Genomic DNA, 113,129 nt, shown 5'->3' on the forward strand with positions numbered 1-113,129 from the left:
ACCCAAGAATCAACTGTTATGTGAGTCACTTGACTTTTGAGGAAGATCACTGGAGAGGAATATGGGAGGAGACAGATGATGTGGGAAGATAAATAAAACATATTCATATTCTTCTTCCATGAAACATGAATAAACAACAATGGAATGCTTTAATGGACAAGGATATCAGCAGACAAATACGACATGTTTCCATTTATATGAAGTACTCAGAAATATGGTCGTCAAAACAGAAAGTAGAATGGAAGAACAAGGAAGAACAATGGTAAAAAGGTATGTAATGGATATAGTCTTAGTTTGGCAAGATGGATAGAGTTCTAGAGATGGATGGTTTCACAATATTACTTTAAAATATTGACACATTTAATAGCACTGAACTACATACTTTAAAATTGTAGATTTTTTTTTAAAGATTTATTCATTTTATTACAGCCAGATATACAGAGAGGAGGAGAGACAGAGAGGAAGATCTTCCATCCGATGATTCACTCCCCAAGTGAGCCGCAACGGGCCAGTGCGTGCCGATCCAAAGCCGGGAACCTAGAACCTCTTCCGGGTCTCCCACGCGGGTGCAGGGTCCCAATGCATTGGGCCGTCCTCAACTGCTTTCCCAGGCCACAGGCAGGGAGCTGGATGGGAAGTGGAGCTGCCGGGATTAGAACCGGCGCCCATATGGGATCCCGGGGCTTTCAAGGTGAGGACTTTAGCCGCTAGGCCACGCCGCCGGGCCCTAAAATTGTAGATTTCAGCAACCTGTGGCCTAGTGAATAAAGCCACCACCTGCTTGCTAAGCTGGCATCTCACATGGGCACAAGCTTAGTCCTCACTGTTCTGCTTCCAGTCCAGCTCCCTGCCGATGTACCTGGGAAAGCAGCAGAGAATGGTGCAAGTTCTTGGACCCCTGCTAACTGCATAGGAAACCCAGAGGAAGCCCTTGGCTTTGGCTTGGTCCAGTCCCAGCCCCAGCTGTTAAAGCAATTTGGAGAGTGAACCATTGGGCAGAAGATGTCTCTCTTTTTCTATCTCTCCCTTTCTCTCTCTATATAAAAAATAATAAGAAGTATAAATTATTGTATATATTTTACTACAGTGAAACTTTTTAAAAAAAGATTTATCAGTTTTTCATGGAAGGCAGATTCACAGAGAGAAGGAGAAACAAGAGAAAAATCTTCCATCTGCTGGTTCATTCCCCAAGTGGCCACAACAGCCAGAACTGAGCCTATCTGAAGCCAGCACCAAGGAACTTCCTCTAGATTGCTCACATGGATGCAGATCCCGAGGCGTTGCTGCTGTCCCAGGCCACAGGCTGGGAGCTATGTGGGAGGTGAAGCAGCTGGGACACGAACTGGTACCCATATGGGATCCTGGAGCTTGCAAGGAGAGGATTCAGGCAATTCAGCCAACGTGCTGGGCCCCAACATAAAACATTTTTTTCTTTAAAAAAAAGATTTTATCTGTTTTATTGGAAAGATATACAGAGATGAGGACAGAGAGGAAGATGTTCTGTCCACTAATTTACTCCCCAAGTGGCTGCAACAGCCAGACCTGAGCCAATCTGAAGCTAGGAGCCTCTCCCAGGTCTGCTATGCGGGCTCAGAATCTCAAGGCTTTGGGCCATCCTCGACTGCTTTCCCAGCCCACAAGCAGGGAGCTGGATGGGAAGTGGGGCTGCCGGGATTAGAACTAATGCCCATATGGGATCCTAGTGTGTGCAAGGTGAGGATTTTAGCCACTAGGCTACTACGCTGGGCCCAATAAAACATTTTAAAGGGAATAATATAAATAAAAGGAGCTCTTGGAAATTAAATATATATATATATATTAAATATATATATGGAAAACCATATTTGTATATATGGTTGCTGAAATAAGAAATTCATAAAACATTAGGAAGATAATGAAAGGAAATTTCCAGGGACCAGCATTGTGCATAACAGGTAAAGCTACCACATACGATGTTGCATTCTACATGGGTGTCAGTCAGTATACCAGCTGTTCCTCTTATACAGCTCCCTTCTAATGTTCTTGGAAAGCAGCAATGATGGCATGAGTGCTTGGGCCTTTGCCATTCACACGGGAGACCAGGTTCCTGGTTTTAGCCTGGCCCAACCGTGACCATTGCAGCCATCTGAAGAATGAACCATTGAATAAAAAAATATTCATTCATTCTCTCTTTAACTCTTTCAAATAAAGAATTTTTTAAAAGAGAAGTGTTCTGTACCCGGTGCAATAGTTTGATTGGTTGATCTTCCCCCTTCAAGTGCCGGATCTCATATGGGCACCGGTTCATGTCCCAGCTGTTCTACTTCCCATCCAGCTCCCTGCTTGTGACCTGGGCAGGCAGTAGAGGACGGCCCAAAGCCTTGGGACCCTGTACCCATGTGGGAGATCTGGCAGAAGCCCCTGGTTCCTGGCTTTGGATCATCTCAGTTTGGCCATTAGCCACTTGGGGAGTGAACCAGCGGACAGACGGTCCTTCTCTCTGTCTCTTTTTCTCCCTCTGAATCTGCCTTTCCAGTAAAAATAAATAAATCTTAAAGAGAGAGAAAGAAAAATATTTCAGGGGATTCAACAGATAATAATACATATATGGGAAATAGGAAATAAAGTTAAAAATTGATCCAGGGAGCCCATTATATTTTAGAAGTTACAGAGGGAGGGAGGAAGGTTTAGAGGGATAAGCACTGGGGATGAGAAGGAGAGAGGGGGAGAGAAATTGTTTTAGAGCCTGAATAACAAAAACTTAATTCACCCCAAAAGGATCAGATAAAGAAAATTTTATGAAAGAGCTATCAAAGAAAGTGTGAGCAAGAAGGGAACCATTGAGGGTGGCACAGTGTCCACAGAATAGCCACAGGAAGGAGCAGTTACTCTTCCAGGGCCAAAGTGTCACTGGGAGGAGGAGGTGCAATTGGAGTTCAGTAAGACAGGGCTTTCAGCGGGAGATGTGACTAGTATCTGAAAGCTGTGGCTGTACATAACAGGGAAACAGCAGGAAAGAAAAACTGTCCTTTCTCTCCTCCTGTGATCAGATCTTATCCTGGCTGAACCTCACCAGAAGCTAGCTGGCAAAGTAGATCACGTGCTAGCGTCTGAAGTCCACAGGAGTCATTCTTCCAGGGCAGGGCAGAGCAGGGCAGGGCAGGACTAGTACGTGGAGGAGAATAAATTACCAAAGAATGCTATAACATTTTCTCATCTGAAAAACATCTGCTTCCATCACAGTGAATTTGAAAAAATACAGAAGGCATGGCATAATAAAATTTCATAAAACCATTAGGCAACAGATGATCCTAAAGCTTCTACAGAGGAAAGAAGAGATCATCTACAGAGCAGAAAACTGGAATGACATTGGGTTGATCAACAGCAACGCGGAGTGCTGGATGATTGCAAAGCAAAGTCTTCAAAGTTCTGAAGAAGCATTTCCAAATAGAAGGCTGGAAGAAAAACATTTAGAAGCACAAAATGTCTCAAAAAAAATTGTGCCTTCTTTATGCCCTTTCCTACAAAGCTAATAAAAAAGAAAGGCTTTGGGTTGAGGGAATTAAGAATTGAATGGAAATTCCAGACTGACAGCTGTGCAGAAGTTCTAGAACACAGCTAGTTGAGACAGAGCAGGGGAAAAGAGGCCTCCATTAATATGCTTATTAGTCAGCTTTTCATTACAAAATCCTTGAAGCAAACTAGTTACGAAGGAAAGAGGTTTGTGGTGGCTCACGGTGCTGGGGGTTCTCAGACCATGACTGGCCAGGCCCCAGTGTTTTGGCCTCTGTCAGTTGTGTTCTGATTGTCAGAGTGTGAAGCGGCACAGGGCCTCACAGGTCAAAGGGGAGTGTTTGAGTATGACTATATAGTCTCTTATAAAATGACCAGGATTTCATTATGGGGGTTCCACCCTAACAACACAACTGAATCTCCTCCCAAAGGTCCCACCCACAGATGCCACAATTGGGTTAAGTGTTCACCCTCTTAGGGACAGTAAATGTAAGACTTTTGGGACCAAACCTTTAGTGCATTGGCCTTTATGAGCCACCCAACATGTAAGATAGTCCCAACCATTGCAGGTGGCTTTAAGGGTGAAAATAAACCATGTATCATTTTCAGGAAAGTTTAATAATTCTTTTTTTTGTTTGTTAGTTTTTAAAGATTTATTCATTTTTATTACAAAGTCAGATGTACAGAGAGGAGGAGAGACAGAGAGGAAGATCTTCTGTCCAATGATTCACTCCCCAAGTGAGCCGCAACGGCCCAGTGCTGTGCTGATCCAAACCGGGAACCATGAACCTCTTGCGGGTTTCCCACACGGGTGCAGGGTCCCAAAGCTTTGGGCCGTCCTTGACTGCTTTCCCAGACCACAAGCAGGGAGCTGGATGGGAAGTGGAGCTGCTGGGATTAGAAGCGGTGCCCATATGGGATCCCAGTGTGTTCAAGGCGAGGACTGGAGCCACTAGGCCATGACGCTGGGCCCAAAGTTTAATAATTCTTGGGAGAGCTTAAGAAAGGCAATTAAATGAATCAATGAACTGTTAAAAGAATCAGCCTTTGAGTAGTATTTGTTTTCTTTTGAAAAAAAAAAGAAAGAAAAAGAAAAGATATATTTACTTGAAAGGCCAAATTACAGAAAAAGAGAGAAGGTGGGGGTTGGGGGAGAGAAATCTTCCATCCTATAGCTCACTTCCCAAATTGTTGCAACTGCTAAGACTGGGCCAGAACAAAGCCAGGAATCTGGAATTATACCTGGGTTTCCCAGGTGAGTTGCTGGGGTGCACACACATGGGTCAATGCTCGCTAATGCAGGAGCATTAGTGAGGTGATGGATCAGAGATAGAACAATGGCACTTGAGCCTGCGCTAATATGGGATGCCACTTTTACAGGTGGCAGCTCAACTCTGTACCACAACACAGATATATATATCACAGAGAAAGACAAAAAGGTCTTCCATCTGCTGGTTCATTCCTCAAATAGCTGCAATGGACATAGCTTAGCCGATCCAAAGTCAGGAGCTTCCTCTGAGTCTCCCATGTGGGTGCAAGGCTCCAAGGCTTTGGGCCATCCTTTACTGCTCTCCCAGGTCACATGAACTGGCACCCATACGGGACCCCAGAACTTGCAAGATGAAGATTTAATCATTGAGCCACCGCGCCAGGCCTTATATTTCCTTTTTCAAGTTGTGAACATATATTGCTTTTATACAACGCTTAAACTAATTAGGGAGGTTAAGCTACTATTTAGAATGCCCACATCTCAAGCCAAAGTGCTAGGGTTCAATGCTCACCCCTAACTTCCAATTCCAGCTTTCTGCTAACACAGACTTGGGAGATAACAGGGACAGCTCACTAACTAGGTTCCTGCCACCCTTGTGGGAGACCAGGATTGAGTTCCTGGCTCCTGGTATGGTCCGCCCAACCCACATGTTTTGGACATTTAAGGAGTGAGCCATTTGGCTCAACTCTGGTCATTGTGGGGACTTGGCGAGTGAACCAGCAGATGGAATATCTTTCTCTCCGCCTTTCCTTCTCTCTGTAAATCTGGCTTTCCAATTTCAAAAAAAAATTTTTATAATGGGTGCCGGTTCTAATCCCGGCAGCTCCACTTCCCATCCAGCTCCCTGCCTGTGGCCTCGGAAAACAGTCGAGGACGGCCCCATGCATTGGGACCCTGCACCCGCGTGGGAGACCTGGAAGAGGTTCCTGGTTCCCGGCATCGGATCGGCGCAGCACCGGCCCGTTGCGGCTCACTTGGGGAGTGAATCATCGGATAGAAGATCTTCCTCTCTGTCTCTCCTCCTCTCTGTATATCTGACTTTGTAGTAAAAATAAATCTTTAGAAAAAAATTTTTTTTATATACATTACTTTATACACAAAAAATGAAAGACTGGAGAATTGTAGATTTTCATTGTCCAATGTAAAATTTTTGCATTAAGGAGCTGGCATTGTGGTTCATTGAGTTATTGCCAGCAATACTAGGATCCCCTCTGGTTGTCAATTTGAGTCCTGGCTTCCAATCCAGCTCCTTGCCAAAGCATCCAGGAAAATAACAAAGATGGCGCAAGTGCTTGGGTCCTTTCACCCAGGTGAGAGAACTACATGGTGTTCCAGGCTCCTGGACTTGGCCTGGCTCTGCCTTGATCATGTGACATTGAGCCAGCAGTTGGACGATGGCCTTCTGTCTCTCTCTCTCTCTCTCTGTTCTCTGCCTTTCAAATACATAAATAAGTCCTAGAAAAACAGTGAAATAAAAATGTTATATCAAATTATTTATTAAGGGTATATAGTGTGAAAAATCAGCATGAATGAATTAATAATAAGGTATCTTCAGGACTTAGAAATCAATTTATTTATAACTTCAGTTAACAATATTCATTCATCAGACTATTGTATTGCATATTCAGAGACAAGATGAATGCAATATGTTTTCTTTTGTTTTTTTTAAGAGTTATTTATTTTTATTGGGAAGTCAGATATACACAGAGAAGAGACAGAGAGGAAGATCTTCCATCTGATGATTCACTCCCCAAGTAGCCGCAATGGCTGGTGCTGTGCAGATCCAAAGTCAGGAGCCAGGAACTTCTTCCAGGTCTCCCACACAGGTGCACGATCCCAAAGCTTTGGGCTGTCCTCGACTGCTTTCCCAGAGTATAAGCAGGGAATTGGATGGGAAGTGGGGCTGCTGGGATTAGAACTAGTGCCCATAAGGGATCCCGGCACGTTTCAGGTGAAGACTTTAGCCGCTAGGCCATGCTGCCGGCCTGAATGCAATGTATTTTCTGCTTTTAATTTTATCATTCTAGTTGAAACAGTTTGTTACAGTGACCTGTGCTTCAGGAGTGGGCTAAACATTGCTCTGAATTTCTTTTTCAAAAGAAATTTTTAGGATTTAAAACCCCAAAATGAAAATTAATTTGGGTCAGGCATTTGGTACAGCGCTTAAGATGCCAGTTGGACACCTGCCTCCCCTGTTGAAATACCTGCCTTTCAGTCTCAGCTCTCCTTCTGACTCCGGCTTTGCAAGAATTTGCATCCTGGGAGGTAGCAGAGAGTGGCTTAAGTATATGTCTCTGTGTCCACATAGGAGTCCAGGACTGAGATTTGGGCTTTTGGCTTTAATTTGGCTCGGCCCTTGCTCTTACAGACATTTAAGGAATGAACCAGTGGATAGAAGACTTTTCTCTGTTTTTTTGTCTCTGTGTTTCTACTTTTCATGTAAATGTAAGTAAATAAGTAAATGTTCAAAATAGTTTAATTTGATAAATAAACTTTAATATATCAAAGCCACTACTTATTAATATCTCCTGTCAAATGAGCTATTTTTTATGAAGTTATCAACATTAAAATTTTCCTGTCATTTCTGAGCATATATCTAAACATATTTTAAACATGCAGTTACTCAGAAATAGTATAGCTTTACCTTAGTTTTTGTAAAATCTAATTCTATGTATGCTTTAATAGAGAAACATCTACAAGCAATTTTGCCACCATAGCTTAAAGATGCTCAGCACAAATAAATATATAACAAAGTCTGTCTGTCTGATGTACATTCTAGGTTTTAGTAACAAATACATTCAGGACATGTATTATAGAGCAGGTAGGGTTTACTAGTCCTTAAAGTTAGCTTTAGTAGGTTTTCAGTATTTGTTTGACTTTCATAGCCAGCATGTTTATACAAAGTACCAATAGAAAAAAAGTTTAGAAAGGAAAAAAATAAAAAACAAAGTACCAATAAAATAATCACCCTGTACTTCTCATCCATCTTTAATAATTATTTCTCCATTCTTGTATCCTCTAGATGTTCTGGAATTAACTGTTGCTTTTTAAAAAACTAATTTCCGCTACTGAATTACCTAAGTTGCAGAGTAGTTTTAAAACAGTTATCACTTACAATTGCTTTTCTGTGTTAATCAAAATTTTTATCATTTAACCTAAAAAATACAGAAATATCTGGATGCTGAGGCTTACAAAGACTGCAATTATCATTTATAAATATGAATTTTAAACTGTGGTATTCACCAAAATAGGTTGCTTTCAAGAAATTAGTTTTTTCTTAAAATATTTTCATGTATCTCCCTGAGAGGCAGGAAAGACAGAGTCAGATAGATGGAAAGAACCCTGAGGAGCTAGTGGGTATTGGTATGGGGGGGATACTTTGAAGCCAGAAATCAAATGCAGGTCTCCCAAATGGGTGTCAGGGACCGCTCCCCTTGAGTCATCTGCTACATTCTGGTCTCTGTGTTGGCAGAAAACTGGAATTGGGACCAAGATCCAGGAAGCAAACCCAGGTACTCTGATAAGGGGCACAGCATCTTCACCTGTGGGCCCAGCATGGCAGCCTAAGGTCCTTGCCTTGCACTGGTGCATATCTCGGCTGCTCTACTTCCCTTCCAGCTCCTTGATTGCAGCCTTGGAAAGCAGTCAAGGACAGCCCAAAGTCTTCGGACCCTGCACCCACATGGAGACCCAGAAGAAGTTCCTGGCCCCTGGGTTCAGATCAGAGCTCAGCTCTGACCATTGGGGCCACTTGGAAAGTGAACCAATGGATGGAAGATCTTTCCCTCTGTCTCTTCTTCTCTCTGTATATCTGACTGTCCAATAGAATAAATAAATCTTTAGAAAGATATGAGATCCTACTCATGCAAAGCGAGGACTTTAGCGAGTAGGCCACTGCGCTGGGCTCTGCAATGTTGTTTTAAGTGGTAGTACTTTACCAAGCCCAAATCTGAGAACTCTGCTTCTTTCTCTCTTCTTCATCATAGTATATGTTAATTGAAAGGTATAAAATATCCAGAACAGTTGCTATTACCTTGAAAGTCATCCATGCACACTGGAATGTGAGTCCAGAAGTCCCAAGCTAGTTTTTGTGTTTTTGTTTGTCTCATGAGGACATCATGCTTGTCCACAGGCTCAGAGGATGAATTATGCTTTCTTGACTGTAAGCTGGTGGGAACACAATAAGCAAAATGGTCTTGAGTGTTGACCTTTTCCTGAGCTGGCAGTGTGTGGTAGGGTACTTTCCCACAGAAGCTGCCCCAGCTCCGTAAGCTGTATGATCCCAAAGAGAAACAACTGATCCTCTACAGTAAGCTGCAATGCTGAGTGGGTTAGGGCCACTGAATACATGTCCCACCTATGGCACTTTTCAATGATGAGAAATTATCTGTACTTGTCTTTCTTTTTAAAGATTTATTTATTTTTATTGGAAAGGCAGGTTATGAAACAAAGATCTCCCATCCAATTGTTCACTCCCCAAATGGCCTCAACAGCCAGAGCTGAGCTGATCCAAGCTGGGAGCCAGAAGTTTCTTCCGGGTCTCTACATGGGTGCAGGGGTCCCAAAGTTTTGGGCCATCCTCCAGTGTCTTCCCAGGCCATAGGAAGAGAGCTGGATGGGGAGTGGAGCAGCTAGGACACAAACTGGCGCTTACAGGGGAGTTAGTCTATTGAAACACCATGCCGGCCCCTGTATTTCTTTTTGTTACTGGGTTTTGAGATGATATGTCAAACTAGAGCATCATCTCATGATGAAATCAAATTGCTTTTAGAGTCAAAAAGTCATAGATTTGCTTTGCTGCTCTGAATGGCACAGTTGCTAAGTCACTCATTATTTTTGCTGGAAATAATTGAGTGCCTGTTAAATGCCGAATCCTATATTAGGCATGAAGATACAAGAGTTAATAAGAAAAAACCAGGAGCCTGGTGTGGTGACCTAGGCGCTGGTTCTAATCCCGGCAGCCCCGCTTCCCATCCAGCTCCCTGCTTGTGCCCTGGGAAAGCAGTCGAGAATGGCCCAGCTCATGCTTGGGACCCTGCACCTGTGTAGGAGACCTGGAGGAAGTTCCTGGCTCCTGGTTTTGGACTGGCGCTGCACCAGTCGTTGTGCTCACTTTGGGAGTGAATCATCAGATGGAAGATCTTCCTCTCTGTCTCTCCTCCTCTCTATATATCTGACTTTGTAATAAAAAAAATGAATCTTTTAAAAAAATAAGACAAACCAGAACTTAAAACTGTATTTTTGAGCTTAGTGTGTGCCAGGCATTGCGCTAAGACAAGGAAGTAGTGGCTGCAAATAACATCTAACGCTGAAATGCAGCTATAAATGATATTGTGTGAGCATCATAGAGTATACTTACACAAACCAAGATTGCTATGGGACCAGGTGATATATCTTAGGGGACCACTGTTTACAGGTTTTATTGTTGATAAGATGTTGTTATGTAAAAAAAAAGATGTTATTATGTATCACATGACTAAACATCCAAACTAAAGTGAATTCAGTACCAAGGCTTTTCCTCATTCCATTTTTTTAAAAGATAGATTTATGTATTTGAAAGGCAGAGTGAGACAGAGACAGATCTTCCATCTGCTGGTTTACTCCCTAAATGACTATAAAACAGCCAGAGCTGGGCCACCTTGAAGCCAAAAACCAGGAACTGGAACTCCCACATGAGTGGCAGGAACTCAAGTACTTGAGCCATCATCTACTGCTTCCCAGGTGCAGGAGCAGGGCGTTGTTGTGGACATGGGGTAGCCAGGACCTGAAGCAGCATTCTGACATGGCATGGGGCTGCTGCAAACAGCAGCTTACCATGCTATGCCACAATGCACACCCCTAAATCCCCATTTATCTTTTTTATCTTTTTTTCCCCATTATTTGAAAGGTAGATTTACAGAGAGAAGGAAAGACAGAAAGAGATGTTTCACCCGCTGGCTGACTGGCCAAATGGCCACAATGGCCAGGGCTGAGTCAATCCAAAGCCAGAAGCCAAGAGCTTACTCTTGGTCCCCCATGGGTTTGCTCATGGGTGCAGGGCCCAGAGACCTGAGCCATGCTCGCTCCCAATCCGTAAGCAGGGAGCTGGATTAGAAGAGGAGTTGCCAGGACCATCACCAGCACCCATATGGGATGCCAGCACTTGCAGGTGAAAGATTGGCCTGTTAAGCCACTGCACTGTCCCTTTTATCCCGATTCTACATCCACCAAGGTGTCAAGCCAGAAACCTGATGATGTCCCCAACAGATTTCTCTCACCTCCTGTCACGTATAAGTCACATGAGTTCTACTTAGAAGGAATCTACTCTTTTCGTCTTGGTTCACACTTGACAACAAGCTCCTGTCGATTTCTTTGCTGATGCTTACTCCCCTCTGAGCCACTTTCCATAGCCAGAGTAGATTCCCTGTGTGAAAGCAGTCAAAAGCACATAAAACCACAAATACAAGTATTTTTATTCCTATACCTTCTGGGAAGATGCTACCTCTGGGTTTTGGGCTTTCTATTGTGTTGGTCAAGACAAACGAATAAAGATGCAAACATGGTGATATCGGAAAGGATAAAATGATATACAGTTAGTTTATTAAAGGCAAGGGGGCAAGAATGGAGCCTAGAAGGTAGAAGAATGAGGCCAAAGAAGAAAAAGCCAAGTTCAGGTTTTTCCTATCTTGTAGAGGGTAGGGGGGAAATAAAGAAGAGAAATTAGAGATTGTCACTGTGATGAAGAGTAGAACTTGGAGACATAGATCAAATTTCCTAAATCATATTTTTTGAGACTCATCCAAAAAGATTCCCTTTTTGTGCTTAATTCATAGATTTAATTAAATATTAGATTGTTTTTATTTCTATTTCTGGTGTCTGTTGTTTCTTTTGAATGAGGCACCTTACTGATACTGGCAATGGGTAGGCTCAGCTGTATGCAAAACACAGCACTCTATTTAAGCTAAAATAGTAAGTGCCTGCCAGAGTCTAAAATTCTCTGCATCATCTCACTTGTACATGTGGTTCCAGTCTTTTTTTAAAGATGTGTTAGGAGCCACAGACTTATGGGCCTTAGACTTGGCCTACCTGACAGCCTGTTGCATTGCAAAGCCTGCTCGGGCAAGCAGGGCTACAGCAAGCAGGATATTAGGCCAAAGCATCCTCTGTAGAGCAAGCAGAATAGAACCTCCACCCTTGTTCCTGTTCAAATAATTAGTTCCTCCCGTTTCAATATAGATGATTAGTTCCTTCCCTGCTTCAACGAAGATAATTACTCCCAGGAAACCTCCCCTACCCCTCCTCCCCAGAGAAGAAGGTATATATATGAGGCGCAAAATAAAGCGCGAGAGGCACTCTTCTACCAAGTATGTGTGTCCATGTGTTTCTTGGGCCAGCAGCCTGGGGGCTAGCAGCCTGGCATTCCCAGTCCACCCTCAGGGTTTGAGCATCGTGTCCTGCAGGTCGGGACTAAGATGTATTAATTTTTGTATTGTAAAACCAGAAATACAGAGAGGAGGAGAGACAGAGACAAAGATCTTCCATCCGTTGATTCAATCCCCGAGTGGCTGCAATGGCTGGTGCTGCACTGATCTGAAGCCAGGAGCTTCTTCAGGATCTCTCACGCAAATGCAGGGTCCCAAGGCTTTGGGCCGTCCTCAACTGCTTTCCCAGGCCACAAGCAGGGAGCTGGATGGGAGGCAGGGCTGCCAGGACCTGAACTGGTGCCTGTATGAGATCCTGGCGCGTTCAAGGTGAGGACTTTAGCCGCTAGGCTTTTGTGCTTGCTGTGCCCCATATAGTTCCAGTCTTGTATCTGAATCACTCTTACTTACTCTTACCTTAGCCTGTCTCTGTTCTAAGCACCAGAGCTACTTCCTCTCTCAGGTACTACATATCTATTCTGCATTGAAAGTGTTCTTTTCATGAGGGTTCATTCTTGTCTTCTATACCTCAACTTAATCATCATCTCATCAGGAAGGTCTTCTGCCCACCTTCACCAGATCTGCATTTTTTTTATCCATAGCCCTCATTTTATTATTTGCTTAAGATTTATTTGTTTTACTTCAAAGGCAGAGTTAGCAAGAGACAAAGAGAGCTTTTCCATCCGTAGGTTCACTCCCCGAATGGTCACAATGGTCAGAAATGAGTGGCTCCAAAGCTGGGAGTCTAGAGCTTCTTCCTGGTCTCCCATATGGGTGCAGAGGTCCAAGACCTCTGACCATCTCCCGCTGGTTTCCTAAGCCATTAACAGGCAGGCAGATGGGAAGTAGAACCACCAGGACTCCAACTAGAGCTGGTGCCACAGGTGGAGGATAAGTTTGCTACACCACTGTACTGGCTTCTGTTGTTTGTTTTTTATGAAACTTTGTAATAGGTAATTTGTTCATATGTGTATTCATTTGTGTGTACACATGCATGCTTTGTTTACTCATTGTCTTCAGCAGATGTGACTCCATGAGGATAGAGTGTGAGAGAACAAAGAAAGAGACACAGACACTGAGCACACAATTGTGTTGTGAACAGAGGAATATAGTGTTATAGTATATCTGGAGAATCTAACTTAGTGGTGAGCAAAACAAAAGGTCTCACCGATCTAAAATCTCATGAGAAGTTGGCCAAGTGACAAAAGAAAGGAATAGTCTAAACAGAGGAAATAGCAAATATGAAGCCTAAAAAAGAATAGCAGCGTGAGGCAATTGGGGATGACAAAGCAAGAGCAGCAGGGTGGGGGCAGGAGGAGAGGTGTACAGAGGTGAACCCATGGAAAGTACAGGAAGCCTTAGAACCGAAGACTTCATCCCAAGAGAGTGCTTTAGGTAGTTGGCTGAGGTGACTGTGTTTGTGTTTTGCGGTGTATAGGGAGAACAGTCTACAGGCAGGGAATGGGATGCTTAGATAAGGGTGCTCAGAGAAGGCTGTGTAGATGGTAGCCATGCACTGAGATAAGAGAAACTTGCAGGAGGAGCGTGTTGGTGAGTGGATGATGAGGACCTGATAAATTTGGCTATGAGAAGGTTTATGGAACCTGTGAGATATACAAGAGGCGATGCCAAGCAGGACAGTGAATGGAGGACAGTCTGTAGGTCAGAGGAATTCTGGACACAAATGCAGGCATCAGTTCAGGGAGTGAGTGGAGAGGCTTACCTGGATCGTGCAGTAGTCTCACCATTTCAGACTGAGAGGGAGCCAGCAGAAGTGGCCCAGGCATAACCGGAGAGAAAGTGGATGGTGCTTGGGAAGTCTAAATCAAATGGTCTAAGACGAAAGTCTCAGTAGGTAACATAAAACACTCAGTAATTGAAACTCTGGTAATTCTCCACTTTTTATTAGAAAATTTCACATAAAAATTTCTTGAGGGGAGGGGAACTCCCAAAATCATTTGTTAAAAATGATTATTTGGGGGTGCTGGCATTGTAGCACAGTGAGTTAAGCTGTTGCCCATGTGACATCAGAATCACATATGAGCGAGCACTGGTTCAAGTCCTGCTGCTCCATTTCCCATCCAGTTTCTTGCTAATGTGTCTGGGAGAGCAGCAGAAGATGCCCCAAGAACTTGGGGCCCTGCAGGCCCATGGGAAATCTAGATGAAGCTGCTGGTTCCAGCCTGGTTTCAACTTGTCCCAGCCCTGGCTGTTGTGGCTATTTGGGGAGTGACAGTAGATGGAAGAATCTCCTTTTCTCTCCCTCTCTCATAATGCTTAAATAAATAAATTTTTTTAAAAAAGAGAGAATTTGGGATAGGCAGTTGGAAAAGTGGTTAATCATCACTTGGGATGCTGCATCCCACATCTGAGTGTCTGGGATGAGTCGCTGCTCTGCTTCAGAACTCAGCTTCCTGTGAATTCCTGTGGGTGGAGGGGGAGCGGTGGTTGATGGCTTGAGCACTTCAGTGCCTGCCGTCTCTGTGTGTGGGAGACCTAAATGGAATCCCAGGCTCCTAGCCTGGGCCTGCCCAATCCTAGCTGTTGTGGGCATTTGTGGAGTGACCCAGGAGATTCACGTTTTTTTCCATTATTGTCACTGTCTGCCAGCCATAAAAATGGAAGAAAAAGAAGACAAGGAGAGGTCTCCAGAAAGTTCACAGAAACGATATATTATTTTAAAAGTTTTTGGCACCAAAATAAACATGCCCTTGAATTCTATTTTTCCATGAACTTTAAATGTATCCACATATTTTTATGTCAATATTTTTATCCTTTCATATCTGACAATGCATAAAAGTTCTGCATTGTGTTGTAGCTACAACAGATGCATCCTTTGATTTCTTTCTATTGTAGAGTGAAAGGAATGTAAGATTTCAATAAGTCTCATTTTACTGACTGTATAAACCTCTCAGTCCTTACCCCAACAGGCTCAATGTAGGGTTGAGGAAGCACAGGGCAAACAAGCCTATCTGTCATTTTGTCTTGCAGAGTTTCAGTATGCACCAACTTCTGAAATGCTGCTTCTTGTCTACAACTTCCTACAGTCGCATTTCAACCTTGGAGAGGAAATGGAAAATTTGAATTATATCCTAAGAAAAGCATGGTTAAAACAGAGGGAGACATGTTTATTCTGCTCATCCTTGAAATACAGGGACTCTCTTCATAGCTAAACTAGCAAGCTAAAGACCAAGACATCACTTTCATGCACTTTGTTTACTCTGGATCTTTTATACCACATAATGAAGTCAAGGGCAAGAGTAAACGGTGCTTTCTCCAGTACCACTAAATCATAAAGCAGACTGAAGAGTTCTGTGGTGTCCAAGAGGTTTTTTTTTTAATAAGCATACTTTCATGATTTCATTCTTTCAAATTTTTTATTTACAAGTCAGTCAAATATCACCTCTTGCAAGGAAGGCTGAAATGGTTAACACCTGCTTCAGTTGAAGTAGGCTCATTAGTTCATGAGTGCTGAGTGATTTCAGTTGTCAAGTGGGATGAAAAGTATTTGCTGAAACTATAGCATTTGAATTTCTATTAGAAACACAACTGGAAGCCAAAGGTGAACTATCTTTACCATACATCCTTACTGAAACAAAGACATTTTAACTGTTTGAATGGATAAAATTCTCTGATGAAAACCCATTCTTAAGGTGAGAAAATTTAAAAGCCCTTTAACTGACCAGAGTACTTGGGTCAGTAAAGCTACCATACTCACTTTGGTTTAACTCGTAAATATATAATGAGTTCCTATGTGGTGCAAGCCAAAGTGCCCCATGCAACTTCCAGGTCTTTGTTTAAAGGCAGTTCTTCTCTTACCCACTGTTTTTCTCTTTCCTTTAAAAAATCTATTAATTTTTTATTGGCAAGGCAGATATAGAGAAGGGCAGAGAGAAAGATCTTCTGCTGTGTCACTCCCCAAGGTGCTGCAACGGCCAGAGCTGGGCTAATCTGAAGCTCGGAACTTCCTCAGGTCTGCCACACTGGTGCAGGGTTCCAAGGCTTTGGGTTGCCTTCTACTGCTTTCCCAGGCCACAAGCAGGGGGCTAGAGGAGAAGCAGAGCGGCCAGGATACAAACCGGTTCCCAAATGGGATCCAAGGCGATGACTTCAGCACCAAGGAAGTCAGACCCTTAGGCACTGTTTAAAACCCGATTCAGCTGTGTGAATGGTATCGCAGGCCTCCTGTAGGTTTCTATCTGGTGAAAAGGTGTTTCGTCCTCACTCTGGGTTGTAGTGAACGGGCAATGTCAAGTCTTTGCAAGACCTTAGACAACTTACAGCAAGCTCTAGGGCTAAAGACTGGGAACCTCTTTCTGTGGTGGGAGGGAGGAGAGAGGAGACGGGTGGTGAGCAGAGATGGTGGGTTCTGAATCACGTGAAGACGCTGGAATTGCTGAGTGCCTTCCACACATTCTCATTTAACCTTTGGTTAATCAATCACAACTGTGTGTAGGAGATGCTATGCTTAACTGCATTTTACAGATAAGGAAACTGGCCAGTGACGTACCCAAGGTCAAAGAGTAAGTCAGTAGTGGGTCTGGGATCAGAGCCTCCCCTTCTAGTCTCCTAGGCTTTCTGCCACAGTACTCAGTGACTCAGTAGGAGTTGTAGGTCCCTGGTGAATCATCCCGTGCCCACCACTCCCGCATTCGTACAGCATGGAATCTGTCTAGTATGCATACCTAATGAGGGAGTAAAGGGAAGAGGTCATGGACAGGAAATTCATCGCAGAGAAGCAAGAGTGTCGGTATGGGTCTGTCTGCTGGTCTTGATGGGTAGTCCTTTAGGACTAGGGTCACCGCCTACATTTCTGAGTCCTTGCCCATACCCCAAACACCTGTTCCCTCCTCAACACAAAAACATAGAGGCTGGGGAGGGGGCGGGGAATTGCCTGGGTGTATCTCAATAATCATGAGGACCAAATAAAACCCTCTGTAGACTATAGCAGCCTGCCAACTCATAAGGTAGTAGACATCTTTACAAGGTGCCAGGGAATTGTGAAGCAGTGATTAGTTTCTCGATTACCTGAGCTACACACAGGAGGTGGACAATAGCACTGATAGGTGGGATCTGCAGATGTTCCCTAAAAATCGAGCTCTCCACAAGAGTTTTAATCTTTCTGAGAGCTTCAAGCAGAAGAAAAAGAAGAGAAGGGGGTGTAACCTGTCAGTAAGACTGATTCAGTTTTCTTCGAGCCCTTCCCACAGGTAGATGGAAGTAGGACAGAACAAAAAGATTAAAAAGGGGTGGGGGCAAAGGCAGAGGGCGAGGCGCGTCCGTGGTAACAGAAGCGTGGGGATGCCAGGAGTTATGGGTGCCAAGGCTTCAGACATTCCCTTTGGAGTCTGAGTCCCCCGGCGTTCCGTGTGGGATGCAGGAGATGCGCGTGGTCAGCCCCGCGCGTACGCGCCCTCACGTGTGCACACACACACGCACACACACGCACGGCGCGTCCTCTCCGCACCCCCTCCCCCGGAGGGGCGGGTCTCTCTCTTTAAAGAGCAGACGGTCTCCGCGCAAACCCTGGTTCTCTAAGGCCCCGGGGGTCCGGGACCCGAGCTGCTCGCAGCCAATCGGCGCGGTGGAGCGGCTCGAGCGCGGCTGACGCTGCACCAATGGACGCCCGCGAGGGGCGGGGGCAGCGGCGGAGACACTATTGTTGATGAGGAGCGGCGGCGGCGACGGCTGCACCACCTCGTTGCTGCTGGCTGCTGGCTGCTGGCCGCGGCCCGCTGCTCGCCACCCCCACCCCCGGCACCCCGGAGTCTGGCTTCGTCACCCCATCGCGGGGCGGGGGTGGTCTTCCCTCCGGCTTCGAGAATCTTCCCCTCGCAACCCAACAACAACAAACGCCTTCCGTCTCGCCCAGTCACTGGGGAGTGGGAGGTGGGGAGGGGGACCATGTCCCAGCGAGTGAGGCGCAATGGGTCCCCCACGCCGGCTGGTTCTGTCGGGGGCAGTACGGTCGCCACGGCCGGGGGAGCCGGCAGCCGCCTGCAGCCCATGAGGGCGACGGTTCCGTTCCAGCTGAAGCAGCAGCAGCAACATGGCAGCCCCACGCGGAGCAACGGCGGCGGCGGCAACAACAACGGCGGCTGCTGTGGCGGCGGCGCCTCAGGCCCCTCGGGCGGCGGCGGCGGCGGGGCCCCACGAACCGCTTCACGCAGCACCAGCCCCACGCGCGGCGGCGGGAGCACGGCCGCGCGCACCAGCCCCACGGTGGCCACGCAGACGGGCGCGTCCGTGACGTCCACGCGAGGCACCAGCCCCACGCGCGGCGCCGCGCCGGGGGCCCGAGGGAGCCCCCCACGGCCGCAGCCTCCGCCGCCGCTGCTGGGTACCGTGTCGTTGTCGCCTTCCTCGTCGCCCACCCACCTGTGGACCGGCGAGGTGAGCGCGGCCCCACCCCCAGCCCGGGTCCGGCACCGGAGGAGGTCCCCGGAGCAGAGCCGAGTGTCCCCGGAGAAGAGGAGCCCGAGCGCCCCGGTTTGCAAAGCGGGTACGTGCCGAGGCATGCGGGAAGGGGTCCTGGGCGTGCGTTGTGGCGGCCGCGCGGGGACTGCGGCGGAGCCGGGTGGCCGGGGGCGGGGCGCGCGGCCGGGGGCGGGGCTGGGCGCGCGCGGTGTGGCCGGGCGGTGTGGCCGGGCAGCCTCCCCTCGCCTCCCCTCGCCTCCCCTCGCCTCCCCTCGCCTCCCCTCGCCTCCCCTCGCCTCCCCTCGCCTCCCCTCGCCTCCCCTCGCCTCCCCTCGCCTCCCCTCGCCTCCCCTCGCCTCCCCTCGCGGCCCTGACCGGGGCCCTGACCGGGGCCCTGACCGGGGCCCTAACCTTTGCTGGGGGGTGGGGGTGGGGACACGCAGCTGGTCGGCGTTAATTATAAACTCAGGAACCCAGCGTGCTGCCGGCTCTCCCTTGGTCCAGGTGGGGGTGGTGAGGCCAGGAGTGGCTGTCACTATGTTTTAATGACCTCCTTGATGCTGGCAGAGCTCATGTCAGCGGCCGAGTGTTTCTGGGCCACAAAGTAGTGTTTTCAGGGCTGGTTTCGGATCGCCGCGGAGAGTGGGTTTTCGTTTCTCAATGGTAGCAAGAAGTGAGAAGTTGGACAAGGTTCCTTTGGAAGATTTGTGAAATTTGACTGAGGGTTTGGGAGTATTTCTCCTTCATTGTTGTTTGTTGTTGTTTTGAATGTGAGAAAACAAAAGCCAGGGTTTTTCTCTCTCTTTGTAGGGATCTGATACATATTTTATTTTCCTGTATGCCTGGCTGCTTTCTTGGGACAGGTTCTAAATGGAGGTGTTGTTTCCAGTGGAGTCATGCAAAAGCAGTACCTAGATAGAAATTCCGATTGTGAGAAAAGGGGCTAAAATTTGTCTTGTCTGAATCCAATGAAAGAAACGAGTAGTTCAAGTATGTGTTAATTGTACTCACACACAGGTTTGCCTCTGGGAGTTTGTTAGTCTTGCAGGTGGAGTGATTGGGGACCTCAGGCAGTGAGGCCAGTCCTTGCTTCCCAAGTACACCAGCTGCAGTGATTTCAGAAATGCAAAGAGGATGGATGCTACTTGACACTTATTTCATGGAAGGTTTAACAGAACCTGGGAGACAACAGAGCACGCTGAAATTAGGTGTGCTCAGTTTCTGTTTCTTTAAAGGTTTATTTATTTTTATTGGAAAGTCGGATATACAGAGAGGAGGGGGGAGAGAGACAGAGGAAGATCTTCCGTCCTCTGATTCACTCCCCAAGTGGCTGCAACAGCTAATGCTCTGCCGATCCAAAGCCAGGAGCCAGAAGTTTCTTCTGGATCTCCCACGTGGGTGCAAGGTCCCAAGGCTTTGGGCTGTCCTCGACTGCTTTCCCAGGCCACAAGCAGGGAGCTGGATGGGAAGTGGGGCCGGCAGGACACAAACTTGCACCCATATGGGATCCTGGAGTGGGCAAGGCGAAGACTTTAGCCATAGGCTACAGTGCTGGGCCCAGGTGTGCTTAGTTTCGGAAGCAACTCTTTAATCTGCTGAGCAAAATGGCTTCAGTTTGTGTTTGACGCTCTGAAGCCAGGAAAGTGTGTCAGATGGAGGGAGGGAAGTGCTGCTGAGGTGGGGCTCCCAGGATGGTGACAGATTCTGGCTCCTCTGTTAGCTGTGTGAGACAAAACAGAGAAGCCCAATACAAACTGGGTTAATGAATATTGACCAAGTTTAATGGCAGATGTTCTTTGTTTCCAGATGTGTGCATGTGTTATTTGAAAAGCAGACTGACAGAGAGGGAAGGGGGATGAATCTTCTGCTGATGAGAGAAAAATAAATGTGAATCTTCAGTTGGCTGGTTCACTCCCCAAATGGCCGCAAGAGCCAGATGTTGGCCAGACTGAAGCCAGGAGTGACACACCTGTCTCCCACTGGGACGATGGCAGGGTCCCAAGGACTTGGTCTGGCTTCTAGTGCCTTTGCCGGCACGTTAGTAGGGAGCCAGATCAGAAGCAGAGTAGCTGGGCCTTGGGCTGATCCCAGTGCTGACCCGGAAGATGCTCTTTTCTAGAATGTCTTTGTTGACTGAGATCTCAAGCTTTTCATATACTTACTCTGCATGTTTTTCAAAGCTCTGTCCCCTGAGATTCATCCTTTCATGAGATATTCTTGATATAAAATCAGTTGTCATCTTTGATTTTTTTTCTCCCTTTCCCACAAATAGAAAAAAAAGCCACCAGTACAGCTCTCTAAACTTGTGAGTACCGCCTGTTATGAAATCTGACTCATGTGTGAATAGCTGCTTGCTTTCTTGCCAGCAGTGTCTGCTTGTTTCACTCTAGTGACCATCCATGCAGAGGTGGGACACATTTTTATGTCAACTCTTGATTGTATACACAATGTTGGAAGTAAATCACTTGCTGTTTTTTTTAAAGATTTATTATTATTTTTTTTATTACAAAGTCAGATATACAGAGAGGAGGAGAGACAGAGAGAAAGATCTTCCGTCTGATGATTCACTCCCCAAGTGAGCGCAACGGCCGGTGTTGCGCCAATCCGCAGCCGGGAACCAGGAACTTCTTCCATGTGTCCCACGCGGGTGCAGAGTCCCAAAGCTTTGGGCCGTCCTCAACTGTGTTCCCAGGCCACAAGCAGGGAGCTGGATGGGAAGTGGAGCTGCCGGGATTAGAACCGGCACCCATATGGGATCCAGGCGGGTTCAAGGCGAGGACTTTAGCCACTAGGCCATGCTGCCAGGCTCTCATTTGCTGTTTTGTACAACTAAATGTGAAAGTGTTTGTAATCACCGGATTCCTCTTTTGACTACCACAGTTTTTAGTCTTAATGAAATCTAAAATCCTTATGTAGAGTGGAAGAATCTACCTCATACAGTTTTAGAAGTTTCATGTGACTCAAATTCAAGTGTCACCTACATCTAACTGCTGGCTTCTACGTCTCATATTGGGTAAGCTAAATCTTTCATCTTTGTTAGGAAATCCGGTATCTCAAAGCCTTTAAGTTGGAGGGCTTGGGATCTTTCTTTTTATGGGGTTAAGCTAGCTAGTCATTGACTGATCACAACTTTTTTTTTTTTTTTTGGCTGTTATGAAGTAGTCCAAGTACCATTTCTGGCAAATCTCTCTTTTTTTTAAGATTTGTTTTAGGACCTGTGACGATGGCTCAGTGGCTGAATCTTCACCTTGCATGCACTGGAATTCTGTGTAGGCACCGGTTTGTGTCCAAGCTGCTACACTTCCATCCAGCCCACTGCTTATGGTCTTGGGAGGCAGTGGAGGATGGCCTGAGGCCTGGGGACCCTGCACCTGTGTGGGACACCCGGAGGAGGCTCCTGGCTGTGGATTGGCTCAGTTTGAACCATTGCAGGGAGTGGGCCAGCAGATGGAGGATCTTTATCTCTTGTTTTCTTCTCTCTGTGGATCTACCTTTTCAACAAAAATATAGGAAAATATTAAAAAGTATATATGTATTTATTTTAAAGTCATAGTGAAAGACAAATCTTTCATGTGTTGAATCCTTCCCTAAATAGTGAAATAACCAGCAGCTTCTTCCAGATCTCTCATATGTGCACAGGGAACCAAACCCTTAGGCTGTCTTCTGCTGCTTCACCAGGCACATTTGTAGGGAGCTGGCTCAGAAGTGGAGCAGTCAGACCTTGAACTGATGCCAGTATTGGCTTAGCTTGTGAGATGCAGTGCCAGCCCCTCTGATATTTTCAACACTCTATCATTACGGCCTGCCATTTCTCCACAGCAAAGTGGTTAATCATTACAAAGGAAACTGGGCCTTTTATTTAACTGTGTCTTTTATTCAGTAAATTGTCAGATGCATTTATTTATTTATTTTTAAAGATTTATTTATTTTTATTACAAAGTCAGATATACAGAGAGGAGGAGAGACAGAGGAAAATCTTCTGTCTGATCATTCACTCCCCAAGTGAGCCGCAACGGCCGGTGCTGTGCCGATCCAAAGCTGGGAACTAGGAACTTCCTCTGCGTCTGCCACGCGGGTGCAGGGTCCCAAAGCTTTGGGCCTTCCTCGACTGTTTTCCGAGGCCACAGGCAGGGAGCTGGATGGGAAGCGGAGCTGCCGGGATTAGAACCGGTGCCCATATGGGATCCCGGGGTGTTGAAGGCGAGGACTCCAGCCACTAGGCCACGCCGCTGGGCCCGTCAGATGCATTTAAAATAGAGATATAAATATAATCACATAGAGGTGAAGAGAATAGGCTTTGGGTAGACAGTCTGTTTAGTACCAATGTTTTGCTACTTAGAAGTCATGCAGTGTGGGGAGACAAATAGTTTTCTTATCTATAAAATGAGTGATATGGGCCAGTGGCATGGCATAGTAGTCTAAGCTTCTGCCTGCAGTGCTGGCAGCTTATAAGGGGACCAGTTTATGTCCCAGCTACTCTACTTCCAGTCCAGTTCCCTGCTTGTGGCCTGGGAAAGCAGCGGAGGATGGCTTAGTCCTTGGGTCCCTGCACCCATGTGAGACCTGGAGAGGCTCCTGGCTTTGGACTGAACCAGACCTGGCTGTTGTGGCCATTTAGGGAGTGAACCAGCTGGAAGATTCTCTGTCTCCCCTTCTTTCCTTTCCTCCATCCCTTCCTCCCTTTCTTCCTTCCTTTATTTTTCCTCCTTCCTTCCCTTTCTCCGTCTTTCTGTAACTCTTTTTCAAATAAAAATAAATATATGATAGATCTTTAAAAAAAAGTAGGTGATGATGATAAACTTGATGGGGCCAAATGATAAAAAGTCAAAAAATTATTCAGCACATAGTACTTTTGTATGAAACTTAGTTAATGGTTATTAGTTTTATTACTGGTTCTGACTGTAATATAAATTGCCACTATGAGCTCATTTTTGCTGATTGTGTGAAATTTTCTTTTTTAAAAAATTAGTTTTGTTTTGCAACTAAGTCACTTCTAAGTTCTTATTTACTTGAGAGACAAAAAGCCATAGTGAGTTCCTACTTGGTGATTGTCCAAATGTCCTCCGTGGTCAGAATTTTGCTGAGTAAAGTAGATCCTTCAAAGTTCTACATTTGAATACATTCAATTCTGATTGAACTATTGCGTCTGTGGTTAACTGTACAGTACAAAGATGTTAACAAATACTAGGAACTCCAGGGGCAGACTGGAGTGTCAATGGGAGAGACTTAACTCACCTGAGAGTGAATAATTGTATAAGGAAAGGTATAGAGTTTCTCCTAGGAAATAGCATTTGATTTGGGTTAAAAAGGAAGGAACATAACTTGTTGTCGGAACTTAGAGGTGTATAAAACATACATAACATATTAATCCTGTATGGCTTTTTTCCTATAAGGCAGAATGAGAGTAAAGTGATAGACATCTTCTGTATGCTAGTTCACTGCCCAGATGGCTGCAATGGCCAAGGCAGGATCAGGCGCAAGCTAGGAGCCTGAAACTCATCTGTCTCCCATGTGAGTGACAGGGTCCACACTCTTGGGCCTCTTCTGCTTTCCTAAGCACGTTAGTAGGGAGCTGGATCAGAAGGGGAGCACTGAATTCAAACTGACACTTATGTTGGAGAGATGCCAGCAGCACTGGTGGCAGCTGAAACTGTGTGCCAAAACAGATAGATTTCTTATGTGTGGGAAAGAACTCTGTCATTTAAAGCTATTTTTGTATATTAATATCATTGTCATCTAAGAATTTAGATATTGAAAGCTGATTTATTAGTTGTATTTGTATTCTTTTTTTCCAAAGATTTATTTTTATTACAAAGTCAGATATACAGAGAGGAGAGACAGAGAGGAAAATCTTCCGTTGAATGATTCACTCCCCAAGTGACTGCAACAGCCAGTGCTATGCTGATCGGAAGCCAGGAGCCAGGAGCTTCCTCCAGGTCTCCCACGTGGGAGCAGGGTCCCAGGGCTTTGGGCCGTCCTCAACTGCTTTCCCAGGCCACAAGCAGGGAGCTGGTTGGGAAGTGGAGCTGCTGGGGTTAGCACCAGTGCCCATATGGGATCCTGGCGTATGCAAGGTGAGGACTTTAACTGCTAGGCCACTGTGCCGGGCCCTGTATTTATATTCTTGAATGAGAAGAGTTCATATATGTATATGTAACACATATTTAGGATGACTGGAGTGTGAGTTTGAGATGGAAGATATTGAAGGAGAGTAATTGACGGAGACATTGAGCACCTGAACTTAGGGATGATGGAAATGGCAAGGTTAAGAGATTGAAGAGTCCAATTTGGTAGCCTGGGGAATGCAGGGACTTGGAAAGGGAGACCTAATGAAGCATGGGAGTTTGGAGGAGGATACTGGAAGAGTAGATTTGGGAAAGGAAAATTAGTTCAGTCTTGAAAATGTTTATTTTTTGCTATTAGTAAATCCAGTTATAAGTTTTGGCAATTAGTTTTAGGGCTTTGGAATATGATTTGAATTGGGTAAAATAAAAAGATTGAGTTCAGCAAGCATTCATTTAACATGTATTTCATGCCGTTTGTGTACAAGGTTTTTCTTGAAATGCCTAATCACTAGGTTAGATAATATGATCGGGAGAAAACTAAAGAACTGTGGCAATAAACAAGTATTTTACGGGTAGAAAGAAGTCAGTGAAGAAGCCTGAGCATTTGATAGGAGGAGAAGAGGTAGGAAAATGTTGAGAATATCAAAAGTAAGATCGTGTTTCAAGGAGGAGATGGTAAAAATGCTGTAAAGAGAGCAAGTAGGCTGGGCTGGGAAAAATTAGGCTTTGGAATTTCACATTTGGGTCAGTTGATCATCTCTAATAAGAGAAAGCAGTTTGAGTAGCATGCTGGTGACACAAGTCAGGTCAAAGTGGTGAGTGAAGAAAAACTGGATGAAGGGTACTGAGGTTCCTGTTTTTAAAATGGGGGACACTTCACATTTTTAGGTATATGGGTAAGTTTTGTAGGAGAACAGCAAGGTCAGGAGAAGATGGCAAGAGAAGATAGAGCAAGCAAATGCCAGAGGCCGTAGGATCTAGTGCATGATGGAGTTTCAGACATCTCCAAGACCACTAAGAGTACTTTTTCCTCTTTTAGAGGAAGGGGTAAGAGTGTGGCCAGGGTGGTAGGTTACTCAGCAGTAGAAAGATAGGAAGTTGAGAAAGTCGGCTACTTCCGTCTCCAAGTTACTCGAAAAAATTAAAATACTTGTCTTAATGCTATATTTCTGCATTAAAATTTTATTTTTATTGTGGTACATACACATAACTGAAAGTGTCAGATGACACTGGATATGTAAGCAAATGATATTTTCTTCTGCTACATCCTATACTTCTACTTCCTGTTGCTTAGAGATCGCCACTGCAGCTCTTTGGGGTTTCTTCTGGTGTTTGCCTACACATTTTCTGAGTAACATTTTCTGTTACTGCTTAAGGAAGTGTTTTCCTTCAGTTTTACGTGTATTTATTTTGTGACTTCCTACTATGGAACATGTAGGGTTAACTCTATCATCCTGTTCTATTGCGGTTATAATCTCCTTTTGATAATCAGTATTAATATTATAATGGCTAAATATTTACAGCATAATAGTTCCATTTCCTTTTTAACTTTTATGCTCCTTGAAATTAAAATGGCTCTTTTTTTGTTGTTGTTGTTTGCCTCATTTTTTTTCTGGATGACAACTTCATACTCACACTTTTGATAATGGAAAGTTTCCTAGGCAAAAACATTATCAGTGTTTAGGCTAGTGATTAAGATGCCTGTGTCCCCACTGGAGTGCCAGTTCTATTCCTGGCCCTTGACTCCAGCGTCCTACCGACACAGACCCTGGGCAACAGCAGTAATGGCTAGTGGAGCCCATTGGGCCTACCACAGGAGGGACCTGGATTGCATTCGTGCTCCTGGCTCAGTCCTAGCATTTTGGGTATTGGGGAAATCAGGTGGGAGCTTGCTCTGTGTTTGCCTCTCAAATACATGCATAAATAAGTTAAAAACATCCTGAATCTTTTTTCAGTTTGTACCACTCAGAGAAGCATCCTCTCTGGAGTTGTTCATCCCACTTCAAACCAGCCCCTGACCTATAAACCTGTACCCTAGCAGGGGTCATTGGACTTTGCTGGGCTTTCCTTCACCTCTTTTCTGTTTCAGATACACTAATTTCTGGAATATCCTGGTTTTGCTGAAATAGTCCCCAATACTTTTTTGAGAGAGGGAACATAGGTTTCTGTTTTAATTTTAGATCTTGAGTGTCTGGATTTCTACTCTTGACAGTTTGAGTATAGAATTAAAACTCTAGGTTAGAAATAATTTGTCTACTGAATTTTGAAAGAGCCTCAATTTCTACCTTCTAGAATGGCTTTCCAAAATTCTGATGGTGCACAGATTCTCAACTGTTTGAATATAATGGGCAGGTGTGCATGTTGTCTTTGGAAGTTTTATGTGAGGCGTTCTCCTATTCATCATGCTGATTACTTCATGGTTGTTTTTTCAGCCTAGAGTCTCTGCATTTTGGAGAACTTTTCTTTAATAAATGTAACAGAAAGGAGGAAATATCAAAGTGTTGATTTGAAAAGGCAAAGTGAAAGAGGGAGAAGTCTTCCATCCTGGTTGGGCCAGGCTGAAGCCAAGGAGTCAGAACTCCAACCAGGTCTTTGACGTGGGTGGTAGCGATCCATATATGCGGACTGTCATCTGATGCTGGTCAGGTGCACTAGCCAGGAGCTGAAGCGAAGTTGATCCCAGCACACTGATGTGTTGATTAGACAACGTGTAAGAGGTATTTTATCTCCCTGTTAGAGAAAAAAAAGACATTCTAGAAAACTTGAAAAGGTATTGAAAGTTGGGGTATGAAAGAGAACACACTCCATCTGATAGTCCACTCCCCAATGACCAGCAGCACAGTTCAGTCTCCCTGCTGGAATGTCACTCTTTTTCTCTCTCCCACTTTCTTTATTCCTTCCTCCACCTCCTTTTTAGCTTTGCAGGTAAAATATATACATGCTGGGAGCAGTATTGTGGGCAGGTTAAGCCACCTCCTGTGGTGCCAGTGTCCTATATGGATACTAGTTCGAGACCTGGCTGCTTCATTTCCTGTCTAACTCCCTGATAAGGTACTGGGAAAAACAGCAGGAGATGGCCCAAATAGTTCGGCCTTGGATGAAGTTTTAAGCTCTTGGCTTCAATCAGATCCAGCCCCTGCCAGTGTGGCCATTGGAAAGTTAACCAACAGATGGAAAGTTTCCTCTTTCTCTGCATTTTCTCTTCCTCTTTCTCTCTGCCTTTCAAGTCTAGTAATTTTTTTAAAGTACCTGCTAAAATTGCAGATAATAGAGAATACAAGCAATCCTTCCATTGTTTGTTATTCCATTGGTTCTTCTGAGACATCATGCTCAGTGTTTGTTTTATTTAATTTCAGTTAACTTTTTTTTTTTTAAGATTGATTTTTATTACAAAGTCAGATATACAGAGAGGAGGAAAGACAGAGAGGAAGATCTTCCGTCCAATGATTCACTCCCCAAGTGAGCCGCAACCGGCCGGTGCTGCGCTGATCCGAAGCCGGGAACCAGGAGCTTCTTCCAGGTGTCCCACGCGGGTGCAGGGTCCCAAGGCTTTAGGCCATCCTCGACTGCTTTCCCAGGCCACAAGCAGGGAGCTGGATGGGAAGTGGAGCTTCTGGGATTAGAACCAGCGCCCATATGGGATCCAGGCGGGTTCAAGGCGAGGACTTTAGCCGCTAGGCCATGCTGCCAGGCCCTCAGTTAACTCTTTTTTTTTTTTTTTTTTTTTTTTTTTTTTTAAAGATTTATTCATTTTATTACAGCCAGATATACACAGAGGAGAGACAGAGAGGAAGATCTTCCGTCCGATGATTCACTCCCCAAGTGAGCCGCAACGGGCCGATGCGCGCCGATCCGAAGCCGGGAACCTGGAACCTCTTCCGGGTCTCCCACGCGGGTGCAGTGTCCCAATGCATTGGGCCGTCCTCGACTGCTTTCCCAGGCCACAAGCAGGGAGCTGGATGGGAAGTGGAGCTGCCGGGATTAGAACCGGCGCCCATATGGGATCCCGGGGCTTTCAAGGCGAGGACTTTAGCCGCTAGGCCACGCCGCCGGGCCCCTCAGTTAACTCTTAATGCACAAAAATAGGAGATGTCAAAAGTTAGTGGGAAATTTGCATTGACTTTTCATTTATTCCTTAATTATTTGAAGCCCTCTCATATGCATATGTAACTATGCACCTGGGTTGATTATGGGCTGTGTATTTGAATATCTTCATACTTATGTTGAATATTACGTGTACTTTTTGCATTTAATATGAATTTATTTTAGGACAGAGTATTAAAGGTGTAATTTTTTGGTTGAACCATGTGTATTTTTCTTTCCAGTGCTAGGTATTGTTTAAGAATTTATGTTGGGGGGCCCGGCGGCGTGGCCTAGCGGCTAAAGTCCTCGCCTTGAATGCCCCGGGATCCCATATGGGCGCTGGTTCTAATCCCGGCAGCTCCAGGAAGATCTTCCTCTCTCTGTCTCTCCTCTCTGTATATCCGGCTTTCCAATAATAATATAATCTTTAAAAAAAAAATTATGTTGGGCTCTAGTGGTTAAATCCTTGCCTTGCACATGCCGAGATCCCACATGGATGCCGGTTTGTGTCCTGGCTGTTTTACTTTCCATTCAGCTCCCTGATTGTGACTTGGGAGGGTGGTTGAGGATGGCCCAGGGCCTTGGAACCCTGCACCCATGTGGGAGACCTGGGGCACACTGTAGGCTCCTAGCTCTTGGGTTCGGATCAGCTCAGCTCTGGTCATTAGGCCACTTGGGGAGTGAACCAGTGGGCAGAGGATCTTTCTGTCTCTCCTCTGTGGGTCTGCCTTTCCAATCAAAAGTCAATGGATCTTTAAAAAATGAATTAATAGATAACATGAAAAATAATTTGTCAGTTCATAGTTGAGTTCAGTAAGCCTGTTCCTTTTTTCCTATGGAATTAATTTTTTTATAATTCCATTTTTATCTCCACTGTTAGTTTTATTGATTCTGTTAGCTCTTAGTGATTGTCCTAGAGCAGTGCTGTCAAGTAGAGCTCTGTGGATGCTAAGTTTTCTGCGCATCTAAAATATCTAATATTTCATATTAGAACCTCATTAAGTATTTGTTGCATGTCATCCTTTGTACTATCATTGTCAGACTTTGCATTCACTGTTACAAACCTTATAAAAACCACGTTACTTTTTTTTGCTTTAGATGGTTAATCTTTTAGAATAATTAAAAATTTGTGAAAAGTAATCTTTTTTTTTACTATTTTCAGGATTAATTTCTTTGTGTGAAGTAGGATGGTGGTAATATAAATGATAAAGAGGCTTATTTGAGAAGCAGGTGATAGGACTTGTTAACTAATTAGATTTGAGGGATGAAGGAGATGAGAGAATGTCACAATGACAGATTTTGAACTGCCTTAGGTACTTAAGTTAGTAATATCATTATTAATTAGTTTCATAAATACTGTTATATTCCTTATGCAGATTGAGTAGGCCATAGACTTTTGGGCCATAGACTTTTGCGACATAGTACACTAGAACTTTTTTTTTTTTTTTAAGATGCATTTTATTTTTATTACAAAGTCAGATATACTGAGAGGAGGAGAGACAGAGAGGAAGTGGAGCTGCCGGGATTAGAACCAGTGGCCATATGGGATCAAGGCGAGGACCTTAGCCGCTAGGCCACACTGCCAAGCCCAGTACACTAGAACTCTTAACATTTGTAAGTAACATAATAGTATTGTGCAAGTTTAGAAAAGAATGGAGGGCCCGGCGGCATGGCCTAGCGGCTAAAGTCCTCGCCTTGAAAGCCCCGGGATCCCATATGGGTGCCGGTTCTAATCCTGGCAGCTCCACTTCCCATCCAGCTCCCTGCTTGTGGCCTGGGAAAGCAGTCGAGGACTGCCTAAAGCTTTGGGACACTGCACCCGCGTGGGAGACCTGGAAGAGGTTCCTGGTCCCGGCATTGGATTGGCGCGTACCGGCCGTTGCGGCTCACTTGGGGAATGAAACATCGGATGGAAGATCTTCCTCTCTGTCTCTCCTCCTCTCTGTATATCCGGCTTTCCAATAATAATAAAAAAAATCTTAAAAAAAAAAAAAAGAAGAGAATGGAAAGGATTATCATTTTTATTCCCCCTCAATATACTGTTCTTAACACTTCATAGTTTTGTTTTTGTTTTTTCGTATTTTTATTTTACTGGCTTCTATACTATGATCTTCTGGGCTGTATCCAGTGGTTCCTGTAAAATCATTTCATAATGGTTATATTTTGTGTGTGTGTGAGTGTGTGGTTTCTTTTCAACTATTTTAAAAAATAAATCTTGGTAACTTTCTTCCTAGACTTGATTTGTTACATTTTTTTAAAAAAGATTTATTTATTTTACTTGAAAGTTAGTTACAGAGAGGGGAAAGACAGAGATTTTCTATCCTATGGCTGACTCTCCAAATGGCCGTAATGGCCAGAGGTGAGCCAGTAGAAAGCCAGGACCTTGGAGCTTCCTCTGGACCTCCCACATGGGATAGGGGACAAAGGAATTGGGCCATCCTCCATTGCTTTCTTAGGCCAGTAGAATGGAGCTGGATTAGAAGTAGATAAACTGGGACCTGAGTCAGTACCCATACAGAATTTTAGCCTGCTCCCCACTGCACTGGCCCCGTGTGTTGACATTTCTAACAGAAAAATAATTCCTGTTTATATTATTTTAAATTATTTTAGATCCTATGCTTGTGACATTCAGAGCAATTTATTGATATCCTTGGTCTTGTAGACTTCAAAATTTGATAGATTTTTGTGATATCAAATATAGACAAGAAGGGAGTACTTAATGAGAAAAGCCACATGTGAGTTTTCTGAGTGACAGTGCTTTGTACACAGTCAGAAATTGCCATTAACAGTATCCTTAAGGATTCCTGGAAGGTCCATCTGCTGTACGGGGAAAACTACCCTGCCGTACAGAGATGTTGTGTATGGACTGTGTAAGGAAGCCTGAGGACCCATGCCTTTGGACAGTCTCTGTCAGCAAAACTTGTTTCTCATTCTCTGGCTCGGTAACCTCTGATACCAGTTGTCATTAATGTTCCCCGTCCTTTTCTCTGGGGAAGGGAGTTATTCAAGATTTAAATGAGACTCGATAGAAACGTTGAATGGATAGCTTTTTATTTAAAAACACACACCCACACACACAAGCTGCATGAGATGAAAGACCTGTGCCCCTTCTTTTGCTTGCTTGTTGGCTTGGAGTTTATGGGTGACACGGATTTTTGCCTGTCCTGAGCGCTAATTTCTTGTCTTATAATTGAGCTTGGTTTATGAAAATTATACTGCTAGCTCAATATGTACTAATGATACTGTCTTTAATAATTCTAGGAAGTTCTTGTGTTGGAAATCCCTTTAATGCTGGAAAATTGCCCACTTCAATAAGAATTGATGAGATTATATTGGTTCATCGTATACTTTGTGATAATTGTTTTTTAAAAATGTTTATTTTCATCTACTTGAAAGGAAGAGTAAGATTCGTTCTCAAGTTCATTTTCCAAATGCCTACAAAGTTTATATATACTAGAATCTTGATAATTATCGTATGAATTTTGACACAATAGTAGTTGTGTATATATCAAAATCAAGATAAAGACTATTTCAATAACTAAGGTTTCCTAGTGCCCTCTGAAGTGACCTCTAGGCCATAGCAACCACTGGTTGTTTTTATTTCCTGTGGATTTACTTTTTTTTAGAATGTCATGTAAATGAATTTTACAATATTTAGTCTTTTGAGTTTAGTATAGTACATTTGATATTTATTTATATTGTCATGTGTATACTTGGTTTGTTCCTTTTTGGGAATTAATGATTGAATAAAGCTGCTATAAAGATTTGTATACAGGTTTGATTTTTAAATTTTGAACATAGTTTTTTCTTTCAACAGTTAGCTTGCTGGATTATGTAGCAAATTTATAAGAAACTGCCAATTTTTCAGAGTGACTTTTTGCTAATATTTTGTTGAGCATTTTTGCATCTATTTTCATGAGTTGTAATAATTGTGTTCTGGTTTAGGCATGAAGGTAACACTGACCTCATAAATGAGTTGGGACATGTTCCCTTCTTTATCTATTTTCTAGAAGAGATTGTGTAACCTTGACAATTTTGTTTCCTTTATTGCAAGAATCTCCTCAGTGAAACCATGTAGTTTCATTGTCAGGAGATTTATAAATATAAATTCAGTTTATTTAATAGATACAGGACTGATCAGGTTTTTGAATTTTTGAGGAATATGCTTCCATAGATTGAGATTTTTAGATTTATTTGTTTTTATTGCAAAGTCAAATATGCAGAGAGGAGAGAGACAGAGAGGAAGATCTTCTGTCTGATGATTCACTCCCCAAGTGAGCGCAATGGCCAGAGCTGAGCCAGTCTGAAGCCAGTAGCCAGGAGCCTCTTCTGGGTCTCCCACGTGGGTGCCGGTCCCAAGGCTTTGGGCCGTCCTCGACTGCTTTCCCAGGCCACAAGCAGGGAGCTGGATGGGAAGTGGAGCTGCCGGGATTAGAACCGGCGCCCATGTGGGATACGGGAGCTTTCAAGGCGAGGACTTTAACTGCTAGGCTACTGTGCTGGGCCCTAGATTGTGTCTTTTAAGGCATTGATACGTTCATGGATATAAAGTTGCAGTATTTCTTAAACTTTTTTGGGTTGTTGTTAGGTCTTAACCATATTATCACTTAATAATAATTTTTTTCTTTTAATTCTGCTTTTATCAGGATTCATAATCAAGATTATTCTGGCCTCCTTTATTTTGGGGAGGTTGTCCACAGTCCAGTTGTACCTATGCATTATTTATATTATGTTAAGTACACATTTCCAAAGTTCCGGGGTTCATAACTTTCAAGTATTATACCTTTAAAATTTTTATTGGTATAAAGGAAGCAAATTTCATGTTTTTTTTTAATAGGTAAAATTCTAAAATACTCAGAATGCTCTTTCTCTCTTCCTTCATCAACCCCTGCCCCACTTTGCTGTTACTTTAATTTCTGTGGAATTTGTTTTGGTAGCCATCCTTTATTTTAGTCCAATAATTGGTAATTTGTCTTGGGGCCAACAGTGCAAGTGGTAGCTCAATTCGCTGTGCTACAGAGCTGGTCTCGAGACAAATTTCGAATTACTGGGATAAAATTTGTGTGTTGGCCAGCATTTTAATGCAGGGGGTGTGAGCCATTGCTTGCAATGCAGATATGCTTTGTAAGTGCTGATTCTTTTTTTTATGTTTTATTATTATTGCTATCATTTTATGATACAGCTTCATATTCCGTTATGCCCTCCCCAATTCCCCCCCCCCCCAGCTAGTTCCTCTATATCATTACTAACATATAGTTCTTCCTACTCAGTCATATGTCCATCATTGCGGGCATGGACAATGGCATAGAGTCCAGAATCCTATTGTCAAGATAGAGTAAACAGTTTCATTATAAGTCCATTTTTGTCTGGAAGCAGAATTGCATACCACACTGCATCCTCACATCTGGATGTTAGTCTCCATTTCACAGCTACTGTACATCCCCTTAAATGAAAAGTCATACAAAATCAACAATAGAAAGAAAAATAGAGATTAACAACACCCTGAAGTTAAATGACATGTTACTAGATATGACAGTCTCCATTACACAACTACTATACATCCCCTTAAATGAAGAGCCACAAAACAAAATCAACATCCGGGAGAAAAAAGAAATTAATAACACCAAGAAGTTAAATAACTTGCTATTAAATGACTAATGTGTAGCTGAAGAAATGAAAATCAAGAACCTTCTTGAAGAAAATGATGCCACTGCATGATCCATGAGTCATTGAATGATTTAATCAGAAGAAAGTTTTGAAGAGATGAAACCAACAGAAAACAAAACCCATGCGATATCGTTTACGCTGATATTAGTTGAAGTGTCTCCTCCAGACAGTAAACAGATGGGTTTTGTTTTTTAATCCAGTCTACTAATCTATGACGTTTGATTGAGCTTAAGCCATTTACATTCAGAGTTTAACATACATGGCTGTTACTTTGGTCCTGTCATTTTAGGAATGGGTTGTTCATTGGTTTAGTCTTCTGATGATCTTTTTACTGGGATGTTGTTCCCATTTGCCTTTGGTTTTGGTGGGTGCTTTCCTCTTTGTCAAGAGAACATCTTGAAGTATCATTTGTAGGACAGGTTTGGAAGAGGCATATTCTTTTAGCTTTTCTTTACTGTGGAAGAATTTTATTTCATTTTCAAAGACAAAAGAAAGCTTTGCTGCATATGTTATCCTGGATCGACAATTTTTTTCTTTTAGAATCTGGAATATGTCACTCCATTCTCTTCTTGCCTGTAGAGTTTCCTGTGAGAGATCTCCTGTGAGCTTAATTGGCATTCCTTTATATGTCAATTGATTTTTTTCACGTGCACATTTCAGGATCTTTTTCTTATGTTCAATTGAAGAGAGCTTGATTATCATGTGTCTTGGTGAAGATTGTTTTTGATCAAGCCTGTTGGGAGTTCTGTGCCCCTCCTGGATCTTGTTTCCCAATTCTTCCTCTAGATTAGGGAAATTTTCCTTTATTATTTCATTAAATACATTTGCAAACTCAGCTTCTCTTTCTGCACCTTCTGGGACTCCCATAACTCTTACATTTGTCCTCGTAATAGTGTCTTTCAATTCTTGAATACTTTTTTTTGGCCTGATCCAGCTCTGCTTCCAGCTTTTTGTTTGCTTCCCCCTCATGACAGGAAATATTTTCCAATTCTGAGATTCTTTCTTCTGCTTGCTTCATTCTATTTTGGAGACTCTCCACTGTACTTTTAATTTGCTGTACTGTGTTCTTGATTTCTGATATACCAGCCTTGATTTGCTTTATTGCTTCCTTAAATTCTTCTAACTCTTGCATGAGCTTCTCATTGTTGATCAGAATCTTTAAAATGAGTCTTATGGAGTCTGTGTGCCCCATTTTCTCGATGTCTTCCTCAGTTAACTCTGAGGTTGGCATAGGGCTTTGCTCCTTTGCAGGGGAATTTTCGGTAATATTCATTGTGCCTTTGTCTCTTCTTTTGCTCTTGATCATTGTACTTCTGGTTAGCAGAGTCTTCTCTTTGGGGCAGGTTTCTAAGCTGTGTCACTGACAGGTCTACAATGCGAGTTTACTTATTGCAGTTGATACACAACTTTTTGCTTGCAGCCACTTGTGCCAAAACCTCCAGCAAGTTCCAGGTCTGGGTTCTTATATTAGATTTCCACCATGGTCTCCACAGCCCCAGCTCTTGGCTCACCACTCTCCACCTCCTGTGATACTGTGCTGAGGCTATACCGTTGTCTCTGCAACCTTTCTCCCACTTCCAGTTGGAGCAGGTCCTAGGATTAGAGAGATACCAGGTGTCCTATATAATTAGGTTGTTGGTGGCGCTGATCTTGCTGGAACCTGTTGGACGTTAGGTCTGGGTGCCACATGAACCTGTTTTGGCTAGTACGATGCCACAGTCAGTATTATTGTCCTGTGGGACCAGTCAATCCACTGACCTCAGTGAGTTTTCGCAAGCTCAGCACATGTACAGTTCACTGTTGTCCCCTGCAGTCCCAAAGCTATTGCCACAGTGCGCAAAATGGCGCCTGACATACCACCACTACAGTTCTTGATCTGCTGGCCGTCAGATCTGAGGGCTACCCAGACCTGCTCCGGGTGGAACCTGTAGAATGCCACCTCATTGCAGTTCACTCAGTCAGAAATGAGCTCACTCCAAGCTCAGCACATGCTCAGTCCTTTCCCTTGCCCTTTCCCCCTAATGCAAAATGGCGCCCAATTCAGCTCTAGGGGGCTGACTGGGCTATGAAATCCACCCTGTTCTCGCACTGCCCGTCTGAGATCTGCTGCTCTGTCTCTGCTCCTGGTCAAATCAAACAGATCAGCAGGACGGACAGGTCTTGTCTGGGTTCACCTCCCGAGCTCCCAGTGAAAGTCCCTTCCCACCTGGTTGCTGGTGGAGTTCCTGCTGCTGGTGGAGTTCAGATCGTCCGTGCTGGAGTATCAGTCACTGCAACACCACACTGCTGTGCCCGCTGCTTTCCTGTGTCGGTCAGTCTCCAGTTACCCCTCTGCTGTTGTTCTGTCCTTTCCTATTTCCTGAAATATGTCCTGTCTGCTTCATCCTGATTAAATGTTTTTCTGTCCGTTTAAACGTGTCCTTACCCTATTCCACCATCTTGATTCTCTGTAAATGCTGATTCTAGTTCTGATCCAGCTCTGCTAATGCCCCTGGTGAAAAAAAGATGTCTCACATGTTTAGGTCTCTGCCTGAATGGAGTTCCAGGCTCATGGCCAGCAGTCCAGCCAGGCCATTGCAACCTTTCACGGGTGAACCAGTGGGTAGATCTCTTTTTCTCTGTCTCTTCTCTTCCTCCCAGTAACTTTCCCTTTTAAATAGATAATTCTTTAAATAACACATTCTCATTTTTAAAGATTTATTTATTTTTATTGGAAAGTCAGATATATAGAAGGGAGGAGAGACAGAGGGAAGATCTTCTGTCTGCTGATTCGCTCCCCAAGTGGCCAGAGCTGAGCTGATCTGAAGCAAGGAGCCAGGAGCCTCTTCTGGGTCTCCGACGTGGGTGCAGGGTCTCAAGGCTGTGGACCATCCTCTGCTGCCTTCCCAGGCCACAAACAGGGAGCTGGATGCGAGGCAGGGCCACTGGGATTAGAACCGGTGTCCACATGAGATCCCAGCACGTTCAAGTATAGGACTCCAGCCACTAGGCTATCGTGCTGGCCAACACTATCATTTTAAAAAATTGAAATAAGTATGAGGAAATTATTCTTAAAAATTGGTCTTTTTTGTTAGTCTGGATAGAGGCTAATTATTTTTATAGACCTGTCAAAGAACCAACTTGTACACAGAAAGACAAACATCACATGCTTTCACTCATATGTAATCGAAATACATTGACCTCATGGAAGATGGGAGTCAGAAGATGCAGAAAGAGGAAGGAGAGATGGGGAAAGGTTAATTAATGGGTACTAAGTTATATTAGATGGCAGTAAGGAATTCTGGTGTTATTACACACTGGGGGAACCACAGATTATTTTTTTCAACTTTAAATGATATGAGATTTAAAAATTTATATAAATGTATATTCTATTTTTGAAACCAGAATAAATGATTTTCACTATAAAGGAAAGATAATCACTTGAGGAGATACACTTATCTTGACTTGGACATTATGTAATGTATTCATGTACAATTTTTTCGAAGATTTATTTTTATTTGAAAGATAGTTACAAAGCAAAGGAAGAAACAGAGCGCTGTTTTATACACTGGTTCACTCCCCAAGTAGCCTCAGTGGTCAGAGCTGAGCTGATCCAAAGCCAGGAGCCTTTCCTCGGTCTCATGTGGGTGCAAGGGTCCCAAGGAGTTGAGCCGTCCTCTGCTGCTTTCCCAGACTATAAGCTGGGACACAAAGTGGCTCCCGTATGATATAGAGACTTACCTTACTCTGCCATGGTACTAGCTCCTCATTTACAATTTTTATTTTGTTTTTAAACAGTGTTTGGCTTCATGACATTGTTTTTTGTGTGTCTGCTCCTGTTATTATTTTTTCCTCCCACTTACTTTGAATTTAGCCTGTACTTTTTCTGGTTTCTCAAATAGAAGTTTAAATTAATGGTTTGAGCAATTTTCTGTTAGAAGAATTTAATGCTAAGAGGGTTTTTAGCTTAGATCCAGAATTTGATATGTTGTGTTTTCATTTTAAATCTGTTCATAATACTACTTTAATTAACCCACAGATTATTTAGAAGAGTTTTGTTAAATTTTTAAGTATGGGTTTTCTAGATAGCTTTTATTTAATTTTTATTACAATCAGAATATTCTTTGTATAATTTAATTTCTTCTTAATTTGTTAAGGCTTGTTTTATGTCCTAGGATATGATGTACTTGATAAATGTTTTCTATACCCTTTTGTATTCCTGTTATTGGATGGTGGTTGATAAATGTCAGGGTGGGTTTACTGATGGTAGTTTTTGGGTCTTTGCTGACTTTCTATCTATTTTTATTTTTCAAATAAAAATGGGGTTTTCTGTTCTAATTTTATTCATTAATTTTGAAGTTTTAAAAAATGCACACTAACATTTAGAAATATTTTCTTTTTTCGTGAAATTCTGTTTATTTGAAAGACAGAATGACACAAAGCAAAAGACAAATTTCATTTGCTTATTCACTTCCTGAACTGCCAGGGCTGGTTCAGTTTGAAGCTAGTAGCCTGGAGCTCCATCCAGGACTCCTTCACATGGCAGGGCCCAACTGCTGCGTTCCCAGGAGTGTTAGCAGGCAGCTGAACGGAACGTGGAGTTGCCGGAAGTGTAACTGGGATTTTGGTAGGTGATACTAGCATTTTAAGTAGGTGGTTTAACCTGTGCCATAACACTAGTCCCCTAAAATTCTGGATTTATTCTTTATTTTTCAAAATGTCATTTATTATCTTGTAGAATCTAGTCACTGGAATCATTGTTTTCTTAAATGTGATGTATTTTCTCTGGCTATTTTGGTGTTCCATTGTGTTTAGCAGCTTGATTATTTATGAGCATAAATTTATCCTGTTGGAGTTCACTGAGCATCTTGAATCCATAAATTTTTATTTTTCATGAAATTTGAATGTTTTCAGCTGTTTTTCCCTTTTTAGCCCCTGTGCCTGTTTTTTTTTTTTTTCTTAATGGGACTCCAGTGACATGAACTTTTTGATATTCATTTCTAGGTTCCTGAGGCTTTTTCTGTCTTGTCCAATCATTTTCCACTCTTGTTGATATTGAATGATTTCTGTTCTTTATGCTTTTTTTTTAGTTCCGTATTGTTTTCCTTTTTGCTTTTTAAAATTTATTTATTTGAAAGGCAGAGAGTTTTTGTTTTCTGGCTCACTATCCAGGTGACTACAACAACTGGAGCTGGGCAAGGAGGACGTCGGGAACCTGGAACTCTGTTCATGCTCCCATGTGGACAGTAGGGCCCAAGTACTTGGACTTTTTTGTTTTCTCAGGTGTAATGGTGGGGAGCCAGATTGGAAATGGAGCTGCCAGGACTCTGACTGGTGCTCATAAGTGATGCCAGTATTGCAGGCAGGGGCTTCACTCATTGTGCCACAGTGCTGGCTCCTGTTACTATTGCTTCTGTTGTGTCCATTCTGTTAGTGAACCCATCAAGTGATTTTTCACTCTTGTTACATTTTTCAAATCTTAAGAAATACTAATTTAAGGGTGAAGTAAGGTGTGTGTGTGTGTGTGTTTGAGAGAGAGAGAGTCTTTTTTAAAGACCCATTTTCTTGAAAAGCAGTTATAGAGAGAAGCAGAAGGAAAGAAGTCTTCCAGGATTGGCGCAATGACTCTCCAGGCTAATCTTCCACCTTTAATATGCCGGTTCATTCCTGGCTGTTCCACTTCCCATCCAGCTCCCTCCTTATGGCCTGGGAAAGCTGCAATGGATGGCCCAAGTCTTTGGGACCCTGCACCCACATAGGAGACCCAGAGGAGGCTCCTGACTCCTGGCTCCAGCTGTTGTTGCCATTTGGGGAGTGAACCAGCAGATGGAAGAGCTTTGTCTTTCCTTCTCCCTAGAAATGTGCCTCTCCAGAAAAATAATTAAACATAAAAACAAAATAAAACCTTTCAGCTGCTGCTTCATACCTCAGATGGTTGTTAAATCCAGGAGTTTCATCTGGGTTCCCACTTTGGTGCAGTTGGGCTTTCTTCTACGTTATCAGGGAGCTGTGGTAGAAGTAGAGCCGCGAGGCCTTGAACTGCTGCCCATTTCAGATGCTGGCACTGCAGATAGCAGCTTAACCTGATATGCAACTGTGCCATCCGTGAGGTGCCTTCTGTTTACTCAGATTCCTCAACAACTAGACTTGGACCAGGCTGATGCCAGCAGCTGGGAACTCTGTCCTCATCTCCCACCTGGGTGACGGGGCCCAAGTACTTGGACATCTTGTGATTTCTCAGGTGCATTAGCAGGAATTGGATTGAAAGTGGAGCAGCTGAAACTTGAACTGACACTCTGAGATTCCAGTGTCTCATGCAGTGGTTTAACTTAGTGTTCCACAACACTAGTCCCTTCTTCATTTTTTTTTAAATTTATTTATTTTATTACAAAGTCAGATATATAGAGAGGAGGAGAGACAGAGAGGAAGATCTTCCGTGCGATGATTCACTCCCCAAGTGAGCCACAACGGGCCGGTGCGTGCCGATCCGAAGCCGGGAACCCAGAACCTCCTCCAGGTCTCCCACACGGGTGCAGGGTCCCAAAGCATTGGGCCTTCCTCGACTGCTTTCCCAGGCCACAAGCAGGAAGCTGGATGGGAAGTGGAGCTGCCGGGATTAGAACCGGCGCCCATATGGGATCTTGGTGCGTTCAAGGCGAGGATTTTAGCCGCTAGGCCACGCTGTCGGGGCCCCCTTCTTCATTTTTATGGTTTCTATTCTTATTTGGGAAGGTTTTTGTCTTTTCGTTAATTTCTTCAATGCTTCCCTTACTTTAGGGAACTGCTTTACAGAACTTGGTAAAAATTTTAACATCTGAGTCATCTTAGGGTTATTGTCTCTTACTTGAAATTTTTAAAGATCTGGTTAATATATTGTTACCATGTCTTTCTGTTTATTTAAGAGTAAACTCCCCTGCACAAGTTCATTCTTCCAGTTGACTGGGACAGGGCTAGAGCTGGAGCCAGAAACTGGAATGCAGTCTTCATCTCCTGCCTGATGTCAGGAAGCCAGCTGCTTGAGCCATCACTGCTTTCTTTTGGTTTTGCATTGGCAGAAAGCTACAGTCAGGAGCCAGAGCTAGGAATTGAACCCAGGCACGATGAAAACGAGGTGCGGGCATCTTTACGAACTGAACCAAGGCACGATGATAAATGGGGTGCGGGCATCGTAATTGCCAATTTAAGCGATCACAGCTGTTTGGATGTTTTGAATATTGAACTTGAGAATCCAAGTCTTGTTGAAAGTAATCTGGAAATGTGAACTTTCTTCATGTGAGCAAGCAAACCAGTTAGGCTCAGAGTGTATTATATTACTATTAATTAATTAATTAATATTGGAAAGTCAGATATATATACAGAGAGGAAGGTCTTCAGTTCACTAACTCACTCCCCAAGTGGCCACAATGGCTGGAGCTGAGTCAATCTGAAACCAGGAGCCATGATTTTTTCCGGGTCTGCATACAGGGGCAGGGTCCTAAGGCTTTGGGCCATCCTCTACTGCTCTCAGGCCACAAGCAGATGGGAAGCAGGACGCTGGGACACCAGCACACATGTGGGATCCCAGGGCGTGCAAGACGAGGAGTTCAGCCACTAGGCTACCATACCAGACTCTACATTACCTTCTATAGGTGGTGGTGCTAATGTCAGTTTATTTCTCAAAGCCTTTGTGCCTGTCTTGTATGTGTGTCTCTCAGTAGTCTGGGACTCAGGCAGTAGTCAATATCTAAATCTTAGTTTAGGTCTCAAAGCTTTGGTTTCTTAAATAAACAAAAGTGAAATAAATTGAATTAAAAACCCTCCATATCAACTTATCATCATAGGTCAGCAGGCTTAGGTTCTCACAAGTCAAAATACACGAGTTAGCTGGCTTAGCCCTTCTCTGTAGCCTTTAAAGAGGATATGCTTTCACATTAATTAGTATTGTTGGCACAGTGCTGTTCCTTCAAGTTGTGAGATGAGATGCTTGTACCTGTTTTCTTGCTGTTAGTCAAGGGTCATTCTTGACTCTTTGAGACTTCTCTCAGGTCTTTTCCGTACGCCACCTGCCCTCTCCCCTGGTCTTCAAAGTCAGTGATGAAATTACTCTCTACTTATTTAAAGATTCATTCACTTACTTATCTGAAAGAGTAACACAGGGATTGAGAAATAAAGAGGGAGATCTTCTGTCTGCTGGGTCACTGTACAGATGACTGCAAAGACCAGAGCTGGCCACGCTGCAGCCAGGAGTCAAGAGCATCTTCACTTAGGTAACAGAGTCCCAAGTACCTGGGCAGTTTGCTGCTGCTCGTCCCAGGCCTTTAGCAGGGGGTTGGATCAGAAGTGGAGCAGCTGGGATTGCGCATGGTGCTGTCACTCACTCTGCCTTGTCATTGGCCCCTGGAATAGCTCCACATTACACATGGACTCTCTTGATGTGCTCTTCCACAGCCAGCCAAGAAAACATTTTAAAAGGACACTTGTAGTTAGATTATGCCCACTGGTTATTCTCCTTGTCGGTGAGTTCACTGTTAACTAATTAGTAGCAATTATATCTGAAAATCTTTTGACATATAAAATATCCATAGGTATAATTTTGAATATGTATTTCTGAGGATTTAGAGCAGGAAGTTTTCCAGGGCAGTTTTAAAATTCTCAGCTAAGAAATCAATAGAAAGTGTCATATTTGCCCGTTCATTTTGACTATTGATAGAAATATCACAAAAACAAAGCTGTTAAATGCATTAGGCAAAATTTGTTATTGTGTAAAATTTGATGGAAGAATAAGTCTTTGCACAACATACACGTTTTGGAGATTTATTTATATTTTCTTATTTGAAGGACAGAGTTAGAAAGAAATCTTCCATCTGCTATTCCACTCCCCAGATCACCACAGCAGCCAAGGGTAGGCCAGGCCAAAGCCAGGAACTTGATCCAGGATCCCTTATGGGTGCAGGAACCCAAGGATTTCCTAGGTGCATTATCAGGGAGCTGCCATGGATATGGAGCAGATGGGACTCGAATGTTTATATGGGATGCTGGCATTGCAGGCAGTAGCTTAACCTCTTCTGCCACAACACCAGCTCCATGTATAATATATTATCTGCCCAGTTCACCATAATAGCAGTTGATACAAAGGAAAACATTTGATCATGGTTATGTTGAAAGCATTTGATATAGTCAGTTTTGAATTAGGTTTTTAGTTCAGATTGTGCTTTAAAAATAATTGGAACAGGGCCCAGCGTGGTGACCTAGTTCACCTTGAACACCCCGGGATCCCATATGGGCGATGGTTCTGATCCCAGCATCCCCTCTTCCCATCCAGCTCCCTGCTTGTAGCCTGGAGCGCAGTCGAGCACAGCCCAAAGCCTTGGAATCCTGCACCCGTGTGGGAGACCCGGAAGAGCTCCTGGCTCCTGTCTTTGGATTGGCACAGCTCCAGCTGTTGCAGTCCCTTGGAGAGTAAATCATCAGACAGAAGATCTTCCTCTCTGTTTCTCTTCCTCTCTCTCTCTATATATCCGACTTTGCAATAAAAATAAGTAAATCTTTTTAAAAAATTGAAACAGAGGAAAAGAAATTTTTTTGGCAAATTAAGCATGAAAATTTGAAAAAAATATAGAAGTGGTTTACCTATGCTTTTAGGAAAATGTATTAGTAAAAAAATTATTGGTGTTCTACATTCATAGACACATTTCAGTCACAAGCACGTAACCCCCTGTGACAATGGAAGGACAGAAGACTTGAAGTCACAGCTTAACTTGCTGTATCAGTTTTCTAGAAGAATTGTATTCGAGTGTGTACATATGTACACTTAAATTCTGAAAAATGTCTAGCAGGACTCTATTAGCTGAGTTTCCACTGGGAGAATCTGTAGTGTAACTTTGATTTTCTGTTCAGTTCTGTTTTTTTGATTATTTTGAAATAGCATATTGTTTCTGTGATTTAAAAAAAAGGCTAATAAGGATTCTATATTATGGCAGTGATTTAAAATGGAGTTAAATGTTTTTAAAAATCATTTAAAAATAGAGTAAAAATGTATTAATTGGGACTGCTTCCAAACCTTTATTTGGGTTATTTTGGTAAATAGTTTGGAAGTAGCTCCAAGAAAGCCTTGTGTATTTGTTTTCTCTGTTTTCATAAGATAAATGATGTTATTCTGTTCTTGAATCCACTTTTATATAGTAAAAGGAAAAACTCTAGAGAAAGGATTTGTCAGAATACCTTTGAACAAAACATCTTTCATTTATTTGAGAGGGTGTGTATGTGGAAGAGAGAGAATCAGTCATTGTTTGGCTCACATCCTAAGTGCCTACTACAGAGCTGGGAAATTCAGTTCTGGTTTTCCAGCTGAGGGGCAGGTAATCAGTTATGTGAACCACCTCTACCTCCCTGGTGTGCCTAAGCAGGAAATTGGAATTGCAGGCAGAGCCAGGAATTGAACTCATGTACTCTGATACATAGGGGATATTGGCATTTTAAATATTCACTGTTAGGTTCGGTTTTGCCCTCATATTATTTTTTCTTCTATCTTAAAATTGTTTTCCATGTACATTTTTCTAGGTACAGGGGTTCATCCCTCTCCCTCCCCTTCTCATTTTCCCATCCTGCATTTTTTCCCCCTGTATTACCACAATGGTATAGTCCCTTAATACAAGTTTCAAGTTTAACTTTCTGACATTTAAATGGTTTCATGACGTGGTAAGTACAGGCAAATGTGGAAAATCATCTGGTGTTATAACATAGAGGTGTGTTTGTAAGTTTCGTTGGGAATCCTGCTTAGTTGAGAAGTAGAGATGTGTACTCCAAAGCACCTTTGCTTCCTGCTATGCTGCTCTCTTGCACAGTTCGTGTATGTAGATATATGTGTGTGTATATGTGTGTACATATATCTATATACATACACTTTGTGTATTGGCTGCCTTGTATCAGAACATATTTGTCCTTTGGAGACTGGCTTACTTCACTAAGCATAAAGGTTTCCAGCTGGGAGCATTATTGTTTCAGTTGCCAAGGTTTCATTCTACGTGTGGCTGAGTAGATGCTGCTTTATATTTGTATCAGTCTCAAGTTGAATGTTAGACATTTGGCCCCATTAGATAATTTAGGAGTCTAAACTTGATCATTATAAGTTAGAAAATTGTGTAATTGAATAGGTGTTCTCATTTCTGTTAGCTTTGATTCTGTTGAGGTTTCAGGGATATTGGCTAGTGAGGAGAGCATTGATTGATGAGTGGCTGAATGACAGAAAGTGGTAGTGTAGCGACAGGGTAATGTTGGGGTAGATAAGGGCACAGTGCTGTTAGAAGTAAAATCTCTATTAAATCATAGCATATGTGTCTGATCAAAACAGGTCCTAAGCATTCTACTGAAGAGCGTTTGTTAATGTTGTTATAGAACTACCATATATGTGTAAACTTTGGTTATTAAGAATCAAGAGTTGTGATTGGTATTGTTAGCATATCCTGTCAAGTTGATGGCTGAAATGCTAATGTCTCATCTGGCTACTGATCAGAGTCCTGGCTAGTCTACTTCTGATCCAGCTCCCTGCTACCATACCTAGCAAAGCAGTGTGGAAGATGGCCCAAGTCCTTGGGCCCCTCACATCCACATGGGAGATCCAAATGGAATTGCAGACTCTGGGCTTTGACTTTCCAGCCGTTGGAGGAGTGAACCAGCAGAGGGGGGATCTCTTTCTTTCTCTGATTCCCTGTTTGCAACTCTACCTCTCAAATAAGTAAATCTCTTTAAAAAAAATAAGAATCACTCAAAATTAGTTTTAAAAAGTCAAAACATTTAGGAAGTGTATTGGTTTTGTTGGTTACTTTAACAAATATCTGAGAGAAGCTACATAGGAAGCAAGGTTTATTCTGTTTTAGCTTGAAGGTTCATTGTCCATAATTGCATGGACCTCTGAGGGTGTGAGCATGTGAGGAAGAAAGTACAAGCCAGGGAGCAGATACGGGGTACACCGTTCACATCCGTGTGTGTGTGTGTGTGTGTGTGTGTGTAGCAGTTACTAGATCAGAGAGGCTCATCTGAGCAATCGAATCGCATTCATGGGCCTTACCTTTAGATACCATGATTGAGTTCCATCCTTAATTCATTACTTTGAGACTCTGGGGATCAGGACTTTAACACATGCATCTTTTGAGGACACATATATTATTTTCTGAACCATACCAGCAAATGTCTTTTTGAAAATAATTCTGTTCTCTTTTTAAAGGAGATATAGTAATAATTCTCTTATGACATAAGGATATATTTTATTTTTTAATGTATTCATTTTAATGCACTTTATTATTTTTTAATGTATTTGAAAGGCCTTGAGAGAGGCCTGCTGATCTATCTGTTGGTTTACTTCCCAAATGCCCACAGCAGCTGGGGCTAGACCAGACTGAGGCTGGGAGCCTGGAACTCAGTCCAGGTGTCTCGTATGGGTGAAGAGGATCCAAGTGCTTGAGCTGTCTCCTGCCGTCGCCCAGGGTGCACATCAGCAGAAAACCACATCAGAAGCAGACAGGACTCCATCCAGGCACTGTGATAGGAAATGTCAGAGTTCTAAAGCAGTGCTTAACCCTCTGTGCCACATCTGCCCCCATAATAATTTATTTATAAAAAATATTCTCTCGGGCCTGGCGGCGTGGCCTAGCGGCTAAAGTCCTTACCTTGAACGCCCCGGGATCCCATATGGGCGCCAGTTCTGATCCTGGCAGCCCCGCTTCCCATCCAGCTCACTGCTTGTGGCCTGGGAAAGCAGTTGAGGACGGCCCAAAGCCTTGGGATCCTGCACCCGCGTGGGAGACCCGGAAGAGGTTCCTGATTCCTGGCTTCGGATCGGTGCAGCACTGGCCCATTGCGGCTCACTTGGGGAGTGAATCATCGGGTGGAAGATCTTTCTGTCTCTCCTCCTCTCTGTATATCTGACTTTGTAATAAAAAATAAATCTTTAGAGAATATTCTTTTTTTTTTTTAAGTGTGATCTGTGGCCGATTTTGGATCAAATTCTGTATGTTGAAAATCAATCAGAATCAGAAAAGGAAGTACTATTTCTGTTTAATGAATGAGCACACTTAGGCAAATAGAATTAGGTAATTTATTCTAGTGAAGATCTAAATGTAGGATTTTCATTTATATCTGTCTGATTTTGAGGCTCATGTTTTAAAATCTTGTCGACAGTGTTATGTAAAACAATTTAGCCAATTTCAAATACCTCTTATGAATAAGTATTATTACTAGTTTAGAAATAAAGGTGTTTGGGAGAACACCTAACAAGACTTGTTACAATCTAGAAGTTAATGCTTTTTTGTGTTCATGACTTCTGGTAGAAGCATAGAAAAGAAGTGGTCTGGGGCTGGTGTTCTTACAGAGGATTAAGCAGCATCTGTAGTGCTGGCATGCCATACAGGGTCTGGTTCAAGTCCTGGCTGTCCCACTTTCAGTGCAGAATTTGTTCATTTCAAAAGGTACTTCAGAATCTTAATATCAGTGAATACACTCCTTAAAAAAAAAAAAGACTTATTCTATTGCAAAGGCAGATACACAGGGCCCGGCGGCGTGGCCTAGCAGCTAGAGTCCTCGCCTTGAAAGCCCCGGGATCCCATATGGGTGCTGGTTATAGTCCCGGCAGCTCCACTTCCCACCCAGCTCCCTGCTTGTGGCCTGGGAAAGCAGTTGAGGATGGCCCAAGGCCTTGGGACCCTGCACCCAAATGGGAGACCTGGAAGAGGTTCCTGAGAAGGTCCTCCATCTACTGGTTCACTTCCCGCATGGCTGTAGCAGCCAGAGCTGAGCTGATTGAAGTCTGGGAGCCAGTAGCTTCTTCCAGGTTCCTCACGTGAGTGCAGGGTCCCAAGGACTCGAGCCATCCCCCACTGCTTCCCTAGGTCATAAGCAGAGAGCTCGATCGGAGGTGGAGCAACTGACACACAAACTGCTGCCCGTATACAATGCTGGCACCACAGGGTGGAGGATCAGTCTGTTGAGCCTTAGCGCTTGCCCCCAACTTTGTTTTTAGTTGGTTAATGTGTATGTTCAATCCTTCTTGAAGAAGCATTTTTGGGCCCAGCGTGGTGTCCTAGTGGCTAAAGTCCTCGCCTTGAACGTGTTGGGATCCCATATGGACGCCGGTTCTAATCCCGGCTACTCCACTTCCCTTCCAGCTCCCTGCTTGTGGCCTGGGAAAGCAGTTGAGGACCTCCCCAGAGGCTTGGGACTCTGCACCCAAGTGGGAGACCTGGAGGAGGTTCCTGGCTCCTGGTTTTGTATCGGCATGGCACTGGCCATTGCAGTCACATGGGGAGTGAAACATCGGACAGAGGCTCTTCCTTTCTCTCCTCCTATCTGCCTTTGCAACAATTTTTATAAAAAAGCATTTTTTGCTAGGTTGCTTTTTACTGAAAAAAAGTGCCTGCTACAGAGTGATGAATTAAAAAGCTAGTCATCCCTGTTCCCTGGTTCTATCTTACAGCATTTCTTTGATGTTTTCCCTTTTATAAAGGACTTCTTACATGGATTATATCTAATGCTTCACTTTGTATTCATGCTTAAGATTACCCAGGCTGGTTTCTGCATGATGACTTGGCTTTATTGAAATAGCTCTTGAAAGGGCATGTTGTGTTCTTAACATGCTAGGTTCTTCATGTTTTGTGTTTAAACTTCTCAGCAATCCAGTGAGACAGCCTTTTTTTGTGACCTCCTTTTTAGGTCCCTGAAGTATACTTGTTTCCTAGGGGTCTATTCAGTTACTTATCTTACGCTTGATTGACTACACACTGTGACTTTAACTTATATGTATATAATAATTCTGAATGTGTCCTTTTGGCATAAAACTCTGGACACATTCTGATACACATACTAATATGTAACACTGCCCAATAAACTTCAGTTTGATATCCTGTAACTATATAAAACTCTGTGGACTTGAAATTGAACTGATTATCTCCTAACTGCCTAAGCCTGCACCTTAACAGACATATAATATGCTAGATACTATTTACTGTATCTGGGCTTTGTATGTATGCATTTCCATTTAATCCTTACATAACCCCACTTATGTATGTTGTGAAAGGAATTCGCAACAACTATGGAACTTAAGCAGGTGACAGTATTACTGATGGAGTTGTATTTGAACCAGGTCTGGAGTTTTCAAATTACAAACTCTTGTTAACTCTGCTGCACCTCTGTTCCTTCTCCCTTCAGCATGATCACAGCATGTATAGACACCGCTAAAAAAACCCCAATACTGTGGACCTGTGAGTTGCTCTGAAATAATTCCTGTTCTTAGTTCTGGTTGCACTGCTGACTTGGCTTATTGCAATAGCCATTTGACAGATCTTCCTGACTCTCTCTCCATTTATATGGCTTCTGAATGCAGCTCTGATTGTCATTTTGTCCTTTGGGTCGTTTGCAAATAGAAACTGACCAGAGACGAACATGCTACTCAGATTAGTTTTGCTTGAACACAAGAGAGACCCTGTGGGTAGAGGGCCGACTAACTGACTCTCTGGCAGGAACTAAACTGGTGCTCTGATGGGATTGGACAGGCATAGCAGTTCTTCCTCAGCATATGGCACTGTGATCTATACCCAGCCAGGAGTTCTGGCTCTGCTCCCTCAGCACATGACACTTCAGTGTGAACTTGGCTAGGTGTTCTGTGTGGTGCTCTTGACATTTTACACACAACACAGTCAAAATTGTGGTGTCCATACTGCCACCTTGGGAGGATCACCCAAGGATTACTTAGGGCTGTTCTGGGTATGTGTTGGACCTCCCTAACAGGATAATGGAAGGTCTTCTGTGGTTTGGATCCTGAGACTCCTTGCTCTTGATTGATTTAGAGCTGGAGTTTGGACTTGGAGTTGGATGGCTGGGTCGGAAGGAGCTTGATTTAGTTCCTGTCTTGTCCTTTACTGCCTTCAAAATTCTTGCCATAGCATCAACAACCTCCTCTGGCCAAACCATGATAGTTTTTGTGTAGTTCTATTTGTTTCAGGCATTATAAAGATACGTACAGTTTCTAGAGTCCTATTTTACCATTTTTCTTTTGGCATGCCATTTGTTTTAAAGTTTTGTGTTTGAGAGAGTAAGAACTCTTGCTGCTCATTCAGTCCCCCAATGCTCAGAAAGGCTAGGCCTGAGCGGGGAGCTGGGAACTCAAATCAGGTTTCCCACACGGGAAGCCTTCCCCCCAGGATTCCCCTCAACCCACATTATCAGGATGCTTGAGTCAGGAGTTGTACCCAAGGTATTGAACCCAGGTACCTCTATTTGGAATGTAGGCAGCTCAGTTGGTATCTTAATGGTGGGCTAAATAAATGGCTGCTCCAGCTTGCCCTTTTTTGTTCCATCAGGGTTAGATTGCCATTTTTAAGAGTTAAGTCAAATGTGTCCTTCAGGCTCTGTTGAGTATTTCCTCAGCTTTAGGTTGCCCCCCTCATTTGTGATGTTCAGTGCTTTGTACCTTTTTTGGTGGGCAGCTTTTGTGATGGCTCCCAATAGGTCCTACTTCCCAGTGTTTATACCCTTATGTAGTACCTTCTTTTTTGTGAACAGAATCTAGTGATTCAGTTTTTATTTTTTTTAAGATTTATTTATTTTTTATTGGAAAGGCAGATTTACAGAGAGGAGGAGAGAGAGATTTACCCAAGTGGCTGCAATGGCCAGAGCTGAGTCAATCCAAAGCCAGGAGCCTATTCCAGGTCTTCCCACACAGGAGCAGGGTCCCAAGGCCATGGGCCATCCTCCACTGCGTTCCCAGGCCACAAGCAGGGAGCTGGATGGGAAGTGGAGCAGCCAGGATACGAACCGACAGCAAATGTGGGATCCTGGTGTGTGCAAGGTGAGGATCTAGCCATTAGGCTATCACGCCAGGCCGTAGTGATTCAATTCTAATTTAAAAAATGTAGTGAAATTTGATTAGATGTCACTTTTGAGGTTACCAGCATCATTTGTGTTTTGCTATATCCCTCTCTCTCTTGCTTGTTCCTAGGTTCCCCACTCTGTTGGTAAATATAACAACTTGCTTTTTCTAGTCCTGTTGTTAGGGAGTAGTGTCTGGCCAAAAACAGAAAGAACCTGAAGTGTCCTCACAGCCTTGTGAGTGAGCTTGGAAGCAGATTCTCTTTCACTTGAGTTTTTGGTAGCGGTGGCTTAGCTTATGCCTTGATAGTGTCCTTGTGTTGAACCTGAGTCAGAGACAACCAGTTCAGTGAAATGGTGTTTCTGATTCCCCGCCTCCCCCAACAGATCTGTGAGATAATAAGTACATGTGTTTTAAGTGACTAAGTTTTGATGTAACTTTTCATGCAGTAATAGCTAACACAGACTTTGTATCCACAAGGGAGGTGCTACCATGAAAGTATGTAGAAAAAATATGAGAATAGCCCAGGAGCATGTGGAAATTGGGAGAAGTTTATCAATCGTAAAACCTCCTTGGGGGACCTGCCTCATGATACAGCTGGTTAAACTGTTACTTGTAACACCATATAATGCTCTGCAGTTTGAGCCCTGGATCAAACTTCGAATCCAGCTCCCTGCTACGGTTCTTGGTAAGATAATGGGAGATACCCAATTGCTTGGGCCCTGTAGCCACGTGGAAGACTCTCAGACAAAGCTTGGATTCCTGGCTTAGACTGACCCAGCCCTGGACACTATAAACGCTATGGGAATGAACCAGTGAATAGAAAATAGCCCTCTCTATACATCTTTCCCTCTGCCTTTGTGTACTTCTGCTATTCAGATAAAGAAACAAATCTTTTTAAAAACTCTCATTGATCAGACTGTTTATAAATTTGGATTCTGAAGAAGTTGTGAATGAGGGATAAAGAAAGGACAAAATGTTATTGGAAATTGGATAGAGATGGGTTCTTTGTTAGAGACAGAAAGTTTAGGAACACTCATCCCTTTGTTAGCATGGAAAATAGGAAAAAATGCCTAATTGGTGGGATGATGACTAGGGTGATTTCTAAGCAAAATATTAAAGGTTGCCCTGGGCTTTTGTTGTTGTTAATAGTAAAACCTAAGAGATACCTGTGAGTCTTCCTCTAACACTGGACATGCCACTCCTACATACTGTGTGGAGTTATAAATTTTTGTATTTCTCAATAGGCTGTGAGTTCTTTGAGAAACGTTATAGTGCAGTGGTTTAGATTTTGTTCAGATTTATTTAAAAAAAGTTAAAGATTTACTTATATTATATTGGAAAGTCAGATATACAGAGAGGAGGAGAGACAGAGAGAAAAATCTTCTGTCCAATGATTCACTCCCCAAGTGAGCGCAACGGCCAATGCTATGCTGATCCGAAGCCAGGAACCAGGAACTTCTTCCAGGTCTCCCATGTGGGTGCAGAGTCCCAAGGCTTTGGGCCATCCTCGACTGCTTTCCCAGGCCACAAGCAGGGAGCTGGGTGGGAAGTGGAGCAGCCAGGATTAGAACTGGCGCCCATATGAGATCCTGGCGCATTCAAGGTGAGGACTTTAGCTGCTACGCTACTGTGCCGGGCCCCCCAAAATTAATTTTTATTTGAAAGGCCAGTTAATAAAGAGAAGGTCAGAAGTCTTCCATCACTGGTTCACATCCTGATTGGCTGCAATGGCCAGAGCTGAGCACATCCGAAGCCAGAAGCTTCTTTTGGTTCTCCCTCATGAGTGCAGGGGCCCAAGGACTTGAACCATACTCTGCTGCCTTCCCAGGCACATCAGCAGTAAACTGGCTCAGAAGTGGAGCAGCTGGGACATGAACCATTGCCCATATGGAATGCATGTGATACAGTTTCATAGGTACTTGGGTTCTCCCCACCCCTCCCCAAACCCTCCCACCATGGTGGATTCCTCCACCTTGTTGCATAACCACAGTTCAAGTTCAGTTGAGATTCGCCCATTGCAAGCATATACCAAACATAGAGCCCAGCATCTTATTGTCCAGTCAAGTTCAACGGCTTCTTAGGTATACCCTCTCTGGTCTGAAGACAGAGCCAGCAGAGTATCATCCCGATCAATTAAAAGCTCCAACATACCATCAGCAAAAATTTACATCATTATGGAATTAATTGACATAGTAATGAGTAACCAATATGTTAAAAGTAAATGCGAGTTCTTAACCACCTTGTTTGCCTTAATTTAAGATGATATGATGTTATGTAGAACATGTTATGTTATGTATGTTATATGTTGTGTATAAACTAAAATTGAAATGTCAATGAGTAGGTTCTAGTTTTAAAGAGATTTATACTCATGGCTTTGTTGAATTATGTGACAGGTAACTTAACTTTCCGAAACTTCACTTTATTCATCTGGAGTTGGGATGTTGGGATGCCTGTTTTCAAGTCCCAGCTCCAGTTCAGTTCCAGCTCCCTGCTAGCATGTACTGTGGGCTGCATATACTCTTGTATGTACTGGGTGATGACTAAAGCGGTTAGGGCCTGTCTGCATGTGGAGGTTCCAGTTTGAACTCTGGGCTCCTGGCTTTGTGAGCACTTGGGGAGTGAACTAGCAGATAGAAGGTATCTTCCCCTTTTTTCTTTACCTACCTTTTAAATAAAATGAGAATAAGTAAGCCTTTAAAAAAAGTTGTTCTAAGGTTTAAATGAAGTACTGCATTTAAAAGAATTAGCATCATTCCTAAGGAGTATTAATTGCTTAGTGTTAACTATATTTAGCTATTTCATTTTTCTCTTCATTGTTTATATAGCCCTTGGTGCTTAGAAAATTGTTCCATGAATAAGTTAACTTGAGAGAGAAGATTTGTTGATAACTTTGGATGATACATCGAGAATTAGTTGGATTTAAAATATCACTACTTGATTGCTCAGACTTCTCTTTTTGGCCATGATAGAGAAGTAGTCTCTTCTACAGAAAACAATGAGAAGATTGGACAACAATGGACCAGACAGCCATTTTTAAATGTTGAACCAGTAGTATGGGAATGTGATTTCTGAGAAAGGGGAACTAAAGTAGGATGACCTCTGATTGTTCTGGATTTCTGCCAGAAATCACATTTCAGACCACAGTGCCAGCAGGAGCAATCTCAGGGCGCAATGTTGAATTGTTGTTTAGGGAGATTGCAGTAGCTGCAGTGAACTGTTCATTTTGAGAGGAGAAATCTGTTCACTAGAAGAGCTCTAGGAGTCTGTGTGGAGCTGCCCTTTGTTAAGGAGTGGTTAGAGCGTGCATATATAGTGTGAAACTTTGTGATGCCAGCCAGGATGTCTGAGGAGTTCTAAGTTGAGTAGTTCTCAGAACTGACCAGAGTAATAAATGCTTCGACTACCCAGGATGTGCAGTAGACATTGCAGAAGCACCCAGTGGTTCAGTAGTAGCATCAAATTAGCCTAGACTAAGGATCATCTTCAAATTGTCTTAAAAAAAAAAAAAAAAAAAAAACTAAGAGTTTCTCGAGATTAGGGTGGTCCACAGGTTATTTAATTCACTTTTGAAATAAATCACGACATTTAAAGGAAGATTTTTAAAAATCCAAGTCTTTAAAAACCTAACAGTATCCAGCATCCAATAAAAAATTACTAGAAGCAGAAAATTGTAAAGTATAATGAGAAGAAAGTAATGCAATGGTCACAGGCTAAGAAAATAATTGAAATATTAAAATCAGGAAAAAAAACCCCCAAACTTTAGAGTAGTTCTTTCAGGTACTCAGATTGTTTAAGTATTTAAAGGAAAATGAGAATATGATGAAAAGAAAAAAGAAATGTATTAAGAGATAACTAGAATTTCTAAAAAGTATAATAACTAAAAAAATTCTCTGTAGGATTTATACCAGGTAATAGCATCTTCTTACCTGTTGGGAAAGTATCAGTAAACTTGAAGACATAGCAATACAAATTACGTGAAAATTAAACATGGAATGACTGAAAAATAATTAAAGCCACTGGGATCTACAGAATTATATGGTATCGTATTCCCAAAGGAAGAAAAGAAGATTGGAAAAAAAAAAAAAACTAGAGGACAACAATGGCTACACATTTTTCCAGCTTTATAAAACTACTGATTTAGTAAGTTTAATTCCAAGCAGAATAAACACAAAGACAGTTTAAAACAGGTATATAAGATGATACTTGAATCCGGTGCAGTAGCCTAGTGGCTAAATTCTCACCTTGCACACTCCAGGATCCTATATGGGCACTAGTTCATATCCCGACTGCTCCACTTCCCATCCAGCTCCCTGCTTGTGGCCTGGGAAAGCAATTGAGGATGGCCCAAAGTCGTGGGACCATGCACCCACAAGCGAGACTTAGAAGAAGCTCCTGGATTCTGACTTTGGGTTGGCTCAGCTCTGGCCATTGTTGCCATTCAGAGAATGAATCAACAGATGGAAGATCTGTCTCTCCTTTTCCATGTAAAATCTATCTTTCCAATAAGAATAAATATTAAAAAATGGTGGGGGGTGAAGATATAACTTGTATCCACCATTGAAAAATGCTGGTCAATATGGGGCTGAATTGTGATGTCTATCCACTAGTGGATGGGGCCACCCTCAACACCGACATCCAATAGGGATTTAAGTTTTGGCCACTGAGCTTCTGACCCAGCTCTCTGCTAGTGTGCCTGGGAAAGGATGTGGAGGATGGCCCACGTGCTTGGGCACCTGCACCCACCTGGGAGGTGCAGGCTTTGGCCTGGCCTAGCCCTAGCTCTTGTGAGCAGTTAGGAAGTGAAACAGCAGATGGATGATGTCTCTGTGTGTCTCCCACTCTGTAATTCTGCCCTTCAAACGAATAAATACATCTTTAAAAAGAAGTCCTTGACATACTCCCTTTTCTTCCTTTCAGCACTAAGTGATGTATGCCTCTTGGAACATTATTCTTCTGGACAGGTGTATGTAAGCGCGCATAGATTTATCCAAATAAATATACATCATAGTGTTATCTTTGGTGGCTTATTGGGAATTTTTTGTCCTATTATGTTTCTTCATATTGAATATCACTTTTATTATCCATGAAAATTTTTCTCCTTCAGTATTCATGAATATGTCTAATTTTTCTCTCTCTAGTTTGTTGATTTTATGGATAATAGAAAGTAAAGCCTTGCAGCCAGTACCTAATCAAGTTCTACAAATACCTCTAACACTTTGATAGCAACGTTTGGAGAACCTTTGTAATGTAATACCTGGGGCCATGGTTTGGATGCACTGGTAGTGCTGATGAAGTTACCTGGGAACCAGTTGAACTGGTACTGTTAGCTGCAGAGCTCTGTGTTCCAGAGCCCAAGGCATTGACTGAAATTCCCAGGGCCACACCCTGTTGCACATAGTTAGCCTCTCTACAGAATTGGTTTTTGAACAAGTAAATTGTTACTGTTTTACTTTGAAGTAATTTTTAAAATCTATCAGACACAGCTATCCTTGTTGATAGAAGACACATTCAAAATCATATTCTGTATCTCTTGTCGTTCTCCTCAATTGAATATAAATGATCTTAGTTAACCAAGAAAATTAATTTTTTTTGTCACTGGCCATTTAAGAGATACCTCCTATATTTCAGGTGTTGTTTTAATCAATGGGATGGGGGAAAGTAAAATTACCAGTGTATAGAATTGCCCTTTAATGGAGTGTAGATGCAGCCAAGGGACTGTTGCCAACATAGTAAGCCATGCTGCAGTAGCAGCACACAGGGGGGCTTTTTAAAAAAATTTATTTGCTTATTTATTTTTATTGGAAAGGTGAATATACAGAGAGGAGGAAAGACAGAAAGATCTTCCGTCCAATGATTCACTCCCCAAGCGGCCGCAGTGGCCGGAGCTGAGCCAATCTGAAGCCAGGAGCCTCTTCCGGGTCTCCCACACGGGTGCAGTGTCCCAAGGCTCTGGGCAGCCTTCGACAGCATTTCCAGGTCGCAGGCAGGGAGCTGGATGGGAAGCTTGGCTGCCGGGATTAGAACCAGTGCCCATATGGGATCCCGGCACGTTCAAGGTGAGGACTTTAGCTGCTACGCTATTTCGCCGGGCCCCAGGAGGGCTTTTGACCTAAATGTTGATGAGTTTCTTGGGCTTGGGGAGGTTTTTCTGCAGGATGTGATAATATCTGAACCAGATTTTGAGAGTTTAAGCATTAATTACCCAAATCAAAGAGAGATTTAGACGGAGACCAAGGACCTCAGAGGGATACAAGGGTAGGGCACATACTGTTAGGAACTGAAGGTAATTTAGGCAAAAAGGTGACTCGGAAAGCCAGATCATGAAGGATCTTGTCAGCTGTTCATCTTTCCCTGGGCTTCATTGTAAATGTAGCCTTTGTTCACTTAGGCTGGGAAACTTTGAGTCATCTCTGCTTCTTCAAGGTTCCCTTCCCTCCTATAGCTTCCCTCACAATTAGACACCAAATCCTGTCAGTTTGGAAAATTTAGATTGAAATGGAACGATGCCACATTTGGTGTAGACTGTAGGTTCTTTTGGCAGGCTGTGACTTTTTGTTTCTAGGACTTAGCACTGGTTTACAAACCTTGGTAATGTATAAGTAGGTTACCAGAAGGAAGTTCAAAAGAAAAAGTAGTATTTTTACAAGAGACCATGTTGACCATATGTAATAGTCTTGAATTTCCATTTTAGTTGGTAAATAATAATCTGATAGGGGAAGTATGATTGAGAAATTAAATTTTGGATAATTAAAAGTCTTCAAAATTGGGGATAGTGTTGTGTGGCACAGGTCGGTTAAGCTTCTGCTCGCAATGCCAGCATATCCTGGCCTGCTAATGTGTCTGAGAAACAAACAGAAAATAGCTTGCATAGTTGGGCCTCTGCCAGTGATATTGGAGGCGCAGATGGAGTTCTGCATCTATTTGGGCCATTTTGGGAGTGAACCTGTGGATGAAACATCTTTCTCCTCTTCTTGTTACTTTGCTTTACAAATAAATAAATCTTTTTTTTTTTTTTTTAACAATCCTTAACATTAGAGGTTTTATGAAGTTTTGTCTGAGTGCCCTGGCTGCCAACTGAAGCAGCAACTTTTTGCATTTAGGAAAGGGAAGTACAAGTACTATATCAGAATTGCTTTTGGCAACTTGATTTTAGTTAAATAGTTTACAGTTATGTGTGTATTTTCCCTCCTTGCTGAGAACAGTCTTCTTGAGGTTCTTCCAGAAGGAATTAAGGTTTTTTTTTTAAAGGAAAAATCATAAACATATACTTATTGCTTTTCACGTGGCCCAGTTAATATGGGCACTTTTTTTTAAACTTGTATGTGCTGCATTCTGTGTTCTGTTGAGTCACATTGCACTATAAAAGGAAAACTAGATGGAGAGATGATTAGTATGTATAACAAATAAGCATTGTTTTGGTGAAACAGTGCCATTTTGAAAACAGATTGTGTATCAGAGACCTATCTGAACAGCTGTACTGGTTATCAGCTCCTCTGCTCTTGGAACTATTGTGTTGCTAGAATTGGATCTTTGGTTGAGTGGCTCACATAGCTGCAACTCAACCTTTATGCTTGCAAGTTTGCAATACTCTTAGTAAGACAATAACATAATACAATTAGAAAAGAAATATCAAAAGTGTTCTTATGCATATATGAAAACCAAGGTATTTGCCGTCAAATGGGACTACAGTGGTAGTAGTGCAGTACATTTGTTTTATATTTTTAAAGCCTTTGTCAGAGTTAAGTGTAAAGCAGCTGATCTCATCCCTGGGGGTTCCCTGCCCTACTCCTCAAAAGAGAAACAATTCCTCCAGCACAGAAAGCATGACATAAAGGCATACTATGTAAAATGTAGGACTCAACAGACTTCCTAGGTGATAAAATTTTAGATTACGTAGGCCAAGAGCCAAAACAAACATGCTATATAACATAGGAAACAATTTTCATACTCTTAATTGGTGAAATTTCAAAATATAAATTTGAACTTTTGTGTGTGTGTGTGATGCAGTTCTAATGAGAAGAGAAAATTCCTTTAGGAGAAAAGCATTTTGCTGGGGCCAGTGTTGTCTGTGATGCCTGTGTCCCATGTGGCTGCCACTTCTGATCAGTTCTCTGTTAATGTGTCTGGGAAAGAAGTGGAAGATGGCCCAGGTGCTTGGGCCCCTGCACCCACATGGGGAGACCCAGGATAAGTTCTTGATTACTGGCTTTATGCTGTACCAGCCCTGGTGGTTTCGGCCGTTTGGGGGTTGAACCAGCAGATGAAAACTCCTTTTCTTTCTCTGTCCCTATCTAACTCTGCCTCTCAAATAAAACACATAAATCCTTAAAAATTTTTAGCCTAATTTTGGTTTAAGTTTGATTTCATTATCAAGTCAATTGCAAAGGTTCATCAGTTACACTGATTTGAGATGAGATTTTTACATATTATCTTTGAATGTGACTTCACTCACGTGAGTTATGTGTGGCATAACTGTCAGTATTATTTGTAGCATGCTGAGCAGCTGTGTGAAACTGTGAAACAACCGGAAAAGGTGGTCTCTGTTGCATTTGCTTAATTCTGTTTTTATAGCACAAAGCTGTCAAGGATAATACATAATATTATATCTGTATTCCAATAGCATTTTATTGTGGACACTAAAATTTGACCTTAGTGTACTTTTGTGTGTGTCGCAACATAGATATATTTGTAAAAGATTTATTTGTTTGAAAGGCAGAGAGATGAGGGAGATCTTCCCTCAGCTGCATCACTCCCTAGATGGTTGTAACAGCTGGGAAAGGGCCAGGCCAAAGCCAGGAGGAGCTCTATCTGAATCTCCCACACGGGTCCATTAGAGCATCTGATACTTGAACTGACATCCACATGGTATCCCAGTGTTGCAGGCAGCGGCCCTATTTACTATACCACAATGCTGGCCCCACTAAGTAGGGGTTGGCCTTGTGGTGTAGTGTGTTGAGCTTAAAGATTGTAAAATCTCCTTAGAGCTGTGGCAATGCATACATTTCTCACTTTGCTCCACTGTCATCTTTTAATACCATTTTCCCAAGAATATTTTGAATTACTCTTTTCATCTTTTGCGCTGGTTCTAAGTTACCATGGGGCAGTTGTGTTATTTCGTTTTCTGTCACTGTTGAAGGTTTCTGTTACTTTTAAAAAGTTAATGCTGCTCGGAAGACTGGCTAAGAAAGCTATGGTTCATCTACTCCATGGAATACTACTCAGCTATTAAAAAAAACAAAATGCAGTTCTTTGTGGGCAAATGGGCCCGACTGGAATCCATCATGCTAAGAGAAATGAACCAATCCCAAAAGGTTAAATACCACATGTTTGCCTTAATCTGAGATGAAAAGAGAACAACTTGGATAATAGTACCTGTATATTGTAATATTAGTGCAATCTCTAACAACCTGTATCCAACGCAATAAGATAACGCGATATAATCTATAAACCAACAATTAATGTCAGAATACTTAAGATCTACATCGAAAAACTGTAAAACCTACTATATCCTCAATACGCTATGTTAACCTGTAATGGGGGGGAGTACAGGGAAATCTTTCAGGACCATAAAAAGAGTGAGAAAAAAGTACAATATAGCCTATCAAGATCAAATCTGGTAATTCATAGATAACAGACTCAAAGCGGCACTAAACAACACTAAAACTACTATACCAATGCATGAGGGGGGAATCGGGTGCGATCCTGACAACCTCTTAACAGGAGGTCATGTGCGTGGAGCAGGGGAGCACTCCAGAGTGGAGCAGGTGGTAAGGAGGAAGCTTGGATCCCAACCATGAAGACTCCCAGACCTTCACCACAAACTGTTAATACGAGCAACAAGGACTATATCCCAACTGCCAAGGAGGCCACAGGGAATTGGATGCCCTCGGAGGCCGAGTACTCTGAGGTCACCCACCCCCAACCGGAGCTTCCACAGGGGATGGAAGAAGTCCAAACACTACCGTGCAGAAACCAACGTCATCGGAAAGACAACCAGAAGCCCTGAGTGGTCTGCAGAAACAGAAGAACAATAAACGTCCTTCGGGACCAGGGAGGAGAGCTTTCTCTGGTCTGAGCCTGGCTCCACCTCTGGACCCCCCCTCCCTCGCAATGACCATCGGGATCGCTTTGAAAACCCCTCACAGCAAACAAACAATCATACAAACTAAAAAAAAAAAAAAAAAAAACCTAAAATAAATAAACAACAGAAAGTAGAACTTGAAATCTGACAGGAAAGAGCTGGCATGGATTGGCTCATGCCTCGCTGGGTGGGTCACAGAGATTAGTTACTCCTCACCATGGTGTTGAGGATTTTCCTGCACACACCCCCCCCCCAAAAAAAACAAAAATGTTCTGCACCTAAAATGTTGACATATATCTTGTTAGAGTTACAAGCCAGTCTGGATTATCCTAAAATCTGCCAAGATCAGCAAAATTTTACTTCAACACAACAACTGGCTAAATACTAAGATGAAATGGACACGAAACAGCTGAATGGTGCCTTATGGCCATTTTAAGGTATAGAGCAGCCGGTCCTGTATATGAACTAAAATTGAAATGTCAATGAGCTAATCATAGGTTGTGGCTAGGACTTGTTTTCCTTTTTTTTTTTTTTCTTTTTCTTTTTCTTTTTAATACACTGGTTACTCAAAACCATGTCAATTCCATAACATTGCAAATTGCTGTTGATGTTATATTGGGACTCTTAATTGACTGTGATGATATTCTGCCAGCTCAAACTTCAGATCAGAAAAGGTCTCCCCAAGAAACTGTTCAACCAATCTGGACAATAAGTAGCTGCACTCTATGCTTGGTATATGTTTGCAAGGAAAGAATCTTGATTGAATTTGAACTGTAATACTGCATCAAGGTGGAGGAATCCACCGGGGGGAGGGGAGGGGGAGGGAGGGGGGGATTCCCAGAGCCTATGAAACTGTCACATAATGCAAAATAATTAACAATAAAAAAAAAAAGTTAATGCTGCTAATAGGAGGGAATTGGGTTGGAAATGGAGTGGCTGGAACTCAAACCAGGTGCCTGTATGGGATGCTGGCACTGCAAGCAGAGGCTTCCTGCTATGCACTAGTTCCAGCCTTACAAAATATACGTTTTTAACAAGGATGCCAGAATGATTTTGTTGTGCTGACACATACCTTGAGAAGTGTTATATGTTGGAGCCTGCTCTGAGATAAATACCTATGTCCTATCGAACTGAGAATGGAAAGTAGGACTTTGCTTCTCGCATGGGTGGAATTTTGGTAGGCATAACATTGAAGTAAGCCCCTAAATCCTTGTGAGTGTGCACCAGATAGAGACCAACCAAATACAGTGGGAAGAACAGAGAAGCATGTTAGTAGTACCATTAACTGGCTATGCCACAGCAGACAAATGACTTCTCCATGTTGCCATGTTGTTCACCCCTTGCCGCCAACCCAAGTCTGCAGTGCCCTGTTTTAGAAATGCAGGCAGTCTGTTTCAGAGAATGCACTGTTGAAACCAATGACACACCAATATGAAGAGGTTTTGATGATTAGATTGAGTGTAAACAGTCTGCCTCTGGTGTGTTTACATAAAACATCAAACACATTCTCTCCTCTTTTTCTCTTTTATCCATGGCTCCTCTTCCCATGAGCTTTTCTATCTCTTCGGGTGTGTTCTGTAAGGTCATTTCTGTCCACTTCTCAAGATTCGACCTCTCTTCCTTGCTCTAGTGTTTCTCACAACACACAGCACCTTTAATTATAGAGTTACCATGATCAAAGGCATTTGAAAGATCGGAAAACAACTGAAAAGTTCCTGAGATTGGAGAGCATTAGGGGAAAGTTGATCAAGAGCGATTGGAAGCTGAGTTTTGGTGTAGGCTCACAGTGTTTTCAGAGCTAGTGTCAAAGCCAAGTCCCTTGCTAGAGTCGTGAGGTTCTTAGTCTGCTGCTGTCATCCTCTTTGCATTTATCCTGCTGTTACTAGTACTTTCATTTTCTTTTTTTAGGAGAGAGGTCGGGGCTTTTTTTTTTTTTTTGGAAAGGCAGGTTCCACGGATTTTTCAATTTGCTGGTCATCTCCCCAAATGGTCACAGTGACTGGAGCTATGCTGATCTGAAGTCAGGAGCCAGGAGCTTCTTCCAAATCTCCCACATGGCCTTAGACTGTCCTCTGGTGCATTCTCAGGCCAAAAGCAGGGAGCAGGATTGGAAGTGGAGTAGTGGGCATGAGCTGGTGCCCAAATGGGATGCTAGCACCACAGATAGAGGACCAGCACATTGCATCACTGTGCCAGCCCCACTTTTCATTTCTAAGTTGTTACTATTGTCACTTTCGTGTTCACTGTTTATTTGTACTTAATTACTAGTTTATAACTGTCTTTGCAGCTCAGTTCTACTTCTTACACCCCACTCTTGCTTGGTTTAAATTACTTTCCTTTTGTAGTACTTTTTTTTTGGCCAAGATTTATTTATTTATTTACTACATTGCATTATGTGACACGGTTTCATAGGCTCTGGGATTCCCCCAACCCCTCCCCGGACCTTCCCCCATGGTGGATTCCTCCACCTTGTTGCAGTATATATCCAAATAGAGGTGAAATCTGCATGTGAGAAAGAGATCTGTAATCCCATATTTGTAGCAGCACAATCTACAGTAGCAAAGGCATGGAAACAATCCAGATGTGCATCCAAGGAACGGTAGTTAAACTGTGGTACGTCTACTCCATGAAATATTATTCAGCTATTAAGAAGAATGAAATTATTCTGTTTACAACCAGGTGGTCCCAACTAGAGACCATTATACTCAGTGAAATGAGATGATCACAAAAGAACAAATACCATATATTCTCTCTCATATAAGGAAGCCAACATGAAAAGTGTAACTCCAATAATCCAATCCGTACTGTTTTTTGATTGATTGCTTTTTTGGCTGTATCCCATGTGTTTTGATGTTTTTATTTCAGTTTGATTCCTTCCAAGTATTATTTTTTCTTTACAGTTTATTTGAAAGGCAGAGCTACAGTGTGTGTGCGCGTGCCCATCCACTGATTGATTTCCCACTTTGCTGCTGTGGCTACAGTGGGGTAGGTGTGAAGCCAGGATTTTGTTCTGAGTCTTCCCACATGGACGCAGGGACCCAAGCATTTGGGCCATCTTCTGCTATTTTCCCTTGCCATTAATAAGGAGCTGAATAGGAAGTGGAGCAGCCGGGTCTCAAACTGATGCTTATGTATGATGTCATTGCCATAGATGGTAGCTTTCTGTCCCATGTCACAGCACTGATCGCTGTATCTTCTTTCAAGTAACTTCTGTGGAATGTGTTTGCTTGATGAGTCTTCTAGTATTTGTGAATGGAAGTTTAATCCTCAGTGTTTGTTTGCTTGTTAAGATTTATTTATTTGAAAGAGTTTGAGGGAGAGCATAAGCGAGCTTCCATACACTGGTTCACTCCATAAATGTCAGCAGTAGTTGGGACTGGGCCAGACTGGAGCCAGGAGCTTCATTTGCATCTCCAACATGGCTGCATCACCCATCTACTTGGGCCTTCTTCAGTTTCCTTCTCAGGCTCATTCACAGAGAGCTGGATTGATTGTGAACAGCTGGGTCTTGAACAGGCATCCATATGGGATCCCTGTGTAGCAGGTGGTGGTTCACCCTGCTTGGGCACATTGCTTTGCTGGCTCCTACCCTCAGTCCTGAATAACAGTATAGAATTCTAGATTGATAGTTAAAACATCATTACTACATGAAGTTCATCAGTGTCTTTTGTCCTTTATTATTACTGATAAGAATTAGTTATTGGTCCTCTTTAAGATTTTTGCACTTAATATTAAGAGTTCTACAGTTTCACCACGATGTGTCTATATTCTGTTTTGTTCTGAAGATTATTTTCTTTCATCAATTCTGGAAAATAATTTCTCTTTGAATATTCTTTTTTCTTTCTTGGAGTTATGCATATTATCAAAGATAGACACCGAGAGATCTGATGCCCACAAGAACTGGGGCTAGAGCAGGACAAAGTCAGGAACCTGGGGTTCACTCCACATCTCCCCTGTAGCAGGCAGAAACCCAAGTGTTTGGGCCATGACTTGCTGCCTCCCAGGGTGCCCATTAGCAGGAAACTGGAATTAGCTGTGGAGCTGGGATTCAATCCACACATTCCAATAAGAGATGCTGGCATCCTAATCAGCATTTTAAGTTCTGAGCTAAAGGCCTGCTCATCAAAATTAATAACATTTTTAATTTTCATTTTCTTCTCAGTTGTGTCAATGGCTATTTCTTTTTATTGCTTATTTTTTATATATTTAAGTTAGAAAATTTAAACATGATTTAAAGTTTAGTTTCTACTGTATTTTCTTCCTAACCTATTTTTCTAAATAAATGCCTTTGTCTTAAATCCAGGTGACAAAACACGACCACCTTCGTCAAGCCCCTCCAGTATTATCCGACGCACTTCCTCCCTGGATACACTTGCTGCTCCATACCTTGCTGGACACTGGCCTCGTGACAGTCATGTGCAAGTCACACCTTGCATGAGGGACAAAGCCACACAGGTAAGTCTGTTACAGTTCTGATCTGTGTTTTATCCTAAAGCTGTTTCTCATGATATTTCTTCTACTCTATGTTTAAATTTTTAGAGCATTGGTATACACTGGAATTTCCTGGGAAGTTATCCAAGTGTGGATTCCCTGAATGACACAACAGATTTCCTCCTTCCTTTTTTCCTTTCTCCTTGCCTCACCCCTGCTCTCTTCCCTTTTCCTGCCGTCTGCTCTCAGTCTGCTTTTCTTCACAGCCTCCTCTTCTCTCCTGTCTTCCCCTTCCTGTTCTCTCCTCTCCCCCTTTTTTCTTTCCTACTTCACCTCTCCTCCCCTCTCCACCCATCCACCCATCCATCTATCCATCCTTCCATCTGTAAGTCAGTTACAGAGAGAGAGGGCAGGGGAGGATGAAGAGACAGAGATCATCCATGCACTGGTTTCACTCCCTAGATGGCTGCAGTGGCCAGGGCTGGGCCAGACTGGAGACAGGATCTCCCATGTGTGTGGCATGGACCCGGGTGCTTGGGCCATGTTCCATTAGGTTCCCAGGACGTTTGAGAAGTAATCAAGGTATAACGAACCAACACCTGTATGGGATGCTGGTATTGCAGGCTTTCCCGCTATGCCACAACGCTGGCCTCGTTACCTTAAGATATTCTAAAATAGGTCTCGGCTGGAGAATGGGAATGTGCATTTTAAACTATTCCCAAAGTAGTTTTGATACACAGATAATTTATGAGTTTGTTTTTTTCCCTGCTGTTCTCTATCAGTTTTAAACATCACAATGTATTTAACATCCAGAATTTTTTGAAAGATTATTTTTATTTGAAAGGTAGAATTACAGAGAAAGAGATTTTACATCTGCTGAGTCACTTACCAAATGGCTAAAATAGCTGGATCTGGGCTAGCTTCCTATATTGTTATCAGACAAGTGCTAGTGATTGGAAATGGAGCAGCAGGGACTTGAACTGGCGCCCATGTGAGATGTTGGCGCTACAGGCAGAGGCTTATAAACTGCTCTGCTGTGGCACTGGCCCCAACACGCAGAATTTGAACTTTAGATTTCTAATAATAAGAACTACTTACCATTCAATCTTACAAAAGTTGTGTTGGGAGATGGGGAGTATATTAAACTGCTGAGAGGTTCTATCAATATCCTGAAAAAGGATCCCCAGAAGCAAGATTTTATAATTTTAGCATTTTTAATTAAATGATGTTTGAAATCATTCATATCTCATTCCTAGTTTTACAGGCAAGGAAGCTGAGGTCTGTGTTAGTGCTACCAGTGGAAGACAAATGTTGGCTTGTTGTAGTTTCTTTAATAGTATTTGCCACCATAGTTGTAATGAATTATTTATATAATTGTTTTATACTAACTAATAATGAACTCTATAAAAGAAATTGTGACTAACTTGTCCATTGTTGTGTTTCCGTTTCTGGAGTTGGTGCTATACCTGATAGAACAAGTGCTCAAGGAATATTTGCAAAGGAATGAATGATGTAATAGTTCTATCTCTGTTGCTATTGAAGAATGAAAAGCACTTACAGATTTAGAAGATTCTTGATTGTTGGAAATCAGCTAGGGTGCTGCTTGGTTTATATTTCAAATTTACAAATCTATATATACAATGCCTACTTTTCCCACCGAAGTAGAAACTTTTCATTTCATTTTTTGTGAACTTTTGGAAATACTCTTAGGCTGGTGGATTCTTAGCCCAGAAGGTTTTGAAGGAATGTCTTTATTTAGAGCTGAGTAAATACAATTTAGGGTGGTTTTGAATTTTCATGTTGGTTTCCAAAATTCCAGGTGTTCTTGGTGATCTTAACTTATTTTTTGACTGATAGTCTTGAAGTTAAGTCCTACTGTTAAGACCGGTGTGTGGGATTTGAGATTAACTTGTGGTCTATACTTCACTGGCAAATACTGAAATGTGTATGGACTTATCAGATACAATGAATCTTTCCTGAAATTTCAACTTTTTAAACCAGAGTTCTGCAAAACTGTTCAGTAATTCAAACTCTGCAATTATTGAAAATCTGTAGTGTTGCTCTCCTTACTGCAGGAGTGTGGAAATGAATTTAATCTCTATTTGTTTTCTGTTTAACCCACATGGCACTTTTAAATTTGTGTGCATTTTTTTCCTTGAATATTTGTGCAATGCTCTTAATTTCCCCTGCAATTTAAGACTCAGTGGGCTCAGATCTTTTGTCATGTTAATAAGAATATACTATCATGCAATCCAGTGGAAACCCTTTTATCTGTGGGAACAGTTCCATAAATAAGCCTTGTTTAGCAAGTTGCTTGGATTTAGTTCTGACTCTATTGAGGTAAAATATAAATTCCATGCTCTTCACCTTTTTCTAAATGTCTTCCAGTTTGGTAATGGGAAAACATACAAAGAGCACGTTGTTGATCTATCTTGTAAAGACCATGTGTTGAATCTCTGAAGAACAGTGCAGTGGTAGCTGGGCATTCTAGTTTTTCGGTTATTTTGCTGGCCTCCTTCTTTATTAACTGAATTTGTTATAAGCATGATTAGTCAAAATTCCAAATTTCTTATTTGCTGATGTTTGGTTTCCCTACCCAGTGTCAATGGATAGTAGTCAAGTCACTTGAAAAATTATGGTAAACTATGTATGACTCAAATTTGTCATTTTGACCGTTTATAAACACACAATTTAGTTGCATTAATTATGTTAGTACTGTTATGCAACCGTTAATACTACTTTTAAGTCTTCATTATGCTCTAAAATGAGTAGAAACCCAACTCCACCTATTTTCCATCTCCCCTAGTATCTGTCCTACTTTCTGTTTTCATGAATTTGTCTGGTGTAGATATTTGATGTAAGTAGAATTGTGTAATTTATTTGTTCCTGTGCTTTAGCGTAATGTCTTCAAAGTTCATCTGTCATAACTTTATTTTTTAGTGGCTGAATAATATTCCACTGTATGGACATGCCTGCTTCTATTTGCCCATTCATTTATTGCTTCTACCCTTCTGGCTGTTTTGTGAACAGTGCTGCAGGGTATACGGGCTACAAGTATCCGTATGAATCATTGTTCTCAGTTCCTTGTGACACATTTGGAGTAAGATTGCTGAGTCCTTTAGCATTTAGACTAAAGGAGCTGTCACAGTTACATCCTCATCAACAGCTTGAAGTTTCAAGTTCTTTTCATGTTGACACTTACTGCTTACCTTTTTATTTTTTTCATTATTTAGAGAATACTTTATTAGTTCTGTAATCAAACCCATGTAGATAAGACCTTACATATTTAATACATTGTGTTACCCCTGTACAAATGGAAAAAAATTAACATTTCTAGACCAATATGACTGTTAATTTCTGTACAATGCCAGCTCAGCATGGTAAACTTGGAAACTTTTCTCCAAGTTGACATCACAGCTAGTTTCCAAGAATTCAATTATATATATGTATATGTATATTTATATAAAAGGATCAGTAATAGCAGAATGTTATGTATCAATAGCAGCAGCAGCTTTTCCAGGTTTTGCAGTCATCCGAACAAAGTAACACTCCATTAACAAACAAAACACCCCAAAACAACAAAGGTCTGTTATTGTTGTGGTACCTGGCACCATTTTTTAAAATTAGTTTCTCAGTCATCATCTGGAAAGAACACACTCATCGTTAAAAAGTAACATTATTAAGAAGAGTTCTGACAGAGCACAGTCACTACTACATGTCTTAAAGCAAGTACAAGTTGTTTTATGTTCACAGAGGCATGGTGCAGTACTGTCCTACAGCTATAATACTAGAGGGTACAATTCAAAGGTATTGTTTGAGACTTGATTCTACTTTTCCAGCAGAGGGCCCAAAGAATGGTATGACACATCTTTGCCAAGATGTCCTTTCATTAGTGGCACAGTTCTAGGTACTCACTGTTTTTCATGAATTACTTTGTTTCTCTTCAGATCATATAAATCTTTCGCCTTTTACCTTTTTAATTTTTAAAAAATATTTACCTTGCTCATTTGGAAGAGTGATAGAGTGACAGAGAATGAAATCTTCCATCTGCTGGTCTACTGCCCAAGTGACTGCAGTGGCCAGGTCTGGGTTAGCCCAAAGCCAGGAGTCGGAAACTTTATCCAAGTTTCCCGTGTGAATGGCAGGAGCCCAGCTATTTGGGACATCGTCCACTGCTTTCCTAAGTGCGCTAGCAGGTGGCAACCCTGCTGTTCCATAACATGGACGCCTACTTTTTTCTTTGGTAATCGTCCTGGTAGATATGCAGTAGTAGATGGTTGTGATTTAATTTGTGTTTCCCTACCTAATGCTGTTGAGCTTCTTATGATGCGCTTATTGGCCATTTGTGATCTTTAGAATCCAGGTACTTTAAGATACGTGTACTCTGCCATTTAAAAGTATGAGGAGCTAATAATACCTATCCTTTAAGGAGGTTTAGACAACTGAACAAGGAGATACACAAGCAGCCGGGTATGGCACATGATGGTATTTTAAAAATGTGCGTTATTTTTTAAATTACCTTACATAATTGTCAGAAAAAGAATGAGAAGTGGGTTCAGTTTCATGTGTAATCTAATCAATAGCTGTTACTTTCCTGGAATATTGTGCTTAAAAACATTCAGGAAAAAGGATTACTGAGATTGATGAGCAATTTCTGGCCCTAGGGTGGGGCCTGGAACTTGTCCAGGCAGTCCAGCCATACAAAAATACAGAAACCTTGTCCTGTATTACAGATGTTGCTTCTAAAATGTTGCTGTAGGCCTTTGACAAGTTACATCTTGTCACCACTCTGAGCCCTGGTTTCTTCATTTTGAAACAATTATGTATCACTCCCTTTGCCAGCTCCTGGGGGAATGTATGGGAATGGGAGGAGGAGGATTTGGAAAACATAAGCGCAACATCAAAAGTGCTAGGAATATAAAAAAAAAAGTTCGGAATATGGGAATACATTTTTAGAGATACTAATCTTATCCCCTGTCCTGTCTCATGCTTCCCCATTTACTTTGGTTATAAGAATGAGTGAATAACTGTTACAACATATTGATTACTCAATACCATGCCAGTTAATTCCATAATGTTGTAAATTGTTGTTGATGTTGTGCTGGGGCTTCCAATTGAATGGGATGATATTCTGCCAGCTCTACCTTCAGACCAGAGAAGGTCTCCCCAAGAAACTGTTGAAATTATCTGGACAATAAGATGCTGGACTCTATGCTTGGTATATGTTTGCAGTGAAAGAATCTTGACTTAATTTGAACTGTAATACTGCAACTAGGTGGAGGAATCCACCATGGGGGGAGGGCACGGGGAGGGGATGGGGGAATCCAAGAACCTATGAAACTGTCACATAATGCAACGTAATTAATAAAAATAATAAAAAAAGAATGAGTGAATAAAATCCCAGAACCTATAGAATTGGAATTATATCATAAAATAAATAAAAAAGAATGAGTGAATAATTAACATTTTTCTGTGTGTGGTTATCATTATAATTATTTGATACAAAGGTTGCAAAAATGTAGCATCGTTTTTTTCCATTGTGTCTTTGGCAGCTACTTGTTGTTCTCCTGTCCAAGGCCTGAGAGTCCTTGTACAAGCACAACCCAGCAGAGCAGGGGTGATCTGTGGAACAGGTTGTGGAGTGATCACCTATTTCTGCTTTAGAGTTTTATAAAACTGTATTGTCATCAACCACTGCCTACTCCCCACAAATCCTCAGCCTTCACTTTTTAAATGTTTTTGCCTTCCAAAAATGTTTCTGTAAAAATTTTTGTGTACAGCATTACCTTCCTACATAGAAGTGTTAATTAATTTAAACTCATTTCTAGAGGATACATTTTGTATTTGCTTACTATACAAAGTTAGGGAGAGAAAGTATAGTATGCTAAAATATATAGTATGCTTATGTGGTTGGGTAGTTTGGGATTCTCTACTCAGAAGGAATTCTCTTTCCAATTTCCTTAACCTCCTAGGCTTTATTTCCCTAAGAGCTGTCTTACCGTAGTATCTTCAGTTTTGAGTCGGGATTAGTGTCTGCTTTTCCTTCATGCTTATTTTGTTTTCCTAGGCATTAACCAGTTATGTTTTATTTTTTGAATTCTTTAATTTTTTTTCTCTTGGAACCTCTATTTTTTTGACACTTCTTTTTTTTTTTTTTTACCACCAAAGATTGATTTTCATTTCTTTTATGAGCTTGTACTTTTTCAATTTGTGGAAAAGGTGAATCAGAAACTTTGTGATATGATCTGTAATTAAAATCAAACATGGAAAAATGTTAAGTTGGAGACTAATGGTATGAATTACTGAAGGTAACTCTTACAAATCTTCAAACTTGTGAGGCTGCCATTGTGGCCCAGTGGCTAACTGCTGCCTACAGCACCCTGTATTCTATCTGGGTGCTGATTGGAGTCCTGAGTTCCATCTCCCTAAAACCAAACATCATACTAGCAGTTACTCCCTACTCTCTGTTCCAGTGTTCAGTCCCTGGCTGCCACTGCTCTACAGTGGTCTTCATGCATTTGCCTATTCTAGACACACCTTGCATCATACAGTATGTGGTTTTCTGTCTCTGGCTTTTTTGAGTCAGTGTGATGATTTGACTGTGTAATAGCTTGCATCATCAGTTCATTTCTTTTTAGAGATGAATGACATTGCATGGACATGACTTATTTTATGTGTCCATCCATCAATTGATGACCACAAATGTGAGTGTGTATTTCTAGTCTGAGTTCTAGTCCATCAGTCTGCATGTCCTTATATCAATACTATGTTCTCTAATTATTATAGCTCTGCAGTAATTTCGAAAATCGCAGGTTTTAGTTTTTTTGTGCAACCTGATTCTGTTTAGTGGCTACACCATTTTGCGTCTTCACTGATAGTGTCCAGTTTCTCTATATCCTTGCTGACATTTACTTTGTTTTGTTTTGCGTTTCCCTGATTAGTGGTGTTGAACACTTTTTCCATACACTCTTTTACTATTTGTATGTCTTCAGAGAAATATCTAGTCATTCTTAACGAATTTTAAATTATGGTGTTTGCTTTTTAGCTATTGAGTTGTGGAAATTGCTTAATGTACAAAGTACATTTAAAAGTTTCTTTGGAGATCCTCCAACTGAACTGCTGATCTTAGAACCCCAACCATGAAGAGACTGTCAGCCAGTGGATTCTGAATAGGATTCATTGCGATTGAAACTGAGAGATTGGCAGCAATCCAGAACTGATGAACTATCAAAACTGTATGAGCAGGATCCTCAGAGCGCACCTCCCATTGGGGATCTGGGATGGGTGGGAGGTTGGGTGGGGCTTTTCCCTTTGTTTTTTTCCCTGACCCCAGATACAGGGTAAATGATATTGATGTGGAAGCAGTGGTATTACTCACTTTAACCCTGTAGCCCTTGACACTTTGTTCCCTAATCAACTAAGTAGGATTATTAAAAATTAATTAAAAAAAAAGTTTGTAGGGGGCCTAAGTGCGCCATGGCTTTGATAGGATGCAGCATCTCACCTGAGCTGAGCAGTGTCAGCACGTTCCCCAGGAGACAGGTTTAGTCAGCCAGCCCCAGTTCCATGGTAACGATGTGCGACCATAAGGCAGTGATCAAAATGTGGATATACCTGAAGAGAAACAACAGGGTTCGGTAGAGTGTGCTACTCAAACACTGGAGAAATACAATGTAGAGAATGTATTGCGGCCCCCATCAATAAGGAGTTTGACAAGAAATACAACCCCACTTGGCACTGCATTGTGGGAAGAAACTAAGGTAGTTATGTGATACATGAAACCAAACACTGCATCTACTTCTCCCTGGGCCAGGTCGCCATTCTTCTATTCAAATCTTGTTAAAAGCATGGACTCAGCCACAAACCCAGTGATCCATGCAAAAGCAAAAACTGCAACCTACATTCCAAATATCAGTGTTTGAACCTTTATTGTGTTTTGTGTGGGGCATTCTGTGTACTAGTTGTGGTTATAAACCAATTAGCCAATAAATGCTTGTATTTATATTTATTTCATGCTGGTTTTTTTTCAATCAATTCATTTCCTTTAAAAGAATAAAGGTTAGAGATCCAAAAAAAAAGTTTGTAGGAAAATTAAATTAAAACAAGTTTGGAAGCCTGGTGAGATGGTGCCTTTGTGATGCTTTCATCCCACATGGGCTCCAGTTCACATCTAAGCTACTCCACTTCCGATCCAGCTCCCCAGGTGTTGGCTCGAGTGTTGGGTCCTGCACCTCTTGGGAGTTCCAGGCTCCCTGCTCCCGCTTGGCTCAACACCAGCTGTTATGACCATTTGGGAAGCAAATAAGTGAATGGCAAGCTTTGTCTCTCCCTTTCTGTCTATAATTCTGCTTTTCAAATGAATAAATAAGTTTTTAAAAGTTTCATTCCACACACAAAGTCTTGAAATCCAAGCATAGTTTTGACATACTATTCATTTTTAAAGATACATTATTTATTCGAAAGATAGTTACATACAGAGAGAGGGAGATATCTTTCATCTTCTGGTTTACTCAAATGGCCAAGGTGGTCAGGGTTGGGCTAGGCCAAAGTCAGGAACTTCATCAAGATATTCCACTTAGGTGGCAGAGGCCTGACTGCTTTGGGCCATCTTCCTCTGTTTTCCAAAGTACATTAACAAGGAGCTGGATGGGAAGTGGAGTAGCTGTGAGTTACACTGGTACCCATTTGGGATACCAGCATTTCATGTCTATGCAACAATGCTAGCCCCAATATTATGTGTTGCTGTGCAGAAGTTTAGAATTTGATGTAGTCAGTCTTGTCTGTTTTTGCTTTTGGTGTATTTGTTTTTCATATGTCTGAACTCATTTGAAAGACCAATGACATGACCCTTAAACCTTGTATTTATTTCTAGAGGTGTACAGATTCAGGTCTTGTTTAAGTGTTTCATACATTTCAAGTTGATTTCTGTGTATAAAAATCCAGATTATTTCTTTTGCACATGAATATCTAGTTTTCCTATTTTAAAAAAGGTTGTTCTTCCTGGGCCTGGCACAATGGCTCAATTGGCTATTCCTCCCCTTGGAAGTGCCAGGATCCCATGAGGGCACCAGTTCGTGTCCATGCTACTCCATTTCCCATTCAGCTCTCTGCTTGTACCTTGGAAAAGCAACATAAGGTGTCCCAAGTACCTAGGCTTCTGCACCCACATGGGAGACCTGGAATAAGCTCGTGGCTTTGGATTGGCTCAGCTCTGGCTGTTGCTGCCATTTGCAGAGTGAACCAGCAGATGTAATGATCTTTATCTCCCTCCTCCTCTCTGTAAATCTGCCTTTCTAATACAAATAAATAAAACAAAATAAGAAGGACTGTTCTTTCTCGATTAGCACCCCTGTCAAAGACCAGTTCCCCAAAAAGGTGTAAGTTTATTTTCTGATCTCTTTCTTCTGTTCCTGGATATATATGATACGATATTTAAATATATAAACTATATATAATGTATACACCACATGTATTTTGAAGCATATATATTTAAAGTATTAGTATTATAGACTATATATATTTTAAACTATTAGTATTAATATAATAACTTTGTAACATGTGAGTGTGTATTCTTTTTAATTTGAAAGACTGATTTATTTTTATTTGAATTAGAGAAGATCTTCCATCCACTGTTCACTCCCCAAATGACCACACTGGCCAGAGTGGCACTGGTCCAAAGCTGGGAGCCAGGAGCTGCTTCTGGTCTCTAATGTGGGTGCAGGGTCCAAGCATTTTGGGGCATCCTCTGTTGTTTTCCCAGGCACATTAGCAAAGAGTTAGGTAAGAAGTGGAGTATCTAGGACTCCAGCTGACACCTGCTAGCATCACAGGTAGAGAGAATTAACCTGTTACACCATGGTGCTGGTCCTTGTAATATATTTTTAAATCAAGGAGTATGATGCTTCTAGCTTTGTTCTTCCTTAGAATTGATTTGTCTGTTCCTGACCTTTTATAGTCCTACATAAAAATTTTGGACCTGGCTTTTCTATTTTATAAAAAATACTGTTGAATTTTTTTATAGAGATTGCATTAAACTTGTAAGTCATATGGATGACTTGGATAATATGGGTACTTTAGCAATAAATTTTTCAATTAATGAACCTAAGTTTCCTTTCTATGTGTTTTCCTAAATTTATTTCATCAGTAATTTGCAGTTTTTATTCCACATATTCTATACTCTTTTTTTATTCATAAGTATTTCTTTCCTTTTGGTTACTTTCTAAATGGGACTTTTCCTTATTTCCTTTTCAGATATCTTTGTTAGTGTACAGAATTATATCTGATTTTTGTATCATTGCTTATATGTCTTGTAAGTTTGTGGAATCTTATAGCTTAAAATTGTCTCACATATACTAGGTCTTTTGATTCATCTTACAATTTTAGTAGGTAGATTATGTTTTTCCTTTTTTGTCAATGAAGAAACTAAAATTCACAAAAGATAAATACCTTCTCTGAGATGACAAAAATGTTACATGATTTAACTGCGACTTAAACATGTGTTTAACACCAACATATAATGATCTGAACCATGCATACTGTGCTGCATATTTACAGGAATGTGTTCATTAAGATTTAAATTTTTTTACATTAAGGTAATTACTTTGGGACCAGTGTGGTGGTGTACCAGGCTAATCCCCTACCTGCAGCACCAGCATCCCCCTGTAGATGGTTCATGTCCTGACTGCTCTATTTCCAAACCAGCTCTCAGAGTATCACCTGGGAGGGCAGTGGAGGATGGCTGAAGTCCTTGGGACCCTGCCCCTACATGGGAGGGCTCCTGGTATCAGGTCAGCCAAGTTCGAATTGTTGCAGCTATCTGGGGAGAGGAGTGAACCATTGTATAGAACATCTCTGTCTGTATCTCTTCTTTCCCTGCAAATTTGCCTTTCAAATAAAAATTTATATGTAAACCTTTAAAAAAAAGAATGATCGTTACTTTGTGGAGCAGCATCATGACACAGTGAATAAAGCCACTGCCTGTGGTGCTGACATCCATGTAAGTGCCGGATCAAGTCCCTGTTGTTCCACTTCCCATCCATCTCTCTGTCCTTGGTCTGGGAAAAGCAGCAGAGGATAGCCCAAGTGTTAGGCCCATGGCACCCACAGGAGAGACTGGAGGAGACTCCTGGATCCTTGTTTTGGGTTGGCCACATGGTCTGGGAAGTGAACCAGCTGATGAAAGATCTCCCTCTTCAAGCTCTTTCAAATAAATACATGATTATTTTAGTCATTAGTTTGATTTTGATTTTAGTTTGTTTTAAACTTTATGTACTCTGGTCCTGTTTATATTGGCTTTTGTGACAGATGTTTTAAGTTTATATACAGAGCTATGGACCTGGGTATGGGAAATGGTAAGTACCAAGAAGGGTCACCTCTGGAACTTAATACAACATCAGATGGTGGCCTTAAACTGAAATCAGAGTTTAGGATTTAACAAGATATAGAGGGATGGGACGTTGATTGAATTATCCTGCCTCTGATTTGGAATTTAAGGATCTTTATTAGAATGGAATCCTGGAAGCTGGTGTGATGGTGTAACAAGCAGTGCCGGCATCCCATATGGATGCTGATTCTAGTCTCAGTTGCTCCAGTTCTGATTGAGCTCCCTGCTAATGGCCTGGAAAGGCAGCGGAGCACAACCCAAGGCTTTGGACCCTGCCATACCCATATGGGAGACCCAGAAGCTTCTGACTCCTGGATCAGGACTGGACCTGCTCTGGCTGTTGAGGCCATTTGGGAAGTGAACTAGAGGGTAGAAAATCTCCATCCTCCATATAAGCCGAACTTTCAAGTAAAATAAATAAATCTTAAAGAATGGAGTTGTCTTACCTGTAGATATCCAGACTTAGAGCACCGATCTGTTGTGCTCTCAGTTTCTTGATTCTGGAAAACCTCTTTTTCACTTCACAAGACCATTTAATAATTACTGATTGGTAGGTTAAGAATGAAAAATATACTGGCTATGCCAAAGATAGTTCAGTGCTTTGTATTGTTTTGAATGTGCTCTATATTCATTCAAGTGTAGTGTAAGATATTAAGAGGTACAGAAGCAGGCCTGGCAGAAGAGCCTAGTGGCTAAAATCCTCTCGTTACACATGCCAGGATCCCATATAGGTGCCCGTTCATATCCAGCTGCTCCACTTCCCTTCCAGCTCACTGCTTGTGGTCTGGGAAGGCAGTGGAGGACGGCCCAAAGGCTTGGGACCCTGTACCCATGTGGGAGACCTGGAAGAAGCACCTGGCTTCAGATTGGCTCAGTTCCTGCTGTCATGGCCACTTGGGGAGTGAATCGGCACACGAAAGATCTTTCTGTTTCTCCTCTCTGGGTATCTGGCTTTCCAATAAAAATGAATGAATCCTTAAGAAATACAATCAGAACTAATTTCTGAGCTGCCTTCCAGCTTGGCTGCTTTCTAGATCTGGAAAAAGAAGTACAGGAGACAACTTTTAGCCGCAATTCCATTTGCTACCACATATATTCTCCCAGGGATGATTTGTATATTTTTTTCTAGTGGCCCTGTAAATAGGCAGCTGCTACCTATGTCTTCAAGTTTTTTGCTTGACAACATATTGTGGATATGATTTCTATCTGTACATTGTAAATTTTGTTAATCATTGTTTATAGCTGCATATTATTCTGTTTTAAAGATATGCCATAATGTATATATTCAAACCTAGACAAATCCAATTTATTTACATTGTGTCAATCTCTTACTTGTGGGAAAAGAGCCGAAAGGAATATTATGTCATTCGATATCTAAATATTGTACGATACAGGACAAATTGCCAAAAGAGGGGTTGCCGTATCAAACAGCATGTGCCTTTGTAAGTTGAACAGCAGACACAGCATCCTCCTCCATAAAAGCTTACTAGTTTACACTTCAAACAATAATATAGGAGGGTTTATGCTACTAAGTTGCTAAATTTAGTAAATTGCTAAACTAAATTGCTAAACTACTAAATTGCATTTCTCTTCTCATAGCTAAGGGATAAGCATATTTTCATGGGTCATGTATTCAGTTACATGTTCTTTGATACACTATTTTAATCGTGAAAATTTTTTTTGAAGATGTATTTGTTTATTTGAAAGGCAGAGTGATAGAGGAATGGGGAGAGAAGGATGTTCACTTCCCAAATGGCTGAAATAACCAGAGCCGGGCAAGGAGCTCATAATTCCATTAGTCTTCCATGTGGGTGGCAGGAACCCCAAGCGCTTAGGACATCTGCTGCTGCTTTCCCACACGTGTTAGGGGGCTGGATCAGAAGTAGAGTGGCTGGGACTCAGCTTGTGCTCCAGTATGGAATACAGCACAGGCAGCAGCTAAACCTGCTGTGCCACAATGCCAGCTTTGATAAACTGTTTTTAAATATTGGATATGGTATAACTGCTAAAGACAGCATTTTTTAAGGCTGTGCTCTGAAGTTAAAATGATGAACTGTAGTGTTAGGTTTATTTCTTGGCTTTTGCTGCTTCCTAACTTGGAGACTTAAGAGGCAACTTGTATTGCATTGTAGTTTCCTTATCTACAGATCATGTGCAACATTTTATGTACTAAATCAGAGAAAATATATGAAAGTACAACGCCCAGTGTATAGTAAGAATATAAGAATGTCAGCTATTGTAGGCATGCATGTCTATGCAAGACTTAACTTTGTTCAAGAAATGGTAGAATGTAATTATGTATTAGTAATAATTGCTAATTTTATTAATAAAGATGAAAGAAATATGCTGAAATGGTCATTGTAATTCACCAATACTAGGAAAATTATAATTTGTTTTAAATGTTTTGAGTAATTTTTCTGCAATGAGAATGTTATTTTGTTTTTGTTTTTTGGGTCCAGAGGACTTTTATTTTTCCTTCACACTTACTGTGTCATGAATTCCTAGGGAATTAGGTCTGACAGGTTATACTCCTTTCCATGGGTTCTGACAGAGTGGGCTGCTCCGGGGGGACAGACTGGGGTTCAACCCAAGGAACCTTTCTCTTTGGCTTCCCTCTTTTACAAATAATTTTCCTTTACGCTTCTCAGGAAGCTATCTCAGCCCTTGGAGTATTCAGTATGCTCAGTATGCACAGTTATTTTCTTGGCATGAATCTTGCCCTTGTTTGTTTACAACAGTGCCAATGGCATGCTTGGTAACACTGTGGACTCTTCCAGGTTCGACATGGTTAACACTTATGGGGCATTCCTTTTTGAACAGTAGCCATGCCCTTGATATCTTCAATGTCACCTTTCTTGTAAACACACATGTATGTGGCCAAAGAAACAACTCCATGTTTCCTGAAGGGCCTGGACAACATGTGGCAGGCACCTCTCCTCTTTGCCTTGGTGTTCATCATCTTGGAGAATTACTGGAAGTTGAAGGTTCCAGTCAAAAGGGAGAATGTCTCTATGATAGCAGAAAATACTGTAAATACTGTTGAATGAATTTTATTGAAAGTCTCCTCCCTTCTTTTTTCCTTTATAGACAGAGAGTGCATGGGCTGAAGAATACGCCGAGAAGAAGAAAGGATCACACAAGCGCTCAGCATCCTGGGGCAGCACAGACCAGCTGAAGGAGGTTAGAGACGCACGTCCAAGGGTGCAGAATTTGATCCTTTAGTTGGCTGATTCATTCAAGTTGACAGCAGCAAGGATTTCTTTTCCATTGAATTTTTTTTTAACTTGCAAAATAACAGAAAAGTACTCTTTTTTTTGGTGTAATGAAGATTTCAGTAGGAAAACATGCATTACTTAATGTGTCTGTCCTATTGTTGGAAGAGTTTGTATTTTGTCAACATAAAACAGTAGACTTAAAATGTATTGTTGTGATGCAACATATTCATGCTTATTATTTTCCTGTATTTGGTAATGTTTCTGAAATTCAGTAATTCAATTTAACCAAGTTGATTTTGGCTCTATACTCTGATTACCATTTTCCTTGCCCCTCATTTAGGCCATTTGTGTTTTATACATACTCTTACTTAAAGGAATGATAATGGGATATTCTTTGAAATTGTGTGTAGTATATCAAGAATTTGTGAATGTATTTCATTGCTTCACTTGGTATATAAATACTCTCAGTATTTTGAGCTGCTAAAGATTGGATATTTGACAAAGGAATCTAAAAAATTTACAGTAAGGGCAGTGAGAGACTAATTATTGTTATTTTCAAACTCTGAAAGATGTAGTGTCTATTTTAAATGCTGAAAACTTCCAATGTGTTTAGTGCTTGGGAAGCTGCAAGAATGACAATAATGTCATAATGTTGAGACATAATTTTTAAAGATTTACTTATTATTTTTAGTGGAAAGTCAGATTTACAGAGAGACAAAGCTCTTCCGTCTACTGCTTCACCCCCCTAAGCAGCCGCAATGACCAGAGCTAAGCCGAGCCAGGAACTTCCTCTGGCTCCCAAGGCTTTGGGCCACCTTCCACTCCCTTCCCAGGCCACAGGCAGGGAGCTGGAAGGAAAGTGGAGCAGCTGGAATATGAACCAGCACCCATATGAGATCCCAATACATGCAACGTGAGTGTATTAGCCACTAGGCTACTGTGCCAAGGCCCATAGTTTTATTTCTTCTTAAAACGTCGATGGGACCTGGCACTGTAGCCTAGCAGCTAAAGTCTGCAGACAGAAGATCTTTTCTGTCGCTCCTCTCTATCTGTGTGACTTTCCAATAAAAATAAATAAATCTAAAAAAAAAAGGTATTGTATGTGTGTGTGTGTAAATTTTGAATGGTAAATCAGATTTTGTGATTTAATTCTTAAAAAGCAAAGTAATTATCTATAAAACTGTGTCACATAATGCAGTGTAATCAACAATAAAAAAAATCTCAAAAAAAAAAAAAAGCAAAGGAATTAGGCTGAAATTGTACTGGTTCTAGTTAAGTGTGTTTTTATGTAGTGTGAAAAATGTTACATTTGTTTTTCCTTTTTTCAGATTGCAAAATTACGTCAGCAGTTGCAGAGAAGTAAGCACAGCAGTCGACATCATCGAGAGAAAGAAAGACAGTCTCCATTCCATGGCAACCACGCAGCTATTAACCAGAGTCAGGTAGGAGCAGGGATTCCTCAAGATCCAGAAAAGAAAGGGATTTTTTATTTCATAGATAATTGTTTAGCACAAAAAAATGTCCAAAAGAGTATTTAAAACTATAAATTATATACTGAATTATATACTGAATTACAATCTTCTTTGTTAAAAACAGTATTGATAGAATGGTACTTCTGTTTATTCTCGCAGGTATAGCTAATTAATATATTTTGATTTGCCATATTTTTGTCTTCGTCAGTTTAATAATATATTGGAGTCTGAATAATACAGAGATGTAAATATTAGCTGTGGAACAGAGCCTATTTCGGAGTCTTTCAAAGTCTTAGTGTCCTTACCTGAAGATAATGAGAATAATAAAATTGGTCTCACAGTAATTTGGCAGGGACCCAGCAAGTTAACCTAGTGCCGGAAGTCCTCACCTTGCGTGTGCTGGAATCCCATATGGGCCCTGGTTCATACCCTGCTTCCCATCCAGCTCCCTGCTTGTGGCCTGGGAAAGCAGTCGAGCACGGCCCAGCTCACACTTGGGAGACCTGGAAGAAGCTCCTGGCTCCTGGTTTCAGATCGGCTCAGCTCCAGCCTTTGTGGCCACTTGGGGAGTAGATCAGCGGACAGAAGATCTTCTCTCTTTCCTCCTCTCTGTATTTCTGACTTTACAATAAAAATGGTAAAAAAAAAAAAATCATTTGGCAGGAAATAGCCTGCACCTCCTTGGTGTCCTTCAGTAGGACTCATGTAGGGAGGATTTCTCTAACCACATTGAAGTTGGCCATGACACTTTGGCTGAGGGACAAGTTCAGCTGAGATGTCATGATTAAAACAAGTTCTAAAAGTGAAGTTTTGGGGATGAGGGAGTCTAGATTCAGTTTTCTGTTTCAACAGTAAGGTCTTGAGAAATACAGGCAGCACATAGAAGGCTTAATGTTACGACTTTCAGATTATTTAACAGGATCATAATGCAAGAACAAGCATGGCCACCCTATTTTTGTAAATAATGTTTGACTGCAGTGTGACACTCTGACTTTTAATGTATTATCTGCGGCTTTCCTGTAACAACAATGCAACTGAGTAGTTCTGACAGACTATCTGCCCCTTGATGCTTAAAATACTTACTCTTTGGCTCTTATAAGGAAAACTATTCATTTGAAGAATCATAGTTTTTGATCACTGCTAATTCTGTGAATTGTTTGCAATAGAATGTTTGGGTAAAGGTATATATTTTTCCAAATTGATTTTGTCATTGTTTATACATTTGTCAGATTCTATTTCATTAATGTATGGTTTAGTTGTAACTTCGCATACCTTTTTCCCATATGTAAGATATTTGATTTAAAAAAATGACTATAGATTGATATATTTAAAAAGTAATGAAAGCTAGATTTATTTATGGAGAAATACAAATGTAAAAACAATAAGAAAAGAAACGTTTACATAGGATAATAAATGCTGAAATTAGAGTATTAATTACAAACCAAACCTCCTCACCCTGAAGAGGCTGGAGACTCAGAGTTTTACAGGTGAACTTTCTAACCATCACCACCTTCTGATCTATCCATAAGTAATTTGTGTGTGTTCTGGAAGATAGGCCATTTTTTTATTCCCAGTTCATATTTTTTACTCCAAGTAGAGTAGGGTTTAATTATCAATATTTTAGATTGAGTGATTAATTTAGGAGTTTTAAGCAAGTTTTTAATGTGCATTTTAACATATTACACTAAAATTAGTAATTTTTAATAAATAAAGATATCAGATTTTTTGCATATTGAATTTGCTTAAAAAAGATCATTGTACATTCAAAATACATTCCTTTGCAAACAGAGTAAGTCTAGGGAATGTCAACTTTAAAAATAGTCTGCTTGAGTTTTGCATACTGGACACATCAAACATTTTAACTGACTAGTTTGAGTGTTAATAGCCAACTGCAGGTTTATGTGTATAATGATATGACAGTGGTATTCATGTTGACTCAAAACCATGAGATTGTAAACATGAAAAAATTTTTATTGTCACTGATAAGCTTAATTTTAATGAATTTTCTCTCTATGGAGAAAAGTGTCATATTGAAACCATTTATCTATCCGCACAATGTTGTATTTCTACCCTTTCGTTGATACTGTAGTACTCACTAGGGGATATCTTGTATTGGATGTAAGAGTTAATTATAATATGGTGTAATGACTTTGTTGATAGAATTTAGAGTGCTGTGGAAGGGATATTTATTCTTGAAGTGTAGGTGGAACCTTCTTAGAACAGCTTCTCAGAGAGAGTAGTGTCTTTTCCCTTAATGTCACTAAGTAATCCCTGAAAGATAAGTAAGAGTTAGCCAGTCTGCTAGAGATGGAAGTCATGGCTCCAGGTAGGAGTACTAGTTAGCGATTAAACTAGTTAGATAATAGCAGCTAAATCTATGCATGTCCAAATCTAAGTTATTAGGAAGGTGAGACTTGATTCTAGGGATCCAGGGAACATTTAAAAAAATTACAGAAGACTGATAATACATGATCAGATGCATTTATTATTATGGTCACAGTGGGTTAAGAAAGTATATTAGAAGGCACATGTAAAGTAAAAAAAAAAAAGTTTAAGAATATGAGTTTAGTAGTCCAAATAAGAAATGATGACCTTAGGTAAGATAAAAGATGGGGAACCAACAAGAGTGGCTAAATGAGTGACTGTTAGAAGGTAGTAATTAATATTGGAACTCTATTAAATCACTTACTGTATTGCAACCTCTCTGTAAATGTTTGTATATATTGACATTTAATCCTTACCTTGAAGATGAGCATCATTGCCTCCATTTAACAGGAAAAAAAAATCAAAACCTAGAGAAATTAGATATCTTGTCCACAGTTACAGCAGAAACTCATGTGATTCTGATTTCAGAGTCTGAGTTTTTCAAATGTACTAACTATTGGTTGACAGAAATAAAAATGATGAGAGAAAAGGATAATAACAGTTTTAACCTTTAAAATATAACTTTAAAAGTATGTTTGCCTTCCTCAATACCATATACAAAAATAATTGAAAATGGATAGAAAAGCCTAATCATAAGAGTTAAAAACTAAAATTTCTTGAAAAACATAAACGAAATGTTTGTGACATTGGAATAGGCAGTAGTCATTTCTTAAGTAAGATGCTAAAATGATAGACCAGAAAATATTAATTGAACTTCATCTAAATTGTGCTTCATAAGACACGATCAGGTAAGTAAAAAAGGCAACTTGCAGACTAGAAGAAGATTATTATACTTAGAAATCATGGATCTGATAAGGTATTTCTATCTGGACTGTACAAAAAAGCTCTTGGAACTCAATGAAAAGCCAACTCAATGTTTGAGTGCACTGATTATCTTAATAGTTTTTTCAGACAGAAAGCATATAATGCCAGTATAGTTTTCCTCACATTTCTATGAAATACCACTTCACACACATTAGAATGGTGATTTAAAAGACAGATAATAGCATGCATTAGAGATGGAGAAATTGGAACCTTTGTGTATAATTACTACTGGTAGAAATGTAAATTGAAGCAGTAGTTTTGGGGAAAAAATCTGAGTTCTTCAAAAGGCTAAATGAAGAACTGCTGTGTGATTTAGCACTTTCATGTTAGTTTTATCCGAGAGGACTGAAAATATGTGCCCATGTAAAAACTTTGGCACAGCTGTTCATAATAACATTATTCACAGTAGCCAAACTTTGAAACAGCCCAAACATGTATCAGCTGACAAGTGGGTAAATAAAATATGGCTTATTTGTATAATAGAATATTATTTGAATTAATAAAAAAAGGGATGTAGATACATGGAGAAGCATGGATGAACTTGAAAACATGCGAAGTGGAGGAAATTATACGTGAGAGGACACACCCTGTATGATTCCATTTTTAAAGGAAATGTCTGGAATAGGCAAACCCTTAGAGACAGGGTAGACTGATGGTTGCTGAGGCTTGGAAGGTTGTTTAAAAATAGGGAATGACGACTCGGAGAAATAGGTTTCTTTGGTAGAATTAAAAGATTGTGATAGCTGCACAACTCTTCAATACCGTAAAAACAAGAGTTGAACACATAAATGGATTGAATAATATGGTATTGTAAATTACATTTAATAAAGCTGTTACTAAAAATATCTACCAAAAACATCAATTACAAATGTAATTGGAAATAGTAAATTAAATAATTATATGATCTGTTCCCTTTCATGACAGCTAGTAGCTGTGTTATTTTAGCATGCTGTTGTATTACAGTGAGCAGTGTACCTTGACTCCCTAAGTGATAGAAGCATGATCCAGGCGTGAGTCTGTTTTTGATCCAGGGTAACCAAACCTATCTCCTGTAGATCTTGAAATAATAGGAACTACTTTGTCCAAGTAGCTTAAACTGCTTCTTCTGCTTCCGTGTCTCAGGACCACCTGCTGGAAGTATGAAACTCTACAGGTTGTTTCTGTGACAATACCTATTCATTGTGTTGTCCTGAGGATTAAATGGGAAAAAACACTTTTTTAGAAAAAGATTTATTTATTTTCATCTGAAAGATAGATTTGCAGAGAGGAGCGGCAAAGAGAAAGATCTTCCATTCACTGGTTCACTCCCCAACTGGCCACAGTGGTTGGAGCTAAGCCTATCCAAAGCCAAGAGCCAGAAGCTTCCTCAGGGTCTCCTACGTGGCTACAGGGTCCCAAGGCTTTAGGCCACCCTCAACTGCTTTCCCAGGCCACAAGCAGGGAGCTGGAAAGGAAGTGAAGCAGCCGGGATACGAACCTTTGCCCATATGGGATTGAGGATTTAGTCACTAAGCTACTGCAGTGGGCCCTTACTTCTGTATTTTTTTGGTCAGTCAAATCAGTATGGCCAGTCCAGAGAGAGGCATTTAGGTTCTATTTCTCAATAGGAAATTATCTTTTAATCTATCAGATGTATGGTTTTTTTTTTTTTTTTTGAGGGGCAGTATTGCTCCATTGGTAGTGGGGTAGTCTGCAGACACCATTTAACAAAAGATCTTTTTCTTGGATATATGCTGGATTTATTTCAGTATAAAAGAATTCCCTTTTTAATTTGCATCATTTTCTTCCTGTAAATTCAGGGAAAACTGCCTATTAGGAGCCATAAAGACTGCAGATTACCAAAAGGTTTTCCAAAAATGAGTCTCAAATGCTTAAAACGTACTAGTTTTTAAGAGCATTTCAGGAAATGGACTGGTTAGAAAATGGGGCCAGCACACTTCAGAATTGATTGAGGAGTAAGGTCAGATGTCAGTTAAGAGTGGGAAGTGCCAGCCTTTTTATAACCAGATAAGCAGAATTTGGAAGTGAGAATTAAAGGATCCTGTAGGTATTTTCTGACGATTTTTCGGCCTCAGGCAAAAAAGCCTTCCCACAGGGTTTTACTTCTTCAACCAGCCTGATGATGGCATGATTTGTAGTAGTTTAGGAAAGGTTAAGAGCAAAGGGACAGTGAGCTAGAAAGGGAGAGTTTTCATCTTCATCTGAGGAAGGAGAGACTGATAGTGGTGTTGGCAATGAATATGTTAATTTTTAATCCAGGGTTCTTGCCTCCTGCAGAGGTAGGAATACTAAATGGAGATTGATATCTCATGCAGTTAGGAACAGAGTTTATTTGGCAGTAAGTGAACAAATGTACATTCATACATGAGTGTGTGCCACCCACAGAAAAGCTCAGCATAAGTGAGTCAGAGGATCACCCATAAATTGGAAAAAACTGAAAGCAGTATATGGGTATATCCAAGAGTGGGTTACAAGGAGAGTGGGAAAGGTCTGTGTGAGCTCCGTGGTGGAAGACCGGAATGTCCACATGCATTCCAGCAGTGGAAGGGGTGCAAGCCAGAACAGTACGTTTAAGTGAGGCCCTTCACAGAAAGTGCAAGCTAGAAGGTGCATCTGAGGCAGGGAGAATTCTGTCCTGCCTTGCACCTTTGGATATGGAAACAGTGTGGAGTCTCAGCCTGAGCCCTGGTCCTGGGTGCCACAGGTGCATGCTGAGAAAGTAGGCTTATCAAATTGACGTCCAAGAGACATCTTTTCCCTGCAGTGGTGCAAGAATGCCAACTTGCGTAAACTAACTTCGTGCCTTTCTGTCCCACATTACACTGTAAAAAATTAAAATTAGAAGACCAGTATTATGGTGCTGCCGTATAGTGCTAGTCTCCCATATAGGTGGCGGTTCTTCCACTTTTGGTTCAGCTCCCTGCTAATGTGCCCGGGAAAGCAGTGAAAGGTGGCACCAGTACTTGGGCACCTGCCACTCACATGGAGATCTGGATGGAGTCCTGAGTCCTGGCTTATTCCTGGCCTAGTCCTTGGTGTTGTAACTATCTGGGGAGTGAACCAGTAGACCAAAATTTTCTATCCCTTTCCCTTCTCCCTCCTTCTTTCCCTCATTCTCTCTATTATTCTGTACGTGTGTTACTGTTTCATATAAATCTTCTAAAAAATTAAATTGCTGCTTTGTACTGGAGTCTTTGCTAGTCCAGGAAATACTGATCCTGATATTGTCATCTAGAAAACAAGAATAGGTACATAGGCTATGACTTAAAAAAAAAAAAAAACGAAGGTAGGCCTAGTGTGACAGCTTAGTGTCTAAATCCTTGCCTTGCATGAGTCAGGATCCCATATGGGCGCCAGTTAATGTCCTGGCTGCTCCACTTCCCATCCAGCTCCCTGCTTATGGCCTGGGAAAGCAGTCCAGGATGGCCCAAAGCCTTGGGACCCTGCACCCGCATGGGAGACCTGGAGAAAGTTCTGGCTTCAGATCGGCTCAGCTCAGGCTGTTGCAGCTGCTTGGGGAGTGAGTCAGTAGACAGAAGATCTGTCTCTCCTCTGTAAATCTGCCTTTCCAATAAAAATAGAAAGATCTTAAAAAAGAAAAAAAGTAGTTTAACTGTGGTTTAAAATAATGGAGGAGGTGGTTCCTGAGAACAAGAATTGCAGGAATAAAGAAATGCAATGGCAGAGACAGGACAGGAAGTACCACGGCAGTATTGCGCAGGCCAGGCCTGATTCAAAAGCCCCTGTACTTGGATTTTTTTTTCCAAGCTGCTATTTTCTTCTTAATCATTCTAAACATAAATTTTCACCTCCCTTTAGTCATAATAGAGGTTCTGGCTCACTTTTGTCTCATGGAGTTTGGTGAATTGCTGAACAAACCTTTGCCATCCTAGTTGTCTATTGAGAGAGTTTTATCCTTCACCAACCTTTAGACTTCTTTTCTCTACTCAGGCACTTTTTCAGTAATTATCCTCTGTCTTTCCTGATTCAGTATGTATTAAACTACAGTCTTAACTATACATTTTGAAACAGTGAAACAGACATTGAAGTTACAATGTAGATTGATCTTAGGAGAGTCAGTGTTCACCAGACCTTCTGTGGGTGTTCTTTGTTTTTGTACAGATTTTGTTCTTTAATATATATAGAAATATATGGAATTTATAGAAAAATAAAACTTTTGAATGATGACACATTTAATTAGAAACCTTAATTGGCTGAATCTGCCGAAGATTTAATATGGGTAGAAGGGATCAAATACTTGGAAAACAGGAATCCTTGATTTTTCCAAATGGGAAATTTTATTGGAGTTTTGGTGGATTTTTGTTTGCTCTAGTTTTTAGTGTTTGCATATTTATGGAAGGTGGAGCATCAAAGAGAAATCCCTGTGCTGGTTCAGTTCCCAAATGCTTGCAACAGCCAGCGCTGGGCCAGGCCAAAGCCAGAAGCCTGGACCTCCATCCAGGTCTCCCACAGGGCAGACGGAGAACCAAGCATTTGCCAAGGTCCACCGTCTCCCAGGATGCATCATCAGGAAGCTGTGTCAGAAGCAAAGCAGCAGGAATACCAGTTGGCACTCTGTATGGGATGCAGGTGTCCCAAGTTGTGGCCTAACTTAGTACACCCTGATGCCTGGCCTGAGAAAGAAACTTAACAGCAGAACAATTAAGAATTCACACATCTTTCTTTTGAAAACTGATCTAGTTATTTGTTTGAAAGAAAAAGAGTCCCTAAATGTTCACAACAGACAGAACTAGGCCAGACCAAAGCCAGAAGCCAGGCTCTTCATCCAAGTGTCTCATGTGGCTGACAAGAATCAACTAGTTGGGCCATCATCCACTGCCTTCCAGATGCATCATCAGGAAAGTGGTTTGGGATTGTGGAGTAGCCAGGATTCCAGCCAGATACTGCCATGTGAGATCAACTTCCCAAATGGTGGTCTGCCACAATGCTCACTCTAAGAGGAAAATAAGCAGCTTTTACCTTTTCACAATTATGAAAATTTTTTTTTATGGTTAATCTGGTAACTCACTGTTGTTTACATATAGTGATTTATATTTAGAAGTATACATTTTATTCCAGAAACTTATATAGGAAAAATTAACTCTTGCTATTAAATTCCTTATGATTCAGTAAATGATAAGGGTTATATATATATATATATATATAATTTTTATTAATTACATTTCATTATGTGACAGTTTCATAGGCTCTGGGGATGCTCCAACCCCTCCCTGTACCCTCCCCCCATGGTGGATTCTCCACCTTGTCGCTCTATCACATTTTTTATTTTTTGGGTTACATGGCATTATGTGTCATTGTTTTATAGGCCCTGTGATTCTCCCCCCCCACCACCACCATAGTGTATTCCTCTACCTTGTTGCATCACCATAGATTAAATTCAGTTGAGATTCTTTCATTGCGTGCATCTACCAGGCAAAAAGTCCTGCATCTTATTGTCATCAGTTTCTTGGGGAGACCATCTCTGGTCCAAAGGTCCAGCCCTCCCCCTTGCCTTGCTTGAGCTGGTGAATGTTGTAGTCTGGCCCACCCCACACCCCCCTCAGGATGCACACTCAAGCGCCGTTGCCCCAACTAGTCCAGACTGCCGTCGGTTCTCCAATCTGTGGTCAAAGGCATGCTTCCCGGTCACACCTAGCTTAGTCCACCACCACTCCATCTCTTGAAGTGACCTGCGGGGCTACGAGGGAGGTAATGATAAGGGTTTAAGTATAATCATTTGTGATGTTTTCTGGTATTTTAGAATGCAAAATGTTTGCAAAAGTGAAATCATTAAGTCTGGTTACTTTCTAGTTTTGAAATAATAATGTTACAGTGTTTCCCCTGATTATGCTACTATTGCTAAATGACTTGTGCTTCAACCTTTGTTTCACTTATCTAAAGGGTGTGTTGGACTTGAATAAATTGCTTGGGTTTTTTCTTTTCCATCACCCCCTTCTTTCTTCTTTCTTCTTTTTTTTCCTTTGCTTTAAACAGATAAACGTATCAGTAAATACTTGATGCCTTACAAATTATATTGGAAAGCAGTTTTCCAATCCAGTGTTAGGCTGTGACTTCACCCTGAAAGACAATAGACATTATCAACAATGTAGATGTTATACATAGTTAGTTCACTGCTGTGTTTATGTATGTATTTCTTAACATGACAGGAGAATTTGTTAGACAAGTTTATTAATAAATAATTATGATTTTAAAATCCAAAAAGGTGTAACATTTGCAATAATGGTCATAATCCCTGATGCATTCCTTTCACAGGCTCCTCTTTTTTGTCTCTGTAACTTAGCCTTTAGAACAGGTAAACCTGAAAGCAGCCTGGGAACAGCATCTAGTGCAAGCTATTACTTTTTGTGTTACTTTGTGACCGTTATAAGAGAATATTAGGGGCTGATGAGGTGGCATATCAAGCTAAGCCATCTGCATCACCAGCATCCAGTATGGGTGCCAGTTCGTGTCCTGGCTGTTCCGCTTTTGATCCAGCTCCCAGCTTATGACCTGGGAAAGCAGCAGAGGATGGCTCAAGTCCTTGAGCCCTGCTTCGGGTCAGCTCAGCTACAGCCATTGTAGCCTTTGGAGGGGTGAGCCAGCAGATAGGTGATCTCTGTCACTACTTCTCTGCCTTTTTATTAAAAATTTAGAAAAAGCATTTTAGAACTGAGCACCATTACTCAGTATGAAACAGAAAAAACTTCTTTGTGTAGTTCATGTATTGATAACTGCAGAGCAGCTGGCATTGGCAGGTTAAGCCACCATTTGTAGTGCTGACAGCCCATATCACAGCAAAGTGCTCACTGCTCAGCTTTCTGTCGAGGTCCCTGCTGATGTGCTTGGGAAGTACTTGGACCACTGCTGACAGTGTAGGAGGCCTGGATTGAACTCTGGGCTTCTCGACCAGCCCTGACCACTTGGCCATTTAGGGAGACTTTTCTGCCTCTCCCTCCTCCTTTCTCTCTGTCTCTGTAGCTCAATCCTTCAAACACCTCAATCATTTTTTTAAATTCCAAAATCTTTAAGGCTGTGCCATTTTTTGTTATCTCATCATTTTCTGACACAGTTGGGACGGCTGCATGACAGAAATGTTATGTGTTGTCCACTCCAGACTGGTCAGAGAAAGAGCTTTCTTTTTCCCTGTCTCCTCACTGTTGCGTTTTCTATTGTTCCATTTTCTATTGCTCCACCTTGAGTCTCTTTTCACAGCAACCAAAGTCCAAAATTAGCTTCCATGCACATTAGATTATACAGTGAGGTTTTACTCACATTGAGAAAGAAATCAAATGGTGAAGATGTGTTAGTGAAAATCTTTGGGAAATAGAGGACTCCTGGCAGCTAGCCAGTTCAGTGAGTTTCTTGGATATTATGTCACTATGTTTGTGAAATAAGGACATGAGGACTTGGAAGTGAGGATCATGGCAAAGAACACAGAAAGAGAAGTGGTACAGAATGGTGGTATGTGCTGATTGTCCTTCTCATCTTGTTAATTCTGTCACAGAATGAACTAGTGCTGGGATTCTTGGGGGAAGTGAGATAAGTATTTGGCTTTGAGCATGAAAGTAGAAGTCAAGACTAAGAACTTCAAAAGTAAGCAAGTGCTCAAACTGCTTGATACTCAGTTAATTCCCATGTAACACGTATATAACATTTTCAGGGTTACTGGGTACTAATTCGTTTGTGGACCATTTTAAAAAACAGTAACACCTGACCTTTTAGTAGTTTCTTTCCAGGAACAGAACTAAAGAGATTATTTTAGGCAGATAAGATATGATCCAATATGATCCTATCATCTTTTTTGTTATGTCTTTTTGTCATAAGGTAAAATTAGCTTTTTGTGTGTGTAATAAGTGGTTTTGTGCATTTTAACATATATGCAGACGATGCTACCCCATCCACATTCAAGGAAGAATTACGTTGTGGTATCCTCTTACTGTCCACCATCCCTAACATCTTCTAACCATTGCTTTAGCCTTGTCTTTTTGAAGCTGTCTTATAAATGGAAAAATGCAACATACACTCTTTTGAGACTGTTTTTTCTGTTTTATAATTTTTTAGTTTCATTTTCTTTTTGATGTTTACATAGTTAAAAGGGATGCATGCCCATGTGGACCACCGATTAGGGTGGGGAGGGTCGAGGAATGGGGGAATGGTGGATGAGACAACTGACTCCAATTTCCTTTTTCTTCCTGTATCCTGGAAAAGTGGGGAGAGAAGAGAAGAGGGCCACAGCCAGCAGCCTAACCGCATCAGTACCCAGAAATTGAGGACGGCCACCTGATGTCGTCCTAGCTAGGGTCCCCGTTACGGAGCATGTTCCAAGGGTACTGTTTAAGAAGTTTTGATACCTGTGAGATGTTATTGATTTCATTGCTCCAAGATTGAGGAAATCCTTCCAAGGTCCATTGGCTGACCATAGTCACCTTAGAGTCTCCACTTACCCAGTTACTCACTGTTGAAGCTGGGCTGGCAGAGATTTTCCAGTTTGTTCTGCCGTTAGCGATACTAGACATGCTCTGCAAGCCTCAATGAACTGGTTGTCCTGTCCCCCAAGAGCAAATGGTCATGCCATCCACTGCACAGGCCTCAACAACTGTGGAGACCCAGTTCTGACATATGCATTCCACAGTCAGACCACAAATCCTGTGATTTTTTCACTGTGGTTGGAGTTTTGAGTCCAGTGATCCAGTTGAGGGCATCGCCAAAGAAACCTTTCCAGAGGTGACCCCAGCCTGACTCCTGTGTGTGACAGCCAGTGCAGGGCCTGGTTCAGTCTATCACCAACATCAGCCTATACACAAACTGTTGGTTGCAGTTGGTTCTGTCCCCAGCCCCATCTCATATGCAAACCAATGGATGCTGCAGCCCAGCCCAACTCTGCCCAATACACACTTGGCCCTCTCACACACCAGCAGGAAATGCAGGCCAGTCAGAGCGACCCGCAGACTTGAGTCAAAGTAGTCTACTTACATTTATCACAATGAAGAAATCTTTTTTTCTGCCTCAGGTTTAAGTCTGTGGGACTGAACTACTTTAAGGGAAATTAGACAGTTATCAAGGCAAAAAAGTCATCAGTTCAAGACCATCTTAAATATTATTATGAATTATTGAAGTTAGTAACTCATTCATTGTAGAGAATTCCTGATTATCAAAGGATGGGAAAATACTCAAAAAAAATTGGGGAAAATAAAAAACAGTAAAATTATGTGTGACTTTTTTTTACCTGTATATAAAAACTAACTAGTTTGAGTATTGGTAGCATTTATAGTTTTAGTGTTGTAGGGACTTAGTATATGTGCTGCCATCTGGGACGCTGGATTAGTTGGGTTTTCAGAGCTATTTTTTTTTTTAATGAAAAACTGGACTGGAATATATAGTCTTTCAGAAGATCTTAAAAATCTTCTGTAAGAGTAAATTAAAAGATGTAAATGCTAAGAGCAGAGAGCATATATTAGGTACTAATTAAATGCTGCTTATTTTATAAAACAAGTTTGTGCATCTATTTATAAGACCTTATGTTCCTCTTTTGTTGGTTTTAATATTCAGTGTTAATATTTTGTTTGCATTGTTCAGTTTGTCATAAAAGCATGATTTATAATGACTATATGATATATCATACTATGCCTTCTTTATGCTTTATTTTCTCTTTAATCCTAGCTGTTTTCCGACTTTTTATTTAATTTGTGTCAGTAGCATGAACAATGGAGAACAGCTTGTCAACACCAAGCAGATTTTCAGATCAAAGATTTAGAAATTTAAAACTAAGTGTTTAATCATTCTAACTCATACTTTAGTACTGAAAGTCAAATATGATGTTACTTTTAGTCTACTTGAAAGGAGAATAACAGAGACAGAAATCTTCTGTCTGTTGCTTCGCTCCCCAAATGCCCACAATACTCAAGACTGCTCAGGCTGGAGCCAGGAGCCTGGAACTCAGTCCAGACTTCCCAGATGGTTGGTAGGAATCCAAAACTGGAGCCATCATCTGCTGCTTCCCGGATGTATAGCTGGGAGGCAGAATAGCCAGAATTCAGTCGGACACTCCAGTAGGAATGTGGATGATGGCTTAGCCTGCTCTGATACCCACCCCTGTTACTTCATTTATAAACAGTTTAATCTTTAACTGATATGTAGCTGTGGAGACATACCTGTGAATGGATTTTGAGGAGTGAATGTCTGAATGTCTAAGAAAAAGGTGAGCAGACACTTATCTTACTATCCTCAGAGAAGATCCAGAAATGCCCTTTAAATAACTGAACAACATTTAAGCCAGTTAGAATATGAGTAATGAGAATTAAGATATAATTTCAATATGTATAACATAAAGAATTCATATGTAACCTATAAAGAGCTCTTTCAAGTCAATTAAGGGAAAAGCAAGTCTTCCTTTTCCCCCTGCTGTAAAAGACAAATGATACTAATTGTTTTTGTTTTTGTTTTTTAAAGATTTATTAATTTTATTACAGCCAGATATACTCAGAGGAGGAGAGACAGAGAGGAAGATCTTCCATCCGATGATTCACTCCCCAAGTGAGCCGCAACAGGCCGATGCTGTGCCGATCCGAAGCCGGGAACCAGGAACCTCTTCCGGGTCTCCCATTTGGGTGCAGGGTCCCAAAGCTTTAGGCCGTCCTCAACTGCTTTCCCAGGCCACAAGCAGGGAGCTGGATGGGAAGTGGAGCTGCCGGGATTAGAACCGGCGCCCATATGGGATCCCGGGGCTTTCAAGGCGAGGACTTTAGCCGCTAGGCCATGCCGCCAGGCCAATGATACTAATTGTTAAAAATTCACCATCAGGGCCGGCATTGTAACACAGCCACTGCCTGTGACCCTGGCATTCCATTTAGGTTTCGGTTCAAGTCCCAGCTGTTCCACTTCCAGTCCAGCTCCCTCCTAACAGCCTGATAAAACTAGAGGAAGATGGCCCAGGTGTTTGGGTGTCTGCCACCCACATGGGAGATCCAGACCAAAGTCCTGGCTCCTGGCTTTGGCCTGGCCCAGCCATGGCTGTTTGGTCATAGTGGGAGTAAACCAATGGATGATGTCTGTTTATCCCTCTCTATAATTCTGACTTTCAAATATATAAATAGATCTTTAAAAACAAAAATAAAGAGGAGGAAAATCATCTTCACTTATGCTCAACTACAGAAATTAGAGATGAGATGGTTTTTAGTCTGTAACAATAAGCAGACATTAAAAACAAAATTAATGGTCAGTGGTAAAGTTTTTTATATAGATCTGGCAAAAAAATGTAAGGAGTGAAATATCTTACTGTTCAGTTTGAAATTATGAAAGACTTTAGAAATCTTACCTATTCTTTTGGCCAGGATTTTCATCTAACCCAGGAATTTACCTTAAAGGTGTGTTTACCTGTTTGTACAATTGTTTACGTAAGAAGATGTCCATAGTGACTTAAAAAAGTTGGAAAGTATTTGTTCTGTAGGGTACATTTATTTCTTTATGTACTCTTGATGCAGAAATGCTATGTAGCTATACAAATGACATAATCAATAAAAGATTTAAAGGATAGATACTAGAGATCTGATATGAAGTAAAAAACACAAGATATGAAACATTCAGTACAGTCTGTTTCTGGTTACAAATGTGTGTTTTGGGAAGAAAATACCTGGATGGAAGAGTATATTAGACTAACAGTTGTTACCACTGAGCGATTGAACTCTATTTTTCTTTGTTCAGTGCAAACTTCTAATTTTACATTAAGGAAGATAGTGGTAGTTAAAAATGATTTTTCAGGGTAAAAATTTAATGGACATACTCAATTTTCCTGAGTCACTACATTTCTGGGTTATATTTAAATAGCTTCTTAAGCCTATTAAATGGTTGTAAGGAAAAGTAAAATGAAGGTGTGTTTGTTAGTGTCCTCAGTATGCTATTTTCACCCAGTTCTGTAAAACAGAAGTCAGTGATTAAGGTGATAGGGGGTCAGTATCGTGAGAGAGGGTGCTCGTGCTCTCTCTCTCTCGCGCGCGCGCGCTCTCTCTCTCTCTCTCTCTCTCTCTCTCTCTCTCTCTCTCTCACACACACACACACACACACACACACACACACACACACACACACAGAGTTATATTTTCATTTTGGGAAAGGAAAAACCAGAAGAAACACAAGGGCTGATCAGACCTTTGTAAACATATGGGCCAGGTATCAAAACTTTCTATTTGTAAATTGGTAAAGTAATTCTACATTTATCTTCTAAAAACATCACCATTCTTATTTTGCACACCACTTCATGTTGCTGAAAATTTATAGATTATTGATTACAGATTATAGTAGAAATTTAATTTTTTATAACATGGGTGTAGGGTTATCTTCTGTTTTCCCAAAAGCCTCAGAGGGGGGCTGGATCAGAAGCAGAGAATCTGTGGGACTTCAAACATCAGGATCCTAGCATTGCAGGCAGCAGGTTAAATCTGTTACATCTCAGGAGACATGGATTTTAGATAAGGGAAGGAGAGGCAGGCATTTAGCTTAGCACTTACAGTGCCCGTTTTCCATATTGGAGAATCTGGATTTGATTCCTGGCTACAGCCACTGATTCCACTGTTGTACTAATTCAGACCATGGAAGGCAGCAGTGATGGTAGAGTTAACTGGGTTCCTGCCACCCGTGTGGGATACCTGGATTGTGGAACTGGATCCAGTTCTAACCATTATGGGCATATAGGGAGTGAGCCAGCAGGTTGGAGCTAGTTTGCATATACTCAGTTGCTTTCCCACACACTCTGTCTTTCAAATTAAGAAGAAAGGTTACTTATGAGACGCAATACATAAAAGAAAATTGGGATTTGGGGGGAAAAAGGTACAAGAGTAATAGAAAAATACTGAGTAGTGTTTTTAAGAAAAAATAACAGGAAGTAGAAAATAAAAATTGTACCTACTGTTTACTGAGCTTTTACAAGCTAGGGCAGGGATCTTCTCATTTTATCCACAAGATTGTGAGGAGGACCCCTGCCACCACCATTTCCTGTCCCATATTACAGAGGCCCTCACTGACTAAGCTGGCAAGAAGTACTCAGACTTTCAAAGCAGCGCTTCCCCTGGGCTTTTGGCTTTCATTTTCTGTCTTTTCTAAGCATCGTTGTTGTGTTACTTAGTTTTTCCCCTTAAGTTGTATAGATGAGCAGAAAGTAAAACAGAGAAACACAAATTTAACATTAAGTTCTCTATCAGGTGACAAGATTATTCATTCAAGGAAACTAGTGATAAGTAACTAGAGGCCTTAATCCACTTGTCCACCTTCCTCTGTAAAAGGTTTTCCAGAGAAACCTCCCCAATTGAAGTATGAGTTAGCCACATTTCTATGCCTGACAACAGAACTGTATATAAGATTTCTTTTTTTTTGCGTGCTGAACCTTCAGACATTAGCAAGCAGATAGCTATTAATGCATATTTTACCTGTTACTATAGTATCTTGCTAGAAAAACAGGTCATTTCCTGTGTTTATACAATCAGGCATTTAGTAGATAGGCCTTGGGAAAAAGGAAAGAAATGAAGGGTATAGTTTGCTTTCCTGAAAAAATCAGAAGCAGAGCATTTATGATTTGAACTGGTGCACATGGATGGCAGTGTTACAGCCTGCTGCCGGAACCAGCCCCTTTGAGTTTTTATTTATTTTTATTTTAAAGATATGTTTATTTTTATTACAAAGTCAGATATATAGAGAGGAGAAGAGATAGGAAGATTTTCCGTCTGATGATTCACTCCCCAAATGAGCGCAATGGCCGGTGCTGTGCCAATCTGAAGCCAGGAGCCAGGAACTTCCTCCGGGTCTCCCACACGTTTACAGGTTCCCAAAGCTTTGGGCCGTCCTCAATTGCTTTCCCAGGCCACAAGCAGGGAGCTGGATGGGAAGTGGAGCTGCCGGGATTAGAACCGGCGCCCATATGGGATTCTGGCATGTTCAAGGCGAGGACTTTAGCTGCTAGGCCCTGAGTTTAAGACAGTTGTAAGTATGCTTCAATCTAGAGAAATAAAAGACAATGTTAAATCTCTTCTCTCCTTTTCTCCATCCTGTTGTCTTAAGGCTCCTGTTCCAAAGAGTACACTTATTCCAGTAATTCCCATCGCCAAATCAACAGGTTCTCGGTTCCGGAACAGTGTGGAAGGATTGAACCAGGAGATAGAAATAATAATTAAGGAGACTGGGGAAAAGGAAGAGCAGCTTATAGTAAGTAATCTCACCTTAAAATCAGCTTCACACATGAACTCTTAATTTTTAAAAAATTCACAATTCTGCTTTCCATATTTACTTATGTTTCTTCCTTCTGGTTAAAAGAAAATGAAAATTTATCTCTTTTGAAAAACTTTGACCTTGGCAAGTGATTGAAAAGCTTTCATCCCTTTGCATCTCATTGAAGCAGCTAATGTAACAAGTATTCCGATCTTAGAGCAGAAATTGTTTGCTTTAAAAAAAGTTACTCTAGCTGGTGTGTTTCTCATGTGCTATGACTACATGTAACAGTTGGCTTTTGCATTTTGGTGGGAGGGAAGTTGTGTGATACCAGATATCTTCTAACCATGAGTCTACTTGTTCCTTGTTTGTCAGTCAGTTACTCATGGTTTTAATTGACATGCCAGGCTGTATAATCATGAAATGCATTTAGAAATTATCTTCAATCTATCCCTCCTCCTAATTTGAATATACATAACAGTGATTCCCATTAAAACAATGAGAAAAACCACCTCAGGTTTAAAAGACTCGGAGTACATTTATTTAAGCCTCCAGTCACTGAGGGAGGAATTAGGGAGTTTGAAGTGATATTTTACTGATGTGTAAGAACCTTCTCCTCAAGATAAAAGCTTGAATTAGCTTAGAGAAGACACAGCTCCCCAACAGTTTCATCTGCACCATGGAGTAAGCCTGGTACGTACATCAAGGTGTGCAGGGAGCCGGTTCTCCTGCTAAGTGACCTCACAGGCGTTGCTTGATTTCCCCGTAGCACTGCTGTGATTCACCTTTCTCTCCTTTTAGGTTTCTTTTAAACTTCTCTCAGTGACAGTGGGCAGAGGGAGAAGGGTTGCAAGGACCTGTCACGGAGTGCTGTAGCTCACACATGGATGAACTTGTCCTCCAGCATGGCAGCTAGTGCTACTCCTTGTTTCTTCCTCTTTTCATGATCCTCCTTTATAAGTTTTAATACCACATTTAACACATGATAAGTAATTCATTGCAGTTTGTTTATTAAACAGCCCTTGGCCACCAATCCCCAGGAATACAAAGTCTTTGCTTGGTCTTCACTCCCACACAAAGAGGAGTCAGTTTACACAGGGATATGTCAGTAATAAGCACAAAGACCTCTTAGGTATAGTGGAATTTCTACTTTGTGAGGCCCTGGCACTGCAGGGGAAGGTTGACTGGGTGCATTGTTGGTGGATTTTGAAATCAGTGGTGAACAGATTGATGTTTTAAACATCTCTGAACAGCCACAAGACATTCCAGATGGGCATCGTGCCCCTCCCCCACTGGTGCAGAGAAGTAGCAGCACCCGGAGCATTGACACCCAGACTCCCGGCGGGGCGGACAAGGGAAGCAACAACAGCAGCCGCTCTCAGTCGGTGTCCCCCACGTCATTCCTCACCATTTCTAACGAAGGCAGCGAGGAGAGTCCTTGTTCAGCCGATGACCTGCTTGCTGATCCCAGGGATAAAGGTACTGTGCTGGGGTTGTTCTCAGAAGAATGACTGCCACCTATGTTATCGTTCATTCTGGCAGAATTAGGCTGCTTAGGGTAATGTGTTAGAAACATAGGTTTACAAAAATTGGAGTACAGAATAGTAGGTTTTACTGTGGAACTCAGGTGGTGGTCTAGTTGGGTGGATTTATGGGCTTTTATTTCCATTTTTTTTTACACTTGTTAATACAGCTTCCTTTTTAGAAACTTTTTTTATAAATGATGTGCATATTTGTGCTGCAAAGCACTTTGTGTTTTTTTTTTTATCTTGTTAAAAAGTATCTTGTTACCTTAATATTTAACTGAACACCAAGACTTCAAGTTAGTGTTTTTTGGGATCTGTTTCTGCGATTTCTGCTAGGATTTATTGATTTACATCAATACAAGACTACTGTTCATAGCAAACCTGATGTAAAATATGGGCATTTATGTACCTTTTAACCTTTATTTCTGATTTGTGTGGCTGGGTTCAGCAGTCATCTATTTAGAATCTCATCTATAGACCAGCTGAGTGTCCCAGAATGGCCCATTGTGGTGATGACTGAAACTGTAATCTCCTAAATCACTGAAATAATGAAGTTGTTGAAGAAGTCACTGCGGATTATGAGCAGCTGTAAACAGCAGACCTTTTGTTTTTCTCCTAAAAAAAGATGTATTGATTAATTTGAAAGGTCAAGCAATAAAGAGAGGGACAGAGAGAAAAGAGCCCTTCTAGCCACTGGTTTGCTTCCCAGCTTGCCATAACAGCTGGAGCTGAGATAGGCTAAGGCCATGAACTAAAACTCCTACAAAGGGACCCAAGTGGTTGGGCCAGTGTCCATTGCTTTTCCAGGCACATTGACAGGGAACTGGATCAGAAATAGGGCAGCAGGAACTCAAGCCAGAACTCCTATGGGATGCTGAATTATGGACAACAGCCTAACGCTCTGCACCACAGTGCTGGCTCCTCCCTGCCTTCCCTGTCCTCTTCTCTTCCCTCTCTCCTTCCTTCCTTGAAAGATGAAACATGGTACTAAAAATCTCTCTTGGTTTCCCATTCCTTATACTTGTTAGAACTCAGTATTTGTGGACTGCTGCATATGACTTTAGGAGATGAGTGACTGGCTGGCCTCCATGAATGTCTGTTGTAAGAAAATCGAACATAGGGCCCGGCGGCGTGGCCTAGTGACTGAGGTCCTCGCCTTGAATGCACTGGGATCCCATATGGCCCCTGGTTCTAATCCCAGCAGCTCCACTTCCTCTCTATCTCTCCTCCTCCTCTGTATATCTGAGTTTGAAATAAAAACAAAATTAATCTTTAAAAAAAAAGGAAAATCGAACATAGTGCTGCTGGCAGTAAAGAATTTGTAGCTTATTTGACATAGACTGAAAATCTAGAATAGTTATATAACATAACAAGAATTTTTAGGTTAATGTAGTGTAAACTGATGACATCAGTATTGAACCAGAGTATTAAAATAAGTGTTCTTTAAGTAGAGTTAATTTGGAAACATTTTGGAAATATCAGTCTTTGAAGAAGTTTAAGAAAATCAGAATTATCCTCCCCCACACTCCCTTGAGTAAGGGGAGATTCATAAAGTGAATTCTTTGGTATATAGGGCTCTGACTACTTGGAGCATAGATTGTAACCAGAGGAACAAATTCCAAGCCAAGCGTTCATTGTAAATAATGAAGAACCATTTCAACCGTTGTACTAAAGTGAAGGATGACTGTGTGTGCTTGGCTGCAGCTGGTTAAGCTGCCACCTGCACCAGCACCATCCCATCTGACTGCGGGTTCGGGTGCTGGGTTCTCCACTGTCTATTCAGCTCCCTGTTAGTGCATCTGGCAAAGCAACAGAAGGCAACTCAAGTGCTTGGGCCCTTACCATCCACGTAGGAAACTGAGCTGCACAGGAGACTTGACTCCTGGCTTCAGCCTGGGTCAGGCCTGGTTTTTGGCCATCTGAGGAGTGAATGGAAGGATGGAAGACGGACTGACCTACATGCTTACCCAACCCTTCCTCCCTCCATCTCTCTTCTTCTCCTCATGTGTAGCACTGTCTTCCAAATAAACCTTAAAAACAAAAAATAAAAATGAGACAGCCACTAGATCATTGTTCAGTATGAGGATTAAGTGAGGTTATGATAATTTTAAGTGAAAAAGAAGTTAAAAATATTTTGTTTACATGGTTTATTTAACAAAGTTGTGTTACCTCCTCTTTACCAAGAATTGTGTTAGCTGTTGGAGGATGTTGAATAAAAGTCTTCCTGCCGTCAAATAATTCTTGGGAAGAGGCCAGGAATAGTTAAATATAGTGTGATTGATGTGGAGGAGTGTTTCTTAGTAATTCAGTGTATTATTTCTTGCAGAGAATGGGAACAACTCTCCTTTACCTAAATATGCAACCTCACCCAAACCTAACAACAGTTACATGTTCAAAAGGGAGCCTCCTGAAGGTTGCGAAAGGGTCAAAGTCTTTGAGGAATGCTCGTAAGTATCCCTCCCCCCACCCAAGGAAGCAAGTGTGAATTTTAAAATAAGCTGGAACAATAATGTAGTATCAACCTTTAGTTTGCCACTCTGATTACATTGTCAGCATTTTTTCAGTACTGCTAAAAGTTAACTATAATACTCCTGGGTAACCACAATGCTATTGTCATACCTAAGAAAATCCATGCATAAGTACAGTATCTACTAATACCCAGTTATTCAATTTCCTCATCTGTCCCCATAGTTTCTCTGTGGCTGTCATTTTTGAACATTGTCTTATCAGATTGATAAGACGTAAACATAATGAGGTTGATCATGTTGACTTCGGCTGTGTGTTTAGTCAGGATGGCCTCAGAGCCTAATCTGTGCACGCTCAAGCAAGGATCACTTCCCCTTCAGCCTCTGCTTTTGGTCTCCAGTTCTTCAAATCACTTATTTATATAGTTCTGAAATATAGTTCTGAAAATATGTTTCCTTCCCTCCAGCCTCCTCTTTCAATGACTTAAAAATTATATTTTGTCTTTAACTATAGGGACCATTTCCATTACTTTATATAGCTGTTAAAGTATCTGGTGCCGTTAGGATGTGATCTTCTGTAGTCACATTTTTCCATTGGCTAGTACTCTCTAATCAGCACTCAGTGTAGACTCTCAATTCACTCAGACTCTACCCAGCTTGTTTTCAGCATCAATGGCTCCCAGCTTTACAAGCAATAACTGCAAGGTTTGAGGTGTGTGTAAGATAGAGCAAATTAAGGGATGAACAGTGTTTTCAGTGCAACCTTACGGTGGTTAGAAATGTAAGAGCCATGTTTATGGCTGCTTCTTACTATGAAACCTAAGATAGAAAGTGGATATTGTCCAGCCTTCTCCAGGTCACACAGTTTGTCTTATTCCACTGTCAGCATTTTGGAGAGAATTCAAGGATGGCAGCCTCTGGCAGCCTCTTGTTTTTCCTTCATGTCTTACCAGTTTTTTCTTTAACCTAAATTCTGCATTATCTTACCACACAAAGAACATTGTCTTTGACTCTCTTCAGCTTCTCTTCTAGCTATCTTTTCACTGTGAGCCTCTCCTCTGCTTCAGTTGAAAGCTCCTGTTTAAGCAACTGCTTATTTTAATTTTGTTCACCATGTCAGCCTGTAAGTTTCTACTGGTGCCACCTAGCGCAGACTTTGAGTCCGTATTTCTGTGAATTTGTTCCCTGGACCGTTGGCATCGTAATCAGCTGGGAAAGTGATTGCAAGTGCAGATTCCCTGGCATCACTCCAGGCCTGGTGAATGATTTGATAGGGAAAGCAATCCTTGGTTCCACACCTTTAACAAATACTTCATGAAAGTCTTATGCTTAATTTTAAAATGGTAGCTTAGGTCTTTTCGTGATTGTTTTTAAGATACGGGATCATTCTGTGAAGTGAAAATCAGTTGGTTCAATGGACCTTTATCGAGCTTTGATGTTCTCATTGTCAGGTGACATTTACCTAGGTATAAAATCATGCAGTCATTTGATTGACTCAAAGCAATTTGAATTAAAGAAATAGTTTGTTACATGGATTGGTGTCTAGCAGTCTGGTTTATGCTGTTGAATTTAAATAATTTCTCGGGACTAAATCTGAGCTATCTACTTCACATCAGTTATGTCTAAAAGAAGGGAAGGTAAGACAGGCATGTGTATGAACAGATACAGGTAAAAGAAATATAAGGTAAACCTTAACACATTTTATGGCACATTGGTGTATTATTAGAAGACAAACTATTATTTTTAATACAATGTTTATTATAATTTACACTGGTGTAAAAAATGTTAACACAGAAGCCTATTAATGTTTTAATTATATTGTAAGATTAATTAACAGGAGTAGTACCATAAAAGTTGTTTCTTAGTGGTAGCTATAGCCCTCTGTCAATAAAACAAATTGCTTAAAATCTAAAGAATATTAGTATCTCTCTTAGCCCTACTGTGACAAAATTGGAGCAAAAGCATTAATAGAAAGGAAGCTCTTGGTCCTAACTTAAAATTTTGGTTGTTTAATCATCATTTTTTTAAAGATTTGTTTTTTATTTGAAAGGGAGAGTTATGGAGAAAAAAAGAGACACAGAGAGAGATCTTTTATCCAAGTTTTATCCAGTGGTTGACCCTCCCAAACGACCACAATGGGCAAATCGTTGTTGGTCTGAAGCCAGGAACCAGAAGCTTCTTCCAGGTCTCCCACATGGATGCAGAGGCCTAAGCATTTGTGCCATTCTCCATTGTTTTCCTAGGCACGTTAGCAGGGAGCCAGATCTAAAGTGGAGTAGTCAAAGGACTTGATCTTGTGCCCCCTTGGGAAGCTGGTGCCACGGTATAGCGTTTAGGCTGCTATGCTGTGGCACCAGCCCTGTTTAATCATCTTTTATTTTTCTGTATTTTTTGATTTAAAGAAATAACTTTGACCTGGGCAACGGGGCGGGGAGCAGATTGGAGGGAAGGGCAATCTCTTGTCTTCTCAAAATGAACCTGTTTGCCTGAGAGAAGGAGTAGTAGTTAGGTTTAAACTCAGGAAGGACAAAACCAGATTTTGTGCTTCAGTCTTCGTGTTGTCTTTGATGATAGCACACAGCATAGCCATATGGTCTGTACTTGGTTAAGTCCTTTGTTATGACAGTGTGTCCTTGCCTTCATCCCAGGTGATGAGCTCCTTGACCTTAAATTCCTGGTTTTTAAGGTCTTTTTTGCAATATTGGGATTTTGTTGGTAGTGGTATATTTCTTTTGAGACATAGTCCTTCAGAATAACTGCATAAAGAAAACAGAAGTATTAGCTAGTTCTGAGGATTTTTTTCCCTCTGTATAGTATTGTTCTTAATTTGAAGGATACTTTGAAGTAATAAACTGTACAGAATACTCTGAAGGGCCAGAGTGACTCTTCTAGGTCAGCTAGGATAGAAACTGTAAGAAGACACAGGGGCAGTTCTTGGTTTACTTCTAGTATCCTGTTTCTTGATCCTGGTCAATTACCCAGCCTATTACTATTTACATTACTGTGCATGTGGTATGTTATTAGTCTACTTTCATAAAAACAGCAAGGAAATTTATCAGTTTCTAGGATCCTGTCATTGAAAAATGTTTTCCATATCAAGAACTTTGTTGTTGTGAGAAAGTTTCTTTGTGTGCAAGAAATGTCATACCATCCTGAAAATCTATTAGCTAGTTTCTAGAGTCATTTTTGGTACGATAACCTCAAATGAATTAATTATTGCATTAAAAACACACCCTTTGGGTATATAAGAATTAACTAGTTTTTGTCTCCCTAATATAAAAATATTAAGAAATAAGAAGGGAGAGAGAAGGGTGGGGGGGGAGGATGAAAAGTATCATTATGCTGTTAAAACTATATATATGAAATACACACAATTTGTTCCCTTTATAAAAAATAAAATCAAAAAAGGAAAATTGTCTCCAATAAATCTATCTAAAAAGGAAAATTCATGCATTATTTATAGAAAACAACCTCAGCTTCCTATCTTTTCTAAGGAGTTCAAAACCATCCTGTTGGGTGATAAAAATAGACAGGCATGTATTCCTCTCTGTCGTCTACCTGCATACACCCATGGCTCCAAAAGTCCTTGACCTGTTAAACTTCCATTGTATTCAGGAAAGAATACGGGACAAGGAAAACATAACTCAAAGATTCTCTTTTCCTTTGTTCTTAAATAGTTGTGTTTGCCAAAGCTGTCCATGGGTAGTGTTTACAGTAATAAAAGCTGGCAGCCCTCGGAGCACTGTCTGCATGGAACGTGTCCTTTTGCTGCCCACTCCTTGAGTCTGTTGTTACTCAGCCTTCAACTTGGTTCATAGATTGGTGTCTTGGGGTAGCCACTTTGTCTTACACCAGATTCTTCCTCTTATGCCAGATTACCCACTCCCTGCTGCTGCCTCTGAACCTCTCACAAACCTTTATTATCACAACCAGAACCCTTATCCTCTGCTATGCCCTGGACAGTTCTGGCAGCCTGGTAAAGCATATGGATCTTAAATGCATAGAATAAGTACGATTACAGAAGAGACAAATTCTATCGAAAGGTGTCTCATCAGGTAACCCGCTTATGGGAGTTACAGAGTCAGTACATCTCCCCATTGTGGTTTATTTCATCTTTGTACCTCAGAGTCTAGTATGGACATGGCACATTTAGATTTTATCAGAATTGTTACTGAGAGAGATGAAAACAATTATTTTTTCTTGTCATATATTCATATAAGCTAAGTCTTGATTTATTCAGGTTTTCCTATCTTAATTTTGTCTTCCCCATGTGACTGAACAATTTCATTTTTTAATTATTTTGAAGTTTTGCAGAGTATCATTAACCACCAGTATTATAGTGTTTTAATTATTTGGGTTAGTTTTCAGGAGAATGGGAATATGAAAGAATTCAGTTTCCATTTTAAAAAGCAAAGAATCTTATCTTGATTTTACATTTACATTACGTTACTCAGCTGTCATAATTAAAGAGTTGGTTCAAAGAGACTTTCAAGAGCCCTAAAGAAAACCCACACCTACACACCTTCCCGTTTAGTCATGTAATGGTAGAATTTAGCAAAAGATGGACATTGTATATCCGTAATTTCTTTGCCTTCTACTTTCGGAATAGCATACACCATGATAGTGGAACATATTTCTGTCTTTAAGTATCTAGATTTTCTTTTGTTTTAGGAAGTTTCAATTCCTATTGATTATTTTAGATCTCCACTCTGAGTCACTTGTGTGGTACTGGGATGCTTGGAGGAACTGAATGCTGCAACAGGGAATGGTGTCCTGCATTTGGAGATACTTATTTTTTTCGATAGTACATGTTTTTTATTCCTTTTATGTTTCTGTAAATTACCTGTTTTTAAAAATAAAAGAGCATGTTTCCAATGTTGAGTGATTTAAAAGTATGGGGTTGTCTGTTCTATGTTTAGGCCAAAGCAACTTCACGAAATCCCAGCTTTTTACTGTCCTGACAAAAACAAGGTGAATTTCATTCCTAAAAGTGGCTCAGCTTTCTGCCTCGTCAGCATCCTTAAGCCACTCCTCCCCACACCGGATCTTACCCTCAAGGGCTCTGGCCACAGCCTGACAGTCACCACTGGCATGACCACTACTCTGCTTCAGCCTATCGCTGTGGCCTCCCTATCCACAAACACAGAGCAAGACCGGGTCTCTCGAGGAACAAGTACAGTTCTGCCATCCGCACCTCTGCTGTCCCCACCAGAACCCATCGAAGAAGCTGAAGGGTAGGACTCTGCCATGTGCCCGTTTGGTCTGGAAACTGAGAACCTCAGAAGGCTTGACTGATGGGATAGTGAGCGCCCAGTCGGCAGTGACATGTGACAATGAGGCTCCTGGAAGAAAAGCAGTCCCTCTGACAGCTCTGCCCCACCCATGGAGGCCAACCCTCAGCACTCAGCCTGAGCTTCCACAAAATCTAACAAGAATGTCTCATCCTTTACTTTTGGAGGGACAGTGTCACATTGCTTTTTGTTTTCAAATTTGACTTCTTGGAGAAAAAGAAAATATAAACCCACAAAACCTGATCTCTGTAAACATGATTTCTGAAGGGAGAGGTGAATGATGCTGCAAGAACCATCTTTTATATGAAAACGACTATTTTATAATACCAATGTTACATTTTCTGAAACGTAGCAAACAAGACATGCAAACAATTCCTTGGTGGCCTCTGTTTCCTGTTACCCTTCCTACATGTGTGCAGCTTGGGACCAAAGGGATTATTGACATTTCCCCCAGCAGTCTTCATCTCATTGCTATGTTCTCCCAAACAAGAATTGATAGGTAAATGCATCAAACAAGTATATATTAAAAGTTTTAAAAAAGAAAAGCAATATTCGTGCATTATGTGATTTATGTTTTTGATGTCAAAAGTTTGTGCTCTGGGTGAAATATTTGTAAAACTGCTATTTTCTTCATGACTCCTGTGCACATTTCACTATGTGGCCAGAAAAATAATAGTCTGAAGACAAGTGCTTTAATATGTTCTCACCCATTTTGGAATTGGCCTAAGAGTCAATGAGCCAAAAAGGAAGCTATCTAGTGTTGCTTGTTAGCTAGGAGTAAGGAGCCCTTCGGTGTTGTGTGAACAAAATCACGTGATTGCCCTCCTGTGCCACAGGTATCCTTCCACCTTTCATCATCACTGTATCATAGCCCCAGAGATCCTACAATGGCTGTGCATGGATTTGCTCCTTCGCTTTTGTGATGTCTTTGTCTTGTGGATACGGTTGGTCAGGTTTAGTAGTTTGCCAGGAGTATAATCCATTGAATAGCGATCCATAGCCAGAGAACCTTGAAACTTTTTGTTGATGGTGATTGACACCAAGATTTCTTGCCTACAGGTTTTGCTAGTTTCCCCATTACAGTCCACACACTGGGGAAAAGAGAAAAGTTTTCGAATATAAAACAACAGACACACTTGAATACCCAGACAGTTTTGGATTTGGACTCTTGCTAGTGCAAATCACTGCCATTATCTTGTGACAGTAGTGTTTGTTTCTGGATAGGTAGTAGTGTAATTTTCAGCAGGTCTTATAAGAAACGAGTTTCAGCAGTGTTGATTTAAAAAGGTATCCTTTAAACATCATATTCTAACCTATGATGCAGTAATTTGCTATACATATAATGGGCAGAAAAAAATTTTAAATCCTTATAAGGGGACATGTTTTGGAGGTTAATGCGTCAACTTGCCCAAAAATATTCCATTAAGGAAAACTTAGTGGAAGAAATAAATCTTTTGAAAGGATTTCTTATGTTGATGCACCTTTAAAGCAGCAAAATAATGTTAAACATACCCTGTGAAATTAAAAATTGATGGTGTATTTAGGTAAATCAGGTAAATTCAAATATCCCAAAAATCCCATCAGGTTTTAGTACTTTTTTGTACTTTTTCCATCCAAAGCCAGTTTACTTGAAACTAGTTTAACACAGCATCTAAACTAGTTAAAAGCTCACTTATTTGGAGTCTGCAGTTTCTGATTGGTTGGTGTTTGGAGAGCCTGGCTTCTTGGCCTTCTTTGCTGTACCTTCGGGTATTCCTACTTCACCTCCTAGTTTCCCCTTCATCACCAGTACAGAAGAAAAAGTAAAACAGGTCAGGTGAGTTGGTGTTGAGTGGAGAAGGTTGCTCAAAACCCAGGGCTTTTATTTGTTTGTTTTGATTACTTGAGTTCTGTTAAATCAGGGTTGTTTTCTTGGCTTTGGGTTTTTTTTCCTTTGCTGACTCCAGTCACCAGGATGTTGTACAACTAGAATCCTGCTTTAGAAACAGATTTTCCATTTTGTTCTGTTTGTGCATTTGTCAAATTTATGTATCCTTAATCTAAAGCAATTTGAAATCAGAATGGATGAAGGAAAAGTTGCAGACTTATTGTGTGCAATCTTACAGCCTGATAGGGGGTTATAAGGAGAATGTGTGAACTTGGATGGCAACCAAATATATCCCTTGGGTTCAGGAGAGAGAGCCTGAGATTTGAAAAACAAGGAAAGGTGCAAGGTACAACTCAGCCGGTGCCAAAGGGCTAAGTTTTAAGCGTATAAGCTTTACCATAGCCTTGAAAAACTTAGTCATAGGTCCAGTGAGCAGTTTTATTGAACCCTTAGTCCCCAGATGTTTTTCCCAAGAGAATGCATAATATTTTCTAAAATTATACTCCATAATATTGCTATTCTGTAGAAAATTGTAAGGAGATAAATAAATTTAAATTTGTAAAAATTTTGAATAAAATTACTTTCATCACAGCTTAAAAATACCGGCATGTATCTTGGCAAAAGGAGCTATTCTCTGGTTATTCACTTTGTCAATTTTACTTATATTTTACCCTTAAAGCTGTTTCTTCCTTGTAGTGATACAACTTAAATAAATTAACTGTTTGTGATCATGACGAAGTCTATTACTTGTCATGGATTTTTGTGAACAGTTACGTTTTTTAAAATACCAGTTTTCCCTTTTTAGTTAAATATAATGAGCACAGATGCCAAATTATTTTCCAACTGAATTCCTCATTTTATTTTAAATGTTTATACTTATGACTGCAGACCAAATCAGTCTTTTAGAAGGTGCTGTTGCTAACTGTAGAGTATCTGGCAACATGAAAAGCTTTTTTATTTTTTTTCTTTTCCGTTTTCATTTTTAGTGGTTGGCTTTTACTAGATAGTATTAAAAAAGAAGATTTATAGTCTTTATGTTTAAGATTAGGACTGGTTTTTCAAGATTTTCTACAGTTAAGGAAAATCTAAGTTGCCACTCTTAAACTTACTATTCTTAAATTAAAACTCATTCCTTAATGCTTAAAATTTTGACTTCTCAAAACCAGACCAGTGGAAGTGCTGAATTGCAAATAAAGCTAAGGATATTTAACGCTGCACTTTAAGGTTTAAGTTTTACTCTAATTAATGAAAATCAGAGCAGTCCTAAACAATATTTTGTTTATACAGTCCTGTTGAATATAATTTATGTTTTTTAACTGCATGTTTCGTCTCTGTTGAAGCTGTATAAATCTTTTTAAATGCAATTTTTTAAAATTTTGTTTTTCTAACAAAATTCTCCCAAAAAGCAGCATTTCTGATGGTGATAGATATTGTTACTATGTACTTATGTATTCCCTGTATCTGAACACGTGTTGCTGCCTCACAAGAATATAGAACTTTTATGTTACAAATAAAGTCTGTTCTTGGGTTTTTTCTGTGTGTGTTTGTTTGTTTATTTTTACTGTTTTATGACACAATTTAATAGGCACTGGGGTCTCCCTTCCTCCTCCCCAAGCTCCCTCCCCTCCTCACTGTTCTCTCCTTTAGTCTTAAAATGGATGTCTTGTGTGAATTTTCACAAGTCCTTCATACTGCCACTGAGGTGTCTCCCAACAGTGTAGGAGATTATCAGTCATTTCGCTGTGAGTCAGTCCATCCTTGTACTGCATGCATGGGGACATACTTCTCTCTGCTTCCACCTATGAACATATTAATTTCCACCACACTCTCATTATGCATTCCCTTAGGTACAGTCCACCCTGGGGAGAAAAAATGGTGACCCTTCATCCCCATGAAGTTGATTAACATGTACCAAAGGTGTCAATGTGATGCTAGGGTGGTGAAAAGGAGTGTCCAACATCTTCCTGCAGGAATAAATGCCAGCTGTGTCCTGTGTGGCACTAGTGAAAGTACAATAAGGATCAGATCCTTGATACTTATGGGAAGTAGCAATAACAGGAATAATTTCAGGTGGTTACAGTCAGTCTTATGGATGATTGATTAATGAATTACATCACAAGATCTTATTACAAAAGGTACAATAACTAGGAAGTGCAATAAGGTAAAATTCACATGTAAAATCTTTAGATTTTACCTCATATTGTACTACATTAGGGCAAAAGTATATCTGACCTTTTGGAATTGGCTCCTTTCCCTTAGCATAATGATCTCCCGTTCAGCCCATTTGGCCACAAACAATTGTATTCATTATTTTTAATAGCTGAGTAGTATTCCATAGAGTAGATGAACCAGTTTCTTTATCCAGTCCTCTGTTAATGGGCACTTAGGTTGCTTCCATGTTTTTGTGATTATTGATTGTGCTGCAATGAACATAGGGGTGCAGCTTGCTTTCTCATGTATCGTGTCTTTTGGATATATTCCTAGAATGGTATTGCTGAGTCATATGGTAGGTGGGATTTTCAGTGTCCTAAGTATTCTTCCTTAGTGGTTACACCAGCCTGCAATCCCACCAGCAGTGGAGTAGAGTTCCTTTTTCCCCGCAACCTCTCCAGCAGGTGTTGTTGGTAGTTTTCTGTATGTGACCCATTCTTACTGGAGTTAAGTGGAACCTCAGTGTTGTTTTTATTAGAATTTCTCTTATTGTCAGGGAGCTTTAACATTTTTTTATGTGCCTCTTAGCCAT

General features: G+C 41.1%; 1 protein-coding gene and 2 pseudogenes across 1 annotated transcript; 2 read left to right on the forward strand and 1 right to left on the reverse strand.

Moving 5' to 3' along the window:
• Window positions 1-17,702: 17,702 nt before the first annotated feature.
• On the forward strand, window positions 17,703-110,105 carry FAM117B (family with sequence similarity 117 member B). Its single transcript, XM_004576927.3, has 8 exons — window positions 17,703-18,664; window positions 65,598-65,749; window positions 80,196-80,288; window positions 81,652-81,765; window positions 99,091-99,234; window positions 100,491-100,716; window positions 103,090-103,210; window positions 108,148-110,105. The coding sequence occupies exons 1-8, from the start codon at window positions 18,067-18,069 to the stop codon at window positions 108,464-108,466; spliced, it is 1,767 nt and encodes a 588-aa protein (XP_004576984.2). The 5' UTR covers window positions 17,703-18,066; the 3' UTR covers window positions 108,467-110,105.
• Window positions 73,192-73,625, forward strand: LOC105941572 (dynein light chain 1, cytoplasmic-like; annotated as a pseudogene).
• LOC105941523 (large ribosomal subunit protein eL21-like) lies at window positions 79,592-80,067 on the reverse strand (annotated as a pseudogene).
• Window positions 110,106-113,129: the final 3,024 nt, after the last annotated feature.

Source organism: Ochotona princeps, chromosome 5 (genome assembly GCF_030435755.1).
Source record: "Ochotona princeps isolate mOchPri1 chromosome 5, mOchPri1.hap1, whole genome shotgun sequence".
Taxonomy (NCBI): domain Eukaryota; kingdom Metazoa; phylum Chordata; class Mammalia; order Lagomorpha; family Ochotonidae; genus Ochotona; species Ochotona princeps.

Bases quoted from the DNA above. Each gene is read 5' to 3' on its own strand.
- FAM117B (XM_004576927.3), top strand. From the start codon at position 18,067: ATGTCCCAGCGAGTGAGGCGCAATGGGTCCCCCACGCCGGCTGGTTCT. The intron at 18,665-65,597 runs GTACGTGCCGAG...TCTTAAATCCAG, and splicing joins CGCCCCGGTTTGCAAAGCGG to GTGACAAAACACGACCACCT. The intron at 81,766-99,090 runs GTAGGAGCAGGG...TGTTGTCTTAAG, and splicing joins CAGCTATTAACCAGAGTCAG to GCTCCTGTTCCAAAGAGTAC.